General features: G+C 47.5%; 6 protein-coding genes and 5 long non-coding RNA genes across 27 annotated transcripts; all 11 read left to right on the top strand.

The window, feature by feature from the left end:
• Positions 1-15322: 15322 nt before the first annotated feature.
• Positions 15323-16686, top strand: LOC148378556 (janus kinase and microtubule-interacting protein 3-like). Its single transcript, XM_088367850.1, has 4 exons — positions 15323-15365; positions 15442-15519; positions 15576-15809; positions 15889-16686. Exons 1-4 carry the CDS (start codon positions 15342-15344, stop codon positions 16003-16005), a joined length of 453 nt encoding a protein of 150 aa, XP_088223976.1. The 5' UTR covers positions 15323-15341; the 3' UTR covers positions 16006-16686.
• Positions 16687-18232: 1546 nt separating this feature from the next.
• On the top strand, positions 18233-60296 carry LOC148378552 (uncharacterized). The gene is made up of 6 exons (XR_015855801.1): positions 18233-18311; positions 19876-20046; positions 20170-20247; positions 58000-58170; positions 58294-58371; positions 60208-60296. It is a non-coding gene; the product is annotated as an uncharacterized LOC148378552 (long non-coding RNA).
• Positions 30016-32289, top strand: LOC148378555 (uncharacterized). The gene is made up of 3 exons (XR_015855797.1): positions 30016-30340; positions 30453-30529; positions 30997-32289. It is a non-coding gene; the product is annotated as an uncharacterized LOC148378555 (long non-coding RNA).
• LOC148378554 (janus kinase and microtubule-interacting protein 3-like) lies at positions 34708-39442 on the top strand. 6 transcript variants are annotated; one of them, XM_088367816.1, is made up of 12 exons: positions 34708-34815; positions 35047-36318; positions 36455-36559; positions 36704-37015; positions 37235-37297; positions 37384-37482; positions 37572-37811; positions 37926-37991; positions 38053-38121; positions 38198-38275; positions 38332-38565; positions 38645-39442. In XM_088367816.1, the coding sequence occupies exons 4-12, from the start codon at positions 36947-36949 to the stop codon at positions 38759-38761; spliced, it is 1035 nt and encodes a 344-aa protein (XP_088223942.1). In that variant the 5' UTR covers positions 34708-34815; positions 35047-36318; positions 36455-36559; positions 36704-36946; the 3' UTR covers positions 38762-39442. The 6 variants fall into 6 exon arrangements, with proteins under 6 accessions (XP_088223942.1, XP_088223943.1, XP_088223944.1 ...); XM_088367817.1 differs by lacking the exon at positions 34708-34815 and having other exon boundaries at positions 34938-36163; positions 36248-36318; XM_088367818.1 differs by lacking the exon at positions 34708-34815 and having other exon boundaries at positions 34938-36318; positions 38645-38770; positions 39140-39442.
• LOC148378553 (janus kinase and microtubule-interacting protein 3-like) lies at positions 50301-54806 on the top strand. The gene is made up of 12 exons (XM_088367792.1): positions 50301-51681; positions 51818-51922; positions 52067-52378; positions 52599-52661; positions 52748-52846; positions 52936-53032; positions 53114-53169; positions 53290-53355; positions 53417-53485; positions 53562-53639; positions 53696-53929; positions 54009-54806. The coding sequence occupies exons 3-12, from the start codon at positions 52310-52312 to the stop codon at positions 54123-54125; spliced, it is 948 nt and encodes a 315-aa protein (XP_088223918.1). The 5' UTR covers positions 50301-51681; positions 51818-51922; positions 52067-52309; the 3' UTR covers positions 54126-54806.
• A 5890-nt stretch (positions 60297-66186) lies between the features above and the next one.
• LOC148378551 (uncharacterized) lies at positions 66187-68460 on the top strand. Its single transcript, XR_015855794.1, has 3 exons — positions 66187-66511; positions 66624-66700; positions 67168-68460. It is a non-coding gene; the product is annotated as an uncharacterized LOC148378551 (long non-coding RNA).
• Positions 68461-74283: 5823 nt separating this feature from the next.
• On the top strand, positions 74284-75647 carry LOC148378550 (janus kinase and microtubule-interacting protein 3-like). Its single transcript, XM_088367849.1, has 4 exons — positions 74284-74326; positions 74403-74480; positions 74537-74770; positions 74850-75647. The coding sequence occupies exons 1-4, from the start codon at positions 74303-74305 to the stop codon at positions 74964-74966; spliced, it is 453 nt and encodes a 150-aa protein (XP_088223975.1). The 5' UTR covers positions 74284-74302; the 3' UTR covers positions 74967-75647.
• A 1546-nt stretch (positions 75648-77193) lies between these two features.
• Positions 77194-80939, top strand: LOC148378549 (uncharacterized). Its single transcript, XR_015855802.1, has 4 exons — positions 77194-77272; positions 78837-79007; positions 79131-79208; positions 80773-80939. It is a non-coding gene; the product is annotated as an uncharacterized LOC148378549 (long non-coding RNA).
• An 8017-nt stretch (positions 80940-88956) lies between these two features.
• LOC148378548 (uncharacterized) lies at positions 88957-91230 on the top strand. The gene is made up of 3 exons (XR_015855795.1): positions 88957-89281; positions 89394-89470; positions 89938-91230. It is a non-coding gene; the product is annotated as an uncharacterized LOC148378548 (long non-coding RNA).
• A 2446-nt stretch (positions 91231-93676) lies between these two features.
• LOC148378547 (janus kinase and microtubule-interacting protein 3-like) lies at positions 93677-98410 on the top strand. 6 transcript variants are annotated; one of them, XM_088367801.1, is made up of 12 exons: positions 93677-93784; positions 94016-95287; positions 95424-95528; positions 95673-95984; positions 96203-96265; positions 96352-96450; positions 96540-96779; positions 96894-96959; positions 97021-97089; positions 97166-97243; positions 97300-97533; positions 97613-98410. In XM_088367801.1, exons 4-12 carry the CDS (start codon positions 95916-95918, stop codon positions 97727-97729), a joined length of 1035 nt encoding a protein of 344 aa, XP_088223927.1. In that variant the 5' UTR covers positions 93677-93784; positions 94016-95287; positions 95424-95528; positions 95673-95915; the 3' UTR covers positions 97730-98410. The 6 variants fall into 6 exon arrangements, with proteins under 6 accessions (XP_088223927.1, XP_088223928.1, XP_088223929.1 ...); XM_088367802.1 differs by lacking the exon at positions 93677-93784 and having other exon boundaries at positions 93907-95132; positions 95217-95287; XM_088367803.1 differs by lacking the exon at positions 93677-93784 and having other exon boundaries at positions 93907-95287; positions 97613-97738; positions 98108-98410.
• Positions 98411-115745: 17335 nt separating this feature from the next.
• LOC148378546 (janus kinase and microtubule-interacting protein 3-like) lies at positions 115746-120485 on the top strand. Of its 7 annotated transcripts, none has more exons than XM_088367796.1 (12): positions 115746-115859; positions 116091-117362; positions 117499-117603; positions 117748-118059; positions 118278-118340; positions 118427-118525; positions 118615-118854; positions 118969-119034; positions 119096-119164; positions 119241-119318; positions 119375-119608; positions 119688-120485. In XM_088367796.1, the coding sequence occupies exons 4-12, from the start codon at positions 117991-117993 to the stop codon at positions 119802-119804; spliced, it is 1035 nt and encodes a 344-aa protein (XP_088223922.1). In that variant the 5' UTR covers positions 115746-115859; positions 116091-117362; positions 117499-117603; positions 117748-117990; the 3' UTR covers positions 119805-120485. The 7 variants fall into 7 exon arrangements, with proteins under 7 accessions (XP_088223922.1, XP_088223919.1, XP_088223923.1 ...); XM_088367793.1 differs by lacking the exon at positions 115746-115859 and having other exon boundaries at positions 115957-117207; positions 117292-117362; XM_088367797.1 differs by lacking the exon at positions 115746-115859 and having other exon boundaries at positions 115957-117362; positions 119688-119813; positions 120183-120485.
• Positions 120486-124144: the final 3659 nt, after the last annotated feature.

Here is a 124144-nt window from a genome sequence, read left to right as displayed (position 1 = left end):
TGGCTCGCAGCAGGAAGTAGGAAAATGGCGGCGATGTTGACAAAGACACAGCGGATGGTAACATACGACTAACAAGAGAAATATTTTTATTTTCTGCTTGCAACTGGACCGTCCAGAGCGTACACGGTAAGTACAACTCATCGTTTTTAAAAAGAAGTACTTTTGTTGCCCTGAAAAGCGAGTGAGCGTGGCGTTTGTGGGGGACGTCGAATTTCGACGATTCTTTCTGGTCAACGGTTGTAAATGATTGTGTTGATTAAAAAAGAAAACTTGATGTAACTCTACTTTTAACTGCCGTTTCAGATAGATTTGGAATTGCATCACATCCAATTTTGCCTAGAGCGTACACGGTAAGTAACACTCGTTGTGTTTAAGGAGATTTACGTTTGTAATAGCAGAAGTGTAGCCGCGTTGCGTTGTACGTGTGAATGTTGGTCCGGGCGAAATGTTAATGTTTAATTTCATTCCTTTAGGTTCCACGGTGTTTGTTGGCTGCAAGTTTTCCACTGCAAGAAGAGGCTCATATCATTGACCAGGAGCGAGCTACAATGGTGAGTAGCCATAACATTTATGTTAAACACTTCCTATTTCATGTCTAACAGTACTTGATTTAACAAATAACCATAAATAAATACAGTGTGGGCACTGAAGTTAACATATGTGATTATACTGCCTAATCTGTCACCGAGTAGATTGTTGCAAAGTAATATAAGATCCAAAGTTGTAATTCAGAATAGTTTTCAAAAGAAGGCCATTAGAATTATATACAAGTCTGATTACCCTGAACAAGCTATTAATTAAATCACAAATTCTTCAATTCAAAGATTTGGTAGATTATCAGACAAATAATGTCTAACAGTAATTGATTTAACACATCACGATAAGTAGATTGAGTGTGGGCACTCTCAAGTTAACATATGTGATTATACTGCCTAATCTGTTACAGAGTATGTTGTTGCCAAGTAATGTAGAATAGATCCAAAGTAGTAATCCAGAATAGTTTTGAAGAGGCCATTAGAATGATAAACAAATCTGATTACCTTGAACATAATAACAAGCTAAGTGTTTAATATGTCCTATGAAGTCAAAATTGGGCACCATCATGTGGTGAAATTTGGAATTGCATCACATCCAATTTTGCCTGGGAACAAACAGATTACATAAATCTTAGTTTTGAATAAGCCACTCCTTCTCAAACAAGTAAACTCTGCCCATTTTGCGCAGTAGATGTTCTGTTAATATCTAGTATTTATACAAAGTCATAATTTAAATTGCTTTCAACCTTCATTCATCGGTTCAACCAACATTACTCGCTCTTCTTACCAACTTGTATTGATTTAACTAAGCGTTTAATACTTCCTATCAGGTCTCAAATCGAGATTTGGCAAAATACAATTTCAGCAAATCCAATTTTGCCAGGGAACAAAAATAGATTAAATAAACTAAATAAGTCCTCTTCCCATTAAATAAATCAGAAAAGTCTGTCTTGTAACCAGTCCTCTTCAAACAAGTAAAGTCTGCCCATTTTGTGCCGTAGATTTTGTGTCTATGCCTAGTATTTAAACAAAATCATAATTTAAACGACTTCTTTCCTTCATTCACTTTGGAAATTTGGAATTGCAGCAAATCGAATTTTGCCAGGGAACAAAAATAGATCAATTAAACTAAATAAGTCTTCTTCCCATTAAATAAATTAAAAAAGTCTGTCTTGTAACCAGTCCTTTTCAAACAAGTAAAGTCTGCCCATTTTGTGCCGTCGATTTTGTGTTAATGCCTAGTATTTATACAAAATCATAATTTAAAGGACTTCATTCCTTCATTCACTTTGGAAATTTGGAATTGCAGCACATCAAATTTTGCCTGGGAAGAAAAGTAGATTAAATAAATTTAATAAGTCTTACTACTTCCCATTAAATAAATTAAATACGTCTTACTTGTTCCCACTCCTTTACAAAAAAGTAGTTTAAAACGAGGTCCCTTCACTCAACCTTTAACCCTATTTATTCACCTTCTAGGCTAAGTGTTAAAGGCTAAGTGTTAAAGGCTAAGTGTTAAAGGCTAAGTGTTAGAGGCTAAGTGCCAGAGGCTAGGCGCCAGAGGCGAGTTTTTGTGGGCTGAAGTTTTAGTGGGGTTAGTGTGAATACAATCCAAAAGAATACAACAGAATACAATACAATAGAATATAATACATAGATTAAATTCAATAGCTCTTACTACTTCCCATTAAATAAATTAAATACGTCTTACTTGTTCCCAATCCTTTTCAAAAAAGTAGTTTAAAACGAGGGCCCTTCACTCAACCTTTAACCTCAACCCCGCACGTCACATTGTGTTGTATCTGTGAATGTTGGTTGTGGCCAAATGATAGTTTTCTTTCATTCGTTTAGGTTCCACGGTGTTTGTTGGCTATGTTTTCCACTGTCAGAAGGATGAAAATACAAAGTACAACGCTTGGACGTGGGCGAAGACGTCACCGGTGAGTCCTTCCTTCCTATTTATTTACCTTCTAGATGCTAGAGGCTAAGTGTTAGAGGCTAAGTGTTAGAGGCTAAGTGTTAAACACAATACGAACAACACAACGATACTGCACTGAACAACACGATACCGCACTGAGAAACACGATACCGCACTGAACAACACGATACCGCACTGAACAACACCATGCCGCACTGAACACCATGCCACACTGAACAACACCATCCCGCACTGAACAACACCATGCCGCACTAAACAACACCATGCCGCACTGAAATACACCATGCCTCACTGAACGACACCATGCCGCACTGAAAGACACCATGCCGCACTGAACGACACCATGCCGCACTGAAAGACACCATCCCGCACTGAACACCATGCCGCACTGAACAACACCATCCTGCACTGAACAACACCATCCCGCACTGAACAACACCATGCCGCACTGAACAACATTATGCCGCACTGAACATTATGCCGCACTGAACAACACCATGCCGCACTGAACAACACCATGCCGCACTGAACAACATTATGCCGCACTGAACAACACCATGCCGCACTGAACAACACCATGCCGCACTGAACAACACCATGCCGCACTGAACAACATTATGCCGCACTGAACAACACCATGCCGCACTGAACAACACCATCCTGCACTGAACAACACCATTCCGCATTGAACACCATGCCGCACTGAACAACACCATCCCGCACTGAACAACACCATCCCGAACTGAACAACACCATGCCGCACTGAACAACATTATGCCGCACTGAACAACATTATGCCGCACTGAACAACAACATGCCGCACTGAACAACACCATGCCGCACTGAACAACACCATGCCGCACTGAACAACATTATAACGCACTGAACAACACCATCCCGCACTGAACAACACCATGCCGCACTAAACAACATTATGCCGCACTGAACAACATTATGCCGAAATGAACAACACCATGCCGCACTGAACAACACCATGCCGCACTGAACAACACCATCCTGCACTGAACAACACCATCCCGCACTGAACAACACCATGCCGCACTGAACAACACCATGCCGCACTGAACAACACCATGCCGCAATGAACAACACCATCCCGCACTGAACAACATTATGCCGCACTGAACAACATTATGCCGCACTGAACAACACCATGCCGCACTGAACAACACCATGCCGCACTGAACAACACCATCCTGCACTGAACAACACCATCCCGCACTGAACAACACCATGCCGCACTGAACAACATTATGGCGCACTGAACAACATTATGCCGCACTGAACAACACCATGCCGCACTGAACAACACCATGCCGCACTGAACAACACCATGCCGCAATGAACAACACCATCCCGCACTGAACAACACCATGCCGCACTGAGCAACACCATGCCGCACTGAACAACACCATCCTGCACTGAACAACACCATGCCGCACTGAACAACACCATTCCGCACTGAACAACACCATGCCGCACTGAACAACATTACGCTGCACTGAACAACACCATGCCGCACTGAACAACACCATGCCGCACTGAACAACACCATGCCGCACCGAACAACACCATGCCGCATTGAACAACACCATGCCGCACTGAACAACACCATCCTGCACTGAACAACACCATGCCGCATTGAACAACACCATGCCGCACTGAACAACACCATCCTGCACTGAACAACACCATCCCGCACTGAACAACACCATCCCGCATTGAACAACACCATCCTGCACTGAACAACACCATGCCGCACTGAACAACACCATGCCGCACTGAACAACACCATTCCGCACTGAACAACACCATGCCGCACTGCACAACACCATCCTGCACTGAACAACACCATCCCGCACTGAACAACACCATGCCGCATTGAACAACACCATCCTGCACTGAACAACACCATCCTGCACTGAACAACACCATGCCGCACTGAACAACACCATGCCGCACTGAACAACACCATGCCGCACTGAACAACACCATGCCGCACTGAACAACATTATGCCGCACTGAACAACATTATGTCGCACTGAACAACACCATGCCGCACTGAACAACACCATGCCGCACTGAACAACATTATGCCGCACTGAAAAACACCATGCCGCACTGAACAACACCATCCCGCACTGAACAACACCATGCCGCATTGAACAACACCATGCCGCACTGAACAACACCATGCTGCACTGAACAACATTATGCTGCACTGAACAACACGATCCTGCATTGAACAACACCATGCCGCACTGAACAACACCATCCTGCACTGAACAACACCATGCCGCACTGAACAACACCATGCCGCACTGAACAACATTATGCCGCACTGAAAAACACCATGCCGCACTGAACAACACCATCCCGCACTGAACAACACCATGCCGCATTGAACAACACCATGCCGCACTGAACAACACCATGCTGCACTGAACAACATTATGCTGCACTGAACAACACGATCCTGCATTGAACAACACCATGCCGCACTGAACAACACCATCCTGCACTGAACAACACCATCCTGCACTGAACAACACCACCCCGCACTGAACAACACGATCCCGCATTGAACAACACCATCCCGCACTGAACAACACCATGCCGCACTGAACAACACCATTCCGCACTGAACAACACCATGCCGCACTGAACAACACCATGCCGCACTGAACAACACCATGCCGCACTGAACAACACCATGCCGCACTGAACAACATTATGCCGCACTGAACAACACCATGCCGCACTGAACAACACCATCCCGCACTGAACAACACCATGCCGCATTGAACAACACCATGCCGCACTGAACAACACCATCCTGCACTGAACAACACCATCCCGCACTAAACAACACCATGCCGCACTGAACAACATTATGGCGCACTGGACAACATTATGCCGCACTGAACAACACCATGCCGCACTGAACAACACCATGCCGCACTGAACAACACCATGCCGCACTGAACAACACCATGCCGCACTGAACAACATTATGCCGCACTGAACAACACCATGCCGCACTGAACAACACCATGCCGCACTGAACAACACGATCCCGCATTGAACAACACCATCCTGCACTGAACAACACCATGCCGCACTGAACAACACCATGCCGCACTGAACAACACCATTCCGCACTGAACAACACCATGCCGCACTGAACAACACCATCCTGCACTGAACAACACCATCCCGCACTGAACAACACCATGCCGCATTGAACAACACCATGCCGCACTGAACAACACCATCCTGCACTGAACAACACCATGCCGCACTGAACAACACCATGCCGCACTGAACAACACCATGCCGCACTGAACAACATTATGCCGCACTGAACAACATTATGCCGCACTAAACAACATTATGTCGCACTGAACAACACCATGCCGCACTGAACAACACCATGCTGCACTGAACAACATTATGCCGCACTGAACAACACGATCCCGCATTGAACAACACCATCCCGCAGTGAACAACACCATGCCGCATTGAACAACACCATGCCGCACTGAACAACACCATGCTGCACTGAACAACATTATGCTGCACTGAACAACACGATCCTGCATTGAACAACACCATGCCGCACTGAACAACACCATCCTGCACTGAACAACACCTTTCCACACTGAACAACACCATGCCGCACTGAACAACATTATGCCGCACTGAACAACACCATGCCGCACTGAACAACACCATGCCGCACTGAACAACACCATGCCGCACTGAACAACACCATGCCGCAATGAACAACACCATCCCGCACTGAACAACACCATGCCGCATTGAACAACACCATGCCGCACTGAACAACACCATCCCGCACTGAACAACACCACCCCGCACTGAACAACACGATCCCGCATTGAACAACACCATCCCGGACTGAACAACACCATGCCGCACTGAACAACACCATTCCGCACTGAACAACACCATGCCGCACTGAACAACACCATGCCGCACTGAACAACACCATGCCGCACTGAACAACACCATGCCGCACTGAACAACATTATGCCGCACTGAACAACACCATGCCGCACTGAACAACACCATCCCGCACTGAACAACACCATGCCGCATTGAACAACACCGTGCCGCACTGAACAACACCATCCCGCACTGAACAACACCATCCCGCACTGAACAACACCATGCCGCACTGAACAACATTATGGCGCACTGAACAACACTATGCCGCACTGAACAACACCATGCCGCACTGAACAACACCATGCCGCACTGAACAACACCATGCCGCACTGAACAACATTATGCCGCACTGAACAACATTATGCCGCACTGAACAACACCATGCCGCACTGAACAACACCATGCCGCACTGAACAACACCATGCCGCACTGAACAACACGACGTCGCACTGAACAACACGACGCCGCACAGAACAACACGACGCCGCACAGAATAACACAATACCGCACAGAACAACACAATACCGCACAAACAGTTTTAGATAATATTACGTCGCAGTCATGTGACGCGGACATGACGTCAATAGGCGGAACTCACGGCAAAATTATAATCCGTGGGCGTGGCTTGCAACAGGAAGTAGGAAAGCGGCAGTTCTGGCAAACAAGACACAGCTGTTAGTAACACGATGACTAACAAGGCAAATATTTTTGTTTTCAGCTTGCAACTTGACCGTCTAGAGCGTACAAGGTAATTACAACTGTTTTTTTTTAGCCCTGAAAAGCGAGGGAGTGTGGCGTTTGGGAGGAATGTCGAACTCGGCGTCTGCTTCCAGCCACAGACGCCAAATTTCGACGATTATTTCGACTGGTCAACGGTTGTAAATTATTGCGTTGACTAAAAACTTTATTTAACTCTACTCTTAACTTTGCCGTTTCAGATATGCGGGTATTACACCGCGGAAATGACGTCAATAGGCTGAACTCTCGCCAAAATTCAAATCTGTGGGCGCAATGGCCTTGAGCGAGACACCGGATACAAACACGACGATTATCAACAGAAATATCTTTATTTTCCGCTTGCAAGTGGACCGTCTAGAGCGTACACGGTAAGTACAACTCATTGTGTTTAAAAAGATTTACGTTTGTGTAGTTTGCGTTGCGTTGTATCTGTGAATGTTGGTTGAGGCTAAATGTTAATGTTTAATTTCATTCCTTTAGGTTCCACGGTGTTTGTTGGCTGTATGTTTTCCACTGCAAGAAGAGGCTCGTATCATTGACCAGCAGGAGCTACAATGGTGAGTACCCCTTTCGTCTTCCATTTATGTTAAACACTTCCTATTTCATGTCTAACAGTACTCGATTTAACAAATAACCATAAATAAATACAGTGTGGGCAGTCACGTTAACATATGTGATTATCCTGCCTAATATGTTTATCACAAATATGTCACTAATCACTAATATGTTTATTTGTTTATCACAACACCTTTGGACCTTCAGCAATCGATTATTTACCTTCATCTACATAGAGACAGAACGATGGTGTCTTAAACATCTCATTCATTTCACCAAATAACTTCACGCAGGTGGATAACGGCCGTCTCGGTCACGCTATGTTGCGTGATGCAGTTTTGAAGAACCAAATGCATTTATTCAATGAATAAGTCAAGCTAGTTCTATGTTTATGATGTTGTAAGTTACGGTACCGATTGAAGTTGAGTTCGAAGCCAGTGGAAAACAGCGCTGCGTTTGTGCTCTCCAGGTACAAATGTTGTGATCTCTGACTGACGACCGGGCGAGACTCGAGTAAGAGATGTCCAAACGAGCTCCGGCAGGGCGGGCCAAGGCGGAGCGAACGGACGCCCTTCAGGCCGCCAATGACGAGCTGAGAACCAAACTGATGGACGTCCAGTTAGAACTTCAGCAGGAGAAGAACAAGGTGAAAACCTCAACAGACAGACACTGCCTGCCTCCCTGCCTGCCTCCCTGCCTGCCTCCCTGCCTGCCTCCCTCCCTCCCAGTTTTCCCGATGTAGATTAGACATGCGTGTGCCATGACTGTGTCAGCCTACATCAACAAATGCACCGAGGACGTCAGCACCACTAAGAATATCATCACCCGGGGCAACCAACGACCCTGGATGACTGAGGAGGTACGTCAAACGCTACGAGCGCGGAATTCTGCCTTCAAGTCTGGCGACAAGGAGACACTGAGGACAGCGAGAGCCAACTTGAACCGTGCCATCAGGATAGCGAAGCGAGACCGCAGTCGAAAATTTCAGGATCGTTTCCACGACGTCAAAAACATCAGGAGTATGTGGCAAGGCATACGGGCGATTACAGACTACAACTCACCCTCCCCCCCCCCGGTGGGTGTAGTTGATGCTGACTTTCTAAATGGTCTAAATAACTTCTTTGGGAGGTTCGAGGCACTAAACGGCACTCCAGCAGTTAAAACTGTCCCCCATCAGGAAGAGGAGGTACTCTGCCTTGACTCCGCCGATGTGTTGAAGACCCTGAGGAGAGTCAACCCCTGTAAGGCCCCTGGCCCCGACAACATTCCTGGGCGTGTGTTCAGGGAATGTGCAAGTCATCTGGCTGGGGTCATCACAGACATTTTTAACACCTCGCTGGGCCAAGCCACAGTGCCGGCGTGCTTTAAGACTGCCTCCATCATTCCGGTGCCGAAGAAACCTCAAATCACCTCATTTAATGATTACCGGCCTGTTGCACTGACTCCGGTTATGATGAAGTGCTTCGAAAGGCTGCTTAAAGGTCACATCGTTTCCAGACTCCCCCTATTATTTGACCCGTTCCAGTTTGCCGACCGGCAAAACCGCTCCACTCAGGACGCCATCTCCTCCGTTCTTCACCTGAGCCTGGCTCACCTGGAGGAGAAGAACACCCATGTGCGGAGGCTGTTCCTGGACTTCAGCTCAGCGTTTAACACCATCATCCCACAGCATCTGGTAGGAAAATTGGAACACCTGGGCTTCAACACCCCCCTTCGCAACTGGCTGCTAGACTTCCTCACCAACAGACCTCAGTCAGTCCGGGTCGGACAGAACACCTCTGATGTCATCACCCTCAGCACAGGCTCCCTTCAGGGCTGCGTCCTGAGCCCCCTGCTGTGCACCCTGATGACACACGACTGCGTCCTCAGGTTCACCACCAATCACATCGTGAAGTCAGCAGACGACACAACGGTGGTGGGGCTCATCAGAGACAACAACGACCTGGACTACAGAGAGGAGGTGGAGCAGCTGGTGGGCTGGTGCAGAGAAAACAGCCTGATCCTGAATGAGGAGAAGATGAAGGAGATCATCGTCGACTTCAGGAAAAAACAGCCTCACCACGCTCCACTGATCATCAACAGCTCAGCTGTGGAGGTGGTCAGCACCACCAAATTCCTGGGGGTCCACATCACAGAAGACCTCACCTGGACTATGAACACTACGGCACTGGTCAAGAGGGCACAGAAGCGCTTGTACTTCCTGCGGAGGATGAGGAGAGCCCACCTGCCCCCACCCATCATGAGGACGTTCTACAGGAGCACCATAGAGAGCATTCTGACAAGCTGTCTCTCTGTGTGGTGTGGAGGCTGCACCGCCTCCGATTGGAAGAACGTGAGGAGAGTGGTGAGGACAGCAGAGAGGATCATAGGGGCTCCTCTTCCCTCCATTCAGGACATTTCATCTCAGCGCTGCATGTCCCGTGCCCGTAACATCATCAATGACCCATCACACCCCCACCATGGACTGTTCTCCCTGCTGCCCTCTGGGAAGAGGTTTGCAGCATCCGCTGCAGGTCCACCAGGTTCTGCAACAGCTTTTTCCCTGCTGTCATCAGACTGTTGAACACTAGAACTGTTGAGCTCTAAACTGAACTCTGCATCACACATTCACAGAACTGTACTTTATGACACTACGGACCTCTATCTTGCACTATCTCGCACTACCAACTTTACTGAACTTGTATAAACCCTTTAAATAGAAGTTTAATACATGGTTTAGCATTCCTCTGCACACTCTTGAATACTGTTTTGCCTACTTGCACTATTGCATAATTATCACTGCTGCACTTTATACTTATTTTTAATATATATATATATATATATATATATATATATAGTATATATGTATATATATATATTTTCATAGGGTATGTTACTTCTATTCAACTGCAATATCACTACTTTGTTGTAAGACGTATGCAACGGAATTTCGTTTTGTATGCACCATGTGCAGACAAGATGACAATAAAGTTTGTCTAAGTCTAAGTCTAAGTCATGTCAGGTCAGCTGTCTGGAGAGAGAGAGAAGTCAGGACCTGCGGGCGGAGCACCACCGTGCCACCGCCGCCATGACGGAACTCAAAAGCAAACTCCATGAGGAGAAGCAGAAAGAGTTAGCCATTACCAGGGAGACATTACTGCGGCAGCATGAAATGGAGCTGATGAGAGTGATCAAAATCAAAGATGGAGAGATCCAGCGACTGAATGCCTTGGTCCTCAGCCTGAGGGACGGCTCCATGGACAAGGTGATCCGCTCTATCCGTGTCTGACTATCGGCACGCCACGTCGGGCTTCGATGCGGCCGCTACCGTATTGTGTAGCTTGTCCCCAGTAAGCGTCGCGGCGCTCCGTTGCGGTCTCAACGGCCCGGTGTGGCGCAATGTCTGCTCAGGTGAGGAGGGGGGGCGCTTTGCTGGCGGAGGTGGAGGAGACGCGGCGGTGTCGGGAGACCGAGCGGTGTCGCCTCCACCAGGAGCGCGGAAGAAGCCCTGGCAGCGGCCCAGCAGGCCTGGCAGTCCCGAGCGGCCGAGCTCCGATCGGCTCATCACCAGCATCGGGAGGAGCTGAGCCGAACCAAGAGAGACTGCGAGAGGGAGATCCGCCGACTGGTAGGACTGATCAGATGCGCGGTGCGTGGCTATGTTCCCAATTTCGTTGTATACCTGCAGTGCAATGACACCTAAGGCATTCTATTCTATTCTATTTCACAAGAAGAAAATGTCCGGTTGCTCGCTTCGCTTTTGTCACAGCAAAGGTGTTCTAGTCGATTCAAGAAAAAAATTGGCCGGTTGCTCTCTTTGTTTTTGTCACAATTCTGGCAAATGAGTTTGCCCGCCTGCCTGAGCGCTCCCCGTTTGTACATCCAGACGGATGAGATCAAGCTGAAAGACAGAGCGGTTAGTGTTTTGGATGAAGCCCTGGGGCCGGCCACGTCCACCGCCTTCAGCTGCAGACTCAGGCTGCCGAGCAGCAGATCGCTGCCCTGAGGGATTCCCAAAGGGCGGGCCTAAACTACCCTGGAAGTGGGGTCAACGCCGCTACTAGCAATCCTCTTCATTGCGTAAGCCACCTCATCACACACTTGCAGTACGCATGACTTAGTTCGTTGCTGGAGGAAGGTAGCACAAAAACAGTTTTGAACTTTGAACGAGTGCTTGTGTGTGTGTGTTGCGGGGCGTTTTCAGTCTCAGGAGGATCGGGACACGCGACGGTTTCATCTGAAAATCGCTGAGCTCAGCGCAGTCATCAGGAAACTGGAGGATCGAAACGCCCTGCTTTCTGAAGAGCGCAATGAACTGGTAATTTATTGACGGCACGCTTGAAGGTTTGCGCTACGTTTGATGCGCGCCATCCAGCGAGGCACCCATTGCGCTTGCTTATTAGTTGAGCGGCGCGGCGAGTCGGTTGCCTGGTAGATGTCTTTTATTGGGAGCCAAAGCCACGATTCCGTTCAAACCGATGCAAAAGGAATGGATACGTTCTGGCCCGCGTGTTGTGCGTCTTTCACATCCCGCACTTCATGCTTGCAGCTAAAGCGACTGAGAGAAACAGAAAGCCAGTTTCTGCCACTCCTGTACAAAAACAAACGCCTGAGCAGGAAGAATGAAGAACTCTCGCTGGTGCTGTGTCGCCTTGAAAACAAAGTGCGCTTTGTCACCCAGGAGAACGAGGAGATGGCAAGCTTGGTAAGTCGACGCGGACAACGGCGGCGTGCCAACAGAGTCCACTGCATTTGTGTTCCACAGAGAAGGCCTAGTTCGCTCAATGACCTGGACCGCGGTTGCGGCCAGCAGGACGGTGAAATGGAGTTCCTTCAAGTTGTGGAGCAGCGGCACATCATCGACGACTTGTCCAAGGTATTCAGGCAGGCGACTCGGTGCACGTACGGCAGCGCCGCGCTCGCTCGCTGTCGCCAGGAAACCTTTTCCGTCCAAAGCTTGGCCGGCGGCCGCCATCCAAAAAATTGGCCCCTTAAATTCCGACCTTTCAAGCAGGAGCATTGTGCGCACGCGTTTGAACACGCTTTAGACTTGTTTTGCCGTTTTCAGCAGCTCAAAGCTCCCGTTTTGTCAGCGCCTTTGCCACTCGCTGTGCGCTGAAAACGACGGACTTGCCCGGCTGCTCAGCCCGTCAACCATGAGCCGCGAGCGCGACGTCATTGTCCGTAGGCAGCTAGTGGCAAAATGCACCCTGTTAGAGTTGCGCTCGCTCCAACTTATTTTGCAAGAACCACACGGGAGACAAGTAAGTTCTTTTGGACACCTGCAGGTGGAGAGTCCATCCGTTGTACGAATGAAGTCTGACTCTCGGCTCCTGCACGAGCATTTTAATTAAGAGAAACAGGGTGGGTGTAAGAGTGGATTGAATAGAGGAAGCCCTTGACCTCTAGTCAAAACATAGCAAGGGGTGTTTTACGACTTTGTGTAGGAAGGGATAAGCGATAGGGATAAATAAGGGATAAATAATATTATTTATTACAGGTCGCAGTCAAAGTCAAAGCAACACAATGATACGATAAAGATAATCTGGAAAACCCTGACACACCCTGTAGTTGTCACTTTTGGAAAAGACGAGCGTCCCTCCAATCATCGCCGGTGACGTGTTTTTCAGGCTCTGGAGACAGGAGCTCATGTCAGAAATGTCATTGTGAGTCGCGTTTGTTTCTGCGCCGGAGCCGTTCGTTCCCTTTGCATCCAAAGAATCTCAAAGGCGGATTATTTGTGTCGACAGGAGAGAGATTTGCTGCTACGATACCGACGTCGAGAATCTCTGAGGAGGAACAAAGCGTGAGGTCCTGCAAGGTGAGTCTGTTTGTTTGCGGCTGCTTGGTGTTGCGCAAGATGAAATGGCCTTTTTCTCGCTATCGTTCCTCTCGTCGATTCATCGTGAGGTGTCGCTTCAGTTTGTTCAGAGAGATGTTCGCTTCCGCGCCCGCAGGTCATCGAAACATTTTACGGCTACGACGAAGACGTGTTGGTGGACTCGGACGGATCGTCCTTGTCTTTTCACACCGACAGAACCCCCGACACGGAACCCGAAGAGGTAGCCCGCCATTTCTGCCAGCGTATTGGCACCAAACATTCCTCTTCAGCCTGGAATCGGACTCGTCTTTGCGTCGCGGGTGCTTTGTCGCCGGTCTGACTGATTCTGGTACTAGTGCTGTGTTGCATTGGTGTGTGCATGAAGAGGCGGAGCTTCGCTACCGCCAGCTGACGCAAGAATATCAAGCGCTGCAACGAGCCTACGCTCTGCTAGCCCAGACCAGCGAAAGGGGACTACGACGCCGAGAAGGAGATCAAGGTGGCGCCCCTTCCCGCAACCCCCGGCCGGGTCGCAGCCTCCCCGTTCTCACCCAGCCTCGGGTGTTCTCTGGTCTGAAAGGAGGAGGAGGAGCCTCCCTCCTCCTCCTTTCAGACCAGAGAAAAGCTGATGGTAGAAATGGGTCACTATCAAAGCAGAGTAGCAGATCTGGAGTCAGCGCTGAAGCAACAAGGACAGGTAAGCTCATCAATGAGCACACCTTTTTCTCAGACAAAATAGCTACATTCTTCAGTCACTCATCCGTCTGGCATTACTGGACCAACCCCCCCCCCCCCCCCCCCCGAACGTGGCTGGGAAAATGCGGAGAAAAGCAAATGTCATTTTCCAGTCAACCAAAGAATTTGTGGATGAAAATGACACAACATTCCAAAGCTGTCCACGCGTTTGTCTCTTCTAGAATGTCAAGTGGGTGGAGGAGAAGCAGCTGCTGCGTCAGAGCAATCAGCAGTTGGCCGAAAAGGTGACGGAAAGAAAGGCGCTGGGCGGAGTCGCTTGGCGTCACACCTGTCGGGAAGCCCCGCAGATGAGGTCTGACTGTCTTTTCAGGTCAGGCGGATGGAGGCGGAAGAAGCGCGTCTGAAAGAGCACATCCAGGATATCCGAGACCAAAACGAACTGCTTGAGTTCCGCATCCTGGAGCTGGAGGTGGGAAGACTCGCACAAGCGTGTTGAGGCCAGAGATGTGACGGACGGACGGACGGACGGACGGACGGATGCATGCCTCTGCCTTTCAGGAGAGGGAGTGGCGCTCCCCCGTCTTGAAGTTTCTGCAAGTCCGTTTCCCAGACGGCCTCAGCCCTTTGCAGATCTACTGCGAGGCCGAGGGCGTGAGCGTATGTAAGGCGTCCCTCGCAACCCTAACCTTAACCCGAGGTCCCAGAACACCTTACATTGCTCCTTGCGCCTTTCCCCCGGACATCGTCATCAGTGATCTGATGAAGAAGCTGGACATCCTGGGCTATAACGCCGTAAGTGTATGTCGAACTCCTTATGTTCGCACTCCACGAGACTCGGCGGCTCAAATGTGACTTTTGGAAGGCTTTGCGCTGAAAGAAGCTTGTTGACGCTGTGCCTTTGGGCTCTTGCAGAATCTCACCAACGAGGAGCAGGTGGTCGTGATTCACGCCAGGACCCTTCTCACCCTAGCCGAGAAGGTAACGCGCACGTCCACGCACGCTCTCGCATTCTGCTTATGTGACAGCAGCCTTTCCTCAGTGGTTAGAATACATCAAAGAGACCAAGTCAGCACTTCAACAGAAGATGTTGGACATTGAAAGTGAGAAGGTAGACAGACACGCGACATCAGCCAAGGGGAACTCCGGCAATGTGCCCCAACAATTCTGACCTTGAGCTGTGCTAGGATATGTTCTGCAAGCAGAAGGGCTACCTGGATGAAGAGTTGGACTTCAGGAAGTGTTCCATGGACCAGGCTCATAAGGTAAGCCGCCCTCAAATCTCCCGCCGGACCACTGATGGACGAGGATTGCGGCCCAGAGGATCCTGGAGCTGGAGGCCATGTTGTACGAGGCGCTACCGCAGCGGGACTGCCCCGCCACGGACGGCGAAAAAGCCAGCCACGCTGGCGTGAATGACGTGCTGACGGCGGATCAGAGAGAAGAGCTTAGGAGCGCCGTAGACCAATGGAAGCGAGCCCTGATGTGCGAGTTGAGGGAGCGCGACGCTTGCATCCTCCAAGAGAGAATGGATCTGCTGCACAGCGCGCAACAGGTAAGGGCCCAAAGCCAGCCCGGCACTTACTTGCACGCTTACTGGCTTTTGAATGCCACTTTCCATTTGTCCGTCCTAGAGGAACAAAGAGCTGAAAGAATTCATCGAAGCTCAGAAGAGACAAATCAAACAATTGGAGGAGAAGTTTCTCTTTCTCTTTCTATTCTTCTCCTTGGCCTTCATTCTGTGGCCCTAACACCAGCTGGTGAGTGAGCTCCAGCGGCACCGCACTCGACACCTCCGATACACTGCCAGCCGGTCTCAGACGTTGGCAGACGCTCCGATGCCAACGTATACCCCCCGCCACGGTGACAGAGGCACCGCGTCACACCGGCGCTCATCCAATCAGAAGGCAGGAAAAGCAAATTCACATGCAGGGCACTTTTGAACCAGAAGAGAGCGCCACAAAAAACGGTTGTTGCCCCAAACGCGCACTAAAAAGGGTCAGAATAACAAGAGTCCCACTGGCCAGCCGGGGCCACCCGTCCAGCTGTTTCTTCAGGGGGGAAAAAAATTGGAGTCACCGGTGAGTACATTTTGCATTTAGCTCTGCTTTTCTGCTTCTGTCTTCAAGTGTGTGGCATCCTGCGATCAAAGAGTCAGCCAACCCCAAAGCGGTTGACCTCAACGTCCCACCACCATGCCTACCAGAGCAGGTGACGTGATGCTTTGGACATCCTTCCGTCTCAGATGCCCAAAAGTACTCTTTGCCACATCTGCGGCAATACGGTGTCTTTTCAAAGGTGCAAATAAATCCAGCGTGGGCGGAACACGCACGTCTTCGGTTTTTCCCGCTTTGTTTGTGTGACAGCTGTTGTGAAAATTTTATACAAATAAAGTTGTATAGTACAGGTTTGGCCAAGCCGCAACTCCCGAACCGCATGCGGCTCTTTTATGTTCATATCAACATTTGTGTGTGTGTGTGTGGGGGGGGGGGGGGGGGGGGGGGGCTTGTGCGTGTTGGCTTCACTTGAGTTCAATTTGGTATTTTGGTCAAAAGCGCATGTGGTGAAATTCCACAAAGTAGGATGGGCAAACACATTTCTTTAAACTATGAGTGTCAATTGGGCTCTCGAAATGGCAGGGAAAAGATGCACAGCAAAACGAAAATACGTAGATGAACACAGGACGTTTTAATCAGAGTGGGAAAGTTTCTATTTTTTGTTGAACGTGATGGCAAACCATTCTGCCTGATATGTCAGACCTCAGCGCATTTCAAAGATTCAAATCTTCAGCGCCATGCACTTCAGCTCACTCCATGCTAACATTGATCAGGCGTCGAACCCGCATCATCATGCTTAAGAGGTGGCCATGCTAACCAGTGCGCCATTATGTCAACGCATAATAACTAAGTCTACTGGTCAAAACAGCGGTTACTATATGACGTCGCTACGTCGTGGTCACGTGACGCAGACAAGACGTCAATGGACGTGGGCAGAGTTAACTTGTTTAAAAGGGAGTAGGCAGAAGAAATATTTAATTTATTTAAATCTATTTTGAGTGCACACCATTATGCCAATGCATAACAACTGTAAATCTACTAAACAAAACAGCGGTTGCTATATGACATCTGCCACGTCGTGGTCACGTGACATACGTGACGTCGATGGGCGTAACTTTCGCCGGAATTCAAATCCGCGGGGAGAGTTAACTTGTTTAAAAGAGAGTGGGCAGAAGAATTATTTAATTTATTTAAATCTATTTGGTGTGTGCGCCATTATGTCAATGCATAACAACTGTAAGTCTACTAAACAAAACAGCGGTTGCTATTTGACGTCTGCCACGTCGTGGTCACGTGACGCGGACGTGACGTCGACGCCTACTTTACATCCCACCGATCACAGGACTCCTCGGCTGCATAATCGTGCCCCCTTCCCAACCAATCGGATTTGCTATACGCGAAAACGACGCCAATGGAAAGAGCTTCCGCCCAAATTTAAATCCGTGGGCGTGGCTCGCAGCAGGAAGTAGGAAAATGGCGGCGATGTTGACAAAGACACAGCGGATGGTAACATACGACTAACAAGAGAAATATTTTTATTTTCTGCTTGCAACTGGACCGTCCAGAGCGTACACGGTAAGTACAACTCATCGTTTTTAAAAAGAAGTACTTTTGTTGCCCTGAAAAGCGAGTGAGCGTGGCGTTTGTGGGGGACGTCGAATTTCGACGATTCTTTCTGGTCAACGGTTGTAAATGATTGTGTTGATTAAAAAAGAAAACTTGATGTAACTCTACTTTTAACTGCCGTTTCAGATAGATTTGGAATTGCATCACATCCAATTTTGCCTAGAGCGTACACGGTAAGTAACACTCGTTGTGTTTAAGGAGATTTACGTTTGTAATAGCAGAAGTGTAGCCGCGTTGCGTTGTACGTGTGAATGTTGGTCCGGGCGAAATGTTAATGTTTAATTTCATTCCTTTAGGTTCCACGGTGTTTGTTGGCTGCAAGTTTTCCACTGCAAGAAGAGGCTCATATCATTGACCAGGAGCGAGCTACAATGGTGAGTAGCCATAACATTTATGTTAAACACTTCCTATTTCATGTCTAACAGTACTTGATTTAACAAATAACCATAAATAAATACAGTGTGGGCACTGAAGTTAACATATGTGATTATACTGCCTAATCTGTCACCGAGTAGATTGTTGCAAAGTAATATAAGATCCAAAGTTGTAATTCAGAATAGTTTTCAAAAGAAGGCCATTAGAATTATATACAAGTCTGATTACCCCGAACAAGCTATTAATTAAATCACAAATTCTTCAATTCAAAGATTTGGTAGATTATCAGACAAATAATGTCTAACAGTAATTGATTTAACACATCACGATAAGTAGATTGAGTGTGGGCACTCTCAAGTTAACCTATGTGATTATACTGCCTAATCTGTTACAGAGTATGTTGTTGCCAAGTAATGTAGAATAGATCCAAAGTAGTAATCCAGAATAGTTTTGAAGAGGCCATTAGAATGATAAACAAATCTGATTACCTTGAACATAATAACAAGCTAAGTGTTTAATATGTCCTATGAAGTCAAAATTGGGCACCATCATGTGGTGAAATTTGGAATTGCATCACATCCAATTTTGCCTGGGAACAAACAGATTACATAAATCTTAGTTTTGAATAAGCCACTCCTTCTCAAACAAGTAAACTCTGCCCATTTTGCGCAGTAGATGTTCTGTTAATATCTAGTATTTATACAAAGTCATAATTTAAATTGCTTTCAACCTTCATTCATCGGTTCAACCAACATTACTCGCTCTTCTTACCAACTTGTATTGATTTAACTAAGCGTTTAATACTTCCTATCAGGTCTCAAATCGAGATTTGGCAAAATACAATTTCAGCAAATCCAATTTTGCCAGGGAACAAAAATAGATTAAATAAACTAAATAAGTCCTCTTCCCATTAAATAAATCAGAAAAGTCTGTCTTGTAACCAGTCCTCTTCAAACAAGTAAAGTCTGCCCATTTTGTGCCGTAGATTTTGTGACTATGCCTAGTATTTAAACAAAATCATAATTTAAACGACTTCTTTCCTTCATTCACTTTGGAAATTTGGAATTGCAGCAAATCGAATTTTGGCAGGGAACAAAAATAGATCAATTAAACTAAATAAGTCTTCTTCCCATTAAATAAATTAAAAAAGTCTGTCTTGTAACCAGTCCTTTTCAAACAAGTAAAGTCTGCCCATTTTGTGCCGTCGATTTTGTGTTAATGCCTAGTATTTATACAAAATCATAATTTAAAGGACTTCATTCCTTCATTCACTTTGGAAATTTGGAATTGCAGCACATCAAATTTTGCCTGGGAAGAAAAGTAGATTAAATAAATTTAATAAGTCTTACTACTTCCCATTAAATAAATTAAATACGTCTTACTTGTTCCCACTCCTTTTCAAAACAGTAGTTTAAAACGAGGGCCCTTCACTCAATCTTTAACCTCAACCCCGCACGTTGTGTTGTATCTGTGAATGTTGGTTGTGGCCAAATGATAGTTTTCTTTCATTCGTTTAGGTTCCAAGAAAACTTGATGTAACTCTACTTTTAACTGCCGTTTCAGATAAGCGGGTATTACGTCGCAGTCAAATGCCGCGGATATGACGTAATTGCCCGAACCTCCGCCAAAATTCAAATCTGTTGGCGCGATGGCCGTGAGCCACTGAGCAGCGACGATTATCAACAGAAATATCTTTATTTTCTGCTTGCAACTGGACCGTCTAGAGCGTACACGGTAAGTAACACTCATTGTGTTTAAGGAGATTTACATTTGTAATAGCAGAAGTGTAGCCGCGTTGCGTTGTACGTGTGAAAATTGGTCGAGGCGAAATGTTAATGTTTAATTTCATTCCTTTAGGTTCCACGGTGTTTGTTGGCTGCAAGTTTTTCACTGCAAGAAGAGGCTCGTATCATTGACCAGGAGCGAGCTACAATGGTGAGTAGCCATAACATTTATGTTAAACACTTCCTATTTCATGTCTAACAGTACTTGATTTAACAAATAACCATAAATAAATACAGTGTGGGCACTGAAGTTAACATATGTGATTATACTGCCTAATCTGTCACGGAGTAGATTGTTGCAAAGTAATATAAGATCCAAAGTTGTAATTCAGAATAGTTTTCAAAAGAAGGCCATTAGAATTATATACAAGTCTGATTACCCTGAGCAAGCTATTAATTAAATCACAAATTCTTCAATTCAAAGATTTGGTAGATTATCAGACAAATAATGTCTAACAGTAATTGATTTAACACATCACGATAAGTAGATTGAGTGTGGGCACTCTCAAGTTAACATATGTGATTATACTGCCTAATCTGTTACAGAGTATGTTGTTGCCAAGTAATGTAGAATAGATCCAAAGTAGTAATCCAGAATAGTTTTGAAGAGGCCATTAGAATGATAAACAAATCTGATTACCTTGAACAAAATAACAAGCTAAGTGTTTAATATGTCCTATGAAGTCAAAATTGGGCACCATCATGTGGTGAAATTTGGAATTGCATCACATCCAATTTTGCCTGGGAACAAACAGATTACATAAATCTTAGTTTTGAATAAGCCACTCCTTCTCAAACAAGTAAACTCTGCCCATTTTGCGCAGTAGATGTTCTGTTAATATCTAGTATTTATACAAAGTCATAATTTAAATTGCTTTCAACCTTCATTCATCGGTTCAACCAACATTACTCGCTCTTCTTACCAACTTGTATTGATTTAACTAAGCGTTTAATACTTCCTATCAGGTCTCAAATCGAGATTTGGCAAAATACAATTTCAGCAAATCCAATTTTGCCAGGGAACAAAAATAGATTAAATAAACTAAATAAGTCCTCTTCCCATTAAATAAATCAGAAAAGTCTGTCTTGTAACCAGTCCTCTTCAAACAAGTAAAGTCTGCCCATTTTGTGCCGTAGATTTTGTGTCTATGCCTAGTATTTAAACAAAATCATAATTTAAACGACTTCTTTCCTTCATTCACTTTGGAAATTTGGAATTGCAGCAAATCGAATTTTGGCAGGGAACAAAAATAGATCAATTAAACTAAATAAGTCTTCTTCCCATTAAATAAATTAAAAAAGTCTGTCTTGTAACCAGTCCTTTTCAAACAAGTAAAGTCTGCCCATTTTGTGCCGTCGATTTTGTGTTAATGCCTAGTATTTATACAAAATCATAATTTAAAGGACTTCATTCCTTCATTCACTTTGGAAATTTGGAATTGCAGCACATCAAATTTTGCCTGGGAAGAAAAGTAGATTAAATAAATTTAATAAGTCTTACTACTTCCCATTAAATAAATTAAATACGTCTTACTTGTTCCCACTCCTTTTCAAAACAGTAGTTTAAAACGAGGGCCCTTCACTCAATCTTTAACCCCAACCCCGCACGTTGTGTTGTATCTGTGAATGTTGGTTGTGGCCAAATGATAGTTTTCTTTCATTCGTTTAGGTTCCAAGAAAACTTGATGTAACTCTACTTTTAACTGCCGTTTCAGATAAGCGGGTATTACGTCGCAGTCATGTGCCGTGGATATGACGTAATTGCCCGAACCTCCGCCAAAATTCAAATCTGTTGGCGCGATGGCCGTGAGCCACTGAGCAGCGACGATTATCAACAGAAATATCTTTATTTTCTGCTTGCAACTGGACCGTCTAGAGCGTACACGGTAAGTAACACTCATTGTGTTTAAGGAGATTTACGTTTGTAATAGCAGAAGTGTAGCCGCGTTGCGTTGTACGTGTGAAAATTGGTCGAGGCGAAATGTTAATGTTTAATTTCATTCCTTTAGGTTCCACGGTGTTTGTTGGCTGCAAGTTTTCCACTGCAAGAAGAGGCTCGTATCATTGACCAGGAGCGAGCTACAATGGTGAGTAGCCATAACATTTATGTTAAACACTTCCTATTTCATGTCTAACAGTACTTGATTTAACAAATAACCATAAATAAATACAGTGTGGGCACTGAAGTTAACATATGTGATTATACTGCCTAATCTGTCACCGAGTAGATTGTTGCAAAGTAATATAAGATCCAAAGTTGTAATTCAGAATAGTTTTCAAAAGAAGGCCATTAGAATTATATACAAGTCTGATTACCCCGAACAAGCTATTAATTAAATCACAAATTCTTCAATTCAAAGATTTGGTAGATTATCAGACAAATAATGTCTAACAGTAATTGATTTAACACATCACGATAAGTAGATTGAGTGTGGGCACTCTCAAGTTAACATATGTGATTATACTGCCTAATCTGTTACAGAGTATGTTGTTGCCAAGTAATGTAGAATAGATCCAAAGTAGTAATCCAGAATAGTTTTGAAGAGGCCATTAGAATGATAAACAAATCTGATTACCTTGAACATAATAACAAGCTAAGTGTTTAATATGTCCTATGAAGTCAAAATTGGGCACCATCATGTGGTGAAATTTGGAATTGCATCACATCCAATTTTGCCTGGGAACAAACAGATTACATAAATCTTAGTTTTGAATAAGCCACTCCTTCTCAAACAAGTAAACTCTGCCCATTTTGCGCAGTAGATGTTCTGTTAATATCTAGTATTTATACAAAGTCATAATTTAAATTGCTTTCAACCTTCATTCATCGGTTCAACCAACATTACTCGCTCTTCTTACCAACTTGTATTGATTTAACTAAGCGTTTAATACTTCCTATCAGGTCTCAAATCGAGATTTGGCAAAATACAATTTCAGCAAATCCAATTTTGCCAGGGAACAAAAATAGATTAAATAAACTAAATAAGTCCTCTTCCCATTAAATAAATCAGAAAAGTCTGTCTTGTAACCAGTCCTCTTCAAACAAGTAAAGTCTGCCCATTTTGTGCCGTAGATTTTGTGTCTATGCCTAGTATTTAAACAAAATCATAATTTAAACGACTTCTTTCCTTCATTCACTTTGGAAATTTGGAATTGCAGCAAATCGAATTTTGCCAGGGAACAAAAATAGATCAATTAAACTAAATAAGTCTTCTTCCCATTAAATAAATTAAAAAAGTCTGTCTTGTAACCAGTCCTTTTCAAACAAGTAAAGTCTGCCCATTTTGTGCCGTCGATTTTGTGTTAATGCCTAGTATTTATACAAAATCATAATTTAAAGGACTTCATTCCTTCATTCACTTTGGAAATTTGGAATTGCAGCACATCAAATTTTGCCTGGGAAGAAAAGTAGATTAAATAAATTTAATAAGTCTTACTACTTCCCATTAAATAAATTAAATACGTCTTACTTGTTCCCACTCCTTTACAAAAAAGTAGTTTAAAACGAGGTCCCTTCACTCAACCTTTAACCCTATTTATTCACCTTCTAGGCTAAGTGTTAAAGGCTAAGTGTTAAAGGCTAAGTGTTAAAGGCTAAGTGTTAGAGGCTAAGTGCCAGAGGCTAGGCGCCAGAGGCGAGTTTTTGTGGGCTGAAGTTTTAGTGGGGTTAGTGTGAATACAATCCAAAAGAATACAACAGAATACAATACAATAGAATATAATACATAGATTAAATTCAATAGCTCTTACTACTTCCCATTAAATAAATTAAATACGTCTTACTTGTTCCCAATCCTTTTCAAAAAAGTAGTTTAAAACGAGGGCCCTTCACTCAACCTTTAACCTCAACCCCGCACGTCACATTGTGTTGTATCTGTGAATGTTGGTTGTGGCCAAATGATAGTTTTCTTTCATTCGTTTAGGTTCCACGGTGTTTGTTGGCTATGTTTTCCACTGTCAGAAGGATGAAAATACAAAGTACAACGCTTGGACGTGGGCGAAGACGTCACCGGTGAGTCCTTCCTTCCTATTTATTTACCTTCTAGATGCTAGAGGCTAAGTGTTAGAGGCTAAGTGTTAGAGGCTAAGTGTTAAACACAATACGAACAACACAACGATACTGCACTGAACAACACGATACCGCACTGAGAAACACGATACCGCACTGAACAACACGATACCGCACTGAACAACACCATGCCGCACTGAACACCATGCCACACTGAACAACACCATCCCGCACTGAACAACACCATGCCGCACTAAACAACACCATGCCGCACTGAAATACACCATGCCTCACTGAACGACACCATGCCGCACTGAAAGACACCATGCCGCACTGAACGACACCATGCCGCACTGAAAGACACCATCCCGCACTGAACACCATGCCGCACTGAACAACACCATCCTGCACTGAACAACACCATCCCGCACTGAACAACACCATGCCGCACTGAACAACATTATGCCGCACTGAACATTATGCCGCACTGAACAACACCATGCCGCACTGAACAACACCATGCCGCACTGAACAACATGATGCCGCACAGAACAACACCATGCCGCACTGAACAACACCATGCCGCACTGAACAACACCATGCCGCACTGAACAACATTATGCCGCACTGAACAACACCATGCCGCACTGAACAACACCATCCTGCACTGAACAACACCATTCCGCATTGAACACCATGCCGCACTGAACAACACCATCCCGCACTGAACAACACCATCCCGCACTGAACAACACCATGCCGCACTGAACAACATTATGCCGCACTGAACAACATTATGCCGCACTGAACAACAACATGCCGCACTGAACAACACCATGCCGCACTGAACAACACCATGCCGCACTGAACAACATTATAACGCACTGAACAACACCATCCCGCACTGAACAACACCATGCCGCACTAAACAACATTATGCCGCACTGAACAACATTATGCCGAAATGAACAACACCATGCCGCACTGAACAACACCATGCCGCACTGAACAACACCATCCTGCACTGAACAACACCATCCCGCACTGAACAACACCATGCCGCACTGAACAACACCATGCCGCACTGAACAACACCATGCCGCAATGAACAACACCATCCCGCACTGAACAACATTATGCCGCACTGAACAACATTATGCCGCACTGAACAACACCATGCCGCACTGAACAACACCATGCCGCACTGAACAACACCATCCTGCACTGAACAACACCATCCCGCACTGAACAACACCATGCCGCACTGAACAACATTATGGCGCACTGAACAACATTATGCCGCACTGAACAACACCATGCCGCACTGAACAACACCATGCCGCACTGAACAACACCATGCCGCAATGAACAACACCATCCCGCACTGAACAACACCATGCCGCACTGAGCAACACCATGCCGCACTGAACAACACCATCCTGCACTGAACAACACCATGCCGCACTGAACAACACCATTCCGCACTGAACAACACCATGCCGCACTGAACAACATTACGCTGCACTGAACAACACCATGCCGCACTGAACAACACCATGCCGCACTGAACAACACCATGCCGCACCGAACAACACCATGCCGCATTGAACAACACCATGCCGCACTGAACAACACCATCCTGCACTGAACAACACCATGCCGCATTGAACAACACCATGCCGCACTGAACAACACCATCCTGCACTGAACAACACCATCCCGCACTGAACAACACCATCCCGCATTGAACAACACCATCCTGCACTGAACAACACCATGCCGCACTGAACAACACCATGCCGCACTGAACAACACCATTCCGCACTGAACAACACCATGCCGCACTGCACAACACCATCCTGCACTGAACAACACCATCCCGCACTGAACAACACCATGCCGCATTGAACAACACCATCCTGCACTGAACAACACCATCCTGCACTGAACAACACCATGCCGCACTGAACAACACCATGCCGCACTGAACAACACCATGCCGCACTGAACAACACCATGCCGCACTGAACAACACCATGCCGCACTGAACAACATTATGCCGCACTGAACAACATTATGTCGCACTGAACAACACCATGCCGCACTGAACAACACCATGCCGCACTGAACAACATTATGCCGCACTGAAAAACACCATGCCGCACTGAACAACACCATCCCGCACTGAACAACACCATGCCGCATTGAACAACACCATGCCGCACTGAACAACACCATGCTGCACTGAACAACATTATGCTGCACTGAACAACACGATCCTGCATTGAACAACACCATGCCGCACTGAACAACACCATCCTGCACTGAACAACACCATCCTGCACTGAACACCACCACCCCGCACTGAACAACACGATCCCGCATTGAACACCATCCCGCACTGAACAACACCATGCCGCACTGGACAACACCATTCCGCACTGAACAACACCATGCCGCACTGAACAACACCATGCCGCACTGAACAACACCATGCCGCACTGAACAACACCATGCCGCACTGAACAACATTATGCCGCACTGAACAACACCATGCCGCACTGAACAACACCATCCCGCACTGAACAACACCATGCCGCATTGAACAACACCATGCCGCACTGAACAACACCATCCTGCACTGAACAACACCATCCCGCACTGAACAACACCATGCCGCACTGAACAACATTATGGCGCACTGGACAACATTATGCCGCACTGAACAACACCATGCCGCACTGAACAACACCATGCCGCACTGAACAACACCATGCCGCACTGAACAACACCATGCCGCACTGAACAACATTATGCCGCACTGAACAACACCATGCCGCACTGAACAACACCATGCCGCACTGAACAACACGATCCCGCATTGAACAACACCATCCTGCACTGAACAACACCATGCCGCACTGAACAACACCATGCCGCACTGAACAACACCATTCCGCACTGAACAACACCATGCCGCACTGAACGACACCATCCTGCACTGAACAACACCATCCCGCACTGAACAACACCATGCCGCATTAAACAACACCATGCCGCACTGAACAACACCATCCTGCACTGAACAACACCATGCCGCACTGAACAACACCATGCCGCACTGAACAACACCATGCCGCACTGAACAACATTATGCCGCACTGAACAACATTATGCCGCACTAAACAACATTATGTCGCACTGAACAACACCATGCCGCACTGAACAACACCATGCTGCACTGAACAACATTATGCCGCACTGAACAACACGATCCCGCATTGAACAACACCATCCCGCAGTGAACAACACCATGCCGCATTGAACAACACCATGCCGCACTGAACAACACCATGCTGCACTGAACAACATTATGCTGCACTGAACAACACGATCCTGCATTGAACAACACCATGCCGCACTGAACAACACCATCCTGCACTGAACAACACCATGCCGCACTGAACAACACCATGCCGCACTGAACAACATTATGCCGCACTGAAAAACACCATGCCGCACTGAACAACACCATCCCGCACTGAACAACACCATGCCGCATTGAACAACACCATGCCGCACTGAACAACACCATGCTGCACTGAACAACATTATGCTGCACTGAACAACACGATCCTGCATTGAACAACACCATGCCGCACTGAACAACACCATCCTGCACTGAACAACACCATCCTGCACTGAACAACACCACCCCGCACTGAACAACACGATCCCGCATTGAACACCATCCCGCACTGAACAACACCATGCCGCACTGAACAACACCATTCCGCACTGAACAACACCATGCCGCACTGAACAACACCATGCCGCACTGAACAACACCATGCCGCACTGAACAACACCATGCCGCACTGAACAACATTATGCCGCACTGAACAACACCATGCCGCACTGAACAACACCATCCCGCACTGAACAACACCATGCCGCATTGAACAACACCATGCCGCACTGAACAACACCATCCTGCACTGAACAACACCATCCCGCACTAAACAACACCATGCCGCACTGAACAACATTATGGCGCACTGGACAACATTATGCCGCACTGAACAACACCATGCCGCACTGAACAACACCATGCCGCACTGAACAACACCATGCCGCACTGAACAACACCATGCCGCACTGAACAACATTATGCCGCACTGAACAACACCATGCCGCACTGAACAACACCATGCCGCACTGAACAACACGATCCCGCATTGAACAACACCATCCTGCACTGAACAACACCATGCCGCACTGAACAACACCATGCCGCACTGAACAACACCATTCCGCACTGAACAACACCATGCCGCACTGAACAACACCATCCTGCACTGAACAACACCATCCCGCACTGAACAACACCATGCCGCATTGAACAACACCATGCCGCACTGAACAACACCATCCTGCACTGAACAACACCATGCCGCACTGAACAACACCATGCCGCACTGAACAACACCATGCCGCACTGAACAACATTATGCCGCACTGAACAACATTATGCCGCACTAAACAACATTATGTCGCACTGAACAACACCATGCCGCACTGAACAACACCATGCTGCACTGAACAACATTATGCCGCACTGAACAACACGATCCCGCATTGAACAACACCATCCCGCAGTGAACAACACCATGCCGCATTGAACAACACCATGCCGCACTGAACAACACCATGCTGCACTGAACAACATTATGCTGCACTGAACAACACGATCCTGCATTGAACAACACCATGCCGCACTGAACAACACCATCCTGCACTGAACAACACCTTTCCACACTGAACAACACCATGCCGCACTGAACAACATTATGCCGCACTGAACAACACCATGCCGCACTGAACAACACCATGCCGCACTGAACAACACCATGCCGCACTGAACAACACCATGCCGCAATGAACAACACCATCCCGCACTGAACAACACCATGCCGCATTGAACAACACCATGCCGCACTGAACAACACCATCCCGCACTGAACAACACCACCCCGCACTGAACAACACGATCCCGCATTGAACAACACCATCCCGGACTGAACAACACCATGCCGCACTGAACAACACCATTCCGCACTGAACAACACCATGCCGCACTGAACAACACCATGCCGCACTGAACAACACCATGCCGCACTGAACAACACCATGCCGCACTGAACAACATTATGCCGCACTGAACAACACCATGCCGCACTGAACAACACCATCCCGCACTGAACAACACCATGCCGCATTGAACAACACCGTGCCGCACTGAACAACACCATCCCGCACTGAACAACACCATCCCGCACTGAACAACACCATGCCGCACTGAACAACATTATGGCGCACTGAACAACACTATGCCGCACTGAACAACACCATGCCGCACTGAACAACACCATGCCGCACTGAACAACACCATGCCGCACTGAACAACATTATGCCGCACTGAACAACATTATGCCGCACTGAACAACACCATGCCGCACTGAACAACACCATGCCGCACTGAACAACACCATGCCGCACTGAACAACACGACGTCGCACAGAACAACACGACGCCGCACAGAACAACACGACGCCGCACAGAATAACACAATACCGCACAGAACAACACAATACCGCACAAACAGTTTTAGATAATATTACGTCGCAGTCATGTGACGCGGACATGACGTCAATAGGCGGAACTCACGGCAAAATTATAATCCGTGGGCGTGGCTTGCAACAGGAAGTAGGAAAGCGGCAGTTCTGGCAAACAAGACACAGCTGTTAGTAACACGATGACTAACAAGGCAAATATTTTTGTTTTCAGCTTGCAACTTGACCGTCTAGAGCGTACAAGGTAATTACAACTGTTTTTTTTTAGCCCTGAAAAGCGAGGGAGTGTGGCGTTTGGGAGGAATGTCGAACTCGGCGTCTGCTTCCAGCCACAGACGCCAAATTTCGACGATTATTTCGACTGGTCAACGGTTGTAAATTATTGCGTTGACTAAAAACTTTATTTAACTCTACTCTTAACTTTGCCGTTTCAGATATGCGGGTATTACACCGCGGAAATGACGTCAATAGGCTGAACTCTCGCCAAAATTCAAATCTGTGGGCGCAATGGCCTTGAGCGAGACACCGGATACAAACACGACGATTATCAACAGAAATATCTTTATTTTCCGCTTGCAAGTGGACCGTCTAGAGCGTACACGGTAAGTACAACTCATTGTGTTTAAAAAGATTTACGTTTGTGTAGTTTGCGTTGCGTTGTATCTGTGAATGTTGGTTGAGGCTAAATGTTAATGTTTAATTTCATTCCTTTAGGTTCCACGGTGTTTGTTGGCTGTATGTTTTCCACTGCAAGAAGAGGCTCGTATCATTGACCAGCAGGAGCTACAATGGTGAGTACCCCTTTCGTCTTCCATTTATGTTAAACACTTCCTATTTCATGTCTAACAGTACTCGATTTAACAAATAACCATAAATAAATACAGTGTGGGCAGTCACGTTAACATATGTGATTATCCTGCCTAATATGTTTATCACAAATATGTCACTAATCACTAATATGTTTATTTGTTTATCACAACACCTTTGGACCTTCAGCAATCGATTATTTACCTTCATCTACATAGAGACAGAACGATGGTGTCTTAAACATCTCATTCATTTCACCAAATAACTTCACGCAGGTGGATAACGGCCGTCTCGGTCACGCTATGTTGCGTGATGCAGTTTTGAAGAACCAAATGCATTTATTCAATGAATAAGTCAAGCTAGTTCTATGTTTATGATGTTGTAAGTTACGGTACCGATTGAAGTTGAGTTCGAAGCCAGTGGAAAACAGCGCTGCGTTTGTGCTCTCCAGGTACAAATGTTGTGATCTCTGACTGACGACCGGGCGAGACTCGAGTAAGAGATGTCCAAACGAGCTCCGGCAGGGCGGGCCAAGGCGGAGCGAACGGACGCCCTTCAGGCCGCCAATGACGAGCTGAGAACCAAACTGATGGACGTCCAGTTAGAACTTCAGCAGGAGAAGAACAAGGTGAAAACCTCAACAGACAGACACTGCCTGCCTCCCTGCCTGCCTCCCTGCCTGCCTCCCTGCCTGCCTCCCTCCCTCCCAGTTTTCCCGATGTAGATTAGACATGCGTGTGCCATGACTGTGTCAGCCTACATCAACAAATGCACCGAGGACGTCAGCACCACTAAGAATATCATCACCCGGGGCAACCAACGACCCTGGATGACTGAGGAGGTACGTCAAACGCTACGAGCGCGGAACTCTGCCTTCAAGTCTGGCGACAAGGAGACACTGAGGACAGCGAGAGCCAACTTGAACCGTGCCATCAGGATAGCGAAGCGAGACCGCAGTCGAAAATTTCAGGATCGTTTCCACGACGTCAAAAACATCAGGAGTATGTGGCAAGGCATACGGGCGATTACAGACTACAACTCACCCTCCCCCCCCCCGGTGGGTGTAGTTGATGCTGACTTTCTAAATGGTCTAAATAACTTCTTTGGGAGGTTCGAGGCACTAAACGGCACTCCAGCAGTTAAAACTGTCCCCCATCAGGAAGAGGAGGTACTCTGCCTTGACTCCGCAGACATGTGTTGAAGACCCTGAGGAGAGTCAACCCCTGTAAGGCCCCTGGCCCCGACAACATTCCTGGGCGTGTGTTCAGGGAATGTGCAAGTCATCTGGCTGGGGTCATCACAGACATTTTTAACACCTCGCTGGGCCAAGCCACAGTGCCGGCGTGCTTTAAGACTGCCTCCATCATTCCGGTGCCGAAGAAACCTCAAATCACCTCATTTAATGATTACCGGCCTGTTGCACTGACTCCGGTTATGATGAAGTGCTTCGAAAGGCTGCTTAAAGGTCACATCGTTTCCAGACTCCCCCTATTATTTGACCCGTTCCAGTTTGCCGACCGGCAAAACCGCTCCACTCAGGACGCCATCTCCTCCGTTCTTCACCTGAGCCTGGCTCACCTGGAGGAGAAGAACACCCATGTGCGGAGGCTGTTCCTGGACTTCAGCTCAGCGTTTAACACCATCATCCCACAGCATCTGGTAGGAAAATTGGAACACCTGGGCTTCAACACCCCCCTTCGCAACTGGCTGCTAGACTTCCTCACCAACAGACCTCAGTCAGTCCGGGTCGGACAGAACACCTCTGATGTCATCACCCTCAGCACAGGCTCCCTTCAGGGCTGCGTCCTGAGCCCCCTGCTGTGCACCCTGATGACACACGACTGCGTCCTCAGGTTCACCACCAATCACATCGTGAAGTCAGCAGACGACACAACGGTGGTGGGGCTCATCAGAGACAACAACGACCTGGACTACAGAGAGGAGGTGGAGCAGCTGGTGGGCTGGTGCAGAGAAAACAGCCTGATCCTGAATGAGGAGAAGATGAAGGAGATCATCGTCGACTTCAGGAAAAAACAGCCTCACCACGCTCCACTGATCATCAACAGCTCAGCTGTGGAGGTGGTCAGCACCACCAAATTCCTGGGGGTCCACATCACAGAAGACCTCACCTGGACTATGAACACTACGGCACTGGTCAAGAGGGCACAGAAGCGCTTGTACTTCCTGCGGAGGATGAGGAGAGCCCACCTGCCCCCACCCATCATGAGGACGTTCTACAGGAGCACCATAGAGAGCATTCTGACAAGCTGTCTCTCTGTGTGGTGTGGAGGCTGCACCGCCTCCGATTGGAAGAACGTGAGGAGAGTGGTGAGGACAGCAGAGAGGATCATAGGGGCTCCTCTTCCCTCCATTCAGGACATTTCATCTCAGCGCTGCATGTCCCGTGCCCGTAACATCATCAATGACCCATCACACCCCCACCATGGACTGTTCTCCCTGCTGCCCTCTGGGAAGAGGTTTGCAGCATCCGCTGCAGGTCCACCAGGTTCTGCAACAGCTTTTTCCCTGCTGTCATCAGACTGTTGAACACTAGAACTGTTGAGCTCTAAACTGAACTCTGCATCACACATTCACAGAACTGTACTTTATGACACTACGGACCTCTATCTTGCACTATCTCGCACTACCAACTTTACTGAACTTGTATAAACCCTTTAAATAGAAGTTTAATACATGGTTTAGCATTCCTCTGCACACTCTTGAATACTGTTTTGCCTACTTGCACTATTGCATAATTATCACTGCTGCACTTTATACTTATTTTTAATATATATATATATATATATATATATATATATAGTATATATGTATATATATATATTTTCATAGGGTATGTTACTTCTATTCAACTGCAATATCACTACTTTGTTGTAAGACGTATGCAACGGAATTTCGTTTTGTATGCACCATGTGCAGACAAGATGACAATAAAGTTTGTCTAAGTCTAAGTCATGTCAGGTCAGCTGTCTGGAGAGAGAGAGAAGTCAGGACCTGCGGGCGGAGCACCACCGTGCCACCGCCGCCATGACGGAACTCAAAAGCAAACTCCATGAGGAGAAGCAGAAAGAGTTAGCCATTACCAGGGAGACATTACTGCGGCAGCATGAAATGGAGCTGATGAGAGTGATCAAAATCAAAGATGGAGAGATCCAGCGACTGAATGCCTTGGTCCTCAGCCTGAGGGACGGCTCCATGGACAAGGTGATCCGCTCTATCCGTGTCTGACTATCCGCACGCCACGTCGGGCTTCGATGCGGCCGCTACCGTATTGTGTAGCTTGTCCCCAGTAAGCGTCGCGGCGCTCCGTTGCGGTCTCAACGGCCCGGTGTGGCGCAATGTCTGCTCAGGTGAGGAGGGGGGGCGCTTTGCTGGCGGAGGTGGAGGAGACGCGGCGGTGTCGGGAGACCGAGCGGTGTCGCCTCCACCAGGAGCGCGGAAGAAGCCCTGGCAGCGGCCCAGCAGGCCTGGCAGTCCCGAGCGGCCGAGCTCCGATCGGCTCATCACCAGCATCGGGAGGAGCTGAGCCGAACCAAGAGAGACTGCGAGAGGGAGATCCGCCGACTGGTAGGACTGATCAGATGCGCGGTGCGTGGCTATGTTCCCAATTTCGTTGTATACCTGCAGTGCAATGACACCTAAGGCATTCTATTCTATTTCACAAGAAGAAAATGTCCGGTTGCTCGCTTCGCTTTTGTCACAGCAAAGGTGTTCTAGTCGATTCAAGAAAAAAATTGGCCGGTTGCTCTCTTTGTTTTTGTCACAATTCTGGCAAATGAGTTTGCCCGCCTGCCTGAGCGCTCCCCGTTTGTACATCCAGACGGATGAGATCAAGCTGAAAGACAGAGCGGTTAGTGTTTTGGATGAAGCCCTGGGGCCGGCCACGTCCACCGCCTTCAGCTGCAGACTCAGGCTGCCGAGCAGCAGATCGCTGCCCTGAGGGATTCCCAAAGGGCGGGCCTAAACTACCCTGGAAGTGGGGTCAACGCCGCTACTAGCAATCCTCTTCATTGCGTAAGCCACCTCATCACACACTTGCAGTACGCATGACTTAGTTCGTTGCTGGAGGAAGGTAGCACAAAAACAGTTTTGAACTTTGAACGAGTGCTTGTGTGTGTGTGTTGCGGGGCGTTTTCAGTCTCAGGAGGATCGGGACACGCGACGGTTTCATCTGAAAATCGCTGAGCTCAGCGCAGTCATCAGGAAACTGGAGGATCGAAACGCCCTGCTTTCTGAAGAGCGCAATGAACTGGTAATTTATTGACGGCACGCTTGAAGGTTTGCGCTACGTTTGATGCGCGCCATCCAGCGAGGCACCCATTGCGCTTGCTTATTAGTTGAGCGGCGCAGCGAGTCGGTTGCCTGGTAGATGTCTTTTATTGGGAGCCAAAGCCACGATTCCGTTCAAACCGATGCAAAAGGAATGGATACGTTCTGGCCCGCGTGTTGTGCGTCTTTCACATCCCGCACTTCATGCTTGCAGCTAAAGCGACTGAGAGAAACAGAAAGCCAGTTTCTGCCACTCCTGTACAAAAACAAACGCCTGAGCAGGAAGAATGAAGAACTCTCGCTGGTGCTGTGTCGCCTTGAAAACAAAGTGCGCTTTGTCACCCAGGAGAACGAGGAGATGGCAAGCTTGGTAAGTCGACGCGGACAACGGCGGCGTGCCAACAGAGTCCACTGCATTTGTGTTCCACAGAGAAGGCCTAGTTCGCTCAATGACCTGGACCGCGGTTGCGGCCAGCAGGACGGTGAAATGGAGTTCCTTCAAGTTGTGGAGCAGCGGCACATCATCGACGACTTGTCCAAGGTCTTCAGGCAGGCGACTCGGTGCACGTACGGCAGCGCCGCGCTCGCTCGCTGTCGCCAGGAAACCTTTTCCGTCCAAAGCTTGGCCGGCGGCCGCCATCCAAAAAATTGGCCCCTTAAATTCCGACCTTTCAAGCAGGAGCATTGTGCGCACGCGTTTGAACACGCTTTAGACTTGTTTTGCCGTTTTCAGCAGCTCAAAGCTCCCGTTTTGTCAGCGCCTTTGCCACTCGCTGTGCGCTGAAAACGACGGACTTGCCCGGCTGCTCAGCCCGTCAACCATGAGCCGCGAGCGCGACGTCATTGTCCGTAGGCAGCTAGTGGCAAAATGCACCCTGTTAGAGTTGCGCTCGCTCCAACTTATTTTGCAAGAACCACACGGGAGACAAGTAAGTTCTTTTGGACACCTGCAGGTGGAGAGTCCATCCGTTGTACGAATGAAGTCTGACTCTCGGCTCCTGCACGAGCATTTTAATTAAGAGAAACAGGGTGGGTGTAAGAGTGGATTGAATAGAGGAAGCCCTTGACCTCTAGTCAAAACATAGCAAGGGGTGTTTTACGACTTTGTGTAGGAAGGGATAAGCGATAGGGATAAATAAGGGATAAATAATATTATTTATTACAGGTCGCAGTCAAAGTCAAAGCAACACAATGATACGATAAAGATAATCTGGAAAACCCTGACACACCCTGTAGTTGTCACTTTTGGAAAAGACGAGCGTCCCTCCAATCATCGCCGGTGACGTGTTTTTCAGGCTCTGGAGACAGGAGCTCATGTCAGAAATGTCATTGTGAGTCGCGTTTGTTTCTGCGCCGGAGCCGTTCGTTCCCTTTGCATCCAAAGAATCTCAAAGGCGGATTATTTGTGTCGACAGGAGAGAGATTTGCTGCTACGATACCGACGTCGAGAATCTCTGAGGAGGAACAAAGCGTGAGGTCCTGCAAGGTGAGTCTGTTTGTTTGCGGCTGCTTGGTGTTGCGCAAGATGAAATGGCCTTTTTCTCGCTATCGTTCCTCTCGTCGATTCATCGTGAGGTGTCGCTTCAGTTTGTTCAGAGAGATGTTCGCTTCCGCGCCCGCAGGTCATCGAAACATTTTACGGCTACGACGAAGACGTGTTGGTGGACTCGGACGGATCGTCCTTGTCTTTTCACACCGACAGAACCCCCGACACGGAACCCGAAGAGGTAGCCCGCCATTTCTGCCAGCGTATTGGCACCAAACATTCCTCTTCAGCCTGGAATCGGACTCGTCTTTGCGTCGCGGGTGCTTTGTCGCCGGTCTGACTGATTCTGGTACTAGTGCTGTGTTGCATTGGTGTGTGCATGAAGAGGCGGAGCTTCGCTACCGCCAGCTGACGCAAGAATATCAAGCGCTGCAACGAGCCTACGCTCTGCTAGCCCAGACCAGCGAAAGGGGACTACGACGCCGAGAAGGAGATCAAGGTGGCGCCCCTTCCCGCAACCCCCGGCCGGGTCGCAGCCTCCCCGTTCTCACCCAGCCTCGGGTGTTCTCTGGTCTGAAAGGAGGAGGAGGAGCCTCCCTCCTCCTCCTTTCAGACCAGAGAAAAGCTGATGGTAGAAATGGGTCACTATCAAAGCAGAGTAGCAGATCTGGAGTCAGCGCTGAAGCAACAAGGACAGGTAAGCTCATCAATGAGCACACCTTTTTCTCAGACAAAATAGCTACATTCTTCAGTCACTCATCCGTCTGGCATTACTGGACCAACCCCCCCCCCCCCCCCCCCGAACGTGGCTGGGAAAATGCGGAGAAAAGCAAATGTCATTTTCCAGTCAACCAAAGAATTTGTGGATGAAAATGACACAACATTCCAAAGCTGTCCACGCGTTTGTCTCTTCTAGAATGTCAAGTGGGTGGAGGAGAAGCAGCTGCTGCGTCAGAGCAATCAGCAGTTGGCCGAAAAGGTGACGGAAAGAAAGGCGCTGGGCGGAGTCGCTTGGCGTCACACCTGTCGGGAAGCCCCGCAGATGAGGTCTGACTGTCTTTTCAGGTCAGGCGGATGGAGGCGGAAGAAGCGCGTCTGAAAGAGCACATCCAGGATATCCGAGACCAAAACGAACTGCTTGAGTTCCGCATCCTGGAGCTGGAGGTGGGAAGACTCGCACAAGCGTGTTGAGGCCAGAGATGTGACGGACGGACGGACGGACGGACGGACGGATGCATGCCTCTGCCTTTCAGGAGAGGGAGTGGCGCTCCCCCGTCTTGAAGTTTCTGCAAGTCCGTTTCCCAGACGGCCTCAGCCCTTTGCAGATCTACTGCGAGGCCGAGGGCGTGAGCGTACGTAAGGCGTCCCTCGCAACCCTAACCTTAACCCGAGGTCCCAGAACACCTTACATTGCTCCTTGCGCCTTTCCCCCGGACATCGTCATCAGTGATCTGATGAAGAAGCTGGACATCCTGGGCTATAACGCCGTAAGTGTATGTCGAACTCCTTATGTTCGCACTCCACGAGACTCGGCGGCTCAAATGTGACTTTTGGAAGGCTTTGCGCTGAAAGAAGCTTGTTGACGCTGTGCCTTTGGGCTCTTGCAGAATCTCACCAACGAGGAGCAGGTGGTCGTGATTCACGCCAGGACCCTTCTCACCCTAGCCGAGAAGGTAACGCGCACGTCCACGCACGCTCTCGCATTCTGCTTATGTGACAGCAGCCTTTCCTCAGTGGTTAGAATACATCAAAGTGACCAAGTCAGCACTTCAACAGAAGATGTTGGACATTGAAAGTGAGAAGGTAGACAGACACGCGACATCAGCCAAGGGGAACTCCGGCAATGTGCCCCAACAATTCTGACCTTGAGCTGTGCTAGGATATGTTCTGCAAGCAGAAGGGCTACCTGGATGAAGAGTTGGACTTCAGGAAGTGTTCCATGGACCAGGCTCATAAGGTAAGCCGCCCTCAAATCTCCCGCCGGACCACTGATGGACGAGGATTGCGGCCCAGAGGATCCTGGAGCTGGAGGCCATGTTGTACGAGGCGCTACCGCAGCGGGACTGCCCCGCCACGGACGGCGAAAAAGCCAGCCACGCTGGCGTGAATGACGTGCTGACGGCGGATCAGAGAGAAGAGCTTAGGAGCGCCGTGGACCAATGGAAGCGAGCCCTGATGTGCGAGTTGAGGGAGCGCGACGCTTGCATCCTCCAAGAGAGAATGGATCTGCTGCACAGCGCGCAACAGGTAAGGGCCCAAAGCCAGCCCGGCACTTACTTGCACGCTTACTGGCTTTTGAATGCCACTTTCCATTTGTCCGTCCTAGAGGAACAAAGAGCTGAAAGAATTCATCGAAGCTCAGAAGAGACAAATCAAACAATTGGAGGAGAAGTTTCTGTTTCTCTTTCTATTCTTCTCCTTGGCCTTCATTCTGTGGCCCTAACACCAGCTGGTGAGTGAGCTCCAGCGGCACCGCACTCGACACCTCCGATACACTGCCAGCCGGTCTCAGACGTTGGCAGACGCTCCGATGCCAACGTATACCCCCCGCCACGGTGACAGAGGCACCGCGTCACACCGGCGCTCATCCAATCAGAAGGCAGGAAAAGCAAATTCACATGCAGGGCACTTTTGAACCAGAAGAGAGCGCCACAAAAAACGGTTGTTGCCCCAAACGCGCACTAAAAAGGGTCAGAATAACAAGAGTCCCACTGGCCAGCCGGGGCCACCCGTCCAGCTGTTTCTTCAGGGGGGAAAAAAATTGGAGTCACCGGTGAGTACATTTTGCATTTAGCTCTGCTTTTCTGCTTCTGTCTTCAAGTGTGTGGCATCCTGCGATCAAAGAGTCAGCCAACCCCAAAGCGGTTGACCTCAACGTCCCACCACCATGCCTACCAGAGCAGGTGACGTGATGCTTTGGACATCCTTCCGTCTCAGATGCCCAAAAGTACTCTTTGCCACATCTGCGGCAATACGGTGTCTTTTCAAAGGTGCAAATAAATCCAGCGTGGGCGGAACACGCACGTCTTCGGTTTTTCCCGCTTTGTTTGTGTGACAGCTGTTGTGAAAATTTTATACAAATAAAGTTGTATAGTACAGGTTTGGCCAAGCCGCAACTCCCGAACCGCATGCGGCTCTTTTATGTTCATATCAACATTTGTGTGTGTGTGTGTGTGGGGGGGGGGGGGGGGGGGGGGGGGGGTTGTGCGTGTTGGCTTCACTTGAGTTCAATTTGGTATTTTGGTCAAAAGCGCATGTGGTGAAATTCCACAAAGTAGGATGGGCAAACACATTTCTTTAAACTATGAGTGTCAATTGGGCTCTCGAAATGGCAGGGAAAAGATGCACAGCAAAACGAAAATACGTAGATGAACACAGGACGTTTTAATCAGAGTGGGAAAGTTTCTATTTTTTGTTGAACGTGATGGCAAACCATTCTGCCTGATATGTCAGACCTCAGCGCATTTCAAAGATTCAAATCTTCAGCGCCATGCACTTCAGCTCACTCCATGCTAACATTGATCAGGCGTCGAACCCGCATCATCATGCTTAAGAGGTGGCCATGCTAACCAGTGCGCCATTATGTCAACGCATAATAACTAAGTCTACTGGTCAAAACAGCGGTTACTATATGACGTCGCTACGTCGTGGTCACGTGACGCAGACAAGACGTCAATGGACGTGGGCAGAGTTAACTTGTTTAAAAGGGAGTAGGCAGAAGAAATATTTAATTTATTTAAATCTATTTTGAGTGCACACCATTATGCCAATGCATAACAACTGTAAATCTACTAAACAAAACAGCGGTTGCTATATGACATCTGCCACGTCGTGGTCACGTGACATACGTGACGTCGATGGGCGTAACTTTCGCCGGAATTCAAATCCGCGGGGAGAGTTAACTTGTTTAAAAGAGAGTGGGCAGAAGAATTATTTAATTTATTTAAATCTATTTGGTGTGTGCGCCATTATGTCAATGCATAACAACTGTAAGTCTACTAAACAAAACAGCGGTTGCTATTTGACGTCTGCCACGTCGTGGTCACGTGACGCGGACGTGACGTCGACGCCTACTTTACATCCCACCGATCACAGGACTCCTCGGCTGCATAACCGTGCCCCCTTCCCAACCAATCGGATTTGCTATACGCGAAAACGACGCCAATGGAAAGAGCTTCCGCCCAAATTTAAATCCGTGGGCGTGGCTCGCAGCAGGAAGTAGGAAAATGGCGGCGATGTTGACAAAGACACAGCGGATGGTAACATACGACTAACAAGAGAAATATTTTTATTTTCTGCTTGCAACTGGACCGTCCAGAGCGTACACGGTAAGTACAACTCATCGTTTTTAAAAAGAAGTACTTTTGTTGCCCTGAAAAGCGAGTGAGCGTGGCGTTTGTGGGGGACGTCGAATTTCGACGATTCTTTCTGGTCAACGGTTGTAAATGATTGTGTTGATTAAAAAAGAAAACTTGATGTAACTCTACTTTTAACTGCCGTTTCAGATAGATTTGGAATTGCATCACATCCAATTTTGCCTAGAGCGTACACGGTAAGTAACACTCGTTGTGTTTAAGGAGATTTACGTTTGTAATAGCAGAAGTGTAGCCGCGTTGCGTTGTACGTGTGAATGTTGGTCCGGGCGAAATGTTAATGTTTAATTTCATTCCTTTAGGTTCCACGGTGTTTGTTGGCTGCAAGTTTTCCACTGCAAGAAGAGGCTCATATCATTGACCAGGAGCGAGCTACAATGGTGAGTAGCCATAACATTTATGTTAAACACTTCCTATTTCATGTCTAACAGTACTTGATTTAACAAATAACCATAAATAAATACAGTGTGGGCACTGAAGTTAACATATGTGATTATACTGCCTAATCTGTCACCGAGTAGATTGTTGCAAAGTAATATAAGATCCAAAGTTGTAATTCAGAATAGTTTTCAAAAGAAGGCCATTAGAATTATATACAAGTCTGATTACCCTGAACAAGCTATTAATTAAATCACAAATTCTTCAATTCAAAGATTTGGTAGATTATCAGACAAATAATGTCTAACAGTAATTGATTTAACACATCACGATAAGTAGATTGAGTGTGGGCACTCTCAAGTTAACATATGTGATTATACTGCCTAATCTGTTACAGAGTATGTTGTTGCCAAGTAATGTAGAATAGATCCAAAGTAGTAATCCAGAATAGTTTTGAAGAGGCCATTAGAATGATAAACAAATCTGATTACCTTGAACATAATAACAAGCTAAGTGTTTAATATGTCCTATGAAGTCAAAATTGGGCACCATCATGTGGTGAAATTTGGAATTGCATCACATCCAATTTTGCCTGGGAACAAACAGATTACATAAATCTTAGTTTTGAATAAGCCACTCCTTCTCAAACAAGTAAACTCTGCCCATTTTGCGCAGTAGATGTTCTGTTAATATCTAGTATTTATACAAAGTCATAATTTAAATTGCTTTCAACCTTCATTCATCGGTTCAACCAACATTACTCGCTCTTCTTACCAACTTGTATTGATTTAACTAAGCGTTTAATACTTCCTATCAGGTCTCAAATCGAGATTTGGCAAAATACAATTTCAGCAAATCCAATTTTGCCAGGGAACAAAAATAGATTAAATAAACTAAATAAGTCCTCTTCCCATTAAATAAATCAGAAAAGTCTGTCTTGTAACCAGTCCTCTTCAAACAAGTAAAGTCTGCCCATTTTGTGCCGTAGATTTTGTGTCTATGCCTAGTATTTAAACAAAATCATAATTTAAACGACTTCTTTCCTTCATTCACTTTGGAAATTTGGAATTGCAGCAAATCGAATTTTGCCAGGGAACAAAAATAGATCAATTAAACTAAATAAGTCTTCTTCCCATTAAATAAATTAAAAAAGTCTGTCTTGTAACCAGTCCTTTTCAAACAAGTAAAGTCTGCCCATTTTGTGCCGTCGATTTTGTGTTAATGCCTAGTATTTATACAAAATCATAATTTAAAGGACTTCATTCCTTCATTCACTTTGGAAATTTGGAATTGCAGCACATCAAATTTTGCCTGGGAAGAAAAGTAGATTAAATAAATTTAATAAGTCTTACTACTTCCCATTAAATAAATTAAATACGTCTTACTTGTTCCCACTCCTTTACAAAAAAGTAGTTTAAAACGAGGTCCCTTCACTCAACCTTTAACCCTATTTATTCACCTTCTAGGCTAAGTGTTAAAGGCTAAGTGTTAAAGGCTAAGTGTTAAAGGCTAAGTGTTAGAGGCTAAGTGCCAGAGGCTAGGCGCCAGAGGCGAGTTTTTGTGGGCTGAAGTTTTAGTGGGGTTAGTGTGAATACAATCCAAAAGAATACAACAGAATACAATACAATAGAATATAATACATAGATTAAATTCAATAGCTCTTACTACTTCCCATTAAATAAATTAAATACGTCTTACTTGTTCCCAATCCTTTTCAAAAAAGTAGTTTAAAACGAGGGCCCTTCACTCAACCTTTAACCTCAACCCCGCACGTCACATTGTGTTGTATCTGTGAATGTTGGTTGTGGCCAAATGATAGTTTTCTTTCATTCGTTTAGGTTCCACGGTGTTTGTTGGCTATGTTTTCCACTGTCAGAAGGATGAAAATACAAAGTACAACGCTTGGACGTGGGCGAAGACGTCACCGGTGAGTCCTTCCTTCCTATTTATTTACCTTCTAGATGCTAGAGGCTAAGTGTTAGAGGCTAAGTGTTAGAGGCTAAGTGTTAAACACAATACGAACAACACAACGATACTGCACTGAACAACACGATACCGCACTGAGAAACACGATACCGCACTGAACAACACGATACCGCACTGAACAACACCATGCCGCACTGAACACCATGCCACACTGAACAACACCATCCCGCACTGAACAACACCATGCCGCACTAAACAACACCATGCCGCACTGAAATACACCATGCCTCACTGAACGACACCATGCCGCACTGAAAGACACCATGCCGCACTGAACGACACCATGCCGCACTGAAAGACACCATCCCGCACTGAACACCATGCCGCACTGAACAACACCATCCTGCACTGAACAACACCATCCCGCACTGAACAACACCATGCCGCACTGAACAACATTATGCCGCACTGAACATTATGCCGCACTGAACAACACCATGCCGCACTGAACAACACCATGCCGCACTGAACAACATTATGCCGCACTGAACAACACCATGCCGCACTGAACAACACCATGCCGCACTGAACAACACCATGCCGCACTGAACAACATTATGCCGCACTGAACAACACCATGCCGCACTGAACAACACCATCCTGCACTGAACAACACCATTCCGCATTGAACACCATGCCGCACTGAACAACACCATCCCGCACTGAACAACACCATCCCGAACTGAACAACACCATGCCGCACTGAACAACATTATGCCGCACTGAACAACATTATGCCGCACTGAACAACAACATGCCGCACTGAACAACACCATGCCGCACTGAACAACACCATGCCGCACTGAACAACATTATAACGCACTGAACAACACCATCCCGCACTGAACAACACCATGCCGCACTAAACAACATTATGCCGCACTGAACAACATTATGCCGAAATGAACAACACCATGCCGCACTGAACAACACCATGCCGCACTGAACAACACCATCCTGCACTGAACAACACCATCCCGCACTGAACAACACCATGCCGCACTGAACAACACCATGCCGCACTGAACAACACCATGCCGCAATGAACAACACCATCCCGCACTGAACAACATTATGCCGCACTGAACAACATTATGCCGCACTGAACAACACCATGCCGCACTGAACAACACCATGCCGCACTGAACAACACCATCCTGCACTGAACAACACCATCCCGCACTGAACAACACCATGCCGCACTGAACAACATTATGGCGCACTGAACAACATTATGCCGCACTGAACAACACCATGCCGCACTGAACAACACCATGCCGCACTGAACAACACCATGCCGCAATGAACAACACCATCCCGCACTGAACAACACCATGCCGCACTGAGCAACACCATGCCGCACTGAACAACACCATCCTGCACTGAACAACACCATGCCGCACTGAACAACACCATTCCGCACTGAACAACACCATGCCGCACTGAACAACATTACGCTGCACTGAACAACACCATGCCGCACTGAACAACACCATGCCGCACTGAACAACACCATGCCGCACCGAACAACACCATGCCGCATTGAACAACACCATGCCGCACTGAACAACACCATCCTGCACTGAACAACACCATGCCGCATTGAACAACACCATGCCGCACTGAACAACACCATCCTGCACTGAACAACACCATCCCGCACTGAACAACACCATGCCGCACTGAACAACACCATGCCGCACTGAACAACATTATGCCGCACTGAACAACACCATCCCGCACTGAACAACACCATGCCGCACTGAACAACATTATGGCGCACTGAACAACACTATGCCGCACTGAACAACACCATGCCGCACTGAACAACACCATGCCGCACTGAACAACACCATGCCGCACTGAACAACATTATGCCGCACTGAACAACATTATGCCGCACTGAACAACACCATGCCGCACTGAACAACACCATGCCGCACTGAACAACACCATGCCGCACTGAACAACACGACGTCGCACTGAACAACACGACGCCGCACAGAACAACACGACGCCGCACAGAATAACACAATACCGCACAGAACAACACAATACCGCACAAACAGTTTTAGATAATATTACGTCGCAGTCATGTGACGCGGACATGACGTCAATAGGCGGAACTCACGGCAAAATTATAATCCGTGGGCGTGGCTTGCAACAGGAAGTAGGAAAGCGGCAGTTCTGGCAAACAAGACACAGCTGTTAGTAACACGATGACTAACAAGGCAAATATTTTTGTTTTCAGCTTGCAACTTGACCGTCTAGAGCGTACAAGGTAATTACAACTGTTTTTTTTTAGCCCTGAAAAGCGAGGGAGTGTGGCGTTTGGGAGGAATGTCGAACTCGGCGTCTGCTTCCAGCCACAGACGCCAAATTTCGACGATTATTTCGACTGGTCAACGGTTGTAAATTATTGCGTTGACTAAAAACTTTATTTAACTCTACTCTTAACTTTGCCGTTTCAGATATGCGGGTATTACACCGCGGAAATGACGTCAATAGGCTGAACTCTCGCCAAAATTCAAATCTGTGGGCGCAATGGCCTTGAGCGAGACACCGGATACAAACACGACGATTATCAACAGAAATATCTTTATTTTCCGCTTGCAAGTGGACCGTCTAGAGCGTACACGGTAAGTACAACTCATTGTGTTTAAAAAGATTTACGTTTGTGTAGTTTGCGTTGCGTTGTATCTGTGAATGTTGGTTGAGGCTAAATGTTAATGTTTAATTTCATTCCTTTAGGTTCCACGGTGTTTGTTGGCTGTATGTTTTCCACTGCAAGAAGAGGCTCGTATCATTGACCAGCAGGAGCTACAATGGTGAGTACCCCTTTCGTCTTCCATTTATGTTAAACACTTCCTATTTCATGTCTAACAGTACTCGATTTAACAAATAACCATAAATAAATACAGTGTGGGCAGTCACGTTAACATATGTGATTATCCTGCCTAATATGTTTATCACAAATATGTCACTAATCACTAATATGTTTATTTGTTTATCACAACACCTTTGGACCTTCAGCAATCGATTATTTACCTTCATCTACATAGAGACAGAACGATGGTGTCTTAAACATCTCATTCATTTCACCAAATAACTTCACGCAGGTGGATAACGGCCGTCTCGGTCACGCTATGTTGCGTGATGCAGTTTTGAAGAACCAAATGCATTTATTCAATGAATAAGTCAAGCTAGTTCTATGTTTATGATGTTGTAAGTTACGGTACCGATTGAAGTTGAGTTCGAAGCCAGTGGAAAACAGCGCTGCGTTTGTGCTCTCCAGGTACAAATGTTGTGATCTCTGACTGACGACCGGGCGAGACTCGAGTAAGAGATGTCCAAACGAGCTCCGGCAGGGCGGGCCAAGGCGGAGCGAACGGACGCCCTTCAGGCCGCCAATGACGAGCTGAGAACCAAACTGATGGACGTCCAGTTAGAACTTCAGCAGGAGAAGAACAAGGTGAAAACCTCAACAGACAGACACTGCCTGCCTCCCTGCCTGCCTCCCTGCCTGCCTCCCTGCCTGCCTCCCTCCCTCCCAGTTTTCCCGATGTAGATTAGACATGCGTGTGCCATGACTGTGTCAGCCTACATCAACAAATGCACCGAGGACGTCAGCACCACTAAGAATATCATCACCCGGGGCAACCAACGACCCTGGATGACTGAGGAGGTACGTCAAACGCTACGAGCGCGGAATTCTGCCTTCAAGTCTGGCGACAAGGAGACACTGAGGACAGCGAGAGCCAACTTGAACCGTGCCATCAGGATAGCGAAGCGAGACCGCAGTCGAAAATTTCAGGATCGTTTCCACGACGTCAAAAACATCAGGAGTATGTGGCAAGGCATACGGGCGATTACAGACTACAACTCACCCTCCCCCCCCCCGGTGGGTGTAGTTGATGCTGACTTTCTAAATGGTCTAAATAACTTCTTTGGGAGGTTCGAGGCACTAAACGGCACTCCAGCAGTTAAAACTGTCCCCCATCAGGAAGAGGAGGTACTCTGCCTTGACTCCGCCGATGTGTTGAAGACCCTGAGGAGAGTCAACCCCTGTAAGGCCCCTGGCCCCGACAACATTCCTGGGCGTGTGTTCAGGGAATGTGCAAGTCATCTGGCTGGGGTCATCACAGACATTTTTAACACCTCGCTGGGCCAAGCCACAGTGCCGGCGTGCTTTAAGACTGCCTCCATCATTCCGGTGCCGAAGAAACCTCAAATCACCTCATTTAATGATTACCGGCCTGTTGCACTGACTCCGGTTATGATGAAGTGCTTCGAAAGGCTGCTTAAAGGTCACATCGTTTCCAGACTCCCCCTATTATTTGACCCGTTCCAGTTTGCCGACCGGCAAAACCGCTCCACTCAGGACGCCATCTCCTCCGTTCTTCACCTGAGCCTGGCTCACCTGGAGGAGAAGAACACCCATGTGCGGAGGCTGTTCCTGGACTTCAGCTCAGCGTTTAACACCATCATCCCACAGCATCTGGTAGGAAAATTGGAACACCTGGGCTTCAACACCCCCCTTCGCAACTGGCTGCTAGACTTCCTCACCAACAGACCTCAGTCAGTCCGGGTCGGACAGAACACCTCTGATGTCATCACCCTCAGCACAGGCTCCCTTCAGGGCTGCGTCCTGAGCCCCCTGCTGTGCACCCTGATGACACACGACTGCGTCCTCAGGTTCACCACCAATCACATCGTGAAGTCAGCAGACGACACAACGGTGGTGGGGCTCATCAGAGACAACAACGACCTGGACTACAGAGAGGAGGTGGAGCAGCTGGTGGGCTGGTGCAGAGAAAACAGCCTGATCCTGAATGAGGAGAAGATGAAGGAGATCATCGTCGACTTCAGGAAAAAACAGCCTCACCACGCTCCACTGATCATCAACAGCTCAGCTGTGGAGGTGGTCAGCACCACCAAATTCCTGGGGGTCCACATCACAGAAGACCTCACCTGGACTATGAACACTACGGCACTGGTCAAGAGGGCACAGAAGCGCTTGTACTTCCTGCGGAGGATGAGGAGAGCCCACCTGCCCCCACCCATCATGAGGACGTTCTACAGGAGCACCATAGAGAGCATTCTGACAAGCTGTCTCTCTGTGTGGTGTGGAGGCTGCACCGCCTCCGATTGGAAGAACGTGAGGAGAGTGGTGAGGACAGCAGAGAGGATCATAGGGGCTCCTCTTCCCTCCATTCAGGACATTTCATCTCAGCGCTGCATGTCCCGTGCCCGTAACATCATCAATGACCCATCACACCCCCACCATGGACTGTTCTCCCTGCTGCCCTCTGGGAAGAGGTTTGCAGCATCCGCTGCAGGTCCACCAGGTTCTGCAACAGCTTTTTCCCTGCTGTCATCAGACTGTTGAACACTAGAACTGTTGAGCTCTAAACTGAACTCTGCATCACACATTCACAGAACTGTACTTTATGACACTACGGACCTCTATCTTGCACTATCTCGCACTACCAACTTTACTGAACTTGTATAAACCCTTTAAATAGAAGTTTAATACATGGTTTAGCATTCCTCTGCACACTCTTGAATACTGTTTTGCCTACTTGCACTATTGCATAATTATCACTGCTGCACTTTATACTTATTTTTAATATATATATATATATATATATATATATATATAGTATATATGTATATATATATATTTTCATAGGGTATGTTACTTCTATTCAACTGCAATATCACTACTTTGTTGTAAGACGTATGCAACGGAATTTCGTTTTGTATGCACCATGTGCAGACAAGATGACAATAAAGTTTGTCTAAGTCTAAGTCTAAGTCATGTCAGGTCAGCTGTCTGGAGAGAGAGAGAAGTCAGGACCTGCGGGCGGAGCACCACCGTGCCACCGCCGCCATGACGGAACTCAAAAGCAAACTCCATGAGGAGAAGCAGAAAGAGTTAGCCATTACCAGGGAGACATTACTGCGGCAGCATGAAATGGAGCTGATGAGAGTGATCAAAATCAAAGATGGAGAGATCCAGCGACTGAATGCCTTGGTCCTCAGCCTGAGGGACGGCTCCATGGACAAGGTGATCCGCTCTATCCGTGTCTGACTATCGGCACGCCACGTCGGGCTTCGATGCGGCCGCTACCGTATTGTGTAGCTTGTCCCCAGTAAGCGTCGCGGCGCTCCGTTGCGGTCTCAACGGCCCGGTGTGGCGCAATGTCTGCTCAGGTGAGGAGGGGGGGCGCTTTGCTGGCGGAGGTGGAGGAGACGCGGCGGTGTCGGGAGACCGAGCGGTGTCGCCTCCACCAGGAGCGCGGAAGAAGCCCTGGCAGCGGCCCAGCAGGCCTGGCAGTCCCGAGCGGCCGAGCTCCGATCGGCTCATCACCAGCATCGGGAGGAGCTGAGCCGAACCAAGAGAGACTGCGAGAGGGAGATCCGCCGACTGGTAGGACTGATCAGATGCGCGGTGCGTGGCTATGTTCCCAATTTCGTTGTATACCTGCAGTGCAATGACACCTAAGGCATTCTATTCTATTCTATTTCACAAGAAGAAAATGTCCGGTTGCTCGCTTCGCTTTTGTCACAGCAAAGGTGTTCTAGTCGATTCAAGAAAAAAATTGGCCGGTTGCTCTCTTTGTTTTTGTCACAATTCTGGCAAATGAGTTTGCCCGCCTGCCTGAGCGCTCCCCGTTTGTACATCCAGACGGATGAGATCAAGCTGAAAGACAGAGCGGTTAGTGTTTTGGATGAAGCCCTGGGGCCGGCCACGTCCACCGCCTTCAGCTGCAGACTCAGGCTGCCGAGCAGCAGATCGCTGCCCTGAGGGATTCCCAAAGGGCGGGCCTAAACTACCCTGGAAGTGGGGTCAACGCCGCTACTAGCAATCCTCTTCATTGCGTAAGCCACCTCATCACACACTTGCAGTACGCATGACTTAGTTCGTTGCTGGAGGAAGGTAGCACAAAAACAGTTTTGAACTTTGAACGAGTGCTTGTGTGTGTGTGTTGCGGGGCGTTTTCAGTCTCAGGAGGATCGGGACACGCGACGGTTTCATCTGAAAATCGCTGAGCTCAGCGCAGTCATCAGGAAACTGGAGGATCGAAACGCCCTGCTTTCTGAAGAGCGCAATGAACTGGTAATTTATTGACGGCACGCTTGAAGGTTTGCGCTACGTTTGATGCGCGCCATCCAGCGAGGCACCCATTGCGCTTGCTTATTAGTTGAGCGGCGCAGCGAGTCGGTTGCCTGGTAGATGTCTTTTATTGGGAGCCAAAGCCACGATTCCGTTCAAACCGATGCAAAAGGAATGGATACGTTCTGGCCCGCGTGTTGTGCGTCTTTCACATCCCGCACTTCATGCTTGCAGCTAAAGCGACTGAGAGAAACAGAAAGCCAGTTTCTGCCACTCCTGTACAAAAACAAACGCCTGAGCAGGAAGAATGAAGAACTCTCGCTGGTGCTGTGTCGCCTTGAAAACAAAGTGCGCTTTGTCACCCAGGAGAACGAGGAGATGGCAAGCTTGGTAAGTCGACGCGGACAACGGCGGCGTGCCAACAGAGTCCACTGCATTTGTGTTCCACAGAGAAGGCCTAGTTCGCTCAATGACCTGGACCGCGGTTGCGGCCAGCAGGACGGTGAAATGGAGTTCCTTCAAGTTGTGGAGCAGCGGCACATCATCGACGACTTGTCCAAGGTATTCAGGCAGGCGACTCGGTGCACGTACGGCAGCGCCGCGCTCGCTCGCTGTCGCCAGGAAACCTTTTCCGTCCAAAGCTTGGCCGGCGGCCGCCATCCAAAAAATTGGCCCCTTAAATTCCGACCTTTCAAGCAGGAGCATTGTGCGCACGCGTTTGAACACGCTTTAGACTTGTTTTGCCGTTTTCAGCAGCTCAAAGCTCCCGTTTTGTCAGCGCCTTTGCCACTCGCTGTGCGCTGAAAACGACGGACTTGCCCGGCTGCTCAGCCCGTCAACCATGAGCCGCGAGCGCGACGTCATTGTCCGTAGGCAGCTAGTGGCAAAATGCACCCTGTTAGAGTTGCGCTCGCTCCAACTTATTTTGCAAGAACCACACGGGAGACAAGTAAGTTCTTTTGGACACCTGCAGGTGGAGAGTCCATCCGTTGTACGAATGAAGTCTGACTCTCGGCTCCTGCACGAGCATTTTAATTAAGAGAAACAGGGTGGGTGTAAGAGTGGATTGAATAGAGGAAGCCCTTGACCTCTAGTCAAAACATAGCAAGGGGTGTTTTACGACTTTGTGTAGGAAGGGATAAGCGATAGGGATAAATAAGGGATAAATAATATTATTTATTACAGGTCGCAGTCAAAGTCAAAGCAACACAATGATACGATAAAGATAATCTGGAAAACCCTGACACACCCTGTAGTTGTCACTTTTGGAAAAGACGAGCGTCCCTCCAATCATCGCCGGTGACGTGTTTTTCAGGCTCTGGAGACAGGAGCTCATGTCAGAAATGTCATTGTGAGTCGCGTTTGTTTCTGCGCCGGAGCCGTTCGTTCCCTTTGCATCCAAAGAATCTCAAAGGCGGATTATTTGTGTCGACAGGAGAGAGATTTGCTGCTACGATACCGACGTCGAGAATCTCTGAGGAGGAACAAAGCGTGAGGTCCTGCAAGGTGAGTCTGTTTGTTTGCGGCTGCTTGGTGTTGCGCAAGATGAAATGGCCTTTTTCTCGCTATCGTTCCTCTCGTCGATTCATCGTGAGGTGTCGCTTCAGTTTGTTCAGAGAGATGTTCGCTTCCGCGCCCGCAGGTCATCGAAACATTTTACGGCTACGACGAAGACGTGTTGGTGGACTCGGACGGATCGTCCTTGTCTTTTCACACCGACAGAACCCCCGACACGGAACCCGAAGAGGTAGCCCGCCATTTCTGCCAGCGTATTGGCACCAAACATTCCTCTTCAGCCTGGAATCGGACTCGTCTTTGCGTCGCGGGTGCTTTGTCGCCGGTCTGACTGATTCTGGTACTAGTGCTGTGTTGCATTGGTGTGTGCATGAAGAGGCGGAGCTTCGCTACCGCCAGCTGACGCAAGAATATCAAGCGCTGCAACGAGCCTACGCTCTGCTAGCCCAGACCAGCGAAAGGGGACTACGACGCCGAGAAGGAGATCAAGGTGGCGCCCCTTCCCGCAACCCCCGGCCGGGTCGCAGCCTCCCCGTTCTCACCCAGCCTCGGGTGTTCTCTGGTCTGAAAGGAGGAGGAGGAGCCTCCCTCCTCCTCCTTTCAGACCAGAGAAAAGCTGATGGTAGAAATGGGTCACTATCAAAGCAGAGTAGCAGATCTGGAGTCAGCGCTGAAGCAACAAGGACAGGTAAGCTCATCAATGAGCACACCTTTTTCTCAGACAAAATAGCTACATTCTTCAGTCACTCATCCGTCTGGCATTACTGGACCAACCCCCCCCCCCCCCCCCCCCGAACGTGGCTGGGAAAATGCGGAGAAAAGCAAATGTCATTTTCCAGTCAACCAAAGAATTTGTGGATGAAAATGACACAACATTCCAAAGCTGTCCACGCGTTTGTCTCTTCTAGAATGTCAAGTGGGTGGAGGAGAAGCAGCTGCTGCGTCAGAGCAATCAGCAGTTGGCCGAAAAGGTGACGGAAAGAAAGGCGCTGGGCGGAGTCGCTTGGCGTCACACCTGTCGGGAAGCCCCGCAGATGAGGTCTGACTGTCTTTTCAGGTCAGGCGGATGGAGGCGGAAGAAGCGCGTCTGAAAGAGCACATCCAGGATATCCGAGACCAAAACGAACTGCTTGAGTTCCGCATCCTGGAGCTGGAGGTGGGAAGACTCGCACAAGCGTGTTGAGGCCAGAGATGTGACGGACGGACGGACGGACGGACGGACGGATGCATGCCTCTGCCTTTCAGGAGAGGGAGTGGCGCTCCCCCGTCTTGAAGTTTCTGCAAGTCCGTTTCCCAGACGGCCTCAGCCCTTTGCAGATCTACTGCGAGGCCGAGGGCGTGAGCGTATGTAAGGCGTCCCTCGCAACCCTAACCTTAACCCGAGGTCCCAGAACACCTTACATTGCTCCTTGCGCCTTTCCCCCGGACATCGTCATCAGTGATCTGATGAAGAAGCTGGACATCCTGGGCTATAACGCCGTAAGTGTATGTCGAACTCCTTATGTTCGCACTCCACGAGACTCGGCGGCTCAAATGTGACTTTTGGAAGGCTTTGCGCTGAAAGAAGCTTGTTGACGCTGTGCCTTTGGGCTCTTGCAGAATCTCACCAACGAGGAGCAGGTGGTCGTGATTCACGCCAGGACCCTTCTCACCCTAGCCGAGAAGGTAACGCGCACGTCCACGCACGCTCTCGCATTCTGCTTATGTGACAGCAGCCTTTCCTCAGTGGTTAGAATACATCAAAGAGACCAAGTCAGCACTTCAACAGAAGATGTTGGACATTGAAAGTGAGAAGGTAGACAGACACGCGACATCAGCCAAGGGGAACTCCGGCAATGTGCCCCAACAATTCTGACCTTGAGCTGTGCTAGGATATGTTCTGCAAGCAGAAGGGCTACCTGGATGAAGAGTTGGACTTCAGGAAGTGTTCCATGGACCAGGCTCATAAGGTAAGCCGCCCTCAAATCTCCCGCCGGACCACTGATGGACGAGGATTGCGGCCCAGAGGATCCTGGAGCTGGAGGCCATGTTGTACGAGGCGCTACCGCAGCGGGACTGCCCCGCCACGGACGGCGAAAAAGCCAGCCACGCTGGCGTGAATGACGTGCTGACGGCGGATCAGAGAGAAGAGCTTAGGAGCGCCGTAGACCAATGGAAGCGAGCCCTGATGTGCGAGTTGAGGGAGCGCGACGCTTGCATCCTCCAAGAGAGAATGGATCTGCTGCACAGCGCGCAACAGGTAAGGGCCCAAAGCCAGCCCGGCACTTACTTGCACGCTTACTGGCTTTTGAATGCCACTTTCCATTTGTCCGTCCTAGAGGAACAAAGAGCTGAAAGAATTCATCGAAGCTCAGAAGAGACAAATCAAACAATTGGAGGAGAAGTTTCTCTTTCTCTTTCTATTCTTCTCCTTGGCCTTCATTCTGTGGCCCTAACACCAGCTGGTGAGTGAGCTCCAGCGGCACCGCACTCGACACCTCCGATACACTGCCAGCCGGTCTCAGACGTTGGCAGACGCTCCGATGCCAACGTATACCCCCCGCCACGGTGACAGAGGCACCGCGTCACACCGGCGCTCATCCAATCAGAAGGCAGGAAAAGCAAATTCACATGCAGGGCACTTTTGAACCAGAAGAGAGCGCCACAAAAAACGGTTGTTGCCCCAAACGCGCACTAAAAAGGGTCAGAATAACAAGAGTCCCACTGGCCAGCCGGGGCCACCCGTCCAGCTGTTTCTTCAGGGGGGAAAAAAATTGGAGTCACCGGTGAGTACATTTTGCATTTAGCTCTGCTTTTCTGCTTCTGTCTTCAAGTGTGTGGCATCCTGCGATCAAAGAGTCAGCCAACCCCAAAGCGGTTGACCTCAACGTCCCACCACCATGCCTACCAGAGCAGGTGACGTGATGCTTTGGACATCCTTCCGTCTCAGATGCCCAAAAGTACTCTTTGCCACATCTGCGGCAATACGGTGTCTTTTCAAAGGTGCAAATAAATCCAGCGTGGGCGGAACACGCACGTCTTCGGTTTTTCCCGCTTTGTTTGTGTGACAGCTGTTGTGAAAATTTTATACAAATAAAGTTGTATAGTACAGGTTTGGCCAAGCCGCAACTCCCGAACCGCATGCGGCTCTTTTATGTTCATATCAACATTTGTGTGTGTGTGTGTGTGGGGGGGGGGGGGGGGGGGGGGGGGGGTTGTGCGTGTTGGCTTCACTTGAGTTCAATTTGGTATTTTGGTCAAAAGCGCATGTGGTGAAATTCCACAAAGTAGGATGGGCAAACACATTTCTTTAAACTATGAGTGTCAATTGGGCTCTCGAAATGGCAGGGAAAAGATGCACAGCAAAACGAAAATACGTAGATGAACACAGGACGTTTTAATCAGAGTGGGAAAGTTTCTATTTTTTGTTGAACGTGATGGCAAACCATTCTGCCTGATATGTCAGACCTCAGCGCATTTCAAAGATTCAAATCTTCAGCGCCATGCACTTCAGCTCACTCCATGCTAACATTGATCAGGCGTCGAACCCGCATCATCATGCTTAAGAGGTGGCCATGCTAACCAGTGCGCCATTATGTCAACGCATAATAACTAAGTCTACTGGTCAAAACAGCGGTTACTATATGACGTCGCTACGTCGTGGTCACGTGACGCAGACAAGACGTCAATGGACGTGGGCAGAGTTAACTTGTTTAAAAGGGAGTAGGCAGAAGAAATATTTAATTTATTTAAATCTATTTTGAGTGCACACCATTATGCCAATGCATAACAACTGTAAATCTACTAAACAAAACAGCGGTTGCTATATGACATCTGCCACGTCGTGGTCACGTGACATACGTGACGTCGATGGGCGTAACTTTCGCCGGAATTCAAATCCGCGGGGAGAGTTAACTTGTTTAAAAGAGAGTGGGCAGAAGAATTATTTAATTTATTTAAATCTATTTGGTGTGTGCGCCATTATGTCAATGCATAACAACTGTAAGTCTACTAAACAAAACAGCGGTTGCTATTTGACGTCTGCCACGTCGTGGTCACGTGACGCGGACGTGACGTCGACGCCTACTTTACATCCCACCGATCACAGGACTCCTCGGCTGCATAACCGTGCCCCCTTCCCAACCAATCGGATTTGCTATACGCGAAAACGACGCCAATGGAAAGAGCTTCCGCCCAAATTTAAATCCGTGGGCGTGGCTCGCAGCAGGAAGTAGGAAAATGGCGGCGATGTTGACAAAGACACAGCGGATGGTAACATACGACTAACAAGAGAAATATTTTTATTTTCTGCTTGCAACTGGACCGTCCAGAGCGTACACGGTAAGTACAACTCATCGTTTTTAAAAAGAAGTACTTTTGTTGCCCTGAAAAGCGAGTGAGCGTGGCGTTTGTGGGGGACGTCGAATTTCGACGATTCTTTCTGGTCAACGGTTGTAAATGATTGTGTTGATTAAAAAAGAAAACTTGATGTAACTCTACTTTTAACTGCCGTTTCAGATAGATTTGGAATTGCATCACATCCAATTTTGCCTAGAGCGTACACGGTAAGTAACACTCGTTGTGTTTAAGGAGATTTACGTTTGTAATAGCAGAAGTGTAGCCGCGTTGCGTTGTACGTGTGAATGTTGGTCCGGGCGAAATGTTAATGTTTAATTTCATTCCTTTAGGTTCCACGGTGTTTGTTGGCTGCAAGTTTTCCACTGCAAGAAGAGGCTCATATCATTGACCAGGAGCGAGCTACAATGGTGAGTAGCCATAACATTTATGTTAAACACTTCCTATTTCATGTCTAACAGTACTTGATTTAACAAATAACCATAAATAAATACAGTGTGGGCACTGAAGTTAACATATGTGATTATACTGCCTAATCTGTCACCGAGTAGATTGTTGCAAAGTAATATAAGATCCAAAGTTGTAATTCAGAATAGTTTTCAAAAGAAGGCCATTAGAATTATATACAAGTCTGATTACCCCGAACAAGCTATTAATTAAATCACAAATTCTTCAATTCAAAGATTTGGTAGATTATCAGACAAATAATGTCTAACAGTAATTGATTTAACACATCACGATAAGTAGATTGAGTGTGGGCACTCTCAAGTTAACCTATGTGATTATACTGCCTAATCTGTTACAGAGTATGTTGTTGCCAAGTAATGTAGAATAGATCCAAAGTAGTAATCCAGAATAGTTTTGAAGAGGCCATTAGAATGATAAACAAATCTGATTACCTTGAACATAATAACAAGCTAAGTGTTTAATATGTCCTATGAAGTCAAAATTGGGCACCATCATGTGGTGAAATTTGGAATTGCATCACATCCAATTTTGCCTGGGAACAAACAGATTACATAAATCTTAGTTTTGAATAAGCCACTCCTTCTCAAACAAGTAAACTCTGCCCATTTTGCGCAGTAGATGTTCTGTTAATATCTAGTATTTATACAAAGTCATAATTTAAATTGCTTTCAACCTTCATTCATCGGTTCAACCAACATTACTCGCTCTTCTTACCAACTTGTATTGATTTAACTAAGCGTTTAATACTTCCTATCAGGTCTCAAATCGAGATTTGGCAAAATACAATTTCAGCAAATCCAATTTTGCCAGGGAACAAAAATAGATTAAATAAACTAAATAAGTCCTCTTCCCATTAAATAAATCAGAAAAGTCTGTCTTGTAACCAGTCCTCTTCAAACAAGTAAAGTCTGCCCATTTTGTGCCGTAGATTTTGTGACTATGCCTAGTATTTAAACAAAATCATAATTTAAACGACTTCTTTCCTTCATTCACTTTGGAAATTTGGAATTGCAGCAAATCGAATTTTGGCAGGGAACAAAAATAGATCAATTAAACTAAATAAGTCTTCTTCCCATTAAATAAATTAAAAAAGTCTGTCTTGTAACCAGTCCTTTTCAAACAAGTAAAGTCTGCCCATTTTGTGCCGTCGATTTTGTGTTAATGCCTAGTATTTATACAAAATCATAATTTAAAGGACTTCATTCCTTCATTCACTTTGGAAATTTGGAATTGCAGCACATCAAATTTTGCCTGGGAAGAAAAGTAGATTAAATAAATTTAATAAGTCTTACTACTTCCCATTAAATAAATTAAATACGTCTTACTTGTTCCCACTCCTTTTCAAAACAGTAGTTTAAAACGAGGGCCCTTCACTCAATCTTTAACCTCAACCCCGCACGTTGTGTTGTATCTGTGAATGTTGGTTGTGGCCAAATGATAGTTTTCTTTCATTCGTTTAGGTTCCAAGAAAACTTGATGTAACTCTACTTTTAACTGCCGTTTCAGATAAGCGGGTATTACGTCGCAGTCAAATGCCGCGGATATGACGTAATTGCCCGAACCTCCGCCAAAATTCAAATCTGTTGGCGCGATGGCCGTGAGCCACTGAGCAGCGACGATTATCAACAGAAATATCTTTATTTTCTGCTTGCAACTGGACCGTCTAGAGCGTACACGGTAAGTAACACTCATTGTGTTTAAGGAGATTTACATTTGTAATAGCAGAAGTGTAGCCGCGTTGCGTTGTACGTGTGAAAATTGGTCGAGGCGAAATGTTAATGTTTAATTTCATTCCTTTAGGTTCCACGGTGTTTGTTGGCTGCAAGTTTTTCACTGCAAGAAGAGGCTCGTATCATTGACCAGGAGCGAGCTACAATGGTGAGTAGCCATAACATTTATGTTAAACACTTCCTATTTCATGTCTAACAGTACTTGATTTAACAAATAACCATAAATAAATACAGTGTGGGCACTGAAGTTAACATATGTGATTATACTGCCTAATCTGTCACGGAGTAGATTGTTGCAAAGTAATATAAGATCCAAAGTTGTAATTCAGAATAGTTTTCAAAAGAAGGCCATTAGAATTATATACAAGTCTGATTACCCTGAGCAAGCTATTAATTAAATCACAAATTCTTCAATTCAAAGATTTGGTAGATTATCAGACAAATAATGTCTAACAGTAATTGATTTAACACATCACGATAAGTAGATTGAGTGTGGGCACTCTCAAGTTAACATATGTGATTATACTGCCTAATCTGTTACAGAGTATGTTGTTGCCAAGTAATGTAGAATAGATCCAAAGTAGTAATCCAGAATAGTTTTGAAGAGGCCATTAGAATGATAAACAAATCTGATTACCTTGAACATAATAACAAGCTAAGTGTTTAATATGTCCTATGAAGTCAAAATTGGGCACCATCATGTGGTGAAATTTGGAATTGCATCACATCCAATTTTGCCTGGGAACAAACAGATTACATAAATCTTAGTTTTGAATAAGCCACTCCTTCTCAAACAAGTAAACTCTGCCCATTTTGCGCAGTAGATGTTCTGTTAATATCTAGTATTTATACAAAGTCATAATTTAAATTGCTTTCAACCTTCATTCATCGGTTCAACCAACATTACTCGCTCTTCTTACCAACTTGTATTGATTTAACTAAGCGTTTAATACTTCCTATCAGGTCTCAAATCGAGATTTGGCAAAATACAATTTCAGCAAATCCAATTTTGCCAGGGAACAAAAATAGATTAAATAAACTAAATAAGTCCTCTTCCCATTAAATAAATCAGAAAAGTCTGTCTTGTAACCAGTCCTCTTCAAACAAGTAAAGTCTGCCCATTTTGTGCCGTAGATTTTGTGTCTATGCCTAGTATTTAAACAAAATCATAATTTAAACGACTTCTTTCCTTCATTCACTTTGGAAATTTGGAATTGCAGCAAATCGAATTTTGGCAGGGAACAAAAATAGATCAATTAAACTAAATAAGTCTTCTTCCCATTAAATAAATTAAAAAAGTCTGTCTTGTAACCAGTCCTTTTCAAACAAGTAAAGTCTGCCCATTTTGTGCCGTCGATTTTGTGTTAATGCCTAGTATTTATACAAAATCATAATTTAAAGGACTTCATTCCTTCATTCACTTTGGAAATTTGGAATTGCAGCACATCAAATTTTGCCTGGGAAGAAAAGTAGATTAAATAAATTTAATAAGTCTTACTACTTCCCATTAAATAAATTAAATACGTCTTACTTGTTCCCACTCCTTTACAAAAAAGTAGTTTAAAACGAGGTCCCTTCACTCAACCTTTAACCCTATTTATTCACCTTCTAGGCTAAGTGTTAAAGGCTAAGTGTTAAAGGCTAAGTGTTAAAGGCTAAGTGTTAGAGGCTAAGTGCCAGAGGCTAGGCGCCAGAGGCGAGTTTTTGTGGGCTGAAGTTTTAGTGGGGTTAGTGTGAATACAATCCAAAAGAATACAACAGAATACAATACAATAGAATATAATACATAGATTAAATTCAATAGCTCTTACTACTTCCCATTAAATAAATTAAATACGTCTTACTTGTTCCCAATCCTTTTCAAAAAAGTAGTTTAAAACGAGGGCCCTTCACTCAACCTTTAACCTCAACCCCGCACGTCACATTGTGTTGTATCTGTGAATGTTGGTTGTGGCCAAATGATAGTTTTCTTTCATTCGTTTAGGTTCCACGGTGTTTGTTGGCTATGTTTTCCACTGTCAGAAGGATGAAAATACAAAGTACAACGCTTGGACGTGGGCGAAGACGTCACCGGTGAGTCCTTCCTTCCTATTTATTTACCTTCTAGATGCTAGAGGCTAAGTGTTAGAGGCTAAGTGTTAGAGGCTAAGTGTTAAACACAATACGAACAACACAACGATACTGCACTGAACAACACGATACCGCACTGAGAAACACGATACCGCACTGAACAACACGATACCGCACTGAACAACACCATGCCGCACTGAACACCATGCCACACTGAACAACACCATCCCGCACTGAACAACACCATGCCGCACTAAACAACACCATGCCGCACTGAAATACACCATGCCTCACTGAACGACACCATGCCGCACTGAAAGACACCATGCCGCACTGAACGACACCATGCCGCACTGAAAGACACCATCCCGCACTGAACACCATGCCGCACTGAACAACACCATCCTGCACTGAACAACACCATCCCGCACTGAACAACACCATGCCGCACTGAATAACATTATGCCGCACTGAACATTATGCCGCACTGAACAACACCATGCCGCACTGAACAACACCATGCCGCACTGAACAACATGATGCCGCACTGAACAACACCATGCCGCACTGAACAACACCATGCCGCACTGAACAACACCATGCCGCACTGAACAACATTATGCCGCACTGAACAACACCATGCCGCACTGAACAACACCATCCTGCACTGAACAACACCATTCCGCATTGAACACCATGCCGCACTGAACAACACCATCCCGCACTGAACAACACCATCCCGCACTGAACAACACCATGCCGCACTGAACAACATTATGCCGCACTGAACAACATTATGCCGCACTGAACAACAACATGCCGCACTGAACAACACCATGCCGCACTGAACAACACCATGCCGCACTGAACAACATTATAACGCACTGAACAACACCATCCCGCACTGAACAACACCATGCCGCACTAAACAACATTATGCCGCACTGAACAACATTATGCCGAAATGAACAACACCATGCCGCACTGAACAACACCATGCCGCACTGAACAACACCATCCTGCACTGAACAACACCATCCCGCACTGAACAACACCATGCCGCACTGAACAACACCATGCCGCACTGAACAACACCATGCCGCAATGAACAACACCATCCCGCACTGAACAACATTATGCCGCACTGAACAACATTATGCCGCACTGAACAACACCATGCCGCACTGAACAACACCATGCCGCACTGAACAACACCATCCTGCACTGAACAACACCATCCCGCACTGAACAACACCATGCCGCACTGAACAACATTATGGCGCACTGAACAACATTATGCCGCACTGAACAACACCATGCCGCACTGAACAACACCATGCCGCACTGAACAACACCATGCCGCAATGAACAACACCATCCCGCACTGAACAACACCATGCCGCACTGAGCAACACCATGCCGCACTGAACAACACCATCCTGCACTGAACAACACCATGCCGCACTGAACAACACCATTCCGCACTGAACAACACCATGCCGCACTGAACAACATTACGCTGCACTGAACAACACCATGCCGCACTGAACAACACCATGCCGCACTGAACAACACCATGCCGCACCGAACAACACCATGCCGCATTGAACAACACCATGCCGCACTGAACAACACCATCCTGCACTGAACAACACCATGCCGCATTGAACAACACCATGCCGCACTGAACAACACCATCCTGCACTGAACAACACCATCCCGCACTGAACAACACCATCCCGCATTGAACAACACCATCCTGCACTGAACAACACCATGCCGCACTGAACAACACCATGCCGCACTGAACAACACCATTCCGCACTGAACAACACCATGCCGCACTGCACAACACCATCCTGCACTGAACAACACCATCCCGCACTGAACAACACCATGCCGCATTGAACAACACCATCCTGCACTGAACAACACCATCCTGCACTGAACAACACCATGCCGCACTGAACAACACCATGCCGCACTGAACAACACCATGCCGCACTGAACAACACCATGCCGCACTGAACAACATTATGCCGCACTGAACAACATTATGTCGCACTGAACAACACCATGCCGCACTGAACAACACCATGCCGCACTGAACAACATTATGCCGCACTGAAAAACACCATGCCGCACTGAACAACACCATCCCGCACTGAACAACACCATGCCGCATTGAACAACACCATGCCGCACTGAACAACACCATGCTGCACTGAACAACATTATGCTGCACTGAACAACACGATCCTGCATTGAACAACACCATGCCGCACTGAACAACACCATCCTGCACTGAACAACACCATCCTGCACTGAACACCACCACCCCGCACTGAACAACACGATCCCGCATTGAACACCATCCCGCACTGAACAACACCATGCCGCACTGGACAACACCATTCCGCACTGAACAACACCATGCCGCACTGAACAACACCATGCCGCACTGAACAACACCATGCCGCACTGAACAACACCATGCCGCACTGAACAACATTATGCCGCACTGAACAACACCATGCCGCACTGAACAACACCATCCCGCACTGAACAACACCATGCCGCATTGAACAACACCATGCCGCACTGAACAACACCATCCTGCACTGAACAACACCATCCCGCACTAAACAACACCATGCCGCACTGAACAACATTATGGCGCACTGGACAACATTATGCCGCACTGAACAACACCATGCCGCACTGAACAACACCATGCCGCACTGAACAACACCATGCCGCACTGAACAACACCATGCCGCACTGAACAACATTATGCCGCACTGAACAACACCATGCCGCACTGAACAACACCATGCCGCACTGAACAACACGATCCCGCATTGAACAACACCATCCTGCACTGAACAACACCATGCCGCACTGAACAACACCATGCCGCACTGAACAACACCATTCCGCACTGAACAACACCATGCCGCACTGAACGACACCATCCTGCACTGAACAACACCATCCCGCACTGAACAACACCATGCCGCATTAAACAACACCATGCCGCACTGAACAACACCATCCTGCACTGAACAACACCATGCCGCACTGAACAACACCATGCCGCACTGAACAACACCATGCCGCACTGAACAACATTATGCCGCACTGAACAACATTATGCCGCACTAAACAACATTATGTCGCACTGAACAACACCATGCCGCACTGAACAACACCATGCTGCACTGAACAACATTATGCCGCACTGAACAACACGATCCCGCATTGAACAACACCATCCCGCAGTGAACAACACCATGCCGCATTGAACAACACCATGCCGCACTGAACAACACCATGCTGCACTGAACAACATTATGCTGCACTGAACAACACGATCCTGCATTGAACAACACCATGCCGCACTGAACAACACCATCCTGCACTGAACAACACCATGCCGCACTGAACAACACCATGCCGCACTGAACAACATTATGCCGCACTGAAAAACACCATGCCGCACTGAACAACACCATCCCGCACTGAACAACACCATGCCGCATTGAACAACACCATGCCGCACTGAACAACACCATGCTGCACTGAACAACATTATGCTGCACTGAACAACACGATCCTGCATTGAACAACACCATGCCGCACTGAACAACACCATCCTGCACTGAACAACACCATCCTGCACTGAACAACACCACCCCGCACTGAACAACACGATCCCGCATTGAACAACACCATCCCGCACTGAACAACACCATGCCGCACTGAACAACACCATTCCGCACTGAACAACACCATGCCGCACTGAACAACACCATGCCGCACTGAACAACACCATGCCGCACTGAACAACACCATGCCGCACTGAACAACATTATGCCGCACTGAACAACACCATGCCGCACTGAACAACACCATCCCGCACTGAACAACACCATGCCGCATTGAACAACACCATGCCGCACTGAACAACACCATCCTGCACTGAACAACACCATCCCGCACTAAACAACACCATGCCGCACTGAACAACATTATGGCGCACTGGACAACATTATGCCGCACTGAACAACACCATGCCGCACTGAACAACACCATGCCGCACTGAACAACACCATGCCGCACTGAACAACACCATGCCGCACTGAACAACATTATGCCGCACTGAACAACACCATGCCGCACTGAACAACACCATGTCGCACTGAACAACACGATCCCACATTGAACAACACCATCCTGCACTGAACAACACCATGCCGCACTGAACAACACCATGCCGCACTGAACAACACCATTCCGCACTGAACAACACCATGCCGCACTGAACAACACCATCCTGCACTGAACAACACCATCCCGCACTGAACAACACCATGCCGCATTGAACAACACCATGCCGCACTGAACAACACCATCCTGCACTGAACAACACCATGCCGCACTGAACAACACCATGCCGCACTGAACAACACCATGCCGCACTGAACAACATTATGCCGCACTGAACAACATTATGCCGCACTAAACAACATTATGTCGCACTGAACAACACCATGCCGCACTGAACAACACCATGCTGCACTGAACAACATTATGCCGCACTGAACAACACGATCCCGCATTGAACAACACCATCCCGCAGTGAACAACACCATGCCGCATTGAACAACACCATGCCGCACTGAACAACACCATGCTGCACTGAACAACATTATGCTGCACTGAACAACACGATCCTGCATTGAACAACACCATGCCGCACTGAACAACACCATCCTGCACTGAACAACACCTTTCCACACTGAACAACACCATGCCGCACTGAACAACATTATGCCGCACTGAACAACACCATGCCGCACTGAACAACACCATGCCGCACTGAACAACACCATGCCGCACTGAACAACACCATGCCGCAATGAACAACACCATCCCGCACTGAACAACACCATGCCGCATTGAACAACACCATGCCGCACTGAACAACACCATCCCGCACTGAACAACACCACCCCGCACTGAACAACACGATCCCGCATTGAACAACACCATCCCGGACTGAACAACACCATGCCGCACTGAACAACACCATTCCGCACTGAACAACACCATGCCGCACTGAACAACACCATGCCGCACTGAACAACACCATGCCGCACTGAACAACACCATGCCGCACTGAACAACATTATGCCGCACTGAACAACACCATGCCGCACTGAACAACACCATCCCGCACTGAACAACACCATGCCGCATTGAACAACACCATGCCGCACTGAACAACACCATCCTGCACTGAACAACACCATCCCGCACTGAACAACACCATGCCGCACTGAACAACATTATGGCGCACTGAACAACATTATGCCGCACTGAACAACACCATGCCGCACTGAACAACACCATGCCGCACTGAACAACACCATGCCGCACTGAACAACATTATGCCGCACTGAACAACATTATGCCGCACTGAACAACACCATGCCGCACTGAACAACACCATGCCGCACTGAACAACACCATGCCGCACTGAACAACACGACGTCGCACTGAACAACACGACGCCGCACAGAACAACACGACGCCGCACAGAATAACACAATACCGCACAGAACAACACAATACCGCACAAACAGTTTTAGATAATATTACGTCGCAGTCATGTGACGCGGACATGACGTCAATAGGCGGAACTCACGGCAAAATTATAATCCGTGGGCGTGGCTTGCAACAGGAAGTAGGAAAGCGGCAGTTCTGGCAAACAAGACACAGCTGTTAGTAACACGATGACTAACAAGGCAAATATTTTTGTTTTCAGCTTGCAACTTGACCGTCTAGAGCGTACAAGGTAATTACAACTGTTTTTTTTTAGCCCTGAAAAGCGAGGGAGTGTGGCGTTTGGGAGGAATGTCGAACTCGGCGTCTGCTTCCAGCCACAGACGCCAAATTTCGACGATTATTTCGACTGGTCAACGGTTGTAAATTATTGCGTTGACTAAAAACTTTATTTAACTCTACTCTTAACTTTGCCGTTTCAGATATGCGGGTATTACACCGCGGAAATGACGTCAATAGGCTGAACTCTCGCCAAAATTCAAATCTGTGGGCGCAATGGCCTTGAGCGAGACACCGGATACAAACACGACGATTATCAACAGAAATATCTTTATTTTCCGCTTGCAAGTGGACCGTCTAGAGCGTACACGGTAAGTACAACTCATTGTGTTTAAAAAGATTTACGTTTGTGTAGTTTGCGTTGCGTTGTATCTGTGAATGTTGGTTGAGGCTAAATGTTAATGTTTAATTTCATTCCTTTAGGTTCCACGGTGTTTGTTGGCTGTATGTTTTCCACTGCAAGAAGAGGCTCGTATCATTGACCAGCAGGAGCTACAATGGTGAGTACCCCTTTCGTCTTCCATTTATGTTAAACACTTCCTATTTCATGTCTAACAGTACTCGATTTAACAAATAACCATAAATAAATACAGTGTGGGCAGTCACGTTAACATATGTGATTATCCTGCCTAATATGTTTATCACAAATATGTCACTAATCACTAATATGTTTATTTGTTTATCACAACACCTTTGGACCTTCAGCAATCGATTATTTACCTTCATCTACATAGAGACAGAACGATGGTGTCTTAAACATCTCATTCATTTCACCAAATAACTTCACGCAGGTGGATAACGGCCGTCTCGGTCACGCTATGTTGCGTGATGCAGTTTTGAAGAACCAAATGCATTTATTCAATGAATAAGTCAAGCTAGTTCTATGTTTATGATGTTGTAAGTTACGGTACCGATTGAAGTTGAGTTCGAAGCCAGTGGAAAACAGCGCTGCGTTTGTGCTCTCCAGGTACAAATGTTGTGATCTCTGACTGACGACCGGGCGAGACTCGAGTAAGAGATGTCCAAACGAGCTCCGGCAGGGCGGGCCAAGGCGGAGCGAACGGACGCCCTTCAGGCCGCCAATGACGAGCTGAGAACCAAACTGATGGACGTCCAGTTAGAACTTCAGCAGGAGAAGAACAAGGTGAAAACCTCAACAGACAGACACTGCCTGCCTCCCTGCCTGCCTCCCTGCCTGCCTCCCTGCCTGCCTCCCTCCCTCCCAGTTTTCCCGATGTAGATTAGACATGCGTGTGCCATGACTGTGTCAGCCTACATCAACAAATGCACCGAGGACGTCAGCACCACTAAGAATATCATCACCCGGGGCAACCAACGACCCTGGATGACTGAGGAGGTACGTCAAACGCTACGAGCGCGGAACTCTGCCTTCAAGTCTGGCGACAAGGAGACACTGAGGACAGCGAGAGCCAACTTGAACCGTGCCATCAGGATAGCGAAGCGAGACCGCAGTCGAAAATTTCAGGATCGTTTCCACGACGTCAAAAACATCAGGAGTATGTGGCAAGGCATACGGGCGATTACAGACTACAACTCACCCTCCCCCCCCCCGGTGGGTGTAGTTGATGCTGACTTTCTAAATGGTCTAAATAACTTCTTTGGGAGGTTCGAGGCACTAAACGGCACTCCAGCAGTTAAAACTGTCCCCCATCAGGAAGAGGAGGTACTCTGCCTTGACTCCGCAGACATGTGTTGAAGACCCTGAGGAGAGTCAACCCCTGTAAGGCCCCTGGCCCCGACAACATTCCTGGGCGTGTGTTCAGGGAATGTGCAAGTCATCTGGCTGGGGTCATCACAGACATTTTTAACACCTCGCTGGGCCAAGCCACAGTGCCGGCGTGCTTTAAGACTGCCTCCATCATTCCGGTGCCGAAGAAACCTCAAATCACCTCATTTAATGATTACCGGCCTGTTGCACTGACTCCGGTTATGATGAAGTGCTTCGAAAGGCTGCTTAAAGGTCACATCGTTTCCAGACTCCCCCTATTATTTGACCCGTTCCAGTTTGCCGACCGGCAAAACCGCTCCACTCAGGACGCCATCTCCTCCGTTCTTCACCTGAGCCTGGCTCACCTGGAGGAGAAGAACACCCATGTGCGGAGGCTGTTCCTGGACTTCAGCTCAGCGTTTAACACCATCATCCCACAGCATCTGGTAGGAAAATTGGAACACCTGGGCTTCAACACCCCCCTTCGCAACTGGCTGCTAGACTTCCTCACCAACAGACCTCAGTCAGTCCGGGTCGGACAGAACACCTCTGATGTCATCACCCTCAGCACAGGCTCCCTTCAGGGCTGCGTCCTGAGCCCCCTGCTGTGCACCCTGATGACACACGACTGCGTCCTCAGGTTCACCACCAATCACATCGTGAAGTCAGCAGACGACACAACGGTGGTGGGGCTCATCAGAGACAACAACGACCTGGACTACAGAGAGGAGGTGGAGCAGCTGGTGGGCTGGTGCAGAGAAAACAGCCTGATCCTGAATGAGGAGAAGATGAAGGAGATCATCGTCGACTTCAGGAAAAAACAGCCTCACCACGCTCCACTGATCATCAACAGCTCAGCTGTGGAGGTGGTCAGCACCACCAAATTCCTGGGGGTCCACATCACAGAAGACCTCACCTGGACTATGAACACTACGGCACTGGTCAAGAGGGCACAGAAGCGCTTGTACTTCCTGCGGAGGATGAGGAGAGCCCACCTGCCCCCACCCATCATGAGGACGTTCTACAGGAGCACCATAGAGAGCATTCTGACAAGCTGTCTCTCTGTGTGGTGTGGAGGCTGCACCGCCTCCGATTGGAAGAACGTGAGGAGAGTGGTGAGGACAGCAGAGAGGATCATAGGGGCTCCTCTTCCCTCCATTCAGGACATTTCATCTCAGCGCTGCATGTCCCGTGCCCGTAACATCATCAATGACCCATCACACCCCCACCATGGACTGTTCTCCCTGCTGCCCTCTGGGAAGAGGTTTGCAGCATCCGCTGCAGGTCCACCAGGTTCTGCAACAGCTTTTTCCCTGCTGTCATCAGACTGTTGAACACTAGAACTGTTGAGCTCTAAACTGAACTCTGCATCACACATTCACAGAACTGTACTTTATGACACTACGGACCTCTATCTTGCACTATCTCGCACTACCAACTTTACTGAACTTGTATAAACCCTTTAAATAGAAGTTTAATACATGGTTTAGCATTCCTCTGCACACTCTTGAATACTGTTTTGCCTACTTGCACTATTGCATAATTATCACTGCTGCACTTTATACTTATTTTATATATATATATATATATATATATATATATATATATATATATATATATATATATATATATATATATATAGTATATATGTATATATATATATTTTCATAGGATATGTTACTTCTATTCAACTGCAATATCACTACTTTGTTGTAAGACGTATGCAACGGAATTTCGTTTTGTATGCACCATGTGCAGACAAGATGACAATAAAGTTTGTCTAAGTCTAAGTCATGTCAGGTCAGCTGTCTGGAGAGAGAGAGAAGTCAGGACCTGCGGGCGGAGCACCACCGTGCCACCGCCGCCATGACGGAACTCAAAAGCAAACTCCATGAGGAGAAGCAGAAAGAGTTAGCCATTACCAGGGAGACATTACTGCGGCAGCATGAAATGGAGCTGATGAGAGTGATCAAAATCAAAGATGGAGAGATCCAGCGACTGAATGCCTTGGTCCTCAGCCTGAGGGACGGCTCCATGGACAAGGTGATCCGCTCTATCCGTGTCTGACTATCCGCACGCCACGTCGGGCTTCGATGCGGCCGCTACCGTATTGTGTAGCTTGTCCCCAGTAAGCGTCGCGGCGCTCCGTTGCGGTCTCAACGGCCCGGTGTGGCGCAATGTCTGCTCAGGTGAGGAGGGGGGGCGCTTTGCTGGCGGAGGTGGAGGAGACGCGGCGGTGTCGGGAGACCGAGCGGTGTCGCCTCCACCAGGAGCGCGGAAGAAGCCCTGGCAGCGGCCCAGCAGGCCTGGCAGTCCCGAGCGGCCGAGCTCCGATCGGCTCATCACCAGCATCGGGAGGAGCTGAGCCGAACCAAGAGAGACTGCGAGAGGGAGATCCGCCGACTGGTAGGACTGATCAGATGCGCGGTGCGTGGCTATGTTCCCAATTTCGTTGTATACCTGCAGTGCAATGACACCTAAGGCATTCTATTCTATTTCACAAGAAGAAAATGTCCGGTTGCTCGCTTCGCTTTTGTCACAGCAAAGGTGTTCTAGTCGATTCAAGAAAAAAATTGGCCGGTTGCTCTCTTTGTTTTTGTCACAATTCTGGCAAATGAGTTTGCCCGCCTGCCTGAGCGCTCCCCGTTTGTACATCCAGACGGATGAGATCAAGCTGAAAGACAGAGCGGTTAGTGTTTTGGATGAAGCCCTGGGGCCGGCCACGTCCACCGCCTTCAGCTGCAGACTCAGGCTGCCGAGCAGCAGATCGCTGCCCTGAGGGATTCCCAAAGGGCGGGCCTAAACTACCCTGGAAGTGGGGTCAACGCCGCTACTAGCAATCCTCTTCATTGCGTAAGCCACCTCATCACACACTTGCAGTACGCATGACTTAGTTCGTTGCTGGAGGAAGGTAGCACAAAAACAGTTTTGAACTTTGAACGAGTGCTTGTGTGTGTGTGTTGCGGGGCGTTTTCAGTCTCAGGAGGATCGGGACACGCGACGGTTTCATCTGAAAATCGCTGAGCTCAGCGCAGTCATCAGGAAACTGGAGGATCGAAACGCCCTGCTTTCTGAAGAGCGCAATGAACTGGTAATTTATTGACGGCACGCTTGAAGGTTTGCGCTACGTTTGATGCGCGCCATCCAGCGAGGCACCCATTGCGCTTGCTTATTAGTTGAGCGGCGCAGCGAGTCGGTTGCCTGGTAGATGTCTTTTATTGGGAGCCAAAGCCACGATTCCGTTCAAACCGATGCAAAAGGAATGGATACGTTCTGGCCCGCGTGTTGTGCGTCTTTCACATCCCGCACTTCATGCTTGCAGCTAAAGCGACTGAGAGAAACAGAAAGCCAGTTTCTGCCACTCCTGTACAAAAACAAACGCCTGAGCAGGAAGAATGAAGAACTCTCGCTGGTGCTGTGTCGCCTTGAAAACAAAGTGCGCTTTGTCACCCAGGAGAACGAGGAGATGGCAAGCTTGGTAAGTCGACGCGGACAACGGCGGCGTGCCAACAGAGTCCACTGCATTTGTGTTCCACAGAGAAGGCCTAGTTCGCTCAATGACCTGGACCGCGGTTGCGGCCAGCAGGACGGTGAAATGGAGTTCCTTCAAGTTGTGGAGCAGCGGCACATCATCGACGACTTGTCCAAGGTCTTCAGGCAGGCGACTCGGTGCACGTACGGCAGCGCCGCGCTCGCTCGCTGTCGCCAGGAAACCTTTTCCGTCCAAAGCTTGGCCGGCGGCCGCCATCCAAAAAATTGGCCCCTTAAATTCCGACCTTTCAAGCAGGAGCATTGTGCGCACGCGTTTGAACACGCTTTAGACTTGTTTTGCCGTTTTCAGCAGCTCAAAGCTCCCGTTTTGTCAGCGCCTTTGCCACTCGCTGTGCGCTGAAAACGACGGACTTGCCCGGCTGCTCAGCCCGTCAACCATGAGCCGCGAGCGCGACGTCATTGTCCGTAGGCAGCTAGTGGCAAAATGCACCCTGTTAGAGTTGCGCTCGCTCCAACTTATTTTGCAAGAACCACACGGGAGACAAGTAAGTTCTTTTGGACACCTGCAGGTGGAGAGTCCATCCGTTGTACGAATGAAGTCTGACTCTCGGCTCCTGCACGAGCATTTTAATTAAGAGAAACAGGGTGGGTGTAAGAGTGGATTGAATAGAGGAAGCCCTTGACCTCTAGTCAAAACATAGCAAGGGGTGTTTTACGACTTTGTGTAGGAAGGGATAAGCGATAGGGATAAATAAGGGATAAATAATATTATTTATTACAGGTCGCAGTCAAAGTCAAAGCAACACAATGATACGATAAAGATAATCTGGAAAACCCTGACACACCCTGTAGTTGTCACTTTTGGAAAAGACGAGCGTCCCTCCAATCATCGCCGGTGACGTGTTTTTCAGGCTCTGGAGACAGGAGCTCATGTCAGAAATGTCATTGTGAGTCGCGTTTGTTTCTGCGCCGGAGCCGTTCGTTCCCTTTGCATCCAAAGAATCTCAAAGGCGGATTATTTGTGTCGACAGGAGAGAGATTTGCTGCTACGATACCGACGTCGAGAATCTCTGAGGAGGAACAAAGCGTGAGGTCCTGCAAGGTGAGTCTGTTTGTTTGCGGCTGCTTGGTGTTGCGCAAGATGAAATGGCCTTTTTCTCGCTATCGTTCCTCTCGTCGATTCATCGTGAGGTGTCGCTTCAGTTTGTTCAGAGAGATGTTCGCTTCCGCGCCCGCAGGTCATCGAAACATTTTACGGCTACGACGAAGACGTGTTGGTGGACTCGGACGGATCGTCCTTGTCTTTTCACACCGACAGAACCCCCGACACGGAACCCGAAGAGGTAGCCCGCCATTTCTGCCAGCGTATTGGCACCAAACATTCCTCTTCAGCCTGGAATCGGACTCGTCTTTGCGTCGCGGGTGCTTTGTCGCCGGTCTGACTGATTCTGGTACTAGTGCTGTGTTGCATTGGTGTGTGCATGAAGAGGCGGAGCTTCGCTACCGCCAGCTGACGCAAGAATATCAAGCGCTGCAACGAGCCTACGCTCTGCTAGCCCAGACCAGCGAAAGGGGACTACGACGCCGAGAAGGAGATCAAGGTGGCGCCCCTTCCCGCAACCCCCGGCCGGGTCGCAGCCTCCCCGTTCTCACCCAGCCTCGGGTGTTCTCTGGTCTGAAAGGAGGAGGAGGAGCCTCCCTCCTCCTCCTTTCAGACCAGAGAAAAGCTGATGGTAGAAATGGGTCACTATCAAAGCAGAGTAGCAGATCTGGAGTCAGCGCTGAAGCAACAAGGACAGGTAAGCTCATCAATGAGCACACCTTTTTCTCAGACAAAATAGCTACATTCTTCAGTCACTCATCCGTCTGGCATTACTGGACCAACCCCCCCCCCCCCCCCCCCGAACGTGGCTGGGAAAATGCGGAGAAAAGCAAATGTCATTTTCCAGTCAACCAAAGAATTTGTGGATGAAAATGACACAACATTCCAAAGCTGTCCACGCGTTTGTCTCTTCTAGAATGTCAAGTGGGTGGAGGAGAAGCAGCTGCTGCGTCAGAGCAATCAGCAGTTGGCCGAAAAGGTGACGGAAAGAAAGGCGCTGGGCGGAGTCGCTTGGCGTCACACCTGTCGGGAAGCCCCGCAGATGAGGTCTGACTGTCTTTTCAGGTCAGGCGGATGGAGGCGGAAGAAGCGCGTCTGAAAGAGCACATCCAGGATATCCGAGACCAAAACGAACTGCTTGAGTTCCGCATCCTGGAGCTGGAGGTGGGAAGACTCGCACAAGCGTGTTGAGGCCAGAGATGTGACGGACGGACGGACGGACGGACGGACGGATGCATGCCTCTGCCTTTCAGGAGAGGGAGTGGCGCTCCCCCGTCTTGAAGTTTCTGCAAGTCCGTTTCCCAGACGGCCTCAGCCCTTTGCAGATCTACTGCGAGGCCGAGGGCGTGAGCGTATGTAAGGCGTCCCTCGCAACCCTAACCTTAACCCGAGGTCCCAGAACACCTTACATTGCTCCTTGCGCCTTTCCCCCGGACATCGTCATCAGTGATCTGATGAAGAAGCTGGACATCCTGGGCTATAACGCCGTAAGTGTATGTCGAACTCCTTATGTTCGCACTCCACGAGACTCGGCGGCTCAAATGTGACTTTTGGAAGGCTTTGCGCTGAAAGAAGCTTGTTGACGCTGTGCCTTTGGGCTCTTGCAGAATCTCACCAACGAGGAGCAGGTGGTCGTGATTCACGCCAGGACCCTTCTCACCCTAGCCGAGAAGGTAACGCGCACGTCCACGCACGCTCTCGCATTCTGCTTATGTGACAGCAGCCTTTCCTCAGTGGTTAGAATACATCAAAGAGACCAAGTCAGCACTTCAACAGAAGATGTTGGACATTGAAAGTGAGAAGGTAGACAGACACGCGACATCAGCCAAGGGGAACTCCGGCAATGTGCCCCAACAATTCTGACCTTGAGCTGTGCTAGGATATGTTCTGCAAGCAGAAGGGCTACCTGGATGAAGAGTTGGACTTCAGGAAGTGTTCCATGGACCAGGCTCATAAGGTAAGCCGCCCTCAAATCTCCCGCCGGACCACTGATGGACGAGGATTGCGGCCCAGAGGATCCTGGAGCTGGAGGCCATGTTGTACGAGGCGCTACCGCAGCGGGACTGCCCCGCCACGGACGGCGAAAAAGCCAGCCACGCTGGCGTGAATGACGTGCTGACGGCGGATCAGAGAGAAGAGCTTAGGAGCGCCGTAGACCAATGGAAGCGAGCCCTGATGTGCGAGTTGAGGGAGCGCGACGCTTGCATCCTCCAAGAGAGAATGGATCTGCTGCACAGCGCGCAACAGGTAAGGGCCCAAAGCCAGCCCGGCACTTACTTGCACGCTTACTGGCTTTTGAATGCCACTTTCCATTTGTCCGTCCTAGAGGAACAAAGAGCTGAAAGAATTCATCGAAGCTCAGAAGAGACAAATCAAACAATTGGAGGAGAAGTTTCTCTTTCTCTTTCTATTCTTCTCCTTGGCCTTCATTCTGTGGCCCTAACACCAGCTGGTGAGTGAGCTCCAGCGGCACCGCACTCGACACCTCCGATACACTGCCAGCCGGTCTCAGACGTTGGCAGACGCTCCGATGCCAACGTATACCCCCCGCCACGGTGACAGAGGCACCGCGTCACACCGGCGCTCATCCAATCAGAAGGCAGGAAAAGCAAATTCACATGCAGGGCACTTTTGAACCAGAAGAGAGCGCCACAAAAAACGGTTGTTGCCCCAAACGCGCACTAAAAAGGGTCAGAATAACAAGAGTCCCACTGGCCAGCCGGGGCCACCCGTCCAGCTGTTTCTTCAGGGGGGAAAAAAATTGGAGTCACCGGTGAGTACATTTTGCATTTAGCTCTGCTTTTCTGCTTCTGTCTTCAAGTGTGTGGCATCCTGCGATCAAAGAGTCAGCCAACCCCAAAGCGGTTGACCTCAACGTCCCACCACCATGCCTACCAGAGCAGGTGACGTGATGCTTTGGACATCCTTCCGTCTCAGATGCCCAAAAGTACTCTTTGCCACATCTGCGGCAATACGGTGTCTTTTCAAAGGTGCAAATAAATCCAGCGTGGGCGGAACACGCACGTCTTCGGTTTTTCCCGCTTTGTTTGTGTGACAGCTGTTGTGAAAATTTTATACAAATAAAGTTGTATAGTACAGGTTTGGCCAAGCCGCAACTCCCGAACCGCATGCGGCTCTTTTATGTTCATATCAACATTTGTGTGTGTGTGTGTGTGTGGGGGGGGGGGGGGGGGGGGGTTGTGCGTGTTGGCTTCACTTGAGTTCAATTTGGTATTTTGGTCAAAAGCGCATGTGGTGAAATTCCACAAAGTAGGATGGGCAAACACATTTCTTTAAACTATGAGTGTCAATTGGGCTCTCGAAATGGCAGGGAAAAGATGCACAGCAAAACGAAAATACGTAGATGAACACAGGACGTTTTAATCAGAGTGGGAAAGTTTCTATTTTTTGTTGAACGTGATGGCAAACCATTCTGCCTGATATGTCAGACCTCAGCGCATTTCAAAGATTCAAATCTTCAGCGCCATGCACTTCAGCTCACTCCATGCTAACATTGATCAGGCGTCGAACCCGCATCATCATGCTTAAGAGGTGGCCATGCTAACCAGTGCGCCATTATGTCAACGCATAATAACTAAGTCTACTGGTCAAAACAGCGGTTACTATATGACGTCGCTACGTCGTGGTCACGTGACGCAGACAAGACGTCAATGGACGTGGGCAGAGTTAACTTGTTTAAAAGGGAGTAGGCAGAAGAAATATTTAATTTATTTAAATCTATTTTGAGTGCACACCATTATGCCAATGCATAACAACTGTAAATCTACTAAACAAAACAGCGGTTGCTATATGACATCTGCCACGTCGTGGTCACGTGACATACGTGACGTCGATGGGCGTAACTTTCGCCGGAATTCAAATCCGCGGGGAGAGTTAACTTGTTTAAAAGAGAGTGGGCAGAAGAATTATTTAATTTATTTAAATCTATTTGGTGTGTGCGCCATTATGTCAATGCATAACAACTGTAAGTCTACTAAACAAAACAGCGGTTGCTATTTGACGTCTGCCACGTCGTGGTCACGTGACGCGGACGTGACGTCGACGCCTACTTTACATCCCACCGATCACAGGACTCCTCGGCTGCATAACCGTGCCCCCTTCCCAACCAATCGGATTTGCTATACGCGAAAACGACGCCAATGGAAAGAGCTTCCGCCCAAATTTAAATCCGTGGGCGTGGCTCGCAGCAGGAAGTAGGAAAATGGCGGCGATGTTGACAAAGACACAGCGGATGGTAACATACGACTAACAAGAGAAATATTTTTATTTTCTGCTTGCAACTGGACCGTCCAGAGCGTACACGGTAAGTACAACTCATCGTTTTTAAAAAGAAGTACTTTTGTTGCCCTGAAAAGCGAGTGAGCGTGGCGTTTGTGGGGGACGTCGAATTTCGACGATTCTTTCTGGTCAACGGTTGTAAATGATTGTGTTGATTAAAAAAGAAAACTTGATGTAACTCTACTTTTAACTGCCGTTTCAGATAGATTTGGAATTGCATCACATCCAATTTTGCCTAGAGCGTACACGGTAAGTAACACTCGTTGTGTTTAAGGAGATTTACGTTTGTAATAGCAGAAGTGTAGCCGCGTTGCGTTGTACGTGTGAATGTTGGTCCGGGCGAAATGTTAATGTTTAATTTCATTCCTTTAGGTTCCACGGTGTTTGTTGGCTGCAAGTTTTCCACTGCAAGAAGAGGCTCATATCATTGACCAGGAGCGAGCTACAATGGTGAGTAGCCATAACATTTATGTTAAACACTTCCTATTTCATGTCTAACAGTACTTGATTTAACAAATAACCATAAATAAATACAGTGTGGGCACTGAAGTTAACATATGTGATTATACTGCCTAATCTGTCACCGAGTAGATTGTTGCAAAGTAATATAAGATCCAAAGTTGTAATTCAGAATAGTTTTCAAAAGAAGGCCATTAGAATTATATACAAGTCTGATTACCCCGAACAAGCTATTAATTAAATCACAAATTCTTCAATTCAAAGATTTGGTAGATTATCAGACAAATAATGTCTAACAGTAATTGATTTAACACATCACGATAAGTAGATTGAGTGTGGGCACTCTCAAGTTAACCTATGTGATTATACTGCCTAATCTGTTACAGAGTATGTTGTTGCCAAGTAATGTAGAATAGATCCAAAGTAGTAATCCAGAATAGTTTTGAAGAGGCCATTAGAATGATAAACAAATCTGATTACCTTGAACATAATAACAAGCTAAGTGTTTAATATGTCCTATGAAGTCAAAATTGGGCACCATCATGTGGTGAAATTTGGAATTGCATCACATCCAATTTTGCCTGGGAACAAACAGATTACATAAATCTTAGTTTTGAATAAGCCACTCCTTCTCAAACAAGTAAACTCTGCCCATTTTGCGCAGTAGATGTTCTGTTAATATCTAGTATTTATACAAAGTCATAATTTAAATTGCTTTCAACCTTCATTCATCGGTTCAACCAACATTACTCGCTCTTCTTACCAACTTGTATTGATTTAACTAAGCGTTTAATACTTCCTATCAGGTCTCAAATCGAGATTTGGCAAAATACAATTTCAGCAAATCCAATTTTGCCAGGGAACAAAAATAGATTAAATAAACTAAATAAGTCCTCTTCCCATTAAATAAATCAGAAAAGTCTGTCTTGTAACCAGTCCTCTTCAAACAAGTAAAGTCTGCCCATTTTGTGCCGTAGATTTTGTGACTATGCCTAGTATTTAAACAAAATCATAATTTAAACGACTTCTTTCCTTCATTCACTTTGGAAATTTGGAATTGCAGCAAATCGAATTTTGGCAGGGAACAAAAATAGATCAATTAAACTAAATAAGTCTTCTTCCCATTAAATAAATTAAAAAAGTCTGTCTTGTAACCAGTCCTTTTCAAACAAGTAAAGTCTGCCCATTTTGTGCCGTCGATTTTGTGTTAATGCCTAGTATTTATACAAAATCATAATTTAAAGGACTTCATTCCTTCATTCACTTTGGAAATTTGGAATTGCAGCACATCAAATTTTGCCTGGGAAGAAAAGTAGATTAAATAAATTTAATAAGTCTTACTACTTCCCATTAAATAAATTAAATACGTCTTACTTGTTCCCACTCCTTTTCAAAACAGTAGTTTAAAACGAGGGCCCTTCACTCAATCTTTAACCTCAACCCCGCACGTTGTGTTGTATCTGTGAATGTTGGTTGTGGCCAAATGATAGTTTTCTTTCATTCGTTTAGGTTCCAAGAAAACTTGATGTAACTCTACTTTTAACTGCCGTTTCAGATAAGCGGGTATTACGTTGCAGTCAAATGCCGCGGATATGACGTAATTGCCCGAACCTCCGCCAAAATTCAAATCTGTTGGCGCGATGGCCGTGAGCCACTGAGCAGCGACGATTATCAACAGAAATATCTTTATTTTCTGCTTGCAACTGGACCGTCTAGAGCGTACACGGTAAGTAACACTCATTGTGTTTAAGGAGATTTACATTTGTAATAGCAGAAGTGTAGCCGCGTTGCGTTGTACGTGTGAAAATTGGTCGAGGCGAAATGTTAATGTTTAATTTCATTCCTTTAGGTTCCACGGTGTTTGTTGGCTGCAAGTTTTTCACTGCAAGAAGAGGCTCGTATCATTGACCAGGAGCGAGCTACAATGGTGAGTAGCCATAACATTTATGTTAAACACTTCCTATTTCATGTCTAACAGTACTTGATTTAACAAATAACCATAAATAAATACAGTGTGGGCACTGAAGTTAACATATGTGATTATACTGCCTAATCTGTCACGGAGTAGATTGTTGCAAAGTAATATAAGATCCAAAGTTGTAATTCAGAATAGTTTTCAAAAGAAGGCCATTAGAATTATATACAAGTCTGATTACCCTGAGCAAGCTATTAATTAAATCACAAATTCTTCAATTCAAAGATTTGGTAGATTATCAGACAAATAATGTCTAACAGTAATTGATTTAACACATCACGATAAGTAGATTGAGTGTGGGCACTCTCAAGTTAACATATGTGATTATACTGCCTAATCTGTTACAGAGTATGTTGTTGCCAAGTAATGTAGAATAGATCCAAAGTAGTAATCCAGAATAGTTTTGAAGAGGCCATTAGAATGATAAACAAATCTGATTACCTTGAACATAATAACAAGCTAAGTGTTTAATATGTCCTATGAAGTCAAAATTGGGCACCATCATGTGGTGAAATTTGGAATTGCATCACATCCAATTTTGCCTGGGAACAAACAGATTACATAAATCTTAGTTTTGAATAAGCCACTCCTTCTCAAACAAGTAAACTCTGCCCATTTTGCGCAGTAGATGTTCTGTTAATATCTAGTATTTATACAAAGTCATAATTTAAATTGCTTTCAACCTTCATTCATCGGTTCAACCAACATTACTCGCTCTTCTTACCAACTTGTATTGATTTAACTAAGCGTTTAATACTTCCTATCAGGTCTCAAATCGAGATTTGGCAAAATACAATTTCAGCAAATCCAATTTTGCCAGGGAACAAAAATAGATTAAATAAACTAAATAAGTCCTCTTCCCATTAAATAAATCAGAAAAGTCTGTCTTGTAACCAGTCCTCTTCAAACAAGTAAAGTCTGCCCATTTTGTGCCGTAGATTTTGTGTCTATGCCTAGTATTTAAACAAAATCATAATTTAAACGACTTCTTTCCTTCATTCACTTTGGAAATTTGGAATTGCAGCAAATCGAATTTTGGCAGGGAACAAAAATAGATCAATTAAACTAAATAAGTCTTCTTCCCATTAAATAAATTAAAAAAGTCTGTCTTGTAACCAGTCCTTTTCAAACAAGTAAAGTCTGCCCATTTTGTGCCGTCGATTTTGTGTTAATGCCTAGTATTTATACAAAATCATAATTTAAAGGACTTCATTCCTTCATTCACTTTGGAAATTTGGAATTGCAGCACATCAAATTTTGCCTGGGAAGAAAAGTAGATTAAATAAATTTAATAAGTCTTACTACTTCCCATTAAATAAATTAAATACGTCTTACTTGTTCCCACTCCTTTTCAAAACAGTAGTTTAAAACGAGGGCCCTTCACTCAATCTTTAACCCCAACCCCGCACGTTGTGTTGTATCTGTGAATGTTGGTTGTGGCCAAATGATAGTTTTCTTTCATTCGTTTAGGTTCCAAGAAAACTTGATGTAACTCTACTTTTAACTGCCGTTTCAGATAAGCGGGTATTACGTCGCAGTCATGTGCCGTGGATATGACGTAATTGCCCGAACCTCCGCCAAAATTCAAATCTGTTGGCGCGATGGCCGTGAGCCACTGAGCAGCGACGATTATCAACAGAAATATCTTTATTTTCTGCTTGCAACTGGACCGTCTAGAGCGTACACGGTAAGTAACACTCATTGTGTTTAAGGAGATTTACGTTTGTAATAGCAGAAGTGTAGCCGCGTTGCGTTGTACGTGTGAAAATTGGTCGAGGCGAAATGTTAATGTTTAATTTCATTCCTTTAGGTTCCACGGTGTTTGTTGGCTGCAAGTTTTCCACTGCAAGAAGAGGCTCGTATCATTGACCAGGAGCGAGCTACAATGGTGAGTAGCCATAACATTTATGTTAAACACTTCCTATTTCATGTCTAACAGTACTTGATTTAACAAATAACCATAAATAAATACAGTGTGGGCACTGAAGTTAACATATGTGATTATACTGCCTAATCTGTCACCGAGTAGATTGTTGCAAAGTAATATAAGATCCAAAGTTGTAATTCAGAATAGTTTTCAAAAGAAGGCCATTAGAATTATATACAAGTCTGATTACCCCGAACAAGCTATTAATTAAATCACAAATTCTTCAATTCAAAGATTTGGTAGATTATCAGACAAATAATGTCTAACAGTAATTGATTTAACACATCACGATAAGTAGATTGAGTGTGGGCACTCTCAAGTTAACATATGTGATTATACTGCCTAATCTGTTACAGAGTATGTTGTTGCCAAGTAATGTAGAATAGATCCAAAGTAGTAATCCAGAATAGTTTTGAAGAGGCCATTAGAATGATAAACAAATCTGATTACCTTGAACATAATAACAAGCTAAGTGTTTAATATGTCCTATGAAGTCAAAATTGGGCACCATCATGTGGTGAAATTTGGAATTGCATCACATCCAATTTTGCCTGGGAACAAACAGATTACATAAATCTTAGTTTTGAATAAGCCACTCCTTCTCAAACAAGTAAACTCTGCCCATTTTGCGCAGTAGATGTTCTGTTAATATCTAGTATTTATACAAAGTCATAATTTAAATTGCTTTCAACCTTCATTCATCGGTTCAACCAACATTACTCGCTCTTCTTACCAACTTGTATTGATTTAACTAAGCGTTTAATACTTCCTATCAGGTCTCAAATCGAGATTTGGCAAAATACAATTTCAGCAAATCCAATTTTGCCAGGGAACAAAAATAGATTAAATAAACTAAATAAGTCCTCTTCCCATTAAATAAATCAGAAAAGTCTGTCTTGTAACCAGTCCTCTTCAAACAAGTAAAGTCTGCCCATTTTGTGCCGTAGATTTTGTGTCTATGCCTAGTATTTAAACAAAATCATAATTTAAACGACTTCTTTCCTTCATTCACTTTGGAAATTTGGAATTGCAGCAAATCGAATTTTGCCAGGGAACAAAAATAGATCAATTAAACTAAATAAGTCTTCTTCCCATTAAATAAATTAAAAAAGTCTGTCTTGTAACCAGTCCTTTTCAAACAAGTAAAGTCTGCCCATTTTGTGCCGTCGATTTTGTGTTAATGCCTAGTATTTATACAAAATCATAATTTAAAGGACTTCATTCCTTCATTCACTTTGGAAATTTGGAATTGCAGCACATCAAATTTTGCCTGGGAAGAAAAGTAGATTAAATAAATTTAATAAGTCTTACTACTTCCCATTAAATAAATTAAATACGTCTTACTTGTTCCCACTCCTTTACAAAAAAGTAGTTTAAAACGAGGTCCCTTCACTCAACCTTTAACCCTATTTATTCACCTTCTAGGCTAAGTGTTAAAGGCTAAGTGTTAAAGGCTAAGTGTTAAAGGCTAAGTGTTAGAGGCTAAGTGCCAGAGGCTAGGCGCCAGAGGCGAGTTTTTGTGGGCTGAAGTTTTAGTGGGGTTAGTGTGAATACAATCCAAAAGAATACAACAGAATACAATACAATAGAATATAATACATAGATTAAATTCAATAGCTCTTACTACTTCCCATTAAATAAATTAAATACGTCTTACTTGTTCCCAATCCTTTTCAAAAAAGTAGTTTAAAACGAGGGCCCTTCACTCAACCTTTAACCTCAACCCCGCACGTCACATTGTGTTGTATCTGTGAATGTTGGTTGTGGCCAAATGATAGTTTTCTTTCATTCGTTTAGGTTCCACGGTGTTTGTTGGCTATGTTTTCCACTGTCAGAAGGATGAAAATACAAAGTACAACGCTTGGACGTGGGCGAAGACGTCACCGGTGAGTCCTTCCTTCCTATTTATTTACCTTCTAGATGCTAGAGGCTAAGTGTTAGAGGCTAAGTGTTAGAGGCTAAGTGTTAAACACAATACGAACAACACAACGATACTGCACTGAACAACACGATACCGCACTGAGAAACACGATACCGCACTGAACAACACGATACCGCACTGAACAACACCATGCCGCACTGAACACCATGCCACACTGAACAACACCATCCCGCACTGAACAACACCATGCCGCACTAAACAACACCATGCCGCACTGAAATACACCATGCCTCACTGAACGACACCATGCCGCACTGAAAGACACCATGCCGCACTGAACGACACCATGCCGCACTGAAAGACACCATCCCGCACTGAACACCATGCCGCACTGAACAACACCATCCTGCACTGAACAACACCATCCCGCACTGAACAACACCATGCCGCACTGAACAACATTATGCCGCACTGAACATTATGCCGCACTGAACAACACCATGCCGCACTGAACAACACCATGCCGCACTGAACAACATGATGCCGCACTGAACAACACCATGCCGCACTGAACAACACCATGCCGCACTGAACAACACCATGCCGCACTGAACAACATTATGCCGCACTGAACAACACCATGCCGCACTGAACAACACCATCCTGCACTGAACAACACCATTCCGCATTGAACACCATGCCGCACTGAACAACACCATCCCGCACTGAACAACACCATCCCGCACTGAACAACACCATGCCGCACTGAACAACATTATGCCGCACTGAACAACATTATGCCGCACTGAACAACACCATGCCGCACTGAACAACACCATGCCGCACTGAACAACACCATGCCGCACTGAACAACATTATAACGCACTGAACAACACCATCCCGCACTGAACAACACCATGCCGCACTAAACAACATTATGCCGCACTGAACAACATTATGCCGAAATGAACAACACCATGCCGCACTGAACAACACCATGCCGCACTGAACAACACCATCCTGCACTGAACAACACCATCCCGCACTGAACAACACCATGCCGCACTGAACAACACCATGCCGCACTGAACAACACCATGCCGCAATGAACAACACCATCCCGCACTGAACAACATTATGCCGCACTGAACAACATTATGCCGCACTGAACAACACCATGCCGCACTGAACAACACCATGCCGCACTGAACAACACCATCCTGCACTGAACAACACCATCCCGCACTGAACAACACCATGCCGCACTGAACAACATTATGGCGCACTGAACAACATTATGCCGCACTGAACAACACCATGCCGCACTGAACAACACCATGCCGCACTGAACAACACCATGCCGCAATGAACAACACCATCCCGCACTGAACAACACCATGCCGCACTGAGCAACACCATGCCGCACTGAACAACACCATCCTGCACTGAACAACACCATGCCGCACTGAACAACACCATTCCGCACTGAACAACACCATGCCGCACTGAACAACATTACGCTGCACTGAACAACACCATGCCGCACTGAACAACACCATGCCGCACTGAACAACACCATGCCGCACCGAACAACACCATGCCGCATTGAACAACACCATGCCGCACTGAACAACACCATCCTGCACTGAACAACACCATGCCGCATTGAACAACACCATGCCGCACTGAACAACACCATCCTGCACTGAACAACACCATCCCGCACTGAACAACACCATCCCGCATTGAACAACACCATCCTGCACTGAACAACACCATGCCGCACTGAACAACACCATGCCGCACTGAACAACACCATTCCGCACTGAACAACACCATGCCGCACTGCACAACACCATCCTGCACTGAACAACACCATCCCGCACTGAACAACACCATGCCGCATTGAACAACACCATCCTGCACTGAACAACACCATCCTGCACTGAACAACACCATGCCGCACTGAACAACACCATGCCGCACTGAACAACACCATGCCGCACTGAACAACACCATGCCGCACTGAACAACATTATGCCGCACTGAACAACATTATGTCGCACTGAACAACACCATGCCGCACTGAACAACACCATGCCGCACTGAACAACATTATGCCGCACTGAAAAACACCATGCCGCACTGAACAACACCATCCCGCACTGAACAACACCATGCCGCATTGAACAACACCATGCCGCACTGAACAACACCATGCTGCACTGAACAACATTATGCTGCACTGAACAACACGATCCTGCATTGAACAACACCATGCCGCACTGAACAACACCATCCTGCACTGAACAACACCATCCTGCACTGAACACCACCACCCCGCACTGAACAACACGATCCCGCATTGAACACCATCCCGCACTGAACAACACCATGCCGCACTGGACAACACCATTCCGCACTGAACAACACCATGCCGCACTGAACAACACCATGCCGCACTGAACAACACCATGCCGCACTGAACAACACCATGCCGCACTGAACAACATTATGCCGCACTGAACAACACCATGCCGCACTGAACAACACCATCCCGCACTGAACAACACCATGCCGCATTGAACAACACCATGCCGCACTGAACAACACCATCCTGCACTGAACAACACCATCCCGCACTAAACAACACCATGCCGCACTGAACAACATTATGGCGCACTGGACAACATTATGCCGCACTGAACAACACCATGCCGCACTGAACAACACCATGCCGCACTGAACAACACCATGCCGCACTGAACAACACCATGCCGCACTGAACAACATTATGCCGCACTGAACAACACCATGCCGCACTGAACAACACCATGCCGCACTGAACAACACGATCCCGCATTGAACAACACCATCCTGCACTGAACAACACCATGCCGCACTGAACAACACCATGCCGCACTGAACAACACCATTCCGCACTGAACAACACCATGCCGCACTGAACGACACCATCCTGCACTGAACAACACCATCCCGCACTGAACAACACCATGCCGCATTAAACAACACCATGCCGCACTGAACAACACCATCCTGCACTGAACAACACCATGCCGCACTGAACACCATGCCGCACTGAACAACACCATGCCGCACTGAACAACATTATGCCGCACTGAACAACATTATGCCGCACTAAACAACATTATGTCGCACTGAACAACACCATGCCGCACTGAACAACACCATGCTGCACTGAACAACATTATGCCGCACTGAACAACACGATCCCGCATTGAACAACACCATCCCGCAGTGAACAACACCATGCCGCATTGAACAACACCATGCCGCACTGAACAACACCATGCTGCACTGAACAACATTATGCTGCACTGAACAACACGATCCTGCATTGAACAACACCATGCCGCACTGAACAACACCATCCTGCACTGAACAACACCATGCCGCACTGAACAACACCATGCCGCACTGAACAACATTATGCCGCACTGAAAAACACCATGCCGCACTGAACAACACCATCCCGCACTGAACAACACCATGCCGCATTGAACAACACCATGCCGCACTGAACAACACCATGCTGCACTGAACAACATTATGCTGCACTGAACAACACGATCCTGGATTGAACAACACCATGCCGCACTGAACAACACCATCCTGCACTGAACAACACCATCCTGCACTGAACAACACCACCCCGCACTGAACAACACGATCCCGCATTGAACAACACCATCCCGCACTGAACAACACCATGCCGCACTGAACAACACCATTCCGCACTGAACAACACCATGCCGCACTGAACAACACCATGCCGCACTGAACAACACCATGCCGCACTGAACAACACCATGCCGCACTGAACAACATTATGCCGCACTGAACAACACCATGCCGCACTGAACAACACCATCCCGCACTGAACAACACCATGCCGCATTGAACAACACCATGCCGCACTGAACAACACCATCCTGCACTGAACAACACCATCCCGCACTAAACAACACCATGCCGCACTGAACAACATTATGGCGCACTGGACAACATTATGCCGCACTGAACAACACCATGCCGCACTGAACAACACCATGCCGCACTGAACAACACCATGCCGCACTGAACAACACCATGCCGCACTGAACAACATTATGCCGCACTGAACAACACCATGCCGCACTGAACAACACCATGTCGCACTGAACAACACGATCCCACATTGAACAACACCATCCTGCACTGAACAACACCATGCCGCACTGAACAACACCATGCCGCACTGAACAACACCATTCCGCACTGAACAACACCATGCCGCACTGAACAACACCATCCTGCACTGAACAACACCATCCCGCACTGAACAACACCATGCCGCATTGAACAACACCATGCCGCACTGAACAACACCATCCTGCACTGAACAACACCATGCCGCACTGAACAACACCATGCCGCACTGAACAACACCATGCCGCACTGAACAACATTATGCCGCACTGAACAACATTATGCCGCACTAAACAACATTATGTCGCACTGAACAACACCATGCCGCACTGAACAACACCATGCTGCACTGAACAACATTATGCCGCACTGAACAACACGATCCCGCATTGAACAACACCATCCCGCAGTGAACAACACCATGCCGCATTGAACAACACCATGCCGCACTGAACAACACCATGCTGCACTGAACAACATTATGCTGCACTGAACAACACGATCCTGCATTGAACAACACCATGCCGCACTGAACAACACCATCCTGCACTGAACAACACCTTTCCACACTGAACAACACCATGCCGCACTGAACAACATTATGCCGCACTGAACAACACCATGCCGCACTGAACAACACCATGCCGCACTGAACAACACCATGCCGCACTGAACAACACCATGCCGCAATGAACAACACCATCCCGCACTGAACAACACCATGCCGCATTGAACAACACCATGCCGCACTGAACAACACCATCCCGCACTGAACAACACCACCCCGCACTGAACAACACGATCCCGCATTGAACAACACCATCCCGGACTGAACAACACCATGCCGCACTGAACAACACCATTCCGCACTGAACAACACCATGCCGCACTGAACAACACCATGCCGCACTGAACAACACCATGCCGCACTGAACAACACCATGCCGCACTGAACAACATTATGCCGCACTGAACAACACCATGCCGCACTGAACAACACCATCCCGCACTGAACAACACCATGCCGCATTGAACAACACCATGCCGCACTGAACAACACCATCCTGCACTGAACAACACCATCCCGCACTGAACAACACCATGCCGCACTGAACAACATTATGGCGCACTGAACAACATTATGCCGCACTGAACAACACCATGCCGCACTGAACAACACCATGCCGCACTGAACAACACCATGCCGCACTGAACAACATTATGCCGCACTGAACAACATTATGCCGCACTGAACAACACCATGCCGCACTGAACAACACCATGCCGCACTGAACAACACCATGCCGCACTGAACAACACGACGTCGCACTGAACAACACGACGCCGCACAGAACAACACGACGCCGCACAGAATAACACAATACCGCACAGAACAACACAATACCGCACAAACAGTTTTAGATAATATTACGTCGCAGTCATGTGACGCGGACATGACGTCAATAGGCGGAACTCACGGCAAAATTATAATCCGTGGGCGTGGCTTGCAACAGGAAGTAGGAAAGCGGCAGTTCTGGCAAACAAGACACAGCTGTTAGTAACACGATGACTAACAAGGCAAATATTTTTGTTTTCAGCTTGCAACTTGACCGTCTAGAGCGTACAAGGTAATTACAACTGTTTTTTTTTAGCCCTGAAAAGCGAGGGAGTGTGGCGTTTGGGAGGAATGTCGAACTCGGCGTCTGCTTCCAGCCACAGACGCCAAATTTCGACGATTATTTCGACTGGTCAACGGTTGTAAATTATTGCGTTGACTAAAAACTTTATTTAACTCTACTCTTAACTTTGCCGTTTCAGATATGCGGGTATTACACCGCGGAAATGACGTCAATAGGCTGAACTCTCGCCAAAATTCAAATCTGTGGGCGCAATGGCCTTGAGCGAGACACCGGATACAAACACGACGATTATCAACAGAAATATCTTTATTTTCCGCTTGCAAGTGGACCGTCTAGAGCGTACACGGTAAGTACAACTCATTGTGTTTAAAAAGATTTACGTTTGTGTAGTTTGCGTTGCGTTGTATCTGTGAATGTTGGTTGAGGCTAAATGTTAATGTTTAATTTCATTCCTTTAGGTTCCACGGTGTTTGTTGGCTGTATGTTTTCCACTGCAAGAAGAGGCTCGTATCATTGACCAGCAGGAGCTACAATGGTGAGTACCCCTTTCGTCTTCCATTTATGTTAAACACTTCCTATTTCATGTCTAACAGTACTCGATTTAACAAATAACCATAAATAAATACAGTGTGGGCAGTCACGTTAACATATGTGATTATCCTGCCTAATATGTTTATCACAAATATGTCACTAATCACTAATATGTTTATTTGTTTATCACAACACCTTTGGACCTTCAGCAATCGATTATTTACCTTCATCTACATAGAGACAGAACGATGGTGTCTTAAACATCTCATTCATTTCACCAAATAACTTCACGCAGGTGGATAACGGCCGTCTCGGTCACGCTATGTTGCGTGATGCAGTTTTGAAGAACCAAATGCATTTATTCAATGAATAAGTCAAGCTAGTTCTATGTTTATGATGTTGTAAGTTACGGTACCGATTGAAGTTGAGTTCGAAGCCAGTGGAAAACAGCGCTGCGTTTGTGCTCTCCAGGTACAAATGTTGTGATCTCTGACTGACGACCGGGCGAGACTCGAGTAAGAGATGTCCAAACGAGCTCCGGCAGGGCGGGCCAAGGCGGAGCGAACGGACGCCCTTCAGGCCGCCAATGACGAGCTGAGAACCAAACTGATGGACGTCCAGTTAGAACTTCAGCAGGAGAAGAACAAGGTGAAAACCTCAACAGACAGACACTGCCTGCCTCCCTGCCTGCCTCCCTGCCTGCCTCCCTGCCTGCCTCCCTCCCTCCCAGTTTTCCCGATGTAGATTAGACATGCGTGTGCCATGACTGTGTCAGCCTACATCAACAAATGCACCGAGGACGTCAGCACCACTAAGAATATCATCACCCGGGGCAACCAACGACCCTGGATGACTGAGGAGGTACGTCAAACGCTACGAGCGCGGAACTCTGCCTTCAAGTCTGGCGACAAGGAGACACTGAGGACAGCGAGAGCCAACTTGAACCGTGCCATCAGGATAGCGAAGCGAGACCGCAGTCGAAAATTTCAGGATCGTTTCCACGACGTCAAAAACATCAGGAGTATGTGGCAAGGCATACGGGCGATTACAGACTACAACTCACCCTCCCCCCCCCCGGTGGGTGTAGTTGATGCTGACTTTCTAAATGGTCTAAATAACTTCTTTGGGAGGTTCGAGGCACTAAACGGCACTCCAGCAGTTAAAACTGTCCCCCATCAGGAAGAGGAGGTACTCTGCCTTGACTCCGCAGACATGTGTTGAAGACCCTGAGGAGAGTCAACCCCTGTAAGGCCCCTGGCCCCGACAACATTCCTGGGCGTGTGTTCAGGGAATGTGCAAGTCATCTGGCTGGGGTCATCACAGACATTTTTAACACCTCGCTGGGCCAAGCCACAGTGCCGGCGTGCTTTAAGACTGCCTCCATCATTCCGGTGCCGAAGAAACCTCAAATCACCTCATTTAATGATTACCGGCCTGTTGCACTGACTCCGGTTATGATGAAGTGCTTCGAAAGGCTGCTTAAAGGTCACATCGTTTCCAGACTCCCCCTATTATTTGACCCGTTCCAGTTTGCCGACCGGCAAAACCGCTCCACTCAGGACGCCATCTCCTCCGTTCTTCACCTGAGCCTGGCTCACCTGGAGGAGAAGAACACCCATGTGCGGAGGCTGTTCCTGGACTTCAGCTCAGCGTTTAACACCATCATCCCACAGCATCTGGTAGGAAAATTGGAACACCTGGGCTTCAACACCCCCCTTCGCAACTGGCTGCTAGACTTCCTCACCAACAGACCTCAGTCAGTCCGGGTCGGACAGAACACCTCTGATGTCATCACCCTCAGCACAGGCTCCCTTCAGGGCTGCGTCCTGAGCCCCCTGCTGTGCACCCTGATGACACACGACTGCGTCCTCAGGTTCACCACCAATCACATCGTGAAGTCAGCAGACGACACAACGGTGGTGGGGCTCATCAGAGACAACAACGACCTGGACTACAGAGAGGAGGTGGAGCAGCTGGTGGGCTGGTGCAGAGAAAACAGCCTGATCCTGAATGAGGAGAAGATGAAGGAGATCATCGTCGACTTCAGGAAAAAACAGCCTCACCACGCTCCACTGATCATCAACAGCTCAGCTGTGGAGGTGGTCAGCACCACCAAATTCCTGGGGGTCCACATCACAGAAGACCTCACCTGGACTATGAACACTACGGCACTGGTCAAGAGGGCACAGAAGCGCTTGTACTTCCTGCGGAGGATGAGGAGAGCCCACCTGCCCCCACCCATCATGAGGACGTTCTACAGGAGCACCATAGAGAGCATTCTGACAAGCTGTCTCTCTGTGTGGTGTGGAGGCTGCACCGCCTCCGATTGGAAGAACGTGAGGAGAGTGGTGAGGACAGCAGAGAGGATCATAGGGGCTCCTCTTCCCTCCATTCAGGACATTTCATCTCAGCGCTGCATGTCCCGTGCCCGTAACATCATCAATGACCCATCACACCCCCACCATGGACTGTTCTCCCTGCTGCCCTCTGGGAAGAGGTTTGCAGCATCCGCTGCAGGTCCACCAGGTTCTGCAACAGCTTTTTCCCTGCTGTCATCAGACTGTTGAACACTAGAACTGTTGAGCTCTAAACTGAACTCTGCATCACACATTCACAGAACTGTACTTTATGACACTACGGACCTCTATCTTGCACTATCTCGCACTACCAACTTTACTGAACTTGTATAAACCCTTTAAATAGAAGTTTAATACATGGTTTAGCATTCCTCTGCACACTCTTGAATACTGTTTTGCCTACTTGCACTATTGCATAATTATCACTGCTGCACTTTATACTTATTTTTAATATATATATATATATATATATATATATATATATATATATATATATATATATATATATATAGTATATATGTATATATATATATTTTCATAGGATATGTTACTTCTATTCAACTGCAATATCACTACTTTGTTGTAAGACGTATGCAACGGAATTTCGTTTTGTATGCACCATGTGCAGACAAGATGACAATAAAGTTTGTCTAAGTCTAAGTCATGTCAGGTCAGCTGTCTGGAGAGAGAGAGAAGTCAGGACCTGCGGGCGGAGCACCACCGTGCCACCGCCGCCATGACGGAACTCAAAAGCAAACTCCATGAGGAGAAGCAGAAAGAGTTAGCCATTACCAGGGAGACATTACTGCGGCAGCATGAAATGGAGCTGATGAGAGTGATCAAAATCAAAGATGGAGAGATCCAGCGACTGAATGCCTTGGTCCTCAGCCTGAGGGACGGCTCCATGGACAAGGTGATCCGCTCTATCCGTGTCTGACTATCCGCACGCCACGTCGGGCTTCGATGCGGCCGCTACCGTATTGTGTAGCTTGTCCCCAGTAAGCGTCGCGGCGCTCCGTTGCGGTCTCAACGGCCCGGTGTGGCGCAATGTCTGCTCAGGTGAGGAGGGGGGGCGCTTTGCTGGCGGAGGTGGAGGAGACGCGGCGGTGTCGGGAGACCGAGCGGTGTCGCCTCCACCAGGAGCGCGGAAGAAGCCCTGGCAGCGGCCCAGCAGGCCTGGCAGTCCCGAGCGGCCGAGCTCCGATCGGCTCATCACCAGCATCGGGAGGAGCTGAGCCGAACCAAGAGAGACTGCGAGAGGGAGATCCGCCGACTGGTAGGACTGATCAGATGCGCGGTGCGTGGCTATGTTCCCAATTTCGTTGTATACCTGCAGTGCAATGACACCTAAGGCATTCTATTCTATTTCACAAGAAGAAAATGTCCGGTTGCTCGCTTCGCTTTTGTCACAGCAAAGGTGTTCTAGTCGATTCAAGAAAAAAATTGGCCGGTTGCTCTCTTTGTTTTTGTCACAATTCTGGCAAATGAGTTTGCCCGCCTGCCTGAGCGCTCCCCGTTTGTACATCCAGACGGATGAGATCAAGCTGAAAGACAGAGCGGTTAGTGTTTTGGATGAAGCCCTGGGGCCGGCCACGTCCACCGCCTTCAGCTGCAGACTCAGGCTGCCGAGCAGCAGATCGCTGCCCTGAGGGATTCCCAAAGGGCGGGCCTAAACTACCCTGGAAGTGGGGTCAACGCCGCTACTAGCAATCCTCTTCATTGCGTAAGCCACCTCATCACACACTTGCAGTACGCATGACTTAGTTCGTTGCTGGAGGAAGGTAGCACAAAAACAGTTTTGAACTTTGAACGAGTGCTTGTGTGTGTGTGTTGCGGGGCGTTTTCAGTCTCAGGAGGATCGGGACACGCGACGGTTTCATCTGAAAATCGCTGAGCTCAGCGCAGTCATCAGGAAACTGGAGGATCGAAACGCCCTGCTTTCTGAAGAGCGCAATGAACTGGTAATTTATTGACGGCACGCTTGAAGGTTTGCGCTACGTTTGATGCGCGCCATCCAGCGAGGCACCCATTGCGCTTGCTTATTAGTTGAGCGGCGCAGCGAGTCGGTTGCCTGGTAGATGTCTTTTATTGGGAGCCAAAGCCACGATTCCGTTCAAACCGATGCAAAAGGAATGGATACGTTCTGGCCCGCGTGTTGTGCGTCTTTCACATCCCGCACTTCATGCTTGCAGCTAAAGCGACTGAGAGAAACAGAAAGCCAGTTTCTGCCACTCCTGTACAAAAACAAACGCCTGAGCAGGAAGAATGAAGAACTCTCGCTGGTGCTGTGTCGCCTTGAAAACAAAGTGCGCTTTGTCACCCAGGAGAACGAGGAGATGGCAAGCTTGGTAAGTCGACGCGGACAACGGCGGCGTGCCAACAGAGTCCACTGCATTTGTGTTCCACAGAGAAGGCCTAGTTCGCTCAATGACCTGGACCGCGGTTGCGGCCAGCAGGACGGTGAAATGGAGTTCCTTCAAGTTGTGGAGCAGCGGCACATCATCGACGACTTGTCCAAGGTCTTCAGGCAGGCGACTCGGTGCACGTACGGCAGCGCCGCGCTCGCTCGCTGTCGCCAGGAAACCTTTTCCGTCCAAAGCTTGGCCGGCGGCCGCCATCCAAAAAATTGGCCCCTTAAATTCCGACCTTTCAAGCAGGAGCATTGTGCGCACGCGTTTGAACACGCTTTAGACTTGTTTTGCCGTTTTCAGCAGCTCAAAGCTCCCGTTTTGTCAGCGCCTTTGCCACTCGCTGTGCGCTGAAAACGACGGACTTGCCCGGCTGCTCAGCCCGTCAACCATGAGCCGCGAGCGCGACGTCATTGTCCGTAGGCAGCTAGTGGCAAAATGCACCCTGTTAGAGTTGCGCTCGCTCCAACTTATTTTGCAAGAACCACACGGGAGACAAGTAAGTTCTTTTGGACACCTGCAGGTGGAGAGTCCATCCGTTGTACGAATGAAGTCTGACTCTCGGCTCCTGCACGAGCATTTTAATTAAGAGAAACAGGGTGGGTGTAAGAGTGGATTGAATAGAGGAAGCCCTTGACCTCTAGTCAAAACATAGCAAGGGGTGTTTTACGACTTTGTGTAGGAAGGGATAAGCGATAGGGATAAATAAGGGATAAATAATATTATTTATTACAGGTCGCAGTCAAAGTCAAAGCAACACAATGATACGATAAAGATAATCTGGAAAACCCTGACACACCCTGTAGTTGTCACTTTTGGAAAAGACGAGCGTCCCTCCAATCATCGCCGGTGACGTGTTTTTCAGGCTCTGGAGACAGGAGCTCATGTCAGAAATGTCATTGTGAGTCGCGTTTGTTTCTGCGCCGGAGCCGTTCGTTCCCTTTGCATCCAAAGAATCTCAAAGGCGGATTATTTGTGTCGACAGGAGAGAGATTTGCTGCTACGATACCGACGTCGAGAATCTCTGAGGAGGAACAAAGCGTGAGGTCCTGCAAGGTGAGTCTGTTTGTTTGCGGCTGCTTGGTGTTGCGCAAGATGAAATGGCCTTTTTCTCGCTATCGTTCCTCTCGTCGATTCATCGTGAGGTGTCGCTTCAGTTTGTTCAGAGAGATGTTCGCTTCCGCGCCCGCAGGTCATCGAAACATTTTACGGCTACGACGAAGACGTGTTGGTGGACTCGGACGGATCGTCCTTGTCTTTTCACACCGACAGAACCCCCGACACGGAACCCGAAGAGGTAGCCCGCCATTTCTGCCAGCGTATTGGCACCAAACATTCCTCTTCAGCCTGGAATCGGACTCGTCTTTGCGTCGCGGGTGCTTTGTCGCCGGTCTGACTGATTCTGGTACTAGTGCTGTGTTGCATTGGTGTGTGCATGAAGAGGCGGAGCTTCGCTACCGCCAGCTGACGCAAGAATATCAAGCGCTGCAACGAGCCTACGCTCTGCTAGCCCAGACCAGCGAAAGGGGACTACGACGCCGAGAAGGAGATCAAGGTGGCGCCCCTTCCCGCAACCCCCGGCCGGGTCGCAGCCTCCCCGTTCTCACCCAGCCTCGGGTGTTCTCTGGTCTGAAAGGAGGAGGAGGAGCCTCCCTCCTCCTCCTTTCAGACCAGAGAAAAGCTGATGGTAGAAATGGGTCACTATCAAAGCAGAGTAGCAGATCTGGAGTCAGCGCTGAAGCAACAAGGACAGGTAAGCTCATCAATGAGCACACCTTTTTCTCAGACAAAATAGCTACATTCTTCAGTCACTCATCCGTCTGGCATTACTGGACCAACCCCCCCCCCCCCCCCCCGAACGTGGCTGGGAAAATGCGGAGAAAAGCAAATGTCATTTTCCAGTCAACCAAAGAATTTGTGGATGAAAATGACACAACATTCCAAAGCTGTCCACGCGTTTGTCTCTTCTAGAATGTCAAGTGGGTGGAGGAGAAGCAGCTGCTGCGTCAGAGCAATCAGCAGTTGGCCGAAAAGGTGACGGAAAGAAAGGCGCTGGGCGGAGTCGCTTGGCGTCACACCTGTCGGGAAGCCCCGCAGATGAGGTCTGACTGTCTTTTCAGGTCAGGCGGATGGAGGCGGAAGAAGCGCGTCTGAAAGAGCACATCCAGGATATCCGAGACCAAAACGAACTGCTTGAGTTCCGCATCCTGGAGCTGGAGGTGGGAAGACTCGCACAAGCGTGTTGAGGCCAGAGATGTGACGGACGGACGGACGGACGGACGGACGGATGCATGCCTCTGCCTTTCAGGAGAGGGAGTGGCGCTCCCCCGTCTTGAAGTTTCTGCAAGTCCGTTTCCCAGACGGCCTCAGCCCTTTGCAGATCTACTGCGAGGCCGAGGGCGTGAGCGTACGTAAGGCGTCCCTCGCAACCCTAACCTTAACCCGAGGTCCCAGAACACCTTACATTGCTCCTTGCGCCTTTCCCCCGGACATCGTCATCAGTGATCTGATGAAGAAGCTGGACATCCTGGGCTATAACGCCGTAAGTGTATGTCGAACTCCTTATGTTCGCACTCCACGAGACTCGGCGGCTCAAATGTGACTTTTGGAAGGCTTTGCGCTGAAAGAAGCTTGTTGACGCTGTGCCTTTGGGCTCTTGCAGAATCTCACCAACGAGGAGCAGGTGGTCGTGATTCACGCCAGGACCCTTCTCACCCTAGCCGAGAAGGTAACGCGCACGTCCACGCACGCTCTCGCATTCTGCTTATGTGACAGCAGCCTTTCCTCAGTGGTTAGAATACATCAAAGTGACCAAGTCAGCACTTCAACAGAAGATGTTGGACATTGAAAGTGAGAAGGTAGACAGACACGCGACATCAGCCAAGGGGAACTCCGGCAATGTGCCCCAACAATTCTGACCTTGAGCTGTGCTAGGATATGTTCTGCAAGCAGAAGGGCTACCTGGATGAAGAGTTGGACTTCAGGAAGTGTTCCATGGACCAGGCTCATAAGGTAAGCCGCCCTCAAATCTCCCGCCGGACCACTGATGGACGAGGATTGCGGCCCAGAGGATCCTGGAGCTGGAGGCCATGTTGTACGAGGCGCTACCGCAGCGGGACTGCCCCGCCACGGACGGCGAAAAAGCCAGCCACGCTGGCGTGAATGACGTGCTGACGGCGGATCAGAGAGAAGAGCTTAGGAGCGCCGTGGACCAATGGAAGCGAGCCCTGATGTGCGAGTTGAGGGAGCGCGACGCTTGCATCCTCCAAGAGAGAATGGATCTGCTGCACAGCGCGCAACAGGTAAGGGCCCAAAGCCAGCCCGGCACTTACTTGCACGCTTACTGGCTTTTGAATGCCACTTTCCATTTGTCCGTCCTAGAGGAACAAAGAGCTGAAAGAATTCATCGAAGCTCAGAAGAGACAAATCAAACAATTGGAGGAGAAGTTTCTGTTTCTCTTTCTATTCTTCTCCTTGGCCTTCATTCTGTGGCCCTAACACCAGCTGGTGAGTGAGCTCCAGCGGCACCGCACTCGACACCTCCGATACACTGCCAGCCGGTCTCAGACGTTGGCAGACGCTCCGATGCCAACGTATACCCCCCGCCACGGTGACAGAGGCACCGCGTCACACCGGCGCTCATCCAATCAGAAGGCAGGAAAAGCAAATTCACATGCAGGGCACTTTTGAACCAGAAGAGAGCGCCACAAAAAACGGTTGTTGCCCCAAACGCGCACTAAAAAGGGTCAGAATAACAAGAGTCCCACTGGCCAGCCGGGGCCACCCGTCCAGCTGTTTCTTCAGGGGGGAAAAAAATTGGAGTCACCGGTGAGTACATTTTGCATTTAGCTCTGCTTTTCTGCTTCTGTCTTCAAGTGTGTGGCATCCTGCGATCAAAGAGTCAGCCAACCCCAAAGCGGTTGACCTCAACGTCCCACCACCATGCCTACCAGAGCAGGTGACGTGATGCTTTGGACATCCTTCCGTCTCAGATGCCCAAAAGTACTCTTTGCCACATCTGCGGCAATACGGTGTCTTTTCAAAGGTGCAAATAAATCCAGCGTGGGCGGAACACGCACGTCTTCGGTTTTTCCCGCTTTGTTTGTGTGACAGCTGTTGTGAAAATTTTATACAAATAAAGTTGTATAGTACAGGTTTGGCCAAGCCGCAACTCCCGAACCGCATGCGGCTCTTTTATGTTCATATCAACATTTGTGTGTGTGTGTGTGTGTGTGGGGGGGGGGGTTGTGCGTGTTGGCTTCACTTGAGTTCAATTTGGTATTTTGGTCAAAAGCGCATGTGGTGAAATTCCACAAAGTAGGATGGGCAAACACATTTCTTTAAACTATGAGTGTCAATTGGGCTCTCGAAATGGCAGGGAAAAGATGCACAGCAAAACGAAAATACGTAGATGAACACAGGACGTTTTAATCAGAGTGGGAAAGTTTCTATTTTTTGTTGAACGTGATGGCAAACCATTCTGCCTGATATGTCAGACCTCAGCGCATTTCAAAGATTCAAATCTTCAGCGCCATGCACTTCAGCTCACTCCATGCTAACATTGATCAGGCGTCGAACCCGCATCATCATGCTTAAGAGGTGGCCATGCTAACCAGTGCGCCATTATGTCAACGCATAATAACTAAGTCTACTGGTCAAAACAGCGGTTACTATATGACGTCGCTACGTCGTGGTCACGTGACGCAGACAAGACGTCAATGGACGTGGGCAGAGTTAACTTGTTTAAAAGGGAGTAGGCAGAAGAAATATTTAATTTATTTAAATCTATTTTGAGTGCACACCATTATGCCAATGCATAACAACTGTAAATCTACTAAACAAAACAGCGGTTGCTATATGACATCTGCCACGTCGTGGTCACGTGACATACGTGACGTCGATGGGCGTAACTTTCGCCGGAATTCAAATCCGCGGGGAGAGTTAACTTGTTTAAAAGAGAGTGGGCAGAAGAATTATTTAATTTATTTAAATCTATTTGGTGTGTGCGCCATTATGTCAATGCATAACAACTGTAAGTCTACTAAACAAAACAGCGGTTGCTATTTGACGTCTGCCACGTCGTGGTCACGTGACGCGGACGTGACGTCGACGCCTACTTTACATCCCACCGATCACAGGACTCCTCGGCTGCATAACCGTGCCCCCTTCCCAACCAATCGGATTTGCTATACGCGAAAACGACGCCAATGGAAAGAGCTTCCGCCCAAATTTAAATCCGTGGGCGTGGCTCGCAGCAGGAAGTAGGAAAATGGCGGCGATGTTGACAAAGACACAGCGGATGGTAACATACGACTAACAAGAGAAATATTTTTATTTTCTGCTTGCAACTGGACCGTCCAGAGCGTACACGGTAAGTACAACTCATCGTTTTTAAAAAGAAGTACTTTTGTTGCCCTGAAAAGCGAGTGAGCGTGGCGTTTGTGGGGGACGTCGAATTTCGACGATTCTTTCTGGTCAACGGTTGTAAATGATTGTGTTGATTAAAAAAGAAAACTTGATGTAACTCTACTTTTAACTGCCGTTTCAGATAGATTTGGAATTGCATCACATCCAATTTTGCCTAGAGCGTACACGGTAAGTAACACTCGTTGTGTTTAAGGAGATTTACGTTTGTAATAGCAGAAGTGTAGCCGCGTTGCGTTGTACGTGTGAATGTTGGTCCGGGCGAAATGTTAATGTTTAATTTCATTCCTTTAGGTTCCACGGTGTTTGTTGGCTGCAAGTTTTCCACTGCAAGAAGAGGCTCATATCATTGACCAGGAGCGAGCTACAATGGTGAGTAGCCATAACATTTATGTTAAACACTTCCTATTTCATGTCTAACAGTACTTGATTTAACAAATAACCATAAATAAATACAGTGTGGGCACTGAAGTTAACATATGTGATTATACTGCCTAATCTGTCACCGAGTAGATTGTTGCAAAGTAATATAAGATCCAAAGTTGTAATTCAGAATAGTTTTCAAAAGAAGGCCATTAGAATTATATACAAGTCTGATTACCCCGAACAAGCTATTAATTAAATCACAAATTCTTCAATTCAAAGATTTGGTAGATTATCAGACAAATAATGTCTAACAGTAATTGATTTAACACATCACGATAAGTAGATTGAGTGTGGGCACTCTCAAGTTAACATATGTGATTATACTGCCTAATCTGTTACAGAGTATGTTGTTGCCAAGTAATGTAGAATAGATCCAAAGTAGTAATCCAGAATAGTTTTGAAGAGGCCATTAGAATGATAAACAAATCTGATTACCTTGAACATAATAACAAGCTAAGTGTTTAATATGTCCTATGAAGTCAAAATTGGGCACCATCATGTGGTGAAATTTGGAATTGCATCACATCCAATTTTGCCTGGGAACAAACAGATTACATAAATCTTAGTTTTGAATAAGCCACTCCTTCTCAAACAAGTAAACTCTGCCCATTTTGCGCAGTAGATGTTCTGTTAATATCTAGTATTTATACAAAGTCATAATTTAAATTGCTTTCAACCTTCATTCATCGGTTCAACCAACATTACTCGCTCTTCTTACCAACTTGTATTGATTTAACTAAGCGTTTAATACTTCCTATCAGGTCTCAAATCGAGATTTGGCAAAATACAATTTCAGCAAATCCAATTTTGCCAGGGAACAAAAATAGATTAAATAAACTAAATAAGTCCTCTTCCCATTAAATAAATCAGAAAAGTCTGTCTTGTAACCAGTCCTCTTCAAACAAGTAAAGTCTGCCCATTTTGTGCCGTAGATTTTGTGTCTATGCCTAGTATTTAAACAAAATCATAATTTAAACGACTTCTTTCCTTCATTCACTTTGGAAATTTGGAATTGCAGCAAATCGAATTTTGGCAGGGAACAAAAATAGATCAATTAAACTAAATAAGTCTTCTTCCCATTAAATAAATTAAAAAAGTCTGTCTTGTAACCAGTCCTTTTCAAACAAGTAAAGTCTGCCCATTTTGTGCCGTCGATTTTGTGTTAATGCCTAGTATTTATACAAAATCATAATTTAAAGGACTTCATTCCTTCATTCACTTTGGAAATTTGGAATTGCAGCACATCAAATTTTGCCTGGGAAGAAAAGTAGATTAAATAAATTTAATAAGTCTTACTACTTCCCATTAAATAAATTAAATACGTCTTACTTGTTCCCACTCCTTTTCAAAACAGTAGTTTAAAACGAGGGCCCTTCACTCAATCTTTAACCTCAACCCCGCACGTTGTGTTGTATCTGTGAATGTTGGTTGTGGCCAAATGATAGTTTTCTTTCATTCGTTTAGGTTCCAAGAAAACTTGATGTAACTCTACTTTTAACTGCCGTTTCAGATAAGCGGGTATTACGTCGCAGTCAAATGCCGCGGATATGACGTAATTGCCCGAACCTCCGCCAAAATTCAAATCTGTTGGCGCGATGGCCGTGAGCCACTGAGCAGCGACGATTATCAACAGAAATATCTTTATTTTCTGCTTGCAACTGGACCGTCTAGAGCGTACACGGTAAGTAACACTCATTGTGTTTAAGGAGATTTACGTTTGTAATAGCAGAAGTGTAGCCGCGTTGCGTTGTACGTGTGAAAATTGGTCGAGGCGAAATGTTAATGTTTAATTTCATTCCTTTAGGTTCCACGGTGTTTGTTGGCTGCAAGTTTTCCACTGCAAGAAGAGGCTCGTATCATTGACCAGGAGCGAGCTACAATGGTGAGTAGCCATAACATTTATGTTAAACACTTCCTATTTCATGTCTAACAGTACTTGATTTAACAAATAACCATAAATAAATACAGTGTGGGCACTGAAGTTAACATATGTGATTATACTGCCTAATCTGTCACGGAGTAGATTGTTGCAAAGTAATATAAGATCCAAAGTTGTAATTCAGAATAGTTTTCAAAAGAAGGCCATTAGAATTATATACAAGTCTGATTACCCTTAACATAACAACAAGCTATTAATTAAATCACAAATTCTTCAATTCAAAGATTTGGTAGATTATCAGACAAATAATGTCTAACAGTAATTGATTTAACACATCACGATAAGTAGATTGAGTGTGGGCACTCTCAAGTTAACAGATATGATTATACTGCCTAATCTGTTACAGAGTATGTTGTTGCCAAGTAATGTAGAATAGATCCAAAGTAGTAATCCAGAATAGTTTTGAAGAGGCCATTAGAATAATAAACAAATCTGATTACCTTGAACATAATAACAAGCTAAGTGTTTAATATGTCCTATGAAGTCAAAATTGGGCACCATCATGTGGTGAAATTTGGAATTGCATCACATCCAATTTTGCCTGGGAACAAACAGATTAAATAAATCTTAGTTTTGAATAAGCCACTCCTTCTCAAACAAGTAAACTCTGCCCATTTCGCGCAGTAGATGTTCTGTTAATATCTAGTATTTATACAAAGTCATAATTTAAATTGCTTTCAACCTTCATTCATCGGTTCAACCAACATTACTCGCTCTTATTACCAACTTGTATTGATTTAACTAAGCGTTTAATACTTCCTATCAGGTCTCAAGGCAAGATTTGGCAAAATACAATTTCAGCAAATCCAATTTTGCCAGGGAACAAAAATAGATTAAATAAACTAAATAAGTCTTCTTCCCATTAAATAAATCAGAAAAGTCTGTCTTGTAACCAGTCCTCTTCAAACAAGTAAATTCTGCCCATTTTGTGCCGTAGATTTTGTGTCTATGCCTAGTATTTAAACAAAATCATAATTTAAACGACTTCTTTCCTTCATTCACTTTGGAAATTTGGAATTGCAGCAAATCGAATTTTGCCAGGGAACAAAAATAGATCAATTAAACTAAATAAGTCTTCTTCCCATTAAATAAATTAAAAAAGTCTGTCTTGTAACCAGTCCTTTTCAAACAAGTAAAGTCTGCCCATTTTGTGCCGTCGATTTTGTGTTAATGCCTAGTATTTATACAAAATCATAATTTAAAGGACTTCATTCCTTCATTCACTTTGGAAATTTGGAATTGCAGCACATCAAATTTTGCCTGGGAAGAAAAGTAGATTAAATAAATTTAATAAGTCTTACTACTTCCCATTAAATAAATTAAATACGTCTTACTTGTTCCCACTCCTTTTCAAAACAGTAGTTTAAAACGAGGTCCCTTCACTCAACCTTTAACCCTATTTATTCACCTTCTAGGCTAAGTGTTAAAGGCTAAGTGTTAAAGGCTAAGTGTTAAAGGCTAAGTGTTAGAGGCTAAGTGCCAGAGGCTAGGCGCCAGAGGCGAGTTTTTGTGGGCTGAAGTTTTAGTGGGGTTAGTGTGAATACAATCCAAAAGAATACAACAGAATACAATACAATAGAATATAATACATAGATTAAATTCAATAGCTCTTACTACTTCCCATTAAATAAATTAAATACGTCTTACTTGTTCCCAATCCTTTTCAAAAAAGTAGTTTAAAACGAGGGCCCTTCACTCAACCTTTAACCTCAACCCCGCACGTCACATTGTGTTGTATCTGTGAATGTTGGTTGTGGCCAAATGATAGTTTTCTTTCATTCGTTTAGGTTCCACGGTGTTTGTTGGCTATGTTTTCCACTGTCAGAAGGATGAAAATACAAAGTACAACGCTTGGACGTGGGCGAAGACGTCACCGGTGAGTCCTTCCTTCCTATTTATTTACCTTCTAGATGCTAGAGGCTAAGTGTTAGAGGCTAAGTGTTAGAGGCTAAGTGTTAAACACAATACGAACAACACAACGATACTGCACTGAACAACACGATACCGCACTGAGAAACACGATACCGCACTGAACAACACGATACCGCACTGAACAACACCATGCCGCACTGAACACCATGCCACACTGAACAACACCATCCCGCACTGAACAACACCATGCCGCACTAAACAACACCATGCCGCACTGAACAACACCATGCCTCACTGAACGACACCATGCCGCACTGAAAGACACCATGCCGCACTGAACGACACCATGCCGCACTGAAAGACACCATCCCGCACTGAACACCATGCCGCACTGAACAACACCATCCTGCACTGAACAACACCATCCCGCACTGAACAACACCATGCCGCACTGAACAACATTATGCCGCACTGAACATTATGCCGCACTGAACAACACCATGCCGCACTGAACAACACCATGCCGCACTGAACAACATTATGCCGCACTGAACAACACCATGCCGCACTGAACAACACCATGCCGCACTGAACAACACCATGCCGCACTGAACAACATTATGCCGCACTGAACAACACCATGCCGCACTGAACAACACCATCCTGCACTGAACAACACCATTCCGCATTGAACACCATGCCGCACTGAACAACACCATCCCGCACTGAACAACACCATCCCGCACTGAACAACACCATGCCGCACTGAACAACATTATGCCGCACTGAAAAACATTATGCCGCACTGAACAACACCATGCCGCACTGAACAACACCATGCCGCACTGAACAACACCATGCCGCACTGAACAACATTATAACGCACTGAACAACACCATCCCGCACTGAACAACACCATGCCGCACTAAACAACATTATGCCGCACTGAACAACATTATGCCGAAATGAACAACACCATGCCGCACTGAACAACACCATGCCGCACTGAACAACACCATCCTGCACTGAACAAAACCATCCCGCACTGAACAACACCATGCCGCACTGAACAACACCATGCCGCACTGAACAACACCATGCCGCAATGAACAACACCATCCCGCACTGAACAACATTATGCCGCACTGAACAACATTATGCCGCACTGAACAACATTATGCCGCACTGAACAACATTATGCCGCACTGAACAACACCATGCCGCACTGAACAACACCATGCCGCACTGAACAACACCATGCCGCACTGAACAACACCATGCCGCACTGAACAACACGATCCCGCATTGAACAACACCATGCCGCACTGAACAACACCATCCTGCACTGAACAACACCATCCCGCACTGAACAACACCATGCCGCACTGAACAACATTATGGCGCACTGAACAACATTATGCCGCACTGAACAACACCATGCCGCACTGAACAACACCATGCCGCACTGAACAACACCATGCCGCAATGAACAACACCATGCTGCACTGAACAACACCATGCCGCATTGAACAACACCATGCCGCACTGAACAACACCATCCTGCACTGAACAACACCATGCTGCACTGAACAACATTATGCCGCACTGAACAACACGATCCCGCACTGAACAACACCATGCCGCACTGAACAACATTACGCTGCACTGAACAACACCATGCCGCACTGAACAACACCATGCCGCACTGAACAACACCATGCCGCATTGAACAACACCATGCCGCATTGAACAACACCATGCCGCACTGAACAACACCATCCTGCACTGAACAACACCATGCCGCATTGAACAACACCATGCCGCACTGAACAACACCATCCTGCACTGAACAACACCATCCCGCACTGAACAACACCATCCCGCATTGAACAACACCATCCTGCACTGAACAACACCATGCCGCACTGAACAACACCATGCCGCACTGAACAACACCATTCCGCACTGAAACACACCATGCCGCACTGAACAACACCATCCTGCACTGAACAACACCATGCCGCACTGAAAAACACCATGCCGCATTGAACAACACCATCCTGCACTGAACAACACCATCCTGCACTGAACAACACCATGCCGCACTGAACAACACCATGCCGCACTGAACAACACCATGCCGCACTGAACAACACCATGCCGCACTGAACAACATTATGCCGCACTGAACAACATTATGTCGCACTGAACAACACCATGCCGCACTGAACAACACCATGCCGCACTGAACAACATTATGCCGCACTGAAAAACACCATGCCGCACTGAACAACACCATCCCGCACTGAACAACACCATGCCGCATTGAACAACACCATGCCGCACTGAACAACACCATGCTGCACTGAACAACATTATGCTGCACTGAACAACACGATCCTGCATTGAACAACACCATGCCGCACTGAACAACACCATCCTGCACTGAACAACACCATCCTGCACTGAACAACACCACCCCGCACTGAACAACACGATCCCGCATTGAACACCATCCCGCACTGAACAACACCATGCCGCACTGAACAACACCATTCCGCACTGAACAACACCATGCCGCACTGAACAACACCATGCCGCACTGAACAACACCATGCCGCACTGAACAACACCATGCCGCACTGAACAACATTATGCCGCACTGAACAACACCATGCCGCACTGAACAACACCATCCCGCACTGAACAACACCATGCCGCACTGGACAACATTATGCCGCACTGAACAACACCATGCCGCACTGAACAACACCATGCCGCACTGAACAACACCATGCCGCACTGAACAACACCATGCCGCACTGAACAACATTATGCCGCACTGAACAACACCATGCCGCACTGAACAACACCATGCCGCACTGAACAACACGATCCCGCATTGAACAACACCATCCTGCACTGAACAACACCATGCCGCACTGAACAACACCATGCCGCACTGAACAACACCATTCCGCACTGAACAACACCATGCCGCTCTGAACAACACCATCCTGCACTGAACAACACCATCCCGCACTGAACAACACCATACCGCATTAAACAACACCATGCCGCACTGAACAACACCATCCTGCACTGAACAACACCATGCCGCACTGAACAACACCATGCCGCACTGAACAACACCATGCCGCACTGAACAACATTATGCCGCACTGAACAACATTATGCCGCACTGAACAACATTATGTCGCACTGAACAACACCATGCCGCACTGAACAACACCATGCTGCACTGAACAACATTATGCCGCACTGAACAACACGATCCCGCATTGAACAACACCATCCCGCAGTGAACAACACCATGCCGCATTGAACAACACCATGCCGCACTGAACAACATTATGCTGCACTGAACAACACGATCCTGCATTGAACAACACCATGCCGCACTGAACAACACCATCCTGCACTGAACAACACCATGCCGCACTGAACAACACCATGCCGCACTGAACAACATTATGCCGCACTGAAAAACACCATGCCGCACTGAACAACACCATCCCGCACTGAACAACACCATGCCGCATTGAACAACACCATGCCGCACTGAACAACACCATGCTGCACTGAACAACATTATGCTGCACTGAACAACACGATCCTGCATTGAACAACACCATGCCGCACTGAACAACACCATCCTGCACTGAACAACACCATCCTGCACTGAACAACACCACCCCGCACTGAACAACATGATCCCGCATTGAACAACACCATCCCGCACTGAACAACACCATGCCGCACTGAACAACACCATTCCGCACTGAACAACACCATGCCGCACTGAACAACACCATGCCGCACTGAACAACACCATGCCGCACTGAACAACACCATGCCGCACTGAACAACATTATGCCGCACTGAACAACACCATGCCGCACTGAACAACACCATCCCGCACTGAACAACACCATCCCGCATTGAACAACACCATGCCGCACTGAACAACACCATCCTGCACTGAACAACACCATCCCGCACTAAACAACACCATGCCGCACTGAACAACATTATGGCGCACTGGACAACATTATGCCGCACTGAACAACACCATGCTGCACTGAACAACATTATGCTTTACTGAAAAACACGATCCTGCATTGAACAACACCATGCCGCACTGAACAACACCATCCTGCACTGAACAACACCATGCCGCACTGAACAACACCATGCCGCACTGAACAACATTATGCCGCACTGAAAAACACCATGCCGCACTGAACAACACCATCCCGCACTGAACAACACCATGCCGCATTGAACAACACCATGCCGCACTGAACAACACCATGCTGCACTGAACAACATTATGCTGCACTGAACAACACGATCCTGCATTGAACAACACCATGCCGCACTGAACAACACCATCCTGCACTGAACAACACCATCCTGCACTGAACAACACCACCCCGCACTGAACAACATGATCCCGCATTGAACAACACCATCCCGCACTGAACAACACCATGCCGCACTGAACAACACCATTCCGCACTGAACAACACCATGCCGCACTGAACAACACCATGCAGCACTGAACAACACCATGCCGCACTGAACAACACCATGCCGCACTGAACAACACCATGCCGCACTGAACAACACCATGCCGCACTGAACAACACCATGCCGCACTGAACAACATTATGCCGCACTGAACAACACCATGCCGCACTTAACAACACCATCCCGCACTGAACAACACCATGCCGCATTGAACAACACCATGCCGCACTGAACAACACCATCCTGCACTGAACAACACCATCCCGCACTAAACAACACCATGCCGCTGAACAACACCATGCCGCACTGAACAACATTATGCCGCACTGAAAAACACCATGCCGCACTGAACAACACCATCCCGCACTGAACAACACCATGCCGCATTGAACAACACCATGCCGCACTGAACAACACCATGCTGCACTGAACAACATTATGCTGCACTGAACAACACGATCCTGCATTGAACAACACCATGCCGCACTGAACAACACCATCCTGCACTGAACAACACCATCCTGCACTGAACAACACCACCTCGCACTGAACAACATGATCCCGCATTGAACAACACCATCCCGCACTGAACAACACCATGCCGCACTGAACAACACCATTCCGCACTGAACAACACCATGCCGCACTGAACAACACCATGCCGCACTGAACAACACCATGCCGCACTGAACAACACCATGCCGCACTGAACAACATTATGCCGCACTGAACAACACCATGCCGCACTGAACAACACCATCCCGCACTGAACAACACCATGCCGCATTGAACAACACCATGCCGCACTGAACAACATTATGGCGCACTGGACAACATTATGCCGCACTGAACAACACCATGCTGCACTGAACAACATTATGTTGCACTGAACAACACGATCCTGCATTGAACAACACCATGCCGCACTGAACAACACCATCCTGCACTGAACAACACCATGCCGCACTGAACAACACCATGCCGCACTGAACAACATTATGCCGCACTGAAAAACACCATGCCGCACTGAACAACACCATCCCGCACTGAACAACACCATGCCGCATTGAACAACACCATGCCGCACTGAACAACACCATGCTGCACTGAACAACATTATGCTGCACTGAACAACACGATCCTGCATTGAACAACACCATGCCGCACTGAACAACACCATCCTGCACTGAACAACACCATCCTGCACTGAACAACACCACCCCGCACTGAACAACATGATCCCGCATTGAACAACACCATCCCGCACTGAACAACACCATGCCGCACTGAACAACACCATTCCGCACTGAACAACACCATGCCGCACTGAACAACACCATGCCGCACTGAACAACACCATGCCGCACTGAACAACACCATGCCGCACTGAAACACATTATGCCGCACTGAACAACACCATGCCGCACTGAACAACACCATCCCGCACTGAACAACACCATGCCGCATTGAACAACACCATGCCGCACTGAACAACACCATGCCGCACTGAACAACATTATGCCGCACTGAACAACACCATGCCGCACTGAACAACACCATCCCGCACTGAACAACACCATGCCGCATTGAACAACACCATGCCGCACTGAACAACACCATCCTGCACTGAACAACACCATCCCGCACTGAACAACACCATGCCGCACTGAACAACATTATGGCGCACTGAACAACATTATGCCGCACTGAACAACACCATGCCGCACTGAACAACACCATGCCGCACTGAACAACACCATGCCGCACTGAACAACATTATGCCGCACTGAACAACATTATGCCGCACTGAACAACACCATGCCGCACTGAACAACACCATGCCGCACTGAACAACACCATGCCGCATTGAACAACACCATGCCGCACTGAACAACACCATGCCGCACTGAACAACATTATGCCGCACTGAACAACACCATGCCGCACTGAACAACACCATCCCGCACTGAACAACACCATGCCGCATTGAACAACACCATGCCGCACTGAACAACACCATCCTGCACTGAACAACACCATCCCGCACTGAACAACACCATGCCGCACTGAACAACATTATGGCGCACTGAACAACATTATGCCGCACTGAACAACACCATGCCGCACTGAACAACACCATGCCGCACTGAACAACACCATGCCGCACTGAACAACATTATGCCGCACTGAACAACATTATGCCGCACTGAACAACACCATGCCGCACTGAACAACACCATGCCGCACTGAACAACACCATGCCGCACTGAACAACACGACGTCGCACTGAACAACACGACGCCGCACAGAACAACACGACGCCGCACAGAATAACACAATACCGCACAGAACAACACAATACCGCACAAACAGTTTTAGATAATATTACGTCGCAGTCATGTGACGCGGACATGACGTCAATAGGCGGAACTCACGGCAAAATTATAATCCGTGGGCGTGGCTTGCAACAGGAAGTAGGAAAGCGGCAGTTCTGGCAAACAAGACACAGCGGTTAGTAACACGATGACTAACAAGGCAAATATTTTTGTTTTCAGCTTGCAACTTGACCGTCTAGAGCGTACAAGGTAATTACAACTGTTTTTTTTTAGCCCTGAAAAGCGAGGGAGTGTGGCGTTTGGGAGGAATGTCGAACTCGGCGTCTGCTTCCAGCCACAGACGCCAAATTTCGACGATTATTTCGACTGGTCAACGGTTGTAAATTATTGCGTTGACTAAAAACTTTATTTAACTCTACTCTTAACTTTGCCGTTTCAGATATGCGGGTATTACACCGCGGAAATGACGTCAATAGGCTGAACTCTCGCCAAAATTCAAATCTGTGGGCGCAATGGCCTTGAGCGAGACACCGGATACAAACACGACGATTATCAACAGAAATATCTTTATTTTCCGCTTGCAAGTGGACCGTCTAGAGCGTACACGGTAAGTACAACTCATTGTGTTTAAAAAGATTTACGTTTGTGTAGTTTGCGTTGCGTTGTATCTGTGAATGTTGGTTGAGGCTAAATGTTAATGTTTAATTTCATTCCTTTAGGTTCCACGGTGTTTGTTGGCTGTATGTTTTCCACTGCAAGAAGAGGCTCGTATCATTGACCAGCAGGAGCTACAATGGTGAGTACCCCTTTCGTCTTCCATTTATGTTAAACACTTCCTATTTCATGTCTAACAGTACTCGATTTAACAAATAACCATAAATAAATACAGTGTGGGCAGTCACGTTAACATATGTGATTATCCTGCCTAATATGTTTATCACAAATATGTCACTAATCACTAATATGTTTATTTGTTTATCACAACACCTTTGGACCTTCAGCAATCGATTATTTACCTTCATCTACATAGAGACAGAACAATGGTGTCTTAAACATCTCATTCATTTCACCAAATAACTTCACGCAGGTGGATAACGGCCGTCTCGGTCACGCTATGTTGCGTGATGCAGTTTTGAAGAACCAAATGCATTTATTCAATGAATAAGTCAAGCTAGTTCTATGTTTATGATGTTGTAAGTTACGGTACCGATTGAAGTTGAGTTCGAAGCCAGTGGAAAACAGCGCTGCGTTTGTGCTCTCCAGGTACAAATGTTGTGATCTCTGACTGACGACCGGGCGAGACTCGAGTAAGAGATGTCCAAACGAGCTCCGGCAGGGCGGGCCAAGGCGGAGCGAACGGACGCCCTTCAGGCCGCCAATGACGAGCTGAGAACCAAACTGATGGACGTCCAGTTAGAACTTCAGCAGGAGAAGAACAAGGTGAAAACCTCAACAGACAGACACTGCCTGCCTCCCTGCCTGCCTCCCTGCCTGCCTCCCTGCCTGCCTCCCTCCCTCCCAGTTTTCCCGATGTAGATTAGACATGCGTGTGCCATGACTGTGTCAGCCTACATCAACAAATGCACCGAGGACGTCAGCACCACTAAGAATATCATCACCCGGGGCAACCAACGACCCTGGATGACTGAGGAGGTACGTCAAACGCTACGAGCGCGGAACTCTGCCTTCAAGTCTGGCGACAAGGAGACACTGAGGACAGCGAGAGCCAACTTGAACCGTGCCATCAGGATAGCGAAGCGAGACCGCAGTCGAAAATTTCAGGATCGTTTCCACGACGTCAAAAACATCAGGAGTATGTGGCAAGGCATACGGGCGATTACAGACTACAACTCACCCTCCCCCCCCCCGGTGGGTGTAGTTGATGCTGACTTTCTAAATGGTCTAAATAACTTCTTTGGGAGGTTCGAGGCACTAAACGGCACTCCAGCAGTTAAAACTGTCCCCCATCAGGAAGAGGAGGTACTCTGCCTTGACTCCGCCGATGTGTTGAAGACCCTGAGGAGAGTCAACCCCTGTAAGGCCCCTGGCCCCGACAACATTCCTGGGCGTGTGTTCAGGGAATGTGCAAGTCATCTGGCTGGGGTCATCACAGACATTTTTAACACCTCGCTGGGCCAAGCCACAGTGCCGGCGTGCTTTAAGACTGCCTCCATCATTCCGGTGCCGAAGAAACCTCAAATCACCTCATTTAATGATTACCGGCCTGTTGCACTGACTCCGGTTATGATGAAGTGCTTCGAAAGGCTGCTTAAAGGTCACATCGTTTCCAGACTCCCCCTATTATTTGACCCGTTCCAGTTTGCCGACCGGCAAAACCGCTCCACTCAGGACGCCATCTCCTCCGTTCTTCACCTGAGCCTGGCTCACCTGGAGGAGAAGAACACCCATGTGCGGAGGCTGTTCCTGGACTTCAGCTCAGCGTTTAACACCATCATCCCACAGCATCTGGTAGGAAAATTGGAACACCTGGGCTTCAACACCCCCCTTCGCAACTGGCTGCTAGACTTCCTCACCAACAGACCTCAGTCAGTCCGGGTCGGACAGAACACCTCTGATGTCATCACCCTCAGCACAGGCTCCCTTCAGGGCTGCGTCCTGAGCCCCCTGCTGTGCACCCTGATGACACACGACTGCGTCCTCAGGTTCACCACCAATCACATCGTGAAGTCAGCAGACGACACAACGGTGGTGGGGCTCATCAGAGACAACAACGACCTGGACTACAGAGAGGAGGTGGAGCAGCTGGTGGGCTGGTGCAGAGAAAACAGCCTGATCCTGAATGAGGAGAAGATGAAGGAGATCATCGTCGACTTCAGGAAAAAACAGCCTCACCACGCTCCACTGATCATCAACAGCTCAGCTGTGGAGGTGGTCAGCACCACCAAATTCCTGGGGGTCCACATCACAGAAGACCTCACCTGGACTATGAACACTACGGCACTGGTCAAGAGGGCACAGAAGCGCTTGTACTTCCTGCGGAGGATGAGGAGAGCCCACCTGCCCCCACCCATCATGAGGACGTTCTACAGGAGCACCATAGAGAGCATTCTGACAAGCTGTCTCTCTGTGTGGTGTGGAGGCTGCACCGCCTCCGATTGGAAGAACGTGAGGAGAGTGGTGAGGACAGCAGAGAGGATCATAGGGGCTCCTCTTCCCTCCATTCAGGACATTTCATCTCAGCGCTGCATGTCCCGTGCCCGTAACATCATCAATGACCCATCACACCCCCACCATGGACTGTTCTCCCTGCTGCCCTCTGGGAAGAGGTTTGCAGCATCCGCTGCAGGTCCACCAGGTTCTGCAACAGCTTTTTCCCTGCTGTCATCAGACTGTTGAACACTAGAACTGTTGAGCTCTAAACTGAACTCTGCATCACACATTCACAGAACTGTACTTTATGGCACTACGGACCTCTATCTTGCACTATCTCGCACTACCAACTTTACTGAACTTGTATAAACCCTTTAAATAGAAGTTTAATACATGGTTTAGCATTCCTCTGCACACTCTTGAATACTGTTTTGCCTGCTTGCACTATTGCATAATTATCACTGCTGCACTTTATACTTATTTTTAATATATATATATATATATATATATAGTATATATGTATATATATATATTTTCATAGGATATGTTACTTCTATTCAACTGCAATATCACTACTTTGTTGTAAGACGTATGCAACGGAATTTCGTTTTGTATGCACCATGTGCAGACAAGATGACAATAAAGTTTGTCTAAGTCTAAGTCATGTCAGGTCAGCTGTCTGGAGAGAGAGAGAAGTCAGGACCTGCGGGCGGAGCACCACCGTGCCACCGCCGCCATGACGGAACTCAAAAGCAAACTCCATGAGGAGAAGCAGAAAGAGTTAGCCATTACCAGGGAGACATTACTGCGGCAGCATGAAATGGAGCTGATGAGAGTGATCAAAATCAAAGATGGAGAGATCCAGCGACTGAATGCCTTGGTCCTCAGCCTGAGGGACGGCTCCATGGACAAGGTGATCCGCTCTATCCGTGTCTGACTATCCGCACGCCACGTCGGGCTTCGATGTGGCCGCTACCGTATTGTGTAGCTTGTCCCCAGTAAGCGTCGCGGCGCTCCGTTGCGGTCTCAACGGCCCGGTGTGGCGCAATGTCTGCTCAGGTGAGGAGGGGGGGCGCTTTGCTGGCGGAGGTGGAGGAGACGCGGCGGTGTCGGGAGACCGAGCGGTGTCGCCTCCACCAGGAGCGCGGAAGAAGCCCTGGCAGCGGCCCAGCAGGCCTGGCAGTCCCGAGCGGCCGAGCTCCGATCGGCTCATCACCAGCATCGGGAGGAGCTGAGCCGAACCAAGAGAGACTGCGAGAGGGAGATCCGCCGACTGGTAGGACTGATCAGATGCGCGGTGCGTGGCTATGTTCCCAATTTCGTTGTATACCTGCAGTGCAATGACACCTAAGGCATTCTATTCTATTCTATTTCACAAGAAGAAAATGTCCGGTTGCTCGCTTCGCTTTTGTCACAGCAAAGGTGTTCTAGTCGATTCAAGAAAAAAATTGGCCGGTTGCTCTCTTTGTTTTTGTCACAATTCTGGCAAATGAGTTTGCCCGCCTGCCTGAGCGCTCCCCGTTTGTACATCCAGACGGATGAGATCAAGCTGAAAGACAGAGCGGTTAGTGTTTTGGATGAAGCCCTGGGGCCGGCCACGTCCACCGCCTTCAGCTGCAGACTCAGGCTGCCGAGCAGCAGATCGCTGCCCTGAGGGATTCCCAAAGGGCGGGCCTAAACTACCCTGGAAGTGGGGTCAACGCCGCTACTAGCAATCCTCTTCATTGCGTAAGCCACCTCATCACACACTTGCAGTACGCATGACTTAGTTCGTTGCTGGAGGAAGGTAGCACAAAAACAGTTTTGAACTTTGAACGAGTGCTTGTGTGTGTGTGTTGCGGGGCGTTTTCAGTCTCAGGAGGATCGGGACACGCGACGGTTTCATCTGAAAATCGCTGAGCTCAGCGCAGTCATCAGGAAACTGGAGGATCGCAACGCCCTGCTTTCTGAAGAGCGCAATGAACTGGTAATTTATTGACGGCACGCTTGAAGGTTTGCGCTACGTTTGATGCGCGCCATCCAGCGAGGCACCCATTGCGCTTGCTTATTAGTTGAGCGGCGCGGCGAGTCGGTTGCCTGGTAGATGTCTTTTATTGGGAGCCAAAGCCACGATTCCGTTCAAACCGATGCAAAAGGAATGGATACGTTCTGGCCCGCGTGTTGTGCGTCTTTCACATCCCGCACTTCATGCTTGCAGCTAAAGCGACTGAGAGAAACAGAAAGCCAGTTTCTGCCACTCCTGTACAAAAACAAACGCCTGAGCAGGAAGAATGAAGAACTCTCGCTGGTGCTGTGTCGCCTTGAAAACAAAGTGCGCTTTGTCACCCAGGAGAACGAGGAGATGGCAAGCTTGGTAAGTCGACGCGGACAACGGCGGCGTGCCAACAGAGTCCACTGCATTTGTGTTCCACAGAGAAGGCCTAGTTCGCTCAATGACCTGGACCGCGGTTGCGGCCAGCAGGACGGTGAAATGGAGTTCCTTCAAGTTGTGGAGCAGCGGCACATCATCGACGACTTGTCCAAGGTCTTCAGGCAGGCGACTCGGTGCACGTACGGCAGCGCCGCGCTCGCTCGCTGTCGCCAGGAAACCTTTTCCGTCCAAAGCTTGGCCGGCGGCCGCCATCCAAAAAATTGGCCCCTTAAATTCCGACCTTTCAAGCAGGAGCATTGTGCGCACGCGTTTGAACACGCTTTAGACTTGTTTTGCCGTTTTCAGCAGCTCAAAGCTCCCGTTTTGTCAGCGCCTTTGCCACTCGCTGTGCGCTGAAAACGACGGACTTGCCCGGCTGCTCAGCCCGTCAACCATGAGCCGCGAGCGCGACGTCATTGTCCGTAGGCAGCTAGTGGCAAAATGCACCCTGTTAGAGTTGCGCTCGCTCCAACTTATTTTGCAAGAACCACACGGGAGACAAGTAAGTTCTTTTGGACACCTGCAGGTGGAGAGTCCATCCGTTGTACGAATGAAGTCTGACTCTCGGCTCCTGCACGAGCATTTTAATTAAGAGAAACAGGGTGGGTGTAAGAGTGGATTGAATAGAGGAAGCCCTTGACCTCTAGTCAAAACATAGCAAGGGGTGTTTTACGACTTTGTGTAGGAAGGGATAAGCGATAGGGATAAATAAGGGATAAATAATATTATTTATTACAGGTCGCAGTCAAAGTCAAAGCAACACAATGATACGATAAAGATAATCTGGAAAACCCTGACACACCCTGTAGTTGTCACTTTTGGAAAAGACGAGCGTCCCTCCAATCATCGCCGGTGACGTGTTTTTCAGGCTCTGGAGACAGGAGCTCATGTCAGAAATGTCATTGTGAGTCGCGTTTGTTTCTGCGCCGGAGCCGTTCGTTCCCTTTGCATCCAAAGAATCTCAAAGGCGGATTATTTGTGTCGACAGGAGAGAGATTTGCTGCTACGATACCGACGTCGAGAATCTCTGAGGAGGAACAAAGCGTGAGGTCCTGCAAGGTGAGTCTGTTTGTTTGCGGCTGCTTGGTGTTGCGCAAGATGAAATGGCCTTTTTCTCGCTATCGTTCCTCTCGTCGATTCATCGTGAGGTGTCGCTTCAGTTTGTTCAGAGAGATGTTCGCTTCCGCGCCCGCAGGTCATCGAAACATTTTACGGCTACGACGAAGACGTGTTGGTGGACTCGGACGGATCGTCCTTGTCTTTTCACACCGACAGAACCCCCGACACGGAACCCGAAGAGGTAGCCCGCCATTTCTGCCAGCGTATTGGCACCAAACATTCCTCTTCAGCCTGGAATCGGACTCGTCTTTGCGTCGCGGGTGCTTTGTCGCCGGTCTGACTGATTCTGGTACTAGTGCTGTGTTGCATTGGTGTGTGCATGAAGAGGCGGAGCTTCGCTACCGCCAGCTGACGCAAGAATATCAAGCGCTGCAACGAGCCTACGCTCTGCTAGCCCAGACCAGCGAAAGGGGACTACGACGCCGAGAAGGAGATCAAGGTGGCGCCCCTTCCCGCAACCCCCGGCCGGGTCGCAGCCTCCCCGTTCTCACCCAGCCTCGGGTGTTCTCTGGTCTGAAAGGAGGAGGAGGAGCCTCCCTCCTCCTCCTTTCAGACCAGAGAAAAGCTGATGGTAGAAATGGGTCACTATCAAAGCAGAGTAGCAGATCTGGAGTCAGCGCTGAAGCAACAAGGACAGGTAAGCTCATCAATGAGCACACCTTTTTCTCAGACAAAATAGCTACATTCTTCAGTCACTCATCCGTCTGGCATTACTGGACCAACCCCCCCCCCCCCCCCCCGAACGTGGCTGGGAAAATGCGGAGAAAAGCAAATGTCATTTTCCAGTCAACCAAAGAATTTGTGGATGAAAATGACACAACATTCCAAAGCTGTCCACGCGTTTGTCTCTTCTAGAATGTCAAGTGGGTGGAGGAGAAGCAGCTGCTGCGTCAGAGCAATCAGCAGTTGGCCGAAAAGGTGACGGAAAGAAAGGCGCTGGGCGGAGTCGCTTGGCGTCACACCTGTCGGGAAGCCCCGCAGATGAGGTCTGACTGTCTTTTCAGGTCAGGCGGATGGAGGCGGAAGAAGCGCGTCTGAAAGAGCACATCCAGGATATCCGAGACCAAAACGAACTGCTTGAGTTCCGCATCCTGGAGCTGGAGGTGGGAAGACTCGCACAAGCGTGTTGAGGCCAGAGATGTGACGGACGGACGGACGGACGGACGGACGGATGCATGCCTCTGCCTTTCAGGAGAGGGAGTGGCGCTCCCCCGTCTTGAAGTTTCTGCAAGTCCGTTTCCCAGACGGCCTCAGCCCTTTGCAGATCTACTGCGAGGCCGAGGGCGTGAGCGTACGTAAGGCGTCCCTCGCAACCCTAACCTTAACCCGAGGTCCCAGAACACCTTACATTGCTCCTTGCGCCTTTCCCCCGGACATCGTCATCAGTGATCTGATGAAGAAGCTGGACATCCTGGGCTATAACGCCGTAAGTGTATGTCGAACTCCTTATGTTCGCACTCCACGAGACTCGGCGGCTCAAATGTGACTTTTGGAAGGCTTTGCGCTGAAAGAAGCTTGTTGACGCTGTGCCTTTGGGCTCTTGCAGAATCTCACCAACGAGGAGCAGGTGGTCGTGATTCACGCCAGGACCCTTCTCACCCTAGCCGAGAAGGTAACGCGCACGTCCACGCACGCTCTCGCATTCTGCTTATGTGACAGCAGCCTTTCCTCAGTGGTTAGAATACATCAAAGTGACCAAGTCAGCACTTCAACAGAAGATGTTGGACATTGAAAGTGAGAAGGTAGACAGACACGCGACATCAGCCAAGGGGAACTCCGGCAATGTGCCCCAACAATTCTGACCTTGAGCTGTGCTAGGATATGTTCTGCAAGCAGAAGGGCTACCTGGATGAAGAGTTGGACTTCAGGAAGTGTTCCATGGACCAGGCTCATAAGGTAAGCCGCCCTCAAATCTCCCGCCGGACCACTGATGGACGAGGATTGCGGCCCAGAGGATCCTGGAGCTGGAGGCCATGTTGTACGAGGCGCTACCGCAGCGGGACTGCCCCGCCACGGACGGCGAAAAAGCCAGCCACGCTGGCGTGAATGACGTGCTGACGGCGGATCAGAGAGAAGAGCTTAGGAGCGCCGTGGACCAATGGAAGCGAGCCCTGATGTGCGAGTTGAGGGAGCGCGACGCTTGCATCCTCCAAGAGAGAATGGATCTGCTGCACAGCGCGCAACAGGTAAGGGCCCAAAGCCAGCCCGGCACTTACTTGCACGCTTACTGGCTTTTGAATGCCACTTTCCATTTGTCCGTCCTAGAGGAACAAAGAGCTGAAAGAATTCATCGAAGCTCAGAAGAGACAAATCAAACAATTGGAGGAGAAGTTTCTGTTTCTCTTTCTATTCTTCTCCTTGGCCTTCATTCTGTGGCCCTAACACCAGCTGGTGAGTGAGCTCCAGCGGCACCGCACTCGACACCTCCGATACACTGCCAGCCGGTCTCAGACGTTGGCAGACGCTCCGATGCCAACGTATACCCCCCGCCACGGTGACAGAGGCACCGCGTCACACCGGCGCTCATCCAATCAGAAGGCAGGAAAAGCAAATTCACATGCAGGGCACTTTTGAACCAGAAGAGAGCGCCACAAAAAACGGTTGTTGCCCCAAACGCGCACTAAAAAGGGTCAGAATAACAAGAGTCCCACTGGCCAGCCGGGGCCACCCGTCCAGCTGTTTCTTCAGGGGGGAAAAAAATTGGAGTCACCGGTGAGTACATTTTGCATTTAGCTCTGCTTTTCTGCTTCTGTCTTCAAGTGTGTGGCATCCTGCGATCAAAGAGTCAGCCAACCCCAAAGCGGTTGACCTCAACGTCCCACCACCATGCCTACCAGAGCAGGTGACGTGATGCTTTGGACATCCTTCCGTCTCAGATGCCCAAAAGTACTCTTTGCCACATCTGCGGCAATACGGTGTCTTTTCAAAGGTGCAAATAAATCCAGCGTGGGCGGAACACGCACGTCTTCGGTTTTTCCCGCTTTGTTTGTGTGACAGCTGTTGTGAAAATTTTATACAAATAAAGTTGTATAGTACAGGTTTGGCCAAGCCGCAACTCCCGAACCGCATGCGGCTCTTTTATGTTCATATCAACATTTGTGTGTGTGTGTGTGTGGGGGGGGGGGGGGGGGTTGTGCGTGTTGGCTTCACTTGAGTTCAATTTGGTATTTTGGTCAAAAGCGCATGTGGTGAAATTCCACAAAGTAGGATGGGCAAACACATTTCTTTAAACTATGAGTGTCAATTGGGCTCTCGAAATGGCAGGGAAAAGATGCACAGCAAAACGAAAATACGTAGATGAACACAGGACGTTTTAATCAGAGTGGGAAAGTTTCTATTTTTTGTTGAACGTGATGGCAAACCATTCTGCCTGATATGTCAGACCTCAGCGCATTTCAAAGATTCAAATCTTCAGCGCCATGCACTTCAGCTCACTCCATGCTAACATTGATCAGGCGTCGAACCCGCATCATCATGCTTAAGAGGTGGCCATGCTAACCAGTGCGCCATTATGTCAACGCATAATAACTAAGTCTACTGGTCAAAACAGCGGTTACTATATGACGTCGCTACGTCGTGGTCACGTGACGCAGACAAGACGTCAATGGACGTGGGCAGAGTTAACTTGTTTAAAAGGGAGTAGGCAGAAGAAATATTTAATTTATTTAAATCTATTTTGAGTGCACACCATTATGCCAATGCATAACAACTGTAAATCTACTAAACAAAACAGCGGTTGCTATATGACATCTGCCACGTCGTGGTCACGTGACATACGTGACGTCGATGGCCGTAACTTTCGCCGGAATTCAAATCCGCGGGGAGAGTTAACTTGTTTAAAAGAGAGTGGGCAGAAGAATTATTTAATTTATTTAAATCTATTTGGTGTGTGCGCCATTATGTCAATGCATAACAACTGTAAGTCTACTAAACAAAACAGCGGTTGCTATTTGACGTCTGCCACGTCGTGGTCACGTGACGCGGACGTGACGTCGACGCCTACTTTACATCCCACCGATCACAGGACTCCTCGGCTGCATAACCGTGCCCCCTTCCCAACCAATCGGATTTGCTATACGCGAAAACGACGCCAATGGAAAGAGCTTCCGCCCAAATTTAAATCCGTGGGCGTGGCTCGCAGCAGGAAGTAGGAAAATGGCGGCGATGTTGACAAAGACACAGCGGATGGTAACATACGACTAACAAGAGAAATATTTTTATTTTCTGCTTGCAACTGGACCGTCCAGAGCGTACACGGTAAGTACAACTCATCGTTTTTAAAAAGAAGTACTTTTGTTGCCCTGAAAAGCGAGTGAGCGTGGCGTTTGTGGGGGACGTCGAATTTCGACGATTCTTTCTGGTCAACGGTTGTAAATGATTGTGTTGATTAAAAAAGAAAACTTGATGTAACTCTACTTTTAACTGCCGTTTCAGATAGATTTGGAATTGCATCACATCCAATTTTGCCTAGAGCGTACACGGTAAGTAACACTCGTTGTGTTTAAGGAGATTTACGTTTGTAATAGCAGAAGTGTAGCCGCGTTGCGTTGTACGTGTGAATGTTGGTCCGGGCGAAATGTTAATGTTTAATTTCATTCCTTTAGGTTCCACGGTGTTTGTTGGCTGCAAGTTTTCCACTGCAAGAAGAGGCTCATATCATTGACCAGGAGCGAGCTACAATGGTGAGTAGCCATAACATTTATGTTAAACACTTCCTATTTCATGTCTAACAGTACTTGATTTAACAAATAACCATAAATAAATACAGTGTGGGCACTGAAGTTAACATATGTGATTATACTGCCTAATCTGTCACCGAGTAGATTGTTGCAAAGTAATATAAGATCCAAAGTTGTAATTCAGAATAGTTTTCAAAAGAAGGCCATTAGAATTATATACAAGTCTGATTACCCCGAACAAGCTATTAATTAAATCACAAATTCTTCAATTCAAAGATTTGGTAGATTATCAGACAAATAATGTCTAACAGTAATTGATTTAACACATCACGATAAGTAGATTGAGTGTGGGCACTCTCAAGTTAACCTATGTGATTATACTGCCTAATCTGTTACAGAGTATGTTGTTGCCAAGTAATGTAGAATAGATCCAAAGTAGTAATCCAGAATAGTTTTGAAGAGGCCATTAGAATGATAAACAAATCTGATTACCTTGAACATAATAACAAGCTAAGTGTTTAATATGTCCTATGAAGTCAAAATTGGGCACCATCATGTGGTGAAATTTGGAATTGCATCACATCCAATTTTGCCTGGGAACAAACAGATTACATAAATCTTAGTTTTGAATAAGCCACTCCTTCTCAAACAAGTAAACTCTGCCCATTTTGCGCAGTAGATGTTCTGTTAATATCTAGTATTTATACAAAGTCATAATTTAAATTGCTTTCAACCTTCATTCATCGGTTCAACCAACATTACTCGCTCTTCTTACCAACTTGTATTGATTTAACTAAGCGTTTAATACTTCCTATCAGGTCTCAAATCGAGATTTGGCAAAATACAATTTCAGCAAATCCAATTTTGCCAGGGAACAAAAATAGATTAAATAAACTAAATAAGTCCTCTTCCCATTAAATAAATCAGAAAAGTCTGTCTTGTAACCAGTCCTCTTCAAACAAGTAAAGTCTGCCCATTTTGTGCCGTAGATTTTGTGTCTATGCCTAGTATTTAAACAAAATCATAATTTAAACGACTTCTTTCCTTCATTCACTTTGGAAATTTGGAATTGCAGCAAATCGAATTTTGGCAGGGAACAAAAATAGATCAATTAAACTAAATAAGTCTTCTTCCCATTAAATAAATTAAAAAAGTCTGTCTTGTAACCAGTCCTTTTCAAACAAGTAAAGTCTGCCCATTTTGTGCCGTCGATTTTGTGTTAATGCCTAGTATTTATACAAAATCATAATTTAAAGGACTTCATTCCTTCATTCACTTTGGAAATTTGGAATTGCAGCACATCAAATTTTGCCTGGGAAGAAAAGTAGATTAAATAAATTTAATAAGTCTTACTACTTCCCATTAAATAAATTAAATACGTCTTACTTGTTCCCACTCCTTTTCAAAACAGTAGTTTAAAACGAGGGCCCTTCACTCAATCTTTAACCTCAACCCCGCACGTTGTGTTGTATCTGTGAATGTTGGTTGTGGCCAAATGATAGTTTTCTTTCATTCGTTTAGGTTCCAAGAAAACTTGATGTAACTCTACTTTTAACTGCCGTTTCAGATAAGCGGGTATTACGTCGCAGTCAAATGCCGCGGATATGACGTAATTGCCCGAACCTCCGCCAAAATTCAAATCTGTTGGCGCGATGGCCGTGAGCCACTGAGCAGCGACGATTATCAACAGAAATATCTTTATTTTCTGCTTGCAACTGGACCGTCTAGAGCGTACACGGTAAGTAACACTCATTGTGTTTAAGGAGATTTACGTTTGTAATAGCAGAAGTGTAGCCGCGTTGCGTTGTACGTGTGAAAATTGGTCGAGGCGAAATGTTAATGTTTAATTTCATTCCTTTAGGTTCCACGGTGTTTGTTGGCTGCAAGTTTTCCACTGCAAGAAGAGGCTCGTATCATTGACCAGGAGCGAGCTACAATGGTGAGTAGCCATAACATTTATGTTAAACACTTCCTATTTCATGTCTAACAGTACTTGATTTAACAAATAACCATAAATAAATACAGTGTGGGCACTGAAGTTAA

The sequence above is a fragment of the Syngnathus floridae genome, unplaced genomic scaffold, assembly GCF_059516105.1.
Source record: "Syngnathus floridae isolate MCC-2025c unplaced genomic scaffold, RoL_Sflo_1.0 HiC_scaffold_38, whole genome shotgun sequence".
Classification (NCBI taxonomy): Eukaryota; Metazoa; Chordata; class Actinopteri; order Syngnathiformes; family Syngnathidae; genus Syngnathus; species Syngnathus floridae.
Note: the sequence above shows the minus strand (reverse complement) of the source record. Positions and strands in the feature narration are given on the sequence as shown.

Excerpts from the sequence above, each read along its gene's own strand:
- LOC148378553 (XM_088367792.1), top strand. The coding sequence starts at position 52,310 with ATGGTAGAAATGGGTCACTATCAAAGCAGAGTAGCAGATCTGGAGTCA. Across the intron at positions 52,847-52,935 it reads TCCGCATCCTGGAGCTGGAG|GAGAGGGAGTGGCGCTCCCC; the intron begins GTGGGAAGACTC and ends TCTGCCTTTCAG. Across the intron at positions 53,170-53,289 it reads ACATCCTGGGCTATAACGCC|AATCTCACCAACGAGGAGCA; the intron begins GTAAGTGTATGT and ends GGGCTCTTGCAG.
- LOC148378556 (XM_088367850.1), top strand. The coding sequence starts at position 15,342 with ATGTTGGACATTGAAAGTGAGAAG. Across the intron at positions 15,366-15,441 it reads TGGACATTGAAAGTGAGAAG|GATATGTTCTGCAAGCAGAA; the intron begins GTAGACAGACAC and ends GAGCTGTGCTAG. Across the intron at positions 15,810-15,888 it reads TGCTGCACAGCGCGCAACAG|AGGAACAAAGAGCTGAAAGA; the intron begins GTAAGGGCCCAA and ends TGTCCGTCCTAG.
- LOC148378546 (XM_088367796.1), top strand. The coding sequence starts at position 117,991 with ATGGTAGAAATGGGTCACTATCAAAGCAGAGTAGCAGATCTGGAGTCA. Across the intron at positions 118,526-118,614 it reads TCCGCATCCTGGAGCTGGAG|GAGAGGGAGTGGCGCTCCCC; the intron begins GTGGGAAGACTC and ends TCTGCCTTTCAG. Across the intron at positions 119,035-119,095 it reads TTCTCACCCTAGCCGAGAAG|TGGTTAGAATACATCAAAGT; the intron begins GTAACGCGCACG and ends GCCTTTCCTCAG.
- LOC148378547 (XM_088367801.1), top strand. The coding sequence starts at position 95,916 with ATGGTAGAAATGGGTCACTATCAAAGCAGAGTAGCAGATCTGGAGTCA. Across the intron at positions 96,266-96,351 it reads ATCAGCAGTTGGCCGAAAAG|GTCAGGCGGATGGAGGCGGA; the intron begins GTGACGGAAAGA and ends CTGTCTTTTCAG. Across the intron at positions 96,451-96,539 it reads TCCGCATCCTGGAGCTGGAG|GAGAGGGAGTGGCGCTCCCC; the intron begins GTGGGAAGACTC and ends TCTGCCTTTCAG.
- LOC148378550 (XM_088367849.1), top strand. The coding sequence starts at position 74,303 with ATGTTGGACATTGAAAGTGAGAAG. Across the intron at positions 74,481-74,536 it reads CCATGGACCAGGCTCATAAG|AGGATCCTGGAGCTGGAGGC; the intron begins GTAAGCCGCCCT and ends ATTGCGGCCCAG. Across the intron at positions 74,771-74,849 it reads TGCTGCACAGCGCGCAACAG|AGGAACAAAGAGCTGAAAGA; the intron begins GTAAGGGCCCAA and ends TGTCCGTCCTAG.
- LOC148378554 (XM_088367816.1), top strand. The coding sequence starts at position 36,947 with ATGGTAGAAATGGGTCACTATCAAAGCAGAGTAGCAGATCTGGAGTCA. Across the intron at positions 37,812-37,925 it reads TGGGCTATAACGCCGTAAGT|AATCTCACCAACGAGGAGCA; the intron begins GTATGTCGAACT and ends GGGCTCTTGCAG. Across the intron at positions 38,276-38,331 it reads CCATGGACCAGGCTCATAAG|AGGATCCTGGAGCTGGAGGC; the intron begins GTAAGCCGCCCT and ends ATTGCGGCCCAG.